The 144179-nt window shown below is 40.7% G+C and overlaps 1 protein-coding gene across 1 annotated transcript; it reads left to right on the top strand.

Annotated features, from left to right (window-relative positions):
- Positions 1-85927: 85927 nt before the first annotated feature.
- On the top strand, positions 85928-137073 carry pcdh17 (protocadherin 17). The gene is made up of 4 exons (XM_076077890.1): positions 85928-88877; positions 107900-107958; positions 108425-108597; positions 134965-137073. The coding sequence occupies exons 1-4, from the start codon at positions 86382-86384 to the stop codon at positions 135660-135662; spliced, it is 3426 nt and encodes a 1141-aa protein (XP_075934005.1). The 5' UTR covers positions 85928-86381; the 3' UTR covers positions 135663-137073.
- The last annotated feature ends 7106 nt before the right edge of the window (positions 137074-144179 follow it).

Below are 144179 nucleotides of genomic sequence, written 5' to 3'. Positions count from 1 at the left end.
ACTGCAAAAATAATTAGTAACGTATGGTTGCTTAGTAAATCCTTTTGTAACTTACTTTCAATTCACTCAATCAATCAAGAAGTAAGTTTATTACACATAAAAAGAGCACAATCCCAATGTTCACAAAGGCTTCTGCACCTCTTCTCTTGCCTAAATACTGTCAAGATACCCGATATTGACCAAGTGCTATCTTCCAGATCCCACAATCCAGCAGAGGTTCACTCAACCTCTTCAGGGATTCAGTGTGGATCAGCACTTGTCACAGTTGTATAATATAGGCCAGGATTAGGGAGTTAAAATAATGAGCTGATGGGGGTGGGAAGTAAACTTTTCCGCTCAATTTAAGAGAGACACTTTTGAGGGAAAACTTATAGAAAACAATTATAGCATGACGCTTCTGTATTGTTTTTCAGGATGACTTCAGATTTTGAACGCAGCGGAGCAGATCAAAACAATTATTTCCTCAGTCATGCCACACTTGACATGACAATGCAGAAACCCATAATCATTTCAGTCCTTAGTAACCACCATAATTAATAAAAGTCCCTCTAAAACACACACTTAGGAGTACTTGCCCCACAGGGGACAGGCATATGTAATTATTCTTCTTAATTAGCGGCCTGAAAGTGTATCTGATTAAGTTGTAAGACGGATCTTTGACTAATCCAATTTGGACTGCAGTCTGCAGCAGTTTGAACGCATCAGGACTCTGACTCAACATAAGAGTTCCTGCAGTGCACCAAAGGATAAAACACTCAGGCCATTAGGTCTTACCTGTGAGATACAAACTAAGTGATCATTCTGAGGGCCGTGTTTGTCACACCACAGTTGGTCAGTTAAAATTGCATATTACTGTTTCTCAGATACAGCATTAGGTATTGGCTTGTTTAGTGAGTGTCACCACTCTGATTTTAATTCAGACCTCCGATGTAAACCTACAGTGACACAATATGTTGGAGTTTGATTATCATTTATCTGAAATACCCTTTTAATTTGATCCAAACCAAAACGTAGTTAATCAGTTTGAAAGTTTGCCATTAGTCAGGTTCAGCTATAAACTGCTCTGTGATTAGATTTTAAAGCCTCAAAATGATAAAAGGAGGTAAATTGTATACTTTATTTCTACATGCCAAACCAAGCTTTGACTTTTGGTCACAATAGTAAAACTGCTGTTGGGTCATGAAGGCAGGGATACCAAGAGTAGGTATTCCTCTGTTTTCTTTTGCCACTTCTGTCCAATCCCGTCAAGCAAAGAGCTTCACTGTGCTGGTCCAGGGAGCATTGATTGCACTGATAAAAGCTGTCCACCAAAATAACGGAGCAAATTGTGCACTCAAGATTTTTTCTGCACAATCCCTATTATTGGCACAGGATGCTTGATTAATGTGAGTCATCATAATGAACTTTTCCAAATACCACAAAGTATGAAGATGTGGCAGGATGACAGCTCACCCTGTCAGAACTGTCCAATTGATCAGACACCTGTCAATTCATGTGACGTATCTTTGCCTGTCTGGTTGAGGCACTATGTGGGGTGTATGCTAAATTCAATCAAAAGACAATTAAAACTAGAAGTGACATGAACCATGAATCCACTGAAGAAGCACAGGTCCATTTACAAATCTCCATGAGGCTGCCCTCTGTGGCTTAGATCCGCGTTCACAGGCAGGGCAGTATCATAAAACCAGCAGGGCTCAGGAGATTCTCCGAGACCACGGACAGGAAACTGACTCTGGTGGTGGTGGTGGGGAGCAGAATCGAGCATCAACCAAAGTGCAATGACTGCTACAACATGTCAAGTTTGGTGTTACAAACCCGAGGCAGTGAGGAGGAAGGTCATAATCAAAGCATAGAGATAAGTAGCTAGAGTCATGTGGGCTGGTCACCATCACAGAGCTGTGTATGTAAAAGGCAGATACTGTAGAGCAAAGATGTCCCTCTAATCTACTCACTGTGTGTACACTATCAGGGCATGATTCCTAATGTAAACCACGGCCATCATGAAATCATGCACACATTAATGTCTACATTATGCCAACCCCCACGGTTAAAATCAAATACACAGCATCATAAATAAGCCACAGAGGGCAAATTATGCTGAATAAGGGTGGGAGGGTATTGCGCATTTGGGTCAGCATTTTGCGTTTGTTCGAGGAGACCAGCTGTCCATTGTGAGACAAAATTTAAATTATATCAGGCGGAAGCCAAAAACCAAATGCTGTAGAGACAATTTAGATAAACGTCGAAAGTACCTCCAGCTATTTTCTGTCATCTACAGTATAGAGGGATTAACCATCTCCGCTCAGAGCATCGTGAAATATACCAACAGTGTTGATTAATAAACTTCACCAGCGGCTTACAATGAAAAAATAAAAAGGTTATCTTACTTGAGTGATTTATATTACAGTCAAATTGACTAATAAATCAACAAAATGAGTTGGTAGGTTTCATCACAGAACTTGAGCCATGAGCATACCTTTTGGTTTCCACCAAGCAGGCAGGAGAAGTGATTATAAGTCCTAATAAAACCTTACAAAAGTTTCAATGCTGAAGACACCTCCTTCTGCCACTTTGACGCAGTGACGTTAAACAAGTGTTGGTGAGAGCAAAGCCTCTCTGCGTCAAATGAAAACTCCAGTGTGATGCAGCCTTACTGTAGGTCAAACACTGCTGTTATTCAGGTTCAACAGAGAATATATGAACTGTGTCACATTATTGGTCTCTAACTATAAAGCAAGGCATCTCTGTCTCTCTGTCTGTCTGTGGGTATGTCCTTCGCTTATCTCCAGAACCGCTCATACAATCTTCTTCACACTTGGCCGGTGTATTGCTGGCGCTTCGAACAAGCATGTGTTCCTAACGGCCATGCGCTCCAAACAGGCACTGCGCTATAGCTATATGCTAATAGTATGTGCATATATCTGTGTGTGTGTGAGTGTGTTTGTGTTGGGGTGTTATGGAACAATCCAAACTACTTTGAGTCAAACTCAATTTCACAACTTGGAGTAAGATACCTGCCAACACTTTATCTGTTCAGGCGTGAAAAATGCAGCTTCATTCAAGCAGATACAATAGCTTATGGGGCTTACACTTGACATTATGTCAATATGCTCATAATATCCTCCTGTTCCTTATGGTCAACAGTGTTTATTTGATGAGTGGGCCCCTCCAGTAATCAGCATTAATCACTGGCCTCTCTTAACATCCTCCTACTTCCTAAAGCATTGTTCATTTTAGCTCATATAATCAGCAATAACAGATGATGCATATTATGCATATTATTTGGACTCTGTTCAAACGTACATGCCTTTTTTTTGTTCTTTTATTTACCTGTGTGACTATATGTTACCACTGGAGTGTTGGGGCCTCTATTAACAATGAATAAACCAAAATGAAAAGAGACAATGAGGAAAGGCTCTGTCATGAAAGGTGATATCAACAGAGGCAGAGTTCATAAGAGTGCTTGACTGTAATGGAGATAGACTGCCGATAGCTTCAGGGGGATGCAATTTTATTGACGCCATTGTGACACTCCAATATCACCTCTTCTTAGATATGAATTATTGCCCCTTCGAGAGAAACCGGATGAGAAACATTTAAAATTTAGATGACAGCTGTAGCAACCGTGAACAGTTGTTTGTATTCATATGTTGTTTATATTCACATGTTGTCTAAGAGGAGTCTTTTACTTTGTTTGAATTATCTAATTTTTGTGCTTCTCCACCTTTTTGCAAATTGCTGGAACGTGTGCCAGTGTTTTTGGGCGTGTGCTTGTTTTTTTTTCCGCCCGTCATTGTTAATTAATTAGATGGCTGGCAAAGGGCTGGTCATGCTCATTTGCCCTGTGATCTTCCAGACGGACATCATTTACAGCCAAACGCCCTTCTACCCTCTATTCATTTATGTGCTGAAATTCAACGATACCTCAGCTGCTCTACACGGTCACACAGGCCAAAGGTTATGGACTCAATAATAGGTTAAGCTTGCCATCCTTCAGTGAGGCATGTTCAGAAAGGACAGGCAGAAAGGAGGCTGTGGAGCGAATGTTGGAGCAGACCATGTGACAGTGTGGAAAGCATCACAAGGTCAAGTGCTGTTGCCTGCATTTTTTTATGCTGCCATATTTGTTCTTATCGACCGTACTTCTGCTCAGTAAGCTGAGTGATACATATACAGTTTAGGATTTAGCATATGGGTTAACAAGTGATAGATACAAGTGTCAATCAGGCAGTGACCAATAGCATAATAATTCCGGTCAACAAGTGGGGACAACCAATGAGCAGCCTGCATTTCTCCAGCAATTGTATTTGATTAAAACAATTCCAGAGTCTCCAGATTTATTACATATTTGAATAAAACACACTCTGCTGACAGATATAAACTACAGATACTGCACAAAAACACAATGGTCCATTTTGCAGTTGAAGAAAACATCTAAATTATCTCTTTTTGCTGCCTGGAGTTACCATGAACTTTGGCATGTTGGGTTCAGAGGCCGTGCACATGTAATGCTGAGGCATTTGTCAAGATATTAGAGTTAATTTCTGTGGGCTATTTTGAATTTTTGCCAAAGCCATGTCAACTTATCTCAACTCCTCTACAATGTGTTACACAAGACAGAACATGAAGTGCATCTCAACGCTGTGCTCTGTAAAGAGTAGAGTAGAGCAAGAATTAAAAACACTGAGGGGCAAAAATATACCAAACGATTGCGAGGCTTTTGCCGTACAAATAGGACAAAAATAAACTGTGCAATTCTCAAAGCAAAATAAATCTTTTTGAGGACCTGTAGCTTGGGGTGGGAAAACGTTTTATTTTCCTTTTCTCTCTGCCGTTGTTTTTCCTACTGTGTTCTCAGCGCAAAGGCAACATATATACCTTGCCACATGGATAATTGCAATGAGACGCAAAAAAGGGCAAATTGTTTGTGCTGCAATATCATGAGCAAAATATCTTTTGTGAATTGGACGTTGAAACGGTGCAGATAGCGGTTGAAATTGACATGCAATTCATGGTGCTATAAGCGACTGCCATCCATTCTTTGTGAATTTGTCCGTGAGTGTCAGTGATGATATGCTTTTAAGGATTATGCTAATAGGCTGAAGATCAATCTTGTTCTATATTGTATCTATACATTTCAGTAAATATCTAAATCTGCTGCAAAAATTAGGTTGGACGCTTACCTTTTTTCTATCTACCCTGTGATATAATCACCACAAATATGTGATATACATCCTTCTGACCCAATTAAGAGTATTGGGGCGGGGGGACTGCTTGCTGTTTCCGTAAAAGAAATGAACAAGTGCTGGGATTTTACTATTCTTGCTTTCAGGTTTTAATGTTTGTAGTGCTCACTCAGTGCGACCTTGGCTTTTCCTTGCCTTTTCATGGCCAGCCTGGACAGTCAAAATACGGAGATAAAAGCAGAAGAGATCTGGTGAGGACAGATTCTCTGCTAGTCACACTCTTTGTCTTTCACTCATTTGTCACTGACTGTTTCTCCTCCACCTCACTAGCAAGGCAAAACACAGCCCGTGGCTCTCCATTCCCTCGACGGGGGCCCTCGCTGACCCCCCAGCAGTAATTTTAGACTTCTTGTCGGCTGCGCCAGAGAGCCAGCCCCAGCTAATTCAAGGTCATAGATTTTATTAATTTATTTTGGAGAAGAGAGGCCAACCTGTTCTCGGGCACTCTGCCATGTTAGAGACAGCTGAACCGGTGCACTATATTTCTGTAATCATTTTGCCAGTGTCTGTTATCCATATGTCCATTTCTCTGTTCAGGTTTAATAGAATATTTGAATGTTAATATCACAAGGTGCGCTTGTTTTTCAACTGAATTAACGATGCCAAATGTCCCCTTTGTATTTGTGTAAATATAATCCGGTAATGAACAGAAAGTGGGAGGACTAAAGCTCTTCGTGGCAAATGCCGCCTCAGAGAGAGATGAGACAGACATGCATGACACATGAGAATTGAAGCATTTGGGCACCACTTGCTCCCATGCTGATGAGCAAAATACTGGTCACTATCATTGGATTGAATAATGAAGCAACAGCAGGTCTGACTGCCAGCAGGGAGTTGGTCTCTCAACAGTAGTGCCAGTCATATTCTTGTACATGCGGTCATGTTTGACATTTACAGTAAATGTTGAAGAGACGCGTGGGATGCCTCTCGTTGTCATGCTATGTCAGAAAAGTTGAAGCATAACCGTGAAATGTGTTTGGACAGCTTTGGTGTCGCCAACCATTCCAGGGGACATCACCCTCCTACAGACGGTGCGGTCAGAGGGTTCCTTTGTAAGGACTGACATCTACAGAGAACCACATCAGTGGTTTAGAGCGACAGGTCACTTTTTTACACTAACACTTGCCACTGGCCACTGTGAAGCTCCTGGTCTTGATTCACTGGCGCAAACCAAGAAGCTCCTGACAAACGGTTCTGTAGACTGCGACGAAAAAGCTCTATACCCATGTACTACACCACACCCAAATTAAAACTGAATTGACTTCATATTTTTTACCTTTTAAATCGTATGTACTTTATATGTAATAATTATAAAAGATACATCTTGTGGGGCTGTACAGCAGAGTGTCTGAATAAGCTTATAGCATTAAACTCCACTCGCAACTTTTTGAGATCGATTTCCTCCTCCTCACCTCCACAGGATCACATCATTAGATTTGCCTGGTTAGGTGACACCTACACGTCTGATGGGTGATGGATGTTTTATATATAGAGACCAAATGAAACCCTCCCTCCCCCTGCTTCCACACACCTCCCTGTCACACACACGCTCAACTCTGATGTTCCTCCTATCATCTTCTATCAGAGAGGCAAGATAACCTCAGAGCCAATGACAAACTCTGACAAATGGCTTGTCTCCAAGCACCTGCGAGAAGATGGAACTGACAGACTCCTTCACCTTTCCTCTTCCTCCAAGCCTTGGGCTGTGCCAAGCAGGCATAAGTGATATACTGTAGGACAGCGCTGGGTAAGTCATGCTCCTTCCGTTTCCTCCAGATTGTGAGGGTCTCCATCTATCACTGTCAGTCACCTCTCCCTCTTCGCCTCTGTCCGTCTCACCCACGCTGTCTGTCCGGCCTATGGGCTTCGTCCCTTTACTTATTCACCCAAAGGTCACTCTTCCATTTCCTCCATCCCCGTTGTTTCCTCCCTCTGCCACTGGAGCAGTGTACAGATATCTATAGCACTGTACAGATGGCCGGTAATCTGGCCTGGGGTCCTTATGAATCCGAGCCAGTGCCCTGACCGACGGCTACTGTCCCCTTCTGTCAGTGCATCTCCATGAACGTGGCCTAAAATGTGCCATTCGTCTGCATTTCCAGACATTTGGCTTTTCTTGGCAAATATAGCTCTGCTATTTTGCCTGGAGAATCCCAATCCATACGCTTTGTTAAAACGAATGATGGATATGAGCTTGAGTTTTAGATAAACTGCATGCAGGCACACCCACTCTCTCTCTCTCTCTCTCACACACACACACACACACCAGTGATTACCCCACCAGCGCCATTTTGTGAGCTAGTTTATCATAAGGTTCTAACTGAGCACTGAACATTAAAGATTTAACATGCCACCTGGAAAAACTGTTATGTAGTTTCTGTCTTTTTTAATATTATTCCTGATTCATGGCTTAATAAGAAACACCACCAAGCCTAAAGTAACATTAAAAGTCATGTTAATAATTTAATTTAATTCAAAAACAAAAGTCAGATGGGAATCTTTAATAATTTGAAGCTCATCATTTTGACTCTTGAGAAAAGAAGATCTCGCACTTTGCTCTTTCTCAGCATCACAATTTATTGATCATGCTGACATTTTGGTCCCAAAATCCACCCCCCAAAACCCCGCTCCTCCCCCTTGGTCCTTACAGTGGATCTGTTTTTCATACTCTCAGCACCCGCCATGCATCATTCACGCTGTTTTCCCTCTTCCCCTCATTATCCTGCCATGTGCCGAGTCCATTCGCCAAACCCTGGTCTCTATTTAATGCGGTCACCTGACAGTCTCCCGTAGTCTCCGCCCTGCTTCCTCTTCGTGTTCATCACCGTGTGACATTACTGACCTTCATCGGACGTTATTTCCATTAGTTTGACAAATCCGGTCAATCAAAGCAGTTCTGTTGACATGCAGGTGTAGAATCACCACTGAATGGAATTCTCATAATGAAAATGCCAGAGGAAGTGATGGTGTCTGTCAGGGGTCGGCAATTAGGTGCAGTTAAGGGCCATTGTCCTCAGCATTATTTCAAGGGACCCACACAATTTTGAAGGCGCAAGACTGTTTAGAATATGAATATGTTGGCTGCTTTTGCCAATACCTATGTGTGGTTGGTCTCTGATTATTCCTACCATCATTTCTGTAGGAGACATAATGTCCCCACAATTACTGTGTGCAATAGCAATTTATGTCCACCTGTAACATTACACTCTACTTTTCCTCTGGCATGTTTTAGTTGTGCCTGAATGCATTTCATAGGAGACACAGTTGGTTCGGTGTGTGTGTCCGTTTGTGCAGACAAGTGTATTGGTGTGATCTCTGGAGGCAGCGGTGGTAATGCAATTCCCAGTGTAGATGAGAGAGAATCTATGAATGCTCAAAAAGAAGGTAAAACCACCTGAATCGATGACTCATGGCTCATGATAAGACACTTTAATCTGTATTTCGTTATAGGCATGCATGTATCTGCATGTTTTAATGGGACTATGAGATTTGTTTAGAGTCTCACAGTTTGCTGCAGTTACAAAATCACACCTTTAAACTCGCCCCGGCATTGAGTCATTTTCTGTTCTAACAGTTTTCTTAAAAAAGAAAGAAATATAATTCAGATTCCTTAAATAACTTTAAAGCGTTATGTGCTGTGGCTATGAAAACAGGTAAAATATAGGTTATTCTCCCTGTGTTCCACCCTGTGAGTCCGTGATCTTTCTCAAACTACACATTCATCCGTACACTAACTTAGCTGCAGCAGAAGAAAGCTCTGGGCTTTTCAAATAATGCTGTATGGGTGTGTGTCAGAGAGAGTGTGAAAAGAGTGAGTGAAACCGATTTTTACTGGCTTTTTTTTCTTTTTCTTTGAGTCTCCAGGGCACTGTGATTTCAAGGTTCATATCTCCCAAGTGTCTCACAATATGTCCTTCTGTTTTTAAGTTACTGGAGAAGCCTTTGCTATGATCAGTCCACAAACCGCAAAGGGCAAGGTTGCGACTTCTGTATCCCATTGCCTATACTTCCTCCAAGCATGCACTTGATCTTAACGCAGACAGACAGTGCAAACAGCTTCCCTCAGATTTGAGCCAGGATATGCAAGCAAGCCTGCCCTTCCTCTGCTGTTAAGAAGTGGCGAACTTGATTTGTGTGTGTGCACTCAGACCATAGCCTCAATAACACATTCAGATCTACTCTCGGGTTTCTTGACGGACAAGACACATTTGCTCTTTGACAATAAATATGCTTCTCAAAACAGCAGTCAGTGGAACAACAGTGAAGTATGCCCTTTCCGTGACAGAACCCTCATCCATCATGAGGACAAGCATCTCAAATTTTATTTCCACTCCACTTCTTTGATTTACGTGAGAAGATTGCACCTTGAAGTGAGTGTATACCCTCTTAAAAACCATTAAAAACTACATAGATTCTATACTCTTTAAAATGTACAGCCACTAGTTATCAACCAGTGATCCATTTCCTTCAAACTCTGCTTTTGACGGATATCTGGTCTGACTGGTTGCTCATGTCATGTAATGTTGAAATGCCTGCATTTATAATGAACATATTTAGTTTGACCCTTCCTTATGTATTAAGACCATGCTGCTTTGAACCATAGGGCTGTCACAATATCAGATTTGTACTACGGTTATCATGGCCAAAAAGATTCATGCTAAAAATATAATTTTTAATTTTTAATTTGTATATGAATTAAAATGATTAAAATACATAAATAATGCTTTCAGTAAAATATTTTTTTAACTTTGTTTACTGTGCGTTTTGTCTCCTTTTTTTGGCAAACAAATCCCTACTATCAAGATATGTCTTGATATGTCTTGAGTCTGTAATCATAACTCTACAAAAGTCTACAAAAAGAACGTACACTAATGGATAATGACAAAGCAACCGGATGAATTGAAAAATCTACAAGGCCTAAAATCTGCAATCAATACGTCAACGGCTAGCAAACTGACTGCAACTTACTTGCTCTGATTCGGTGAAACCTGGAAGAAAATGCAGACGACGGTCGGTGAACGGGAATCTGAAAAAACTCCCACACTGGCGAGCTAACCATTTTGGCTGCGGAGTGTCTCGCTCTTGTTTGACATCTCTTCCGACATGATTTTGCCCGGCAAAAGTAGCCAAACACAACGTAAAGTAAGAAAGTAAAGGACAGGATTTAAGAGACGCAGGATTATTCACACGTTATGACCATATGTATTATTAACATGACATCAAAATTATATTTTTTAACAGCTTCAGGGTTATCCTCATTACTGGTTCATTATGACAGCCCTACTTTGAAGCACAATAACAAGATTTGTTTATAGTTATTGATCAGGACAAAACAGCTAAACATAAAACATCATTGTTAATAACAAACCACAACTCCTATAATCCATTTTGTAGTGGAGATTCAGTGCCTTTTGTAGCTTTAATCGATGAAAGAAATAATGACTTGCTTGTTTCACTGAACCAAAACTTTCATTAAGAGTCAAAGATCATTTTGTTTCATTTTTCTCTCCGACAAGGAGCTGGTTGGATGAATATACACCAGTGTGGGTGCATATGTCTGTATTCCCCTCTGAACTGCCCATGATGACACATGAAAACACAGAATTATGTTATTTCACAAAGGTTCGATCTTCAGGCTGAATGGGTGAAATTGCGTAGCATCCATAGGTGCATACACGCACACCATTATCATGACCATCACACCCGATTTTTGTATGCTTTATAGCCTCGCAGCGACTGTGTTTATATTCAGAGAGTGTGTGTTGCTGATAGATGACAACAGCCAGGCTGAGAATGGTGATGAGGTTTTGTTCATGGCGTAATGCAGAGTCGGGTATCAGCAAATACAAGGGACCTGTCATTATCTAAAACACCACATTTTCCCTGAGATACACAGGAAGATACAGCTCAGTTGCAGACATGATTTCTCTCTCGCTCTCTCTCTCTCTCTCTCTCTCTCACTCTCACTCTCACTCGCTTACGCAAACGCTCCAACATCACACACACAGTCATTCATTTTGCAAGAATATTGATGCAATATTTTTGTTCAGCTATTTTGTGTTCTGAACTGAATGAACAGTGCTTTCTCCTGGGAGCTCGGTTGTTATCGGTGTACGTTGTTAGAGGTGTGCGCTCATAAGGCTATTATGAACTTGTGTGTGCATGCTCATATCTAGATATATATCCCTGCTATGAGGGGCATTTTTCATTCTCAGCAGTAAGGCAAGCAAACCACTCAATAATGATTAACTGTGTGGAGTTTTGGCTAAAATATGAACTCTAGTCTTGACATGACAACTGAAAAATAGCTCCCACTGAGAATGTTTAAAACACAATCTGACATGTCACATTTGGGGGAATGTTAAAGGTTCACAGACCAGCTATTTTCTTTGCTGGCTGTAATATGGTTGTATTTAGGATGCTGTTTTTCTTCCCCCCCTCGTATCCCCTTCCCCTCTCTCCCTCTGTGATCCATATCATTGTTCCCTGGAGAGGGAAGAAAGGTGACAAACAAACCTATTCATCATCAGCAGGTTCTCCTGGCTAAACTGTTATTCGAGCTGAACTCTCTAAACTTTTCCCAGTGGCCTTTTGTTTACGGCTGCATCCTCTAAATTTACACCCACCGTTCTGTTTTATGAAGTGTCCATGGAGGGTAAGAAAGGTAGATAGAGGCCTGATGTCAGCATATTTCCCTGTCCTGCATCTATACTGTGATGTATGGTTGAACAGGGCCTCTGTCTGGGCCCTCCTTCTCCATTTCTTACATGGTGATATTGTTTTATACCACCTAGTTTCAGAAATACAGCATCATCATATTACTAAGCTCTCTGAGGAGAGCTTATTGTAAATGATTGGAGGTTATTCACAGGACCAAACAGGAGGGAATGGAGCTGGACGATTTGGAGGAGGGAGATAAGCAATGCAAGAGCCTTACACTATATTGACTTTCGACAATACAGTCTACACCTCCTATTTTCAAACTTCTGCATTCAGTGTAATGAACTCAAGCTGCTGTGTGAGAGTTTCAATTTACAGTTCATTATCTGTAATTGTTCAGCTTTTGTTTCTTAGACACACTAAAAGCAAATGCAGATCATTTTGAATCGTTTGTATTCCGCTAGCATTCGACTCACAGCGCGGCACCAGCATTAGCAGCCATAGTTGTTTACTGAAAAGTCATGCAGGGACGTCACAGAGTCTAAATTTTAGTCAACCATAGTGCACCGACAACCAAGCAGACTCGTCTCTTTTTGACTTGCACTCAAACAATACACATTAGCACCAAAGCCATTGTCTGCAAGTCTTTTTTAATCAAAGTCCGAATTGTCACTGTGACAAATTTAATTAATTCCAATATTGCTTCGTCTGAGTGACAAGATTCCATTATGCTCACGCGCAGGCTGTCTGCAAATTGTATTATGACCTGATGTCATGTCTATTTCCAAAGCCCCCTTTAAAACATTGGCAGTGGCATGACTGCGTGATTCATTGCGGTGGAGAAAATCATTTTATAATACAATATTATCTCCACCGCCATTTCAAAGCCTCTTAAATAAAAGGTTAATTATTTGCTACAACATCATGTATTGTACTGTTTTGCAACTGACGTATATACAGTTATTGTCAGATATATTTTTGAAGTGAGCTTTTATTGAGTCTTCGCACTTACCTAATATCAAGTAAGTACACACTTTAATGTTAGACCAAGTGCACACGATTTCAAAGACAATAATTTATAAAAGAAGATATCATGACAGAGAGAAAACATAAATACTACATTACCTGAGTTGACCTTTGTATGGAAAGTTGGATATAGAAATGGGCAGAAATGTATCATCGTACTTGCCAAAGATTCATATTCCCTTTTTCACTCCTTGTGCTTTTTTTCCCGCCTTTTTATCGCATGTAGTGCTGGATCAATGAATGACCTTATCCAGCAGAACATTTCTGGGCAAAGATATCTAAAGACTGTTGAAGAATTAAATAATTATTTCTTTCCAGCTGTCTGTCTGTCTGTCTGTCTGTCTGTCTGTCTGTCTGTCTGTCTGTCTTTCTTTCTTTCTTTCTTTCTTCCCTTCAAAGCACTGATGCACTTCATACCTCTGAAGTATCAGGCCAGATGAGCTTGACTATCTAAAATAATCCATCATTGTAAATCTGCCAGCTGCTGTTACAATAAGTGCTCTTGGTACCTGTTTATGATGCTTCTCCAGATGTCTGTCAGACACAGCGGGGCATGCAGCGCATTCACAAATCTTCAACATCTTCGTTACAACGAATTCAATAATGATACAGTAAATAAGAGTGTACCTCTCGATTCATTTAGATATTAAAAGAAAGAAAGCATCATATTCAAAGCTTGCCTCAAATCTTTTTAAATGCTGTTATTCCTTCACTTTCTTTTCAACATGTTTGCCATGCTAAGCTGGTCCCCCCCCCCCCCCACCCCTCCCCTTTGCAGCCACAGGGCTGTTAACTAGTGATGCTTTGAAAAGGCTGTTCTGCATTAACCATTTGCTTCACCATACATATACTTTGTGGCAATCTTTCTGCTGATGTAGTAGTATTGCAGACTGATGCAGGGGTTACTCTACTCAAACAGGGTCAACATCTCCCCTGTGGTGCTTTGGTGTTCGGTGACCGACTGGGAACAGAGTGAGAAAAATAATACAATGGTGTGTGTGTGTGTGTGTGTCTTCATGCGAGTGTGTGTGTGTGTGGGCAACCGATCAGGGCTCAGGGGGACCCATTTTAAGGAAGACTTGTCGACATGGCTGTACTCCCAACACAGGGGTTTACCGCACATATTTGCAGCTATTAAGTGTATGTATATGTAACAATACAACCTTTTATAAACAGCAGGAAATGGTTGGAAAAATGTGGGAATGTCACTTGTGTGTGAGTGTCAGTTGGTGTTGTGGGACCCTGACCTTCTACCGACAGGGTAGGAGAAAAAAACAACATGTGTAGTCCCCAGCTGCTACAGCACAGTGATGTCCAAAGGTCTATGCAAGGGCTATTCAGCCTGTGGGAACCAGCAGGGGGCAGGGCGAGGTGGTCCAGATGTGTGAACACCCCAGAGCGATGCGTCAACCGTGGCCTTGGATGACATGACCTTCCCATGGGGCAGGACACTAGTCTGGTACAGTATTCCGCTGTACGGGGAGTGCACTGGTGGCTTTGGATGTGCGTGTTTCTGTGTGGAGCAGAGTAGTCACATAAGAGACAACTCGGCCTAATAGCACATAGGATTACTCAAGTGCAGCTCATCTGAGGACCCTGAGCTTGAATCTCACCGCATATGTCTGGAGACCGAATGTCACATAAGTGTGATTTTGAGACAAAAGTTCATCAGCATAAAATACGATGAGGTGAGCACTGATTTGGCTATTTTGAATCTACTGTATTATGAACTACTACACACAAGGAGAAGGAGATTGCTTTTTAAGTGCTATCAGTATAGAGTACACTGTTTAATCTGAGGAGATTTATGGAAGGCAATCACCCAAGTAAAAACTGTATATGCCATTTATCAGGCAGAATGGAAATTGCAGCCATAATTTTCACAACCGGACACAGATGAGACCTTATAACCATATAAACCCCCCTCGAGGTCCCTGGGCTCATTTTTAATGCTGCTTCTCCGTGTGACCTGGAGGACTGACTAGCTGTGCACATCCCCCCCGTGCTCATTACTCAGCCCTCCCCTCAGAGTGTCACTACGTGAGAGGGACTAGTTTATGAGCAAGAAGTAAGGCTGTCTGGGCTGCTGTGATTGAATCAGGAGAGAGATGGCACGGCTGATCATTTTTCCTCTCCCTGTTTTTTTTTTTTTGTCAACAATTGACAAATGCTGAGTGCTTGTTTGTCAATCTCATAATGCCTCCCTGGTTTGTCATCAGCAAGGTTAAGAATGTAGGATGTTAGATTACCTCTGCCGGAGTCAAATACGGTTTACTGCTGTAAGTACTAAGTATCTGCAGACTTTAAGAGTTTTTAGGAGGACAAGATGATACTGACAGAGTGAGGAAGATAGGATTGGGGTGCGGCGAAGTCCGTGCCTCTCTCCCCACCTTCCTGAAAGCCTTGGTGCGTTTGAGCCTCCTCCCTGATGAATAACCATGTCACACAAAAATGGATGTTTCAAGTAAAAGCACCCTGAAAATACAGTTTAGAACAGCACAGCAGATGAAATAGGCTGTAAAATGGACCATCCATCATATTGTCTAACAGAAAATGACACATGGGGAAGGGGTTTAAGGCACTTTTCATTAGGCTTCTGCAGCACTGGCTATCCAGATCACAAGACTAAATAATGACCTCTGCACCAAAAGTGTTTTCCACGGAATAGGAGACAGAAGACATACTGTACTCCATGCTCTCTCCATCTTGCACTCTCTCTCTCCCTGCAGGAAATAAAATGCCATCTATTTTCTCCCTCCCTGTTCTTTATATAAATCCCCGCTCTCTGGCCGAAGACAGTGAATGATATAGATTGTTCTTGGAAATGTACAACAGCACAGCCCTGGATGAGAATTTCCACAATAAGTGTCCTTGAATCTATTGAGACTGGTTGGTTCAAAAGATGAAATTATTTTAGGGATCTGGCAAAGTTGAAAGTATGAAAGAAACACATCTGATACCTCAGCAGTTGCACAAGCTGATGAATGCATTGACTTGCATGTGTGCTGCTGATATGTAATTATGATGAAGTGACAGAGGATCACACCGTACGCCTTACAAAAAGCTGGGTGGGGATGACTTGCAGTTTTTACTTCATTAAATTGTTTATGTGTACAGACCTTAATCAAATGAATGGATAGCCCTCATTCGACAGCTTTAGCAGATCCTCTTTTTTTCAACACACGTAAGACGCTCAGTGAATAATTAAAGATAACTTCTTACCTCTCTTGGATAAATTAGTTTGATTAATTGGGGGTTGGTAGATTTTAAGCCTTACCACCAACAAATGAATGGAGCCTGGTTTGTCTGGCCTTTTGTAAAAGCTCGAAACATTTATCAAATCTTGTAGAGATATAATTATACTTGTTAAGTTTTGCTGTTTGTTTCAAGCTATGAAGGTGTTATATTAACGCGTACTGTGCTTCGTCTTACACCCATTGTTAATTCAGCAAAGTAAACAACAAAGGAATATCAAACAAAGTAGACAAAAGCAATGAAGCTATGTAATGTCTGGAAAACATCCCTCATAATTAGAAAAAATAAGGCTTTTATTGGAGCCAGGGACTAAGATGTCAGTGTGGTAGCCTTTGTCCGCATTTGTTAAAAGGCTTTAACAGCTATTTTTTCAGCTACTTCCATTAATTAAAAAGTATAATTTAGTACAGTCAGCAAAATTATAATTATTTTATATTTATTTTCAAATTTACCTTGGTGACATTTCAAATGCATCATTTTTTTTCCCCCACCATGAAACTTTAATTTCCCTGAAACAGGAACTTGTGTTTGTCAAGGACCAGGGGAAGATTCTTCAGTCATTGATTTATATATTAAAATAGACTAATTACATACTGGATAAATGAACCGTGGAAGAAGCGGAACATTTGCATTTATGAAAAGAGACTGTATGTGTGTGTGTGTGTGTGTGTGTGCGTGTGTGAGTGCGAGGAAATGTACACGCTACTTCTTGCATCCTCTCTGTCTTACCCTGATCCATTCCAGGTCCATTGTATTGTCAGTTTGATTTATGTGGCGCCACACTTGCATCTCCCTACAATGTCAACCTTATGAAAAATACATGCAGCTGTTCATATAATGTGTGATGATATCAATGCTCTGATGAATGCCTTCAGTTCGATCTCCCTAAATAAGACGACTCCCATCCAACCCATAGCGCCAGCCATTAGCGAGCCACTCGGCATGCCTGGAATGTTAATAGGATTAGCATTTCATTCAGGTCTCCTAGCTGTCTAGCATTAATGCTTTGATCTGCTCGCACAGAGAATAGATACTAGGCCTGTAACAAGGGCGAACACGTGTCTTTGCTCCTTTTGGTACTAAGTAGAACAAGACAGGTGGAGATGTGTACAGTTCAGATTAATTCATGTGTATTAGAACAAAATCATGATGTGGGTGAATAAAAGCTGAATAAGGGTTCAGTGGTGGTTGACTGAAGGACTATTCTCTCCTTTGGATGTCTGCACCGAGGACAGAACACACACGCACACACGCGCATACACACACACACGGCTACAGTAGCTCTTTCCCTTCAAAGCAGTTACCATTGGCTTTGAAATTATGTGAACATTCACAGGGTCGCTGCAGTAACACGCAGATGGACATTAGCCACTGAAAAGCCTAACGTTAATTTCATATTTAAATATATTCAATGTATCTATAAAGCAGATAATAGAAGGCGTTTGCAGGTCTGAGGCCTCTTCCTTTAAATATTAGGCTTTCATCTGTGTGCGGACCACTGATGCTGCTCTGACCAGCAGCTGAGAAGATACATCAGTCACAAGATTAACCGCAGCCCTCTGCCAATCTACTTAGCTGAAGAGAACTTGAATCTATGGTTCCAGGGGTTGCTAAGACAAACAGCTCGGGGCTCTTGAAACTTGTGCACAGTGTCTCTTGTCAGGCGTTTGTCAAGCGTTGGGTGGCCTCCCTGGCACTTGTCTAAACATGGCGATGTGAGCAGTTCCAAGGTGAGTTTTTAGGTCACTTGTCAGTTGGAATGACAGTGGAGAAGGAGATGAGGCCACACCAGAGGAGGCTAGTTGACTGTGTGTACAGAGGGCAACTTATGTTAAATGACAGCTAGTCACCCTCTCAGCCTCAACAGTTTGCCTCAGCTGATGCGTGAAGATGGAAAAAAAAGAGAAGAAAAGAAGAAGACACAATGAATTAAATTGATGTAAAAAATAAATGTTCACAAACACTACAGGTTAATGCTGACTATGTGATGCAAATATATTAGAAATGAAATTGGACTAGACCAATTTTTGTAAAATCCAAAATGAGTAGAAGATAGGATAAATCCTGTGATATTTGTCATTAAATTCCGTGAAAAGACCAAAACCAGCAATAAATGGCTGCTGCCAACAATAATTTCCTGTGGAGTCTGATGTGGCTCATTTATCTGCGCCATATACCTCTATTAATGTCCAAAAACTATTAAAAACACATCAATGAGTCACGCTGTTGTACAGTCTGACATCTCCATTCATTACAATAAACATGAGCATAATAGTTCATTTTGAAGAAGCAATCCCACATGCATCCTCCTCTTGCCATTAAAACCCACTGGAAAACAAAATCTACGGCTAAAAATAGTCCTTAACAAATACGCTATTTGTTCCTATTTGAGTAGTTTGCTTTGGGAGATTATTTAGCCTTTTTTTTAAAAAGAAAAATGAGAGAATATTTGTGACTCGTGTCTTCAGTAAGAACAAATGAGCTTTAGGCTGAGAGCAACATGGTTTTCAGATTGTTTCGAGACAGCCTAACGGTCTTATTATCCTTTGAGTTGATAATTGAATTAATTGTACTAGAAACAAAATAACTAAAATAATGTGTCTTTGGCAGAAGTCTGTTTCAATTTACATGCTACATATCATTTAGCAGTGGCCGGCTTTGCATTTTATACCTGGGCCTTCAGTGCTGTCCTACTACAGTTGAACCACCTCCTAATAACCTCATTATGACGCCACAGCTACTGGTTATTATTTGTTTTGTGTAAAAGTGAAGCTCATCCCCTACATTTAGTACTCTAAAAGGTGAACAAAAAAAAAAGTCCTCCATTAAAAAGCAGAGGTTAAGTATCACTCTTGCTATTGCCTTTCTCTCATTTTACTCGTGCCACGCACTTGAATGCATTCTGTACATCTATTCACACCCTCACTATATACTACATTGCACACATACATTATCTCGCTCTCTTTTGTCGCTCCATCTCCCACGCTGGAACCACTGCTCTTATTCTCTCTCCCTGATCTCATGCCTGCTGATGAGGGTTAGAGAGGACTGTGGAGGGGAAGGGGAGGTGGGATGATTTGACCTGCAGGTGTTTCCCCGTGAGCACAAAGACCTCTCCACAGGTCGATAACGCACACACTAATGGCTGTGAAGTGACTGGCCAGGAATGAGAAATAGCCCTCATCAGTTAGGGTAATGGTGTCCCTGGGCCCTCTCAGCCCATTCAAGGGGAATACTGTCAGATCTGTGGGCTTTCTGTGTGTACCTGCTCATGTTAATTACAGACAGCGGCAGACAATCTCGTGTTTCATCGGGCCAATCCCTTGGTCGTATATCATCCTTATGAGGGTAGTGGTGGAGGGTAAAAATTAATAAAATAAGAGGAAAAAAAAACTCTTGAAAGTGAAGTGTGCAGAAAAGCACAATCACTGCATGACTCATTTATGCATGAATATGCTTTCATGTGCCTGTTAGAACTTGTGAAAAAAGCGATGAGTCGGCTCTTTGTTTTAAACTTAGACCTCTTGTGTGAATATAAGGCAATGTGCTGTGCATGATGGTCAAGATGCATGAAGCAGAAATGGGCAGCTACGCGCAACAGTGGTCATTACATGTCTTCAAATATTTAATCTTTCTAAAGTCAGTCGGTGCAATCAAGTAGACATCCACACACTGGATTCTAGAGCATTGATGTAATTCATCAGCCACAGTTTGTCCATGACGACAAAAATAACAATAGCTAACAACTGAAGGACACTATGAAAGCTGCTATCCCTTTCACACAGTGCTGCTGAGGTGAACTACAGAGCTATACCTCAGTTCGGGTCCATTGTGCTGAGACAGATTAGAAGCCAGTCTAACATCCAATACTTTGTATTCTGTTGCTTTGATCATCATATCAACAATGACTGAAAAGTAGCTTGATGCTCTCGTGTTGAAGGCTTGAAACTGGTTCAATTTCAAGACATCTTTAAACATCTGTAGGTCCCTCTGGTCATGGATGCACTTAATGAATGGCACGGCCACAATGACGACTTTAACCAAACGGCTCACCTCCTTCACCTCCAGTCCGACACTCAGAGTCGCTAACAGGCACGACAGCTTGATGTCATTCTAAAAATGGCATCACAGTGTGTTTTGGTACAGCAGCGTGTGGCGGGCATTTGAACCGTGACATTGCTCTATTTTTGGCAACAAAGACAGATGCCTTGTTTTCGCAAATCAACACGAGACAGAAGGGGTATGAACTTCGTCTAAATATAATGCTGATACTGTATATATATATATACTGTATATACATATATATATATATATATATATATGTATATACACGCACACACAGTATATATAGGCATAGATATATCAGTATAGATACATATTGTGTGTAGAAATTGGCCCACATGCAGCCCTGAGCACAGTTGGAGACTGAGCGGCTTGGTGAGTCAGATAATTGAATGAGTCAGCCGTGACGAGGCAAGCACATGGGTTGAAGGAATAAGAAGACTCTTAACTTTGCATAAAAGAAAAGACAGGAAGTGGACAAAAGGGCATGGCTGTTGTTCCTGTTACAAAACACAAGAACAGGGAAACATTGTTTGCAGCCGCGTCGGTACTTTCTGTGCAATGAAGCTTTAGGCCGATGGTGCTTTTCATGCTTACCATAATCTGTCACCAACAGAGTCGCTAATACTGTTAATCACCGGGAGACTTACTGTGTTACTTCCTGTGTATCAGAAATATTATTAGCTTAAAGTTCATTGTTTTAAAAAGGTACAGGAACTTATGGATCACACTACTGGCAGAATGTTACGCATAAACAAATGAGGATTCAGATCAATACATTCATTTCTTTGGTTTAATTGTACTTATTTAACTTGCATTACTTTAAATAGATTTTACTCTTTTAATTATGCCTACCCCTAAACATTCAATATGCTCTTGAATTGAATTAGTGAGGAACAGTTAATTTTGTAACTGCACATCCGCTTTCCAACCAAAATTACATATTCAGAATCGGATATCCTCCAGGATTAAAAAAACGATTAGTCAGTGTGTCTTTCCCCCCCTGTTAGCAACCTGCTGATAAAACGGCATGGAGAAGAATAACCACGTCCTGCTGTTTCCCTTATCCTCACAGCTTTTGAGAAGCATTTCTAAATATACAGTCTCGTCCATTCGCCCTCCACATGTCCTCCATGACTGCGCCTTTTCCCAAAAGGCTCAAGTGAACAGAAATTCAAATGCAGATGTTGCAAGTGCTTCAATTACTAGACTGTTTACCTGTATCAAGATGTGAGGGAGAGAGGTCAATTTCAAATCAAACAAATAAAACATTAAACAAGAACATCCAAGAGTAAGAAACTGCTTTTGGCACTCTCTTTGATGCCCGCTGAGTCAGAGCTGCTGAGAGACTTCTTTTTTTCACGACTTCATAACCCAGTTTGCAAAGGCAAAGACAAGGAAGGAGAACGTGTCAATGTAAGGGCCATTGTGTGTACGGTTTGATGTGATACTGTAAGTGCAGATTTCAAAAGATCACCTTTGTCTATGGTATGCCCTCAGTAGAATGTCTTGGCGCAACAGAAATTTGACGAATGGATTTGGCAGTGATATCTTACATTGTCAGAGACCTGGCCATGTTGCTAGATCACCAGTTGCCGTTGTCATGTGCTGCATTGTGTGTATTTCTTGTCGCTGAATAATAATTTTGTGAATATATTTACATGAACATCAATGCACCAATTGCTTTGATGAATCAGTTCAAGGAATCAGTTCACGGCAATATTTTAATTACAGTGATTAGATGGTTCTACTGCATGGTTCCAAACACAAATGAATTTAATAAGTGGGCTGCTGCTTACCAAACCATCGAACTGAACTATGTTGTATGCTTCGTAAATACAACCGCTGGTGCTGACATGCAAATTAGTAAATACATGATGAAATATTATAAATCCAAGCAATATAAATATTGATTGGTTATTTAAGTTATATTTTTATTAAAGCCGTAAGACCGTAAGAGCCATTATATATTGTTAACAGTTTTTTGTATTTTATGTTTATTGCGAAAGTAATGGGTGTTATGTCCCTTTAAAATGTTTACCATACAATATAGTTAAGGTAATTGGTCATGTTGCAAAATGTCCTTTGACGTATGTTTTTTGGCCTATAAAGATAAAGGCTCCTCTAGTCTGTTCTGCTATTGGATAATTTTTGGTTGACTTAAGTAGGTTTCAGTGCTAGTTAGGCTTTGATGGAGCAGGATGTGGAGCAACAATTTTTCTGACCGCAGATTATAGACTTTTTAGTTATAGCCAGCAGAAGGTCAGTGTTTTGGTACTCCATTCATTGCATAAGGATTTTGTTTATTTTTTGTTTACATGGAATAAAACTACTTTTAACTACGAGCTCCGAGCCTCATCATTGGACAGCTAACAAGAAAAGTTTAGCCTGCAAGAGCACGTAAATTGGACATGGTAGTCTACGTGAGTCAGAACCCTTTACATCCTGCAAGAAGTGACGAAGAAGGACGGTAAAATAAGCTGTCACTACAGTGACGTCACTCTGATCAAACATATCTAACAGTGGATCAAATTACTTTGTGTAATGTGAAAGAAGTCGTTTGAAGTTATTTACAGCCAGATTGAGACCATAAACCCATGTTTACAATGTTCACTGAGGTAATACATCAAGTAGAATTAGTACCATTTTCTCATAGACTTCTATACAGTTGGACTTTTTTGCAACCGGAGGAGTCGCCCTCTGATGGCCATTTGAAAGAATGCAACTTTTGAGAGCCAGGTTGCCACCTGGTGCTAAGTTGTGTTTTAGTGTCTTACAACTCATTGTTATGGCACGCATCTTTACTGTTTTGATTCATTCTCACCGCTCTCAATAGTGTTGCAATAAGATTATACTATGTCAATAATTTGATTACAGCTTATTCTGGTGCCCCCAGGTGGCCATAAACATCAGTTACTGCTGCACTAATATATGTCAGGCCTTGGCAGAACAGTTTAACGTTTTTATCACATCAGCTAAATCCTAATTACTGTATTAGTCCATGTAAATAAATGTATAGTGTCAGTAAATGCAGATGTATATGAGTTATTTAATCTCATTTAAACACAAGTGCTTATTTTCTTTGGAAACTGGCATTTACAATTTTGTTGTTATTAAACAATACACAATATGGTGTATAATAATGTGGGTGGGTTGGAGCCAAATGATATGTCTAGTGTGGAGGGTACAGAGAGCCCTTGAGCTTAAATATCTAATGAGCAACATTTCAAAATTCTAATCCAAAAGGAAGAATATTACATATAATATATATAATACATATAATATATGTATTACAATCCAGTGGTAGCAAGTGCAGTCCACACTACAGTAGACTATCACTTAAGTTGCAGCTGAAAAGCATCAGAGCCCATCTCAGTCTCTAAAGATGGGTTTCCTGTTTTCAAAAAAGTTTCACAGAATATGGGAAGCAGTGACTGAAGTTCATGGACTTTATGATTATCTGCTGTGGAAACATTTGAGCCCTTTATTTGCCACAACGGTGCATGCTGTCGTTGCAATGAAGTGTATGATGGAAAAGAATTTCAAGGTATTACCTGAAGTAACTCCATTTCCTCAGCTGTTTGATTGACTGAGATGATAACATGGAACCATTAAAAGAAGTGATTGAAGATTTGATGACCTGACATAATAGTTTATGTTGCCTCCCTTATTTGTAAAATGGATAACTGTGAACAGTGTGACTTTGAGCACAGTGATGGCCATTTTTCCTGTGGAACATTATACTCAAATATTCTATTTCCAAGGAGAAAGGATTACATTATCAGACGTATAATATGATCCTGTAAATTATGCCACCTGTCCTAGGAAATACTTCTCAAAGTATCCCTGTTTACATTCCCTCTCAATGAATGATTGCACTTTAATTATTTCATACAAAACCAACACAATATGATCTACTCTTGTGTGTCTAATCCACATTTGAGTTTATTAGAAATGCAGTCATTTTCCTTTAGCTCAAAAGTAATGCAATAATAGAAAATGATCGGCCAGACATGCCCCAGCATTTTTAGAGTGATACATCCATGAAATTGGATCCGCTTCTCACGCTTTCATCCCAACCCATTATTAATCATCTATATCTTCCCCTCACTTCCTTTGCTACTTCCCATACTGTTTAGTGGCCTTGGTGGAAACATTTGGCTTTTGATTAACCGTGCAATTAAAGTGTATGTTACCCTACAGTTCTCTGAATGTAAAAAAATAACAGTTTCAAAGACGGGCCTTGGAGGCAGGAATCCACCCTTTAAAAAGCATACATGTATCAATAAAATTCAAACATGCTATGACGCATTGGTTTTCATGTATGACGGTATCTTTTTCTGAGGAGACACTGCCTTCTGCCAGTATTCTTTGCTGTCTTTTTTGTAAATGTTGGGTAGGTTTCCATTTGTGTTCAGGCAAGCCAGTGCATGGACCATTCAGCTTAATGGCAGCTACGGCGTAGCTTAGGCATGTGTGAGACAGCACGGAGCGGCGACTGTTTATTAAAAACAACAACTGCATCTATGCTAATCTCCTCAAGACATTAGCGTAGATGCTGCAAAAGCCTCCTTATATCAGAACTGGAGAGTATTTCCTTCACTAAAAGAAGGGCACTGAAGACTTTTCTCGATGGAAAATATGCTTTTACTCCTCTCCCATCTGGCTTTGGTAAGATGGTTCATCCCATCACCTGGCAAGTATATTTTTTAAATGTGTCTGCCCTTTTCTAAACCGTTTCCAATGACGGCTTCTCAGATGGATCAGCGTAACAAATCATCTGGCGGCTCAGGTAAGTTACATCAACCACAGCACTTTCAGAGAACCACGTAAATCAATTATATAGTAGTGGATACCAAGAACAATCAAGGACAATACCACTCTGAGTTCACGTGTCCTCTCTTTTTTTGCCAAAATCACTGTTAAATTAAAAGGTGCAATATACGGGATTTGGAGCATTAATATAGCAGTAAACAACCATTTGCTCATATAACGGTTAAAGCTGATAACGCTGTCCAGACCGATGGCGTTTTGTGGAAGCGTAGCACCCACCCTCAATTTGATTCCTGTCAAAGTTGTGACAGTTAGACTGGGGCTTCAGCTAGAGTTGGCAAAGACTATATCATTGATTAGTATTGATCCTGTCCACACTTTCAGGGAGGTCTTGGTTATAGTTGTGGCAGGAAGTCACAGATTGGGAAATCAAATTGCTAATGCTATGTTAATGCTAAAATTGCTTTTATTTATTTTTCCATTTGGGGACCAAGCAAATCTAAAAAAGTTACAGAATTAAACTAAATGGAGCTTAGCAAAGAGAATGTCTTAGTAATACAACAATTGTCTTTCCATAATGAATAGACATGAAAGGCCTCAGTCTCCCGTCACCATCCCTATTATTTACTTGGTGACTGAGCATACCAGGAAGCCAATTACAGGGTCTATCAAACTGTCAATCATTGTGCAGCAAGTCATTGAAATCAAACAGCAAACTGTCACAGTGACATTATCAGGTGCTGAGGAGAGAGAGTAGAGGATGCTCAAGCACCAATTAAAGGAGCGGAATGCGTTGCTAAGGAGGGATATGATCGATGTTGACTCTGAAAATTGAGGAAGATGGAAAGAAAACCCATAACCCCATGACATTTTCCACCGATGTTGGTGACTAATTTCTTATTCTCCAATTTCTTCAGAAATTGTGCAATAAAGTAGGTTAACAAGAAAAGTGTCACCACCTGTTGTACTGGTGCACGGCAGGGGCATTGTTAAGTAGACAGGTGTGACTCAACAATAATCATAATTTCTTTAAAGCAGAATCTGGAAAACCAATCATTATTGTTGGATATATACTAATAAACATATATCATGATTCACAGACTGAAGTCATTGATGGATTTGCTCTTAACTTATTGTTGAAATGTAGATGTTCTTTAGTCTATAAATCATCTCCGGAGCATGTTTGTATTTTTGAGTTGCTTATCTACTGGTTGATTGTCCACTGAGGTGGAAACATAAGGATGGGGACAGCTCAGGACAAGGCAGCTTCACACACACACACATGCGGATGATGAATACATGTTGAATTATTAACTCTGCTTTTTTTCTTGGCAGTGGATGGTTTGGAAAGGAGAGTTTAATTTTCCCTTCACTTTATCCTCGACCTCCATTTTGATGTATGCACCTGGTCTACCGGCATACAATGGCCCCACCCAGCACCAGCCTCTGCCTGGCCATGTCTCTGCCTCTCCTCTAGTCTTCCCTGTGTTTTTGTCGGCAAGCAGATTAATCTGTCGACTGTTCTCGCTCACATCTGCAGCTCAATGACTGATCAAGTCCTGCCTCTGATCATTGAGTGTTCTAAACGCACAGTACTGTATAATAGTCTGTCACGTTTGTGATCCTTAATCTCTGTACATCTCATCTACTCACATCCATTTGCTGGATTTTTTAAGAAAAGTTACAAATCCATATAAAGGTTGGTTTGCTTATAATTCACAACTGTTTATATTCTGTTATTCACACATGCAGAACTCATCTGGATTGTTGTCAGTCCATGTGGCTTGCTGCTCATATGTACAACTGCCCTGATCATTCATCAGATTAGACTCATCATTTTCATCTGAATTGCTATTGCGTGTGTGTTTCTGATTGTCAGCTGAGTTGTGTACTTCAAAAGATGAAGTAGCTAAGAATCAAAGGCTCTGCTCTTTGAAAGCACCACAGCAATAAATCTCTCCCTCTATGTGTAAGAGAGACAATACGAGAGCGAGAAAAGTGAAAAAGAAATTGTGCTGGATGTAGGAACACGTGTTTGCTTCGATGTGGGGATGTATGCATTTGTGTGTGTGTGAGTGAGTGTAGGTGTGTGTGTGCGTTTGAATAGCTGTGTGTGTGTGTGTGTGTGTGTGTGTCTGTGTGTGTGTGTGTGTGTGCATGTCCTGATGCTGCACTGGCGTCACGGTTCTCTCCAGTGTATGTACCCTGTTTACTTTGTTCTTCTCTCCATCTTCCCCGTGCTGTGCTGGCTCTCTCTCTACTGGCAGCTTTCCAAACAGAACAGCTTCCAATATTAGTGTGCCTGAATGCATGCGCACGCACACACACACACACACACACCATACACACATGCTTTCGAAATGATCCTTAGACAATATTACTAAGTCTGGTAAAAGTGAAATTGGCTTGGACACCACCGTCTCGAAATTGTGGCTCTGCCAATGAAAGTTTTGCCATTCCTCTCCAAACTTTTTTGACTAAAATTTAACAGATACAGAGCTGCCCTGGTTTTGTGAGTAGTAACAAATTCATTGCAAGCTCTTTTAATTGGGATAAAACTTCCTCCTCCTGTTTAAGATGTATACACCAGTTTTTGTAGGCCGCTCCGGGTTAAAGTCAAGAGTTTTTTTCTAAACCCAATCCACCCCCTCCTCATAGAACCAGGGTTACAGCTTGCAATCTTATTGTTTGTCCATGTAGCTGTGTGGAAAATGTCTACATTAGCACAACATGCAGAATTATACAAATATGTAGCCCAAAATAGCCTCAACTAATTGGGGTTACACAGAGGTATAGTAGCCTTTGCTCTAGGTTTGATGACCAAATGTGTCATAAATTGTATGTTTTTTTAAGACAGTAATGCATATTGTCTCAGGCATTCTGGCCAATGGACTACAGAGTCCTCTTTGCAGAAGAGGTTATTTTGGGGCAGCACTGCAGTTCTGTTGCTAGCTTGTGCTTGTAGCAAAAGCGTCATGGCTGGCAGCCACATTTATGGTCCCTCTCTGTGCTTTTCCCAGTGTATTCCCTATAATTCTGCATCGACCTGTCACTGCTGTTTCTAATTAATTACCATCCCCAGTGTATGCATTCCTTTTCCATGGCAAGACATGGGAAGTTGAAAGTGGGAGACCTGTCAATACCAATCTGTGGATACTAGCTACTAGACATGGATGCCCAGGGTAGTTTATATTTGGCTTCCTATGACCACCAGAGAATTCAACAGAGATGTTACGTGACACAAAGCTTTTCAGTGAAAGTGCATGTTAAATTTTTTTTGTTATTTTTCCTAAACTCACTTGCTGTAGAGTGGCTTCTTTTGGAAGCGTGTGATGACGATGTGGTGTATATGTTGAGCCGATCTGACCTGGGACATCTCAAGCATATCATGTGAGCATGGACAGGGACATCTGTGTCCTGACTCTTGCTTCACCATTTAATATTCATGAGCTTGTGAAGACAGGTTGTTAGGTAAATGTAAAATCTAGCATTACAAAATATATACTTATATATAGCTTAATTTAGCATTTTCACAAAAATCATTTCAGAATAACTCTGATGATAATGTACCATGTGGGCTACTTCTACTGGGTCCAAATGGCTGAAACAAAAAGCTTCCATCGCAATGTTAGACAAACCAAAGTCCAAACCATTAATGCAGGCAATCTTTTCCTCCTGCACAATCCATGCCAAAACCTCTCTCTGTCCCTGTGCAATAGCCTCTCCGGTGTGCTCTTCAGGGAAAGAAATGCAGTTTGCAGACTTCTCATTGTTAAGTCACCACTGCTATAATGAACTGTAAGGTTCATGTAAGGCTCTGTTGAAGAAACATATTCTGCTTTCAACAGATCCTTTGAATTCTACCCCCCCACATTTGGTATACAGAACACGAAGCACAGCTTTTGAAAAACAATTGCAAGAGGGGATTATATAACATTTGTTAAGGGTATTAATCATTTTCTTTAAACCCCCGTTGTGCGCAGCGTTGATGGGAACCCTGTCTTTTGCCAAGTAATAAGTGATGGCCTCTGTACTCTACTTGTGCCTCTGGGAGATTCACAGACACAGGGATACATTGAACAGTGTCGGTTCTGTTGGTTTGGGAAGCAATGAAAGAGTGGGGGGTAAAGAAATGAGACAATAGTTTACTTATTCGTACACTTAGATGTTTAATGACGACTTCTCAAGTGTATGAATAGTTTGTCCCATGGGGTTATAAATGCTCCCACCTCCATTTTGGTCAATCATCGTTGTTCTTGATACTACTGTAACGTGTTCTTTTGCCTTATTGCAATGTCCTAGCATATTGCATGTGGCTGCTGCCTGCAGCATTCCACAGAAATCATGTGGTAGACCATGAGCCCATCATTTATTCACAGCAAATGAGGGTAGATAATAGAAGGACTTTAATGTTGGAGTGATTTTTATTTAAAAGGAATATGCACTGCAATATGAGCATGGGTAAATCCCCCTTAACAGGCTTTATAAGAAGCTCTGCTGATGTTCGTAGCAAATCGGGACAAACCAATCTGTACCCCACCTAGTGCTGCCCATATTCATGTTTGTCACACCTTACCCATGAGCAGCATCCTCAAAGTATGCAACTGTAACCGATTTAAGGTTAGAGAGATTTGCCTGTTCTCATAGAATTAGGGTTTCAATGTGTAACCTTCGATCGGTTTCACACTGTTTCCCTCGAATGGATCCTGCCACGATCCCCTGTTGTGACAACAGCATGGCAAGAAATGGCCAAACCTAATGACGCAAGAGCTGGTCAGCCTTCAAGGCCGCCTCAATACCAGGGATTAAAAGGCAGATTGAGCACACTCAAAACAGCCTGACTGATCAAGCAGAGTAGGCACACAACACTCATCCATAGTCAACAGTGAACAGGGAAGGGGTTGCACTAAACATACTGTACAGTATCACTCCCTAAGAACCACACAAGGATAAATGTGTCCACAAGGCCCTAAGCTTTCAATGAATAGTCATTCACTCTGAAGCAAGGAGGTGGCAGTAAGCTACTTTTGTCATGCAACTCAGATTCAGCACGTCCCTCAACCAAAGTTTGTTGTTCCACGTTCAGAGATCACTCACTTGCTTTGTCAAAGCCAGAGCCAGCAATAAGGCTCTCTTCATAGAGATCAACTTAAGAAGAATCTCTGCAATGAGCTCACAAGAGAAATAACCAGAGCACCACAGAAAGCTCCCACCGGAGGCCAGATGGGTTAACTCACCTGCAAAATGCCATATTTTCCTCAAAATGGTCTCAAAACTACATATTCTTATTTTTTTTTTCTTTAATTTTAAAATGATGTTTACTACAAGTGATGCTAACAGCTCATCTTTTGAATAAACAGGATAATTTGGTCTTACACTTTTTGTCTTTTTTATTAGAAACAGAAGAAAGATGAAACATTGACAACCTAAGATATAGGTGGTATACTGGGACTTTATCATGGCTGCACCTTGAGCTGAAATGAATGAAATCCCTTGGTTGTGGCTTGAGGGCCTGAAAAACAATCTGGACCTCACAGGTGACAGCCCATGGATAAATAATGTAAATACCAGGAGACAACCTTTTATTGAAGTTTTTTGTGTGAGGAGACTAAGAAGCAACCCTGTGCCATGGGATAAATTGCTGTCACTGCACAGTGTATGAAACGCCTTGAGTGACATTTGTCAGTGAGACTGACTAGCATTCCAAATTAAGCATATAACCTTTATGGAAAGATAATCAATCATGTATCATCGAGCATCTCAAACAATAAACCACCTAACCCCAACATAATAAGGCAGTATTGTTATTTACACATGTTTGAATGGAATATTTGTTAAAGTAGAGTCCTGGTGTCCCATTTTTCTGTTTTAACGGTGCTGTGCACACTTCTGCAGAGTCGAGAGCCAATAAGTCTACCTACTGTTTGTGCGTCCCCTAAGGACATATTCCACATCATAATCGTGGCTACCCTTCACACATGATCTGGTCTGAATTGTTTCCGATTAATCAGATAAAAGAGAAGAAGTTTCTCACTTGATGTCTGCCGCTGTAACTTTTGTTCAATGTAAATAAGTGTTCACAGATTGAATAGCATACACTGAATACTACTATTTGAAAAAGATTAACATGAGCACCCGGATTCACAAAACTTCTTTTCAGTGATTCACAAATAATGAAACTTAATACAATTGTGATGGTGATAGAGGCTTGATTAGATAATAAGTAACATCAGAGGCCAAACTCACTTTGTTTGAGGCAGGTGTCTATTGAATGCTCGTGGCTCTCATTTTAAAGAGAGATTTATGAGAGCTATGCTCACAGCACAATAGCCACTGTGGACACCAGCCACAAAGTTGGATGTTAGTTAAACTCTTTTTGATGAAGTCAGGGTAAGAGGAGTAAGTTGTTGCAACTATTTGATATGGGCTTTACAACAGTATGTAATGTCGAAGTATGTCACAGTGTGCAAAACACAACATTTCTATTGATGAATCATTTGACATGTGGTTTTTAATTAGACTGAGTTTTGTGATGGGCCTTTAGAAGCCTGTCTTAACAACAACCTAGAACACTAAATGAAGCAGAAACATGATGCAAACCTATTCTAACAAAGGTAACGACTGAACCCCAAGTATGAATTAAGACAGTGTAGTGTATGTCAACTGTATGGATATAAATTGGCATTAGAATGTATCACTGATCTCCACATTGAACTTAGTTTCTTCTTTGAATAGCTAATCTTAATAGGTTAGTCAGACCTGTCCCAAATATTCTAATCACAAATTCAAGCACATTTTCAAATACAAATGCACTACTATGCATAACCTCCTATGAAAGAGCCTGTTCTCTGGACCATTTACCATGGCACTCTGTTTCATGGAAAAATTGTATTAGACATGAAGAATTGTAAAGAGTGAAGAATGACCTGGAGTTTAAGTTTTCCACATCACTCTGTATTTCGGCTTCACATGATTACACGGTATTTTGTCACTGGCCACAGAATGCACTCATCATTAAATGTGTTTTATTGAAATAACGTTGCTATGCTGATGTTAATGAACTCCAAATGTTGTGAGTGAGCTTGCACAGATTAGAGATTTATCAAGCGAACAGTTGACACACAAATGTTTCTCCTTCTGTCCGGAAGGGCGATAAATACAGCATTTACATATGATCATTTTACATGTAATGCATGTACATGTACATTATGACTTTGATAAATGGGTTCTGTTATAATGAATCTCAGTGATTAACTTTAATTATAAGAGGAACTAGATGGCCTGAATTCATTTTTCATGAATGTTCAAAACTGCAACTTGTGCTAATAAGGAATGGTGCACTGCTGCACCAGTTGTGTCAAGTCCCTTAGTATTTAGGCCCATCCTTGGGAGATAGCTGAACAATATGATTCACCGTGCCGAGTCTAATCAACACGTCTTCTCTCTCCTTTTCCCTAGATGAGGGCCAACAAAAGCTTCAGAAGATGGTTTCAAACAAGAAAGGACGTTTCATTCTATAGCAGCTCATTACAGCCAAGGATCCCATTCACACATCAATTCTCAGAGTCACCTTCAATACTTCAAAAAAACCCTCTGGTGAAAAATATCCGTGCACAATTGTATAAAATATATAAGGAATGCTAAGTGACAAATGAAGGATTCATCTTGATAAATTGACTTTCTATTGAATTCCTCAGTAGTTATACTGGAACACTTATTGTCATACTTTTATATTTGTTGAATAGGTATCTGGCTTAGTTGGGGAAGCTGTTCTGATACCAGGTTGCTTTTTTTTAAGTCTAGCTGAATGAAGATTCAAGTTTATTGAGGTGTACATTGAGCATCAATATGACTGATTTTACACCCCCAGACTAGCATTCAGGCTAAATAATTAATATACTTAATTTGCAGGCATTAAATGCTCACACACACACACACACTAACAACATCAGCCTTGCTGTAAGTGCAAAGACAAAATGCTTTTTTTCTCAGTGATTTTGAGTGTAGAAGGTTTTCATGCCTGATTCACTTTGCTGTGGAGACGTGCAATTTGTCAACACTCCAAGTTAATTATCTCAGGTTTAACCTAAACCCTTTCACACCGTTAGTGTCAGTTCTCTGGAGTCATGAGAAAGTTACACAATCGGAAAAGATGGATGTTAAATGCCTCATTCTAATACCAACATTTGCAGTCTTGTACTTCATGAATGGCCTGCCTTAATATCAGCAGGTATATGTGCGGGAAGCACTCAACCTCTGAACATCAGTGAAGAGGGCTCAAACTACAAGGACAGAAGCAAAATTAACTTCTTAATTGTGATTGGAGGGGAGTATGAATTGACTTTGATTACCTTTGACTAACGGATAGCGTTTAAGAACAACAGCTGGAATAGACAAATAGAATTGTCTTCAAATTAATATGAAATACATTATAATGGTTTATTTAAAGCATGGCATTAGTATTTCATTATTTTTAGGAACAAACAATGACCATTAAAAAGTGTTAGTGTCTCCAGGACATAGTGTTTCAAGGAGACAGAAAGAAAACAATGGAAAGGCATCGAGGTGTCGGGATGGGAACAAAATGATGAAAGGTCTTGACCATTGGTAGCTTTCTGGTGCCCCAAGAAAAAGAGAGGAAGGCAATAAGTTCCAACTTCTCAGGCAGTCTCTGACAGTGAGGTGATTAAGCTTAGGGTAGGCTAGACGCTAACATGTATTGCTTTAAAATAAACTGCCTATACCTGGGGACAAAAGTACAGTTCACATAGAGCTTTAGGCTAAAGCTCAAAAACTGGGAGTTTGTAAGCTACCGAGTTCATCCTGTTCTAACTTTTGTTAAAGACTCTTTTCCTCCAAGACAATCATATTTTGCCTGGTGGGCAGCTGTCAGTCTTTTGCGTTGTATCTTGACGCAGTCGTGAAACGGCCGCGGTTAATGTTTCAACATGTGGTTAGCGTTGTGAAACAGTAGTCTAGACTAGGCAATAAATCTACTTGGTTAGAATTAGAAAGAACATCGTGTTTTGGCTTGAAATAAGTACGCTTGTAACATAACATAAGCTAAGAACGTAACGTCATGTGAGTCAGTGGCGTAGCGACATAACAGCGTTTCACATAGGACACAAACGCAGGTCCCCTGAGTAAAAGTTATGTGTTGGTTTAAACCATCCACCACTCTTCCCTCCCACCCTCAGCGGGCTTCAAGCTCTCTGTACTATGTCCGTCGCTCTGACTGTCTAATAATGAAGCGGATGGGTTAGTTGAAAACCTGATGTGTCTCATTCAGACGTTAAAGGTATGCGGCGGTATCAAGACGCCGAGGGCCACTGCCCAAGCGGCGGTGCTTGACACCCTGGGAGTGAGACCAAGCTGCATACTGGGTTAGATGTCTTCCCCCTTCCCCCATGACTCTGAACAGGCATATGAGGCTGAAAGGAATGGATGGTTGGAAATGATAAATGGAGTCTGACATATGATAAGCTCCATGCTTTCTCCTCTCTTTGGTGTCTGTTTAGGTTTTATAAGTTTCCCTCTTACATCTACTACTAGCTACACGTTTAAATTAGGTTGTCAAACACTGTGTTGCCTTGTAATGAGACCCATGTAACACTCGCTGCACTGTTGTTCTCCGTGCCCTGGTGACACTTGCAGCTGCACATAGCATTTGTTAATAAAAAAGAAGAATCATGTCCGGCCTCACTTTTTTGCAAAAGTGGTACATTATAGGAATAGGATTGTATTTTTAACTGATTCGATCAGCATCTCTAACATAACAGTGATGATGGAATAGGGATACTAATGCGGCCTACTTGTGAGAGTGTGGTAACACAACAAAAAATTGTGGATGTCATAGCTCTTTTATTAGAAGTTTAGTGAGATTTATAATCAACTCATAAAAACATTGGCGAGAATGTTTATATATATTATCCAGTGGAAATACGGTTGTTCCTTAAAATAGATAAATTCTCTCTCTAAGCAATTAATACAATTTTGCTCCATCTTGCCAGTAACCCTCAAGAGAGGTTTCCACTTACAGCCATGATCTCTCATGCCTCCACTGAAACTTCAGAGGTTTGAATTGTAGCTGACCATAAACTGTGGGTGGTTGGTGGACACAAGGGAGGTGCTGCCTTCCATAGAGAGACAACATGTTTGACAGTCTGCGACTAGAATAGCATTATGCAAATTCTATAAACTCCATATGTTTCATTAAATACCTTCTACAACCGATCAGAGACTAGAAATCCAAAGTCAGTAAATTTCATAATGTCCTTATAATTCATTTTCACTCAGCTAGAAAAAACGCTGATGCAAGTAACTTTTTTGTGGCCAAGCTGACAGCTGTTGACAGGTTGCTTGGATACAGGTATAAAAGGGTAAATGAGGCGAAGTGATACCGAAGATACCTGACAATATCATACCTAATAATTCAGAACTAATAATAGATAATAGCAGTGATATATTGTGCTTTGTTGGAACTGATTAGCCAATTACGATGCAAGATCGGAACTTGGGGAGTGTTGGATAACTTGAAACCTGACGAAATGCTGTGTTTTTAAAGCAGACAGGCATGGAGAAGCTGGTACTGTTGTACAGCTGGTACCAGCTGTTTTTAGACAATTTTGAATTGTACAATGTAGTACAAAGTGCTGCAGCATCACTGTGAAATACAAATAATTACAAAAACTAATTTCTTGTTGGACCATTAATAAGAATATATAGACTTAACATTGTGTTGCTTACATCCTCTAACCTAAAGTTAAGCATGCTCTACTACTGTGCACAAGACATCCTTAAAAACTTTAAACAGCAAACAAGTTTGACGGCAGCAATATAACTCATGAATGATGGATAGGCACTATAGACTTTATCCTATAAGCTGATGATTTTTCAGAAACTGTGCCTTCTGCAATACAATATAAATGATTTGTATTGCTCCATAATGAGAGAGCTCTGAAGCACCAGAGGCCAAATTGTTTGGATTAAATATAATCTTATACAGGTCAGCCGTTGCCTCTTAGGTCAGATTTAATCAGTCAGAACTCACCTTTTCATAAAATAGAGCATAATGCAAACCATCAAAATCAATTTAATTTGTGCTCACCAGGCTCTGGTCAATTATTTGCCTTTATCAATTCCCGCTGTCTAAGTTATACTAGATCGACTTATTTGAATTTAATAACCAAGCACTAATATTCTCCCTTATAAAATTGGCAGCATATTATGTAAAGGCCTTCAGGGAGCACATTGCAGTGTGAGTTGCTTTCCCTGAAATGGTGGAACGCTTGGAAGGTGCTAATTTTCTTTCCCTAGAGGTAAAGAGGCCAGCAATCCTTTACCTTCATTATAAAGAAGATGCAATGATGAACTCCTTGTCTTAGAGGCAAGTCATTTCTCTTGCCCCAGCCACGCCGTTTGTCACCGCACAGTCATGCCATGGCGATGCCAGTGGAGAGCTAGAGGGATGAATGTCATACGAAAGTCAATGGACAGAAAGGAATTAAGATGGCAGTTTAAGATGAAGTTTGTGATTAGAAGGCATTACAAAGCGCATGACCACAGGGGACTTAATAACATGGAAAATACAGTAGAAGATGATGAAGATAAAGCAACAGAAGAGAAAGGGGAATGAGAAAATTGCACAGGCAAAGTTCCTAGCTCATAATGACATAGATAAAAAAATCAGGGTGAACACTGACAATTAGATAGCAAAGCACATTTCACACTTTCTCCCTCACAGTTCTCAAGTTTGATGGAGCTGGTGTTGAATGGCATGGGCAGACAGTGATGCCCACAGTATACTGTGGACTGTTTATGATGTTGTTGATGTTGGGTATAGAGAGTTGATGGATGGGTATGTGGAAATTACTAATGTGATCTGATTTATGAAATACTAAAGACAGTGCTGCCCAAGTTCCACAGAAATGTAAGCTTCCCGACCAGAGACAAGAATACTCTGGACCAGGTGTACACCAACATCTCGGGAGCATACAAAGCTGCACCATCTCCACACCTCGGCTTATCAGACCACCTCTCTCTGATAATGACTCCATCATACAAACCAGTAATTTGCAAAACAAGACCAGCTGTCAAAACCATTCAAGTATGGAGCGACGACGCTGCTTCACTTCTGCAGGACTGCTTTGAAAGCACGGACTGGGAAGTGTTTGCACAGGGAGCTGACCTGGAGGAGTACACCTCGGCTGTCCTGGCCTACCTACTCTTCTGCACTGAGACAGTAACGACCACCAAAACCATCAAAGTGTTCCCAAATCAAAAACCCTGGCTGGACAGAACCGGACAGTTACTGCTTGGAGCAAGAGACGCTGCCTTCAGGTCTGGTGACATACCGGCCTACAAAAGTGCCCAGAGGGACCTGAAGAAGGGCATCAGAGAGGCCAAGCGCAAATACAGACGAGGGACACTTCGAGAACAACGACCCCCGGAGCATGTGGAGAGGAATTAAAACCCTGACTGACTACAAGAGCAGCACTACAAAGATCAGTCAGGACAGTGACCTCCCTGAACTGCTTCTTCGCCCGCTTTGATAGACAGCACAGCGGAGCAAAAGCTGAGAAGACCCAGCCCAAGGACGAGCAGACACTCTTCCTCCAGCACCACCAGGTAAGGTCCGCTCTGAGGGCGATCGACATCACCAAGGCAGCGGGACCAGACAGGGTGTCGGGCCACACACTGAAGACCTGTGCCGACCAGCTAGCAGAGGTGTTTACCAACATCTTCAACCTCTCCCTGCAACAAGCTCCAGTCCCCACCTGCCTCAAATCCACCACCGTTGTCCCTCTCCCGAATAAAACCCGCAGTCACCTGCCTCAACGACTACCGCCCAGTTGCCCTGACCCCAGTCATCACGAAGTGCTTCGAGAGGATGATACTATCGCACATCAAGGACGTCCTCCCAGCAGACCTGGACAGCTACCAGTTTGCGTAGCGAGTGAACAGATCTACGGAGGACGCTGTCTCCATCACACTTCATACGGCCCTGTCTCACCTGGAGCACCCTAACACATACGTCAGGATGCTCTTCGTTGACTTCAGCTCTACCTTCAACACCATCATCCCCCATAAACTGGTGCATAAACTCAAAAACCTTGGATTTTCTACATCACTCTGTTCATGGATTCTGGACTTTCTCTCAAATAGACCACAGAATGTCAGGATAAGGAACCTGACATCAACAACCACCATCCTGAACACTGGTGCACCGCAGGGCTGTGTGCTCAGCCCGGCCCTCTTCACTCTCTTCACCCTCTTCACCCAGGACTGCTCCCCTACTTATTCCTCCAACACAATACTGAAGTTTGCCGACGACACCACTGTGGTGGGACTCATCTCCAACAACGATGAGACGCACTACAGACAGGAGGTCCAACATCTGGCTGAGTGGTGCTCAGACAACAACCTGGTCCTGAACACCACCAAGACCACCAACACCACCAAGACCTGAACACATCCCACCTGGTGAAGAAAGCCCAGCAGAGGCTCTTCTTCCTGAGGAAGCTAAAACAAGCTGGCCTGCCCCCTGAACTTCTGGTAAACTTCTACAGAAGCGTGATTGAAACCATCCTCTGTCAGTACTTTACTGTGTGGTATGTCAGCGGCACAGCAGAGAAAAGGAGGGACCTGGCCCGTGTGGTTAGAACAGCACAGAGGATGGTGGGAGTTACCCTCCTGACCTGGACACTGTGTATGCTGGCCGCCTCCAGAAGAAGGCGAGCAACATCTGCAAAGACATCACATACCCGGGTCACTCCCTGTTTGTTCCCCTGCCATCAGGAAAAAGATACAGGTCTATCAAAACCCGGACTAACAGGCTGAGGAACAGCTTTTTCCCCAGAGCGGTTTCCTCCATCACCCCACCCCCACCCAGCTCACAACGGACAATGCTGCGGAAAAACAAAAACATGTAATAATTTTAACAAAGCACTTCTGTCACTTTAAAGCCATTAATGCCTCTGTTTTATCTGTTATATATCTATTTAATGTCTTGTTTTAAATTAGAAATGTCTTGTCTTAATATTTTTATCCATTTTTTACCTTGTTGCTGCTGAACTGACCGATGACTCGCCAAATTAATTTTGTTGTATCTTTTTACGATGACAATAAACATCCTTATCAGTATCCTTATTTTTATATATCTGGGTGTTTAGCAACTGCTTGTATATGTGTTTACTTCATGCTATCCCTTCATAATTGAAAATGTGTCTGTCTTGTGTATTTGTGACCAAGTTTATACAGACTCGTTCTGGGGGATGGACAGACATGAAAACATTTCATGTCTTCACAAAGCAAAAAGACATACAGTTGTGTGAAAAAGTGTTTGCCCCCTTCCTGATTTCTTATTTTTTTTGCATGTTTGTCACACTTCAATGTTTCAGATCATCAAACAAATTTAAATATTAGACAAAGATAACACAAGTAAACACAAAATGCAGTTTTTAAATGAAGGTTTTTATTATTAAGGGGGAAAAAAATCCAAACCTACATGGCCCTGTGTGAAAAAGTGATTGCTCCCTAAACCTAATAACTGGTTGGGCCACCCTTAGCAGCAACAACTGCAATCAAGCGTTTAACTGGCAATGAGTCTTTTACAGCGCTGTAGAGGAATTGTGGCCCACTCATCTTTGCAGAATTGTTGTAATTCAGTCACATTGGAGGGTTTTTGAGCATGAACCGCCTTTTTAAGGTCATGCCACAGCATCTCAATCGGATTCAGGTCGGGACTTTGACTAGGCCACTCCAAAGTCTTCATTTTGTTTTTCTTAAGCCATTCAGAGGTGGACTTGCTGGTGTGTTTTGGATCATTGTCCTGCTGCAGAACCCAAGTGCACTTCAGCTTGTGGTCACGAACAGATGGCCGGACATTCTCCTTCAGGATTTGTTGGTAGACAGCAGAATTCATGGTTCCATTTACCACAGCAAGTCTTCCAGGTCCTGAATCAACAAAACAGCCCCAGACCATCACACTACCACCACTATATTTTACTGTTGGTATGATGTTCCTTTTCTGAAATGCCGTGTTACTTTTACGCCAGATGTAATGGGACATACACCTTCCAAAAAGTTCAACTTTTGTCTCGTCAGTCCACAGAGTATTTTCCCAAAAGTCTTGGGGATCATCAAGATGTTTTCTGGCAAAACTGAGACGAGCCTTTATGTTCTTTTTGCTCAGCAGTGGTTTTCATCTTGGAACTCTGCCATGCAGGCCATTTTTGCCCAGTCTCTTTCTTATGGTGGATTCATGAACACTGACCTTAATTGAGGCAAGTGAGGCCTGCAGTTCTTTGGATGTTGTTCTGGGGTCTTTTGTGACCTCTTGGATGAGTCGTCGCTGCGCTCTTGGGGTAATTTTGGTCGGCCGGCCACTCCTGGGAAGGTTCACCACTGTTCCATGTTTTCGCCATTTGTGGATAATGGCTCTCACTGTGGTTCGCTGGAGTCCACAGTTAATTTATGTTTTAACAGGGGGGGGGGCAATCACTTTTTCACACAGGGCCATGTAGGTTTGGATTTTTTTTTTCCTTAATAATAAAAACCTTCATTTAAAAACTGCATTTTTTGTTTACTTGTGTTATCTTTGTCTAATATTTAAATTTGTTTGATGATCTGAAACATTTAAGTGTGACAAAGAAATCAGGAAGGGGGCAAACACTTTTTCACACAACTGTATAATGACTTATCTTTGTAGCTATGATTTGACGATGATGATTTCAAGTCCTTGTTCACAGGTTTTTTTTACGTGGATTGTACATATAAAAGATTTTGAGTATCGGCAACAAGCAATTATCAGTGCACTTAGTCAGTGAGAGTAGATGTCAGAGAATGAATACATTAATCATTGCAATCATGACTGGTCCTAGTATCAGTCCACTACAATATGTGGGTTGCATTATTGTGATTGAGGCTGCGCGTGGATGTATAAAAAGGGCTACACACTGTATTAAATGACCGGGTCCACGAGAGAAGCGGTGCATCTTTGTAGGTGTGCATTAACAGGTTATTCTGTTACCACAAAATAATGTGCAAGAAAAGAACGGAGAAAAAGAGGGAGGGAGAGTGCAGGGAGGTCACATCATGAAACATCTGTTGCATTATTTACCATGATAATAATGATGCAATAGGATGAGCTAGAAAACACTGTGCTGGAGAATACCCTCGCTGAGGACCTCAGCCCACTCAACTCGCATCCTGAAACATGAGACAACTGGAATGGGATCAGTACTTTTGCGAAAGAGTTAAAGATAGGCCTCAGGCTGTACTTTAAAGAGAAACCAAAGTGTTGTCTGAAGTCATTCCAAACAGGCAGGGTGCTTTGATATGTCATTTTTTGAGTTTCTTTATTTTATTTTAACTATCTCCCATAGCTTTTACATACAATTTTAATTATTACATAAAAACAGGTGAATATGCTATTTGTTTTCCTGGGATGACTGGACAGAAACAGTGTACGCAAATACAAATGCATAATTCAGCCTTTTGGATTAACCTGATTATTTAACTAACATGAACAATTTAGAGGCTTTTACATTTTTGCTAATGCTTGTTAGATGTTGTACTTCTCATCAATTACTTATAACACAGCGATGATAACCTTAATACATCTGATTGAGTATCTCTGACTGACTGTTGGGTGCTAACATGTCATGTTTGCATACACTTCAAATCTACAAAGTTGTTTGCAGCATCCCTTGAGTTTTGGCCGAGCATAATTTAGAACATCTATCATGAAATGATGAAATGATGAGGGACACTAACTCAATTAAAAATACTAAACAATAATATAGCCACTGCACAGTGCCATCTATTTAACATATTAACAAATCACTCTCTTTCAAGACTGATTTCTTATGGTTTTGGAAGGCTACAGACAAATCATGTCAATAGGTGTTGTTCTAGATGGAAAAACAACATAATAAGTCAGTGTATTTCTTATTCAGGTCTCTGTCAAGGAAGACTTTTTGACATGCAGGAAAAACACTGGAGTAATACAATTAATGCTGACTAAATTGAATTTAGCTGCTTCAGTTTCATGGGGCTGATTCTGTGCATGAGGCTTGAATTAAACTCAGACATCATTGATGTTATTAGTAACACCTGTGTTTTTTTTTTGACAAGTCAAAGTGTTTGCTTTGAAAAAGGCCTACAAGGCTTAATGTGAACTTCAAATGATCCTTTTGATGCTAGAGAGACTTTAAATCTACTCAAATTAATCTTTGAAAACCTCCCACTCCCACTCCCACACATTGGGTGTTTTCATTTGGGTCAACACTTCAGTATAAAATTGCTCTTTCAAAGCTTTATCACAAAACAGTGGTCATTCGCCACGTTTCATACATTCAGCTTCCAAGAAAACAAAAAACAACCTGGGCAATACATTAGATTAGTGCGATAGAGAAGTTGTAGATTTTGACATCAAAATGCAAACATTTTCCAAAAATATATAAATACTTTAATTATACAAAAACATAAATAATAAAGATTATACATACCCTCAGGCTGAGGTTGTCATGCCAAATCCTTCATGTGGTTGATGTCACTAAGACAAACCAAATCCTGTACGAATGTGTGTTTTTTCTTTGACGCTTTATGCATTGATTGCACCTATTATCCATTACTTATGGCTGAACATGAATCTGCCATTTGTCATGGTAACCTGGATAAATTGGTTTGCTGCCCATTTAAAAACAATTCATCATCAATTTCTTCATTCTCTGATCTTGGATAACCACCCCAAGATGGAAGGTCCTTTGAAGAAAATAATTAAAGAAGAAATTAATTTTCAACCGTTAAAATGTCTTTCCAAAAAGATTAAAATAAGACTAAATTGATCCATACACAAGTAAAGTAAGAAACACAAGAAGCAGAGAAGAAGTAAAGACCATAGTTGCATAAAAAGTACGTCAGTGGAATATATTTTATATCATATATCTACTATGACTGCACAGCCTAAACTAGTTGATCTAGCAGCCCTGACAGGGAAAGCTCAACATGGTCTAGGATGCTATTTCAACATTTAGTGTGTCATTAATATGTATTTGCTTGGGGGAAGGTCACTCCTTTTTTAAATTCTTCAGGAGGGGCCATGAAAAACTTTTACATAAGGTAGGTTTATTAGAACTTAATCAGGGCTCAACATTTTCATACTGTCAGATGTTTTATATCACAAATAGTGACAAATAGCTTGGTACTTGATTCAAACCATACGTGTCCGTAGTAAAGGAAGGCACCAGATGCCTGGAAATCACGCATTTACATGAGCCAGGTGCAGGGCTTTGCCTTTATAACGAGCCTCTTGTGACCAAAGCCAGAAGAAGCATTACATTATCATACTGGAATCATTTTAGGGATGTGGTGGGGATGGAGATTTGTTATGACTTTGTCACTGAAGACCAACGAAAAAAAAGATATATAAGGTATGAACTCGATATGCATCGTGTTAGGAAACAGTCCTACATTCACTTTCTTTGCTTTGTTTTGGTCTCCACCATCTCCCGAGGGACATATTTGGCTCTTTGACTGTTAAATGCTCCACTACTTTAATCAGTTGAGCAGGTATACAGGTTTATCAGGGCTTAGAAAAACCCAAACAATGAGCTGAAAGATGCCATAATGCTCCAAAAGAACTGAGAGGAACTACGGAAGTGTTAATTCTCTGTGGATAAATCGCTACGAGCTAACCCTTTCACGTTACACAAAGTCCTTTGATCCTTTGTAAATATAAAAATATTGATTTGAGTAGCTTCAGCCAATCCTAAAACTCAAGGTGGCAGGTCGGAAAGAAATGACACGAGTCATTTCCGATAATGTCAATCATCCCATTTTACCATTTAGGAATTTCTATGTAACTAACAATGTTCACAATAATTTTAAATTTGTAGACATGTGCCGGCATGAGGAAGCATATTTTTCTACCTTTGTATTAATATTAGAAGTATGTCTTTATGTGTCTTTGTCAACAAAGCATACAATCTGTATGGTATACGACACCCTCTATCCCACTCGATTCAGATAAAGAAAAATGTAGGATCCTTGTGTATTGTATATAAATAATGAGGTTTACAGTCAGTTCATAGAAAATAGTATGTCTTACAATATTGACTTCAGAAGAAAAAACAGTAAAGCTCAAAGCAGAACTGTTATGTTGCTGATCAGTAAACAATAACTGTCTGTTTGATATGGACAAGTGAGGCTAAAGCTCCTTTTTCTATGTTTTTTTGCCCAAGTCTAATTGGGTTAATTAATCTCGCTGCAGATCTGGAACATAATAAGATTAAACATTACCAATGGTTGTGGACTTTTCCAGCCCATCAGACTTACACTCCAGTCCCAAGCGGTCTGTTTATTTTCAATTAGGTCTGAAAATGAGGAATGTTCTGGCAGAGTGCGGGGGAGCAACAGCACCTCTCTGAAAGCCTGCCATGGCCTGCTGCTCATGTTCACACTCCTTCTCTGTGGCAACTCCTACTTCCTAAGCCTTACTCCCCTATACAAACACAAGCACAACAATGTAAGGCTTCTTCAAATAGGGATAGAATGTGAGAGTTTAGTGAAAGGTACTGACTACACTGTAACGAATTACTGCAAATTTACGGTGGATTTTCAACGGTATCTTACAGTATTTCATAATAACTGTAACATACAGTTAAATGTTCATCCTCACATGTAAATTAACAGTCAATGCTGTAAATTAACAGTTAATGCCATCAATTAACAATAATAGCAGACTACCGTAATTTAACAGCATGATACAGTATTTTTTGTGAAGAGGTGGATACACGCTTCTCTATACAAGTTGAGTGAATCACGATCCATCTACATCGTACTGTCTATTGTAGGTTAATGTGTCTGTAATGACGATAGAATATTTTTATTATTCAAACTACTCATTGCCTAAAAGTCATTTTTGAGTGACAAGACGTGACCGACTGCTCCTGAACGTGACTTTGGACACAACAGCTTCAGTTCATCCTTCTGAGCGACAGCCATGTGGAGATCAACCGAGGAGCCAAGGTAACTTATCATCCGAAATTCAAATTCAAAGTCTCTAGTATTGTTTTGTCTTCATGATTATTGAACTGTTAACATCTCAGATAATGTTTCACTTGGTCTGTTTCATTACATTAGGTTGCTAATGTTGGTGGAGCTAACGTTAGCTCTGTGACGTTAGCTAGCTCAAGCTCAATTAGCCTTAGAAAGGTTAGCTAGCTAACAGCATAGCAAGTTAAGCTAACATAAATAAAGTGAATCACCAATTACAGTGTTAAGATGTAACGTTAGTAACCTAACTTGTGTTTACTTGTGCTCTTATTGAACTGTAGGACCGCAAACAGGACGATTATCAAAATGGAGAGGAGAACAGAGATCACCGACGTGTTCAAGACGATGAACAGTTGAGGTAACGCTAACAGTAACGTTACCCGTGTGTGTTATTCCAGGAGCAACATTAACACCAGATCAAACTCATTTTAGTGTTGAACGTTAGTCCATTGTGGTCCATCGTCTTAGCTTTATTACTTCACCTAACGTAATCAGCTCATCACATAGTCTGTTCATTTAAACTGTATGGTATTCTTGTAGGCCTATTAGCTTTTTACAAAGACTTACATTGATATGTTAACATGTGTGAGGCACAGGCAAACCCACAGCTGCACACCCAAAGCTTCTTTTGTTTATCCTGGATGTCATAGAACTTTCCAGAAGTTCAGAACATTGTGTTTCTAAAGTTTTTATTTTGTTTGTTTACAGTCACTCGTCATCAGAGATTGAGGATGCCAGCCAGACGCTGCAGTCAAGTCCTCTTTAAGGTGTTCTCTCTCCTTATTGTTTCATTCATGTGAGTTCATGCTGTTCAAATTAACTATAAATGTGTATAAGACTTGTTATCAAGCTAGACTGTGAAGCAGTTATATTACACTGTTCCTGATACTATTTTAATTCAATGTTATACTGTTGATGCTAATGAGTTCAGTTAAGCTGGTCATTAACGATTTTATTGGTTTATTAGTTTTTGTCACGGCTCCGCTGTGACCTCAGCTTGTCTCCCCTCTGTTGTCTGTCTGTGTGTGTGTGTGTGTGTGTGTGTGGCTTGAGTGCGGCTGCAATCATCCGGCACCTGGGCTCATCTCCTCACCTGACAACAATTACACCATCATCACCTTCAGCTTAAATACCCCGGCTTCCTGCAATCTCATCGTCAGATTGTTCCTTCAACTCAGTGGTAGCTCCACCTTGGCCCCTTTGAGTTTAAGTCTTCTCTTCGCGAAAGTTAGCCTTTTTGATGTTTTTAACTAACTTGTGTTTTCCCTCTGCCTCAGCGAGTCCCGTGCCACGTCGCCGCCCAGACGCCGCCGCACACACCGCCTCGCTGCTCCACCTGCATGCTTCACCTGCATGTTCCACCGGCTCCACAGACAAGCAAAATAAAACTCTTTTTTCACCTACTCTGCTGTCCCGGTGTCTGCGTTTGGGTCCAGGATAAACCGACCATAACAGTTTTCTACTAAACATGCAGTACATTGTGAGTTTTGTGATGTAATACAAATGTCCCTTTATTATTTGAGAACATGTAATAAACTGCAACTATTATGTATTGAATGTCTATTGTTGTTCTTTCAATTTTTGGGAATTAAATGCAAAAGTAGCGGGTTGTATTACCCTTTGTAAATAAACGGTTAAATTCTGGCATATACCGTAAAATCACGGTAAAACCCAATTATCCTACTATCACGTACCGTAATCCAGTATACGGTATGATACAGTAAAAGTAAATTACGGTAGTGTACTGTAAAAAAAACAGTAATTTACTGGCGTCCCTGCTGCCAGTAAGTTACTGTTAATTTACGGTGAAATAATTTAGAGTGTAATGTTTGGCAAGAAATTGTGTCTTTACAGATATTACTACCACATATGCTGCATATTTTCTTTTTATTAAAGACAGAATTTACAGTAGTATAGTGTATATATCTATCGTTATATCTATATATGCTCATGGATGCTAGTTAACATACATGTTTGTATTGCACAGAAAAATAGTTTTTCACGTTTTAACAATATATATTTTTTATAATAAGAAACTTTTCTCGTATACAATATAGTATTTAACTTGTTATAATGAGAAAAGTTTCAAGGTTCATGTTATTGTTATAACGCAAAACTCGTGTTTGAATAAGGAACAGGTGTGCGGAAAATGGATACATTTAAGGGAATGTGGCTCATTTACATGATTTGATTAATGACATGGTGAGACTTGGCTGTTGTCGAGCAGGGTCGATGATATTGTAATAATTATACGTACACTAAGACAGATTTTGAAATGCATGTGTCTGTACAGAAGGGGAGTGAATCAGACCCTCTGGAGGGTGCGTCATTTCTCATTGATCAGATGGAGGGGCATGGGAGGCTCCAATGTTTCCCAGTAAATACGCCCGCCATAGTTTTGCGATAAACCGTAAATATTTTTACACTTTTCGATGGTTGGGGTCCTCGCTGTCAGGTTGGGCGATTCAACTCGGCTGGTGAGGAACGCACAATTTGTGTAAGAGGGTGCCCTTGTGGGACCTCCCCCCACCGGGCCTTTCCAAGCCGACCTAGAGCCGGGAGTGGCACGCTGCCATGAAGGAAATGTGCCCAGCGAGGGCCAGCAAGCACTGGGGAGATAGAAGGAGCAAAGGGGGGATCCTTTTTAAAAAAGCTGCCAACCCTACCTGTTGAGAAGTGTAATTTTGTTTCACTATGAAACTGAGGTGTGATAATTGGAAAACACGGGAGCTCTTCAGCTGATCAATGAGAAATGACACTACTAGGGTTGCCTTATTGTTCCTTCTGTATCGCCCCGTGCAGTTTATAATCCTTAGAATGCGCATACCTATCATAATATGATCCACTGTGCTCAATAACAGTAAATTATCTCAATGTCTCAACCCAAGCATGCAGCTGTTACAATTTAGAGTGCAGGTAGCAGGAGAAGCTCCCAAAAGCAGGTAGTTGAGGAGGCAGCAAGAACAATTCAATAATTTAGTTGAAATGGCTTACAAGGCAGGCAGGGGAAGTGGGAACGGGTGAGCAAGAGGTCTGGTGACTGCAGGGCTAACGAGGGACATGTGAAACTAATCAGGGCAGGGAAGACAAACAACTGGCTGGAAAACGTAAAAGGCAGGAAAAGAGGTGAGAGGAGAGTAACAAAATAAAGAAAACATGAAACCCTAAATATGAACGAATTAAATGACATGAAACAAGGAAAAACATGACGGAGCAGGGCAGATTATGACAGAATTAAAAATTAATCAAATTGTTGTAATTGAGCCAAAGTTATCACGTGAAACATTTCATGTTATAACAAGATAAACAATATATTCTTATAACTTGTTTTATACTCGTTATAATGTGATAAGTGTGTTGTAATAACTTTCTAATATCTTGATATAACGTGAAAAACACACAACAATAAACTTTTCACAAAGCTAAAATTTACCGTTCCACAGTTATGCTCCTCTCATTGTAGACTTATATGAATGCACCACTAACTCAACTTGCTCCTGATTTAACTCCTGGAAATAGATCAGGTTAACCCAAAACAAGTTTATGAGTAAATTTGATAAACAAGGCTATGCAGTCACTGAGTCTTGTTGCCTTATTAAAATATCTATCAGACCAAGGTTGATGTAATACTTGTTCCTAAGGTGCAGAAGGCACCATATTTTACTGACGGCTTCAATGTCTATCTGACCAAGCTTGATCAGTTCTCAGGGAACGATCTCTAGACTTTCACTTAAACTTAACTTGACTGGAATAATTGTGTTCACTCACGAAGCATTGTGTCAGAAGTGCTAGGCAGGATTTCCGCGACTGATAGGAGAATAGCATCTGGTAATAATGCATTGCATATTTAGAAATACCATGTCTGACCTCATGTTAACATTTCGGCCTCTTATCAGGAATGATGACTTCAATCATTTAAACTGAGACAATTATTGAAACAAACTCAAAAACAAAGCTTAATCAAAGTGAGCCACTGCAGGGTGTTTGAGATATCCTTTCATGGCAGAGCTGTGAGGTAGTTTCATTTCAGTTCAGTTTCAATTAAAAGTTTTTGCCAAAGCAGAAGATAAAAATAGTCCAAGGGTAGATGGAAAATACTGAAAAAAACCTTGATAATGTCAGACACATCATTAATGTGATTGTTCGTAGAATACAACGATATTTTACCTCAAGGATTTACTCAGAAAAAAATAACCATTTTGAGCCTGAATTAGCTCAGAGAACATTGCCAGCCAAATATATCAAAGAGCACCAATCTGTACAAGTACATGCAACCGAATCCAAGGTAAAGAGGAAAATCATTGAAAGCGTGATGCTTGGCCTCGCTCAACCTCTATTGATCTGCTCCCTAGATGAGGGCAAGGTGAAGGACACAGCCAACAAATGGATTCGAGGAAGCTGGGAGGAAGAGGTAAAGGAGATGATGAGAGATAAAGTGTCGCAGGAGGAAGAAAAGCAAATGGAGAAGGTGCAACAGGAGTGGAGGTGGTGGGGGGAGAGGCTCAGCAAGAGATCCAAAAAAATGTCTTAGAAAGAAAAGTATTAAAGGAAAGAACATGTAGCAAGGCAGACCGTACACGCTCAGGAGTGTAAATCAGTGATGTATATCTACTGCATGTGAAGGCAGTGAATATTGAAGAAACCCTCCCAGGTTTACATAACTATGACTCCTAATTTGATCTCTTTTCTAGTCTCAACACACCTTCACCCACATCTACCTGTATGTCGACGCTGACAAAAGTGTGTTTTATTGATGGTTAAAGCTCATCTCCACACTCCAGAGTGTCAGGGCATCAATGAAAATGCATCACAGAGAGGAGGCAGTCAACTCAAGCCTCCACACTGACAATAAATCTGAGGTTGAGAGGGCCTTGTAGGGTATGTGAAAAAAAACTCGTTCTCGCTGATGAGAAAGGTACATGACGCAAGAGGACACTCCATCTGAAATGGGCTTCTGTCAACACAGAAATGGAGGCGCAGGAGAACGGAGAGAGGGATATGAGCATGTGGATATGAGAAGTACAGCAGAACCATATTCTCTGAGCCTGTCAACAAGACACTTGGAAAACACCGTTGATTCCAATCAAGGGATTAAAACGGCAGGGAGGAGGAGAATTGAGAAGTATATAGGCAAAGGTGTAGAAAAGTGGAAAATTGGAAGAACAAAAGCTGTTGGAGGACAAATAACAGTTGTTATTGCAGACTGAGAGAGAACGAGGGAGAACGCTGAGAAAATTGCCTGGAAGATGAATTTCTGTTGGCCTTGAGTTCTGCAGGCAATCCCACACTCACTTGACCCATGGCTCACCATTTTACCTACCTATTATATTTGTGGTAGCAATTTGAGCCTTTTCTATCGGGGGGAAATGTTTTTGTTGCAACAGACGAAATGTCTCAAATGTTAACAGAAAACTAAAAATCGTTTTTTAAAATCGTGTTAATCAGCCTCACAAGTTTCTTGTGCTCTGGCTGCCTGTGATTGATTGTAATAGGATCAAAGTTAAAAGACATGAGAGGGAAGACAGGATGCCGTGATGCAAAATATTGTAACTACTATGTCACTGCTTTGTGATTTCTGGCCAAAGAAATAAATAAGCTTTTTAGCTTTTGCAGCTCAAATGTCTTGTATTACCAGCCAGCATTTTGAACACCATCCTCCACAGATGAGCAACTGCAGGGAGTCAGACCTCTTCTGAACCTTTTACCTTGCACTGCAGAAGTTATTTGAAAAAATGCAATAGGCTTCTGCACCGAAAAAGATTATTATTATATAGACTATTCCATCTTGCAATCTGTATAGCTTGCTCTCCTCATTTATATTTGCCTTATTTGTACATGCCTTGAATTGACTGCTCAGGACTACTTCTGGCTTTGTCAGCAATATAAAAATCTCAGGTAATCTCATAGTGTGATGTTAACTTCAATGAGAAATCAACATTTTAAAACATGTTTATTTGAGACGGAAGTGACCGACGAGAGAGAAGTGCAATCCCAAGAAAAATGTGTTTCTTCCGCAAAGGCATCAGATCATTTAAAGGCTTTTAATTAGACCTATTGACCATTTCATTAAACATTGCACTTTTTCTTCATTATTGCTGACCTGAAAAAAAAAGGTATCAGACTATTACATGATATTAAGCCACATCTGCTTTAATCAAATAAAGCAAAGGAAGTGATGTCCATACTGTCAATTAGAGGACTCAATTTCTAAAGCATTTCTTTTCCACCACAGTGAGAAAATGGGGAGCCGATCGTGCCTTGGAACCATTTTACAGCAACCATGTCTCTTTGGCACACAACAAATTGTAATTTGTAATTACAAGGATTGCTTACAGTAAAATGACCACTCTGGGTCACAATTTATTTATTTTTAAATCCAATTACCAGACCGTTGATGCCTGACAGACTGCGATTCTGGAATGCATATCTGAGAAGAAATGTCGCCATCTCTTTAGAATTCCGACGATGTAAAAATATTCTCGGCTCAAAACCATCATTTCTATCCCTCTCCAAAACCAGCATTGATTTGCTCATATGCAGTTGTTTTACCTCCATCTCCCTTAGCCATTCAGAAACCTCTTTCTAATGTTCCATCCTGTTTGAAAAGAAAGAGACAGTGTCACCAATGAACTTGAGCCAAACACAAAAGCAGCGGTGGGGGAGTGGTGTCCGTCACTGGCAGCCATTACATCTGTCTGGACTCATCAATAAATCTCAAAATGTCGCCCTCCTTTGCTTTTAATCAGATCCTGCAGTAACACCACTCAATTTGTCTCTCAGTTTGTTTCGACAGACTCTCAGTCTGCCCTGACTAGCTGGCATGTTCTGAGTTATGTAACAGACGCCATTGGAGAGCTGCTCAAACTAATATACATGCATCAAAATTCATATCTCTCGCAAAGGCCCTAAATTATTTGTGTAGCTTTAACGGCGCAAATTAAGTCTCGCAAAGATGTGTGTTTTCGCCTCGTGGCTCCCTCTATCTTAGTCTGGAGCAGTAATTAGATTATCACTCAGTTGATGACCTTCCATCACTCGGCCACCCATTTACTGAGCTACAGTATGTACACACTGACGCAGACAGAAACACACGCATATGTACACTCACGTTGCCTTTCATTCAAACAAATTATAAACAGCGCACACAACATTCAGTTTAGGCCGCTGGTCAGATCAAATATGACTACAGTATGTGTTGCTGTGACCAAATTACCTTCAGCTGAAACAAACTACCACATATAGCAATTCACAGTTGTATCTGTAAAAGAAAATTGCGATGTTTATTTTTAGCCATGTAGCCTGTGCTCTGTAATTAATTTGGTCATTATCCAGAATGTAACTCAGTGAAGCCTCAAACTGCTAAACACGGTTTAATATCTACAGTCTGCACAGTATAATATGTGTGTACGGAATAGTGCCCAGAGGGCGAGACAGAAAAGGGAAAAACAGAGACCGAAAGAGAGGGAGAGATGAAAAGTGAATAACAGAATCAGAGGAAGCATAGAAGAGATCTACCCAAAGCCCCTTTGAGAGTTATTAAGTTATTGACAAGTGTGAATATTGATTGACAAGTCATTCTGTTTACACCGCTTTGGCCACCCTTCAGACCGGTGTTAATCAAACTAAGCCTAATCAATAATCAAAATAGCAGCAAGGAGTTAGAAGATATTTTCGTGCCTTGCTGTTATATTTTCAGGAAAGTAGGGCTCCGTAATTGGACAAAATTCAAGTTTAAAGCAGACAACTGGAACCTGCTTTGGCTGGCACCGGTCAGACACAATTATAGTAATTCCTCAGCACTATGAAAGCTTCTTGCAAATACTTCGGTGTCTTCAAAAGCCTGTTCGGGAAGAAAATATTGTTTTCTGAAACGTCCTTTTCCTTTTTATTTGATTGTATCAAAAGATTATCCAAAGCTTGCATAAGCCTAAGAAATATTCAACAAAGATTTCATATTCGCATCACATTAATGGTCTTAAAAAAAAACACCCAGGCTAGGTCAATGCAAAGGATAATGAGTAACATGAATGCAAAAAGAATAAAGAATCTCTGGTTGAAAGGAAAGAGCACTCACTGTCAAGAAACACTAATCTCATTTTTATTTGGAAGGCAGGGAAGAGCAGGGAATTCTACTGCATCTTCTTGGCTCGCTTTGGGGTCTGATCTGAGTCTTCACCGTATGCAGGACATCACCCAAGTTTCACAGCTGCCCTCCAAAACAATCTGTCTTCAAACAGCTGACAATTCATCTTGCCTTTTCATGATATTCTCTACACACAATAGAAGAAAAGGGTGGGGGGGAGTAACACATCAGTAAAAGAGATTAGAAAGATGTTATCCACATCTGTGCATAGCCCTATCCAAACAGTTAATCAAAGATTAATTTCCCCTTCATCATGAGGACTGTTAATTCCTTTAAGAGATGAGAGCATTACTACTAACTTACCTCTGGAAACATTTTATTTCTGCGGATTTAAAGCAACATAGTGTCAAAGCTCACAACAGACCGGCAGCTCCGCTTTGTTCTAAAAGCATTAGTCTCTTAATCTCTTCTTGTGTGTGTGTGTGTGTGTGTGTGTGTGTGTGTGGCAGCAGGAGTGGTGCAACTAAGCCACAACTACTCGCAAAAGTTAAGATGGTGAATATATCAAATCTGCTCAAGCAGATTATAGATGTGGCAAGATTGCAGGGAATGCCATATCTGCAAGAGTCCACTTTTGCTTGTTTATCAAATATGTGTCTCTTCAAGGATGCAGTTTCGTAGATATAGTACATAATGTGTTGTGAGCAACACAAACAACTGCCAGTGTTTACTGATTGCTAAGCGGTGGGTGTAATGATAAACTGCTTTGCACACAACGCACACAACAGGTGGGAACCTTTTCCACAATTAAATGGGAGAAAAGAAAACGACTTGTGAGAGGCTGTATTTATTCTAATTGTTAAACCCGTCTCAGCTGGAGTAAATCTATAGCTGCCATCATGCAGACATTTGTTAATAATGTTTTTGCCATTCTGTTTACTCAACCAATAAGTACAAATAGGACTATGTTGGTTGGAAGCACCTTGAAATTGATTGTTTTAGTCACAATTTCTGATATGACTCTGTTAACATGTCACCGCTACACACAAGGACAATTATTTCTATTGGCCATGCACATATGGGGTAGTTAGTCAGCCAATTACAAGCGGGCGCCTCTGTCCTAGATCTTGAAGGATAATAGCATCAGTAATTATGATGTGTTCATTGTAATGAGGTTTTATTGACAAGCATGGTAGCGGCTCAGCCTTAGCCCGCTGATTGTAACTGCTTGTGAAAACAGGTTTGCAACTCAATTAGATTTCACATTTTATTTCACTCCATGACAACAGAAACAGGTAAAAATGGAGAGCAGATATGCTGGTATTCATACTGTATGAATACATTAAGAATGATGGTCATGCAATGTTTTTATTTTTTAATACATGAATTAAAACGGAGACAAGAGAGGAAGTTCTTGAGGATCAAAGTTTCGTCAAGGAGAATCTGTGCAAAACGTATTATTTAGATTTATTCAATGATGTACATGATTAAGGTCATGGGGTCACATTCTTGTAATATTCACTTGACAACATCCTGAAGAGTAAATACATTTGTCAATTGTCTTTTCATTTACCTTTCTCTTGTCCTATTCTTTCTCATGCTCTCTATTAACCTCTTATTACACGGCATCTTCGATTTGACGCCCTCTCTTTATCACTGCGCCTCACTCTTGATAGTATGTCTCCAATATCCTTTCATACCCCACTTTTGCATTCACTCATTTCCGTCCTTTTCCTGTCCTTGATGTCTTTTTATATTCATTACTACAGCTTTCAACTTCTCATTCCTTTCTACCCCTGTTCCCTCTTTTTGTTTTTTTCCCCTCTCTTTCCTTGAGACTAAGGTCATGGTCAGCCATTTATAACCACGTGCTTTAAATGCTGTTTAACCTTATCTCTGCATGCTTTATGGATGCTTCATGACTGATGGAATAAAGCCTCAGTACTCTGCTCCAGGTGCTGCAACAAGGCAGCAGCTCTGTCTCTTTCTTTCTTTCTCTCTCCCCCCCCCCTCCCTCTCCTTCTGTCTACTTGTCTGTCTGTCCGTGTCTCTCATTCTCTCTCTGGACGGCACTTGTCGTGCGCAGCTCTCATGCATCAACCCCTCTCGGTATACAGGTAGGCACGCTACAGCAGAGACTCTGACAAATAGAGATAGGGATGACCGATCACATGATTCAGCTTGCCCACATCCTGCGTGCTCCCAGTCGAAGGACACTGACGTCATGGATAGAACCAGAGCTGGTGCAATGACTGTGTCAATGTCACCTTATGTTCTGCTTAGCTGTTAGCATAGTGTGCTGGGCACCGCTGCTCCCGTCGTTACTGGCCTGGCAGCCTTGAGTGTAGCAAGATGGAGGCAGCAGAGTGAGTGACAAGTCATCCTAAACTGCCACTTTAAAACCCGCTGTGGCTAATGATGTGATTCTAAAAGTGGCACGTGTATGCACGCTTATGTGTTTGTGTGTGTGTGTGTGTGTGTGTGTGTGTGTACACACATTGAGTGCATCTGTGAGTGTTGCTTTTAATGTGTTTTCATTTAGTTTAGCAATAAAGACATTGCCCATTAACCTCCTAATATAAATTTAATCTATTTTAACCCTTTGGTTAAGGTCAGAATATGAGTGATTTAAATAATGACCAAATAATGTTGTTTGGCATGCATTTCTTCTTCCATTTTGTGCACATACCGCCCATTTGTACTGTATATCATATTAGCCTTCATGTTCATGCTGTTCTTTGGCCTAAAGGTATGTGTTGTGTATGTTTAGGGACAATTTCCCCTGAAAACACAAGATTAATGAAAGCTACTTTGATTTTGAAATGTCACACTTAGAGTCAAAATTGGCATGGTTGCTCTCCATCTTGAACTAGAGCGTGTGTGCATGTGTGTATATTTTATTATAATCTGCAAGCACATGTGTTTGCTATACTTCTATCTGCACAGGAAAATGCAAATGACGTTGCGCATTGTATCGCATAATTGCACTTCATTGTCAGGGGCGCACACCACATCAAAAAGAGACCAATCTCTTCCTCTGGAAAGCACAGAGAGATAATAGGTGGTGTGTTAGTTAGCAAGTGTGTTTATTAGTATTTGTATGTGTGTGTGCACGTGCGCATGTGTGTGAAAGGGAGAAATACAAAGAAGTAAGGACTGCACATGCACGTTTGTGTTTTTGTGGTGGGAATACTAAATGACAGCAGTGAAAAGCCTGCAGCTACTTTCAAAATGATCTTCTGCAGCAAGTCCCTGTAGCGCTGCTTGGCTCTGTCGAGAGCCCGTGGGTTGGACTCGCACTTGTGGCTCTGATTGCAACTTGGACAAACCGCCGATCTTAGTCTCGCCACAAACTTCCACCATGTCCTTACCTCATTGCAGACAACATTGATACAAAAATAAACAAGGAGACCAACAGTCCTGAAGTCCAATTGAACAAATCAGTTATGGCAGCGTGTACAGGCTTCTCTCTCGCTGTCTCTTTTTATTTCTGCATTGCCCTACCCAGTTGCCAGGATACCACTGTAATGCACAGTCCTAATTGTTTTGACTGAGTAACAAGCTGTTCAATAAAGGCACCTTGTACAACGTTGTGATTCAAGTCATGCACAAGCTCCGTGGATTCATTTGAGGAGGGGGTGGATGATGGTGTCAGTATATGTTCTTCTAAGTCCAAACAGTCACACATTAACAGTTACATCAATTTTGTTAGAGTCATCTCAAACCCAACATGAGTGTAGAACACTCCTAACATACAGTACATTCATGCTCTCTACTGTCTCTCTCTCATCTTTTCCATTTCGCGACTCCAAATATATTATAAGATTTGTATTACCTGTGTTACCTTGGTGCTGCTGTATCTTCCACCTCAACCCACTTTTCCAATTAACAATACCAATTCGGAAATATAGGGTACTTCTAGGAAATAAAAAAACAACAACTTCTCTATCTTGCATTTTGAATAGGCTCTGAAAACAAAATGTCTGACGGATGATTAAAAACATGAATCTCAAAGTCAGGGAAAATAAGACAGGAAAAGGTGTGCCTGGTAAGGAATTCACATATTACAACTGAAATCACATTTATTCTATTAATGCATCACTTTATTTGTCATTTTTCATGTCAGTTTATTTGTTTAGCAATTTTCTGATTAACCCAATGGCTACCATTGATTCAATTAGGCATTTTCAATTAAGCCCAATTTAGTTTGGACTCAAGTTCATTAACCAGACAACAAATTCCCCATTTTATCAGTTTTACAATTTCTAGTCTGACAAATTTGATGTATATTTTTCATATTTCTATCTCAGGTACTTTCCACTGTTGTTTCACGATTTATATAGGGCCCTACTCGTGGGGAATGTGATCACAGTCCAAGTTGCTAGTAGTGTCTATGAAAATGCTAATAACAACTTATGTGTGATGTAAGCACATTGACATGATGCACATAAGCCACAAGGGAAAAAGGTGTGACTGTCAGTTGTAATTTGTATTCATGTACTGTGCTGTATGAGGAGCCAACTCCCACAGGCCTCCCAGGCAATCTATACATCACGCTGTGCTTCTTAAACATAAGCATATTTTTAAAAAGGTAGTATGCATACAAATGTATTCATCTCCTCAGGCTTTACATATGTATTCCACCACTTGGATTCTGTCTAAATGTTCTATAAAAATGTTTAAATTCTGTAGAGAAATAAATACATGTCTTGTCTCAATGGAGAAAAATAATAATTTCCTTTTCAAGGTTTTCTTTAATTAACAAACAAACTTTTACTTGGTGATGCATATAATGCATAATTCATTTATTTTCTTCTAATTTTACCTAAATTGAGTTAAGGTGTATTTTTAGGAAACTCAATAATATCGATTCCACTAAGTTTATTGGCAGAGAGTTATATGAGAATACTTGATTGACTGCAACTTGTTTTCACTTATTCGCAAACGGAAATGATGCACTTTAACTCTGATCAAAATATACAGTTTATGTTCCAATTATAGAAAATAATATTCAGTTATACTACATGTATGAAGTTGTCTTTAAAAATATTTTAATATGATTTCACCTTTATTGTTTACATAAATCATTAAATTATGACATTCATAGTTAAGATATAATGATGCCAAATCACCCACAAATCAATTAAGTGATAGGAGCCGAAGCCGTGTGTTGTTGTTGCCCTAGATATTCTTGCTTTCAAAATAAGAGAAAATGTATTTGTTCAGTGGAAATTATTTTTAGCACTACAAACCTTTATAAATGCAACAGGTTTGTGTCAGCATGTACGGATGGGATTTTAGTCGTAGAGGAGGCTGAAGTCAGTTTACTTAATTTGCAAATGAAGACGTAAACGTTCCACATGTTTTTGTGGTCTGCAAGAGCAAAAAAACAGTAATAACAAATTCATTTGTGAATTGATCTAACGGGCAAACTAACAGTGTAATTTCAACCCTTTTACAATTGAGCCTATTTATCATTACCCAGTGCCAAGCCTGGCCCACTCTCTCCTGAGCATAAAGCCACATTAACCTAAGTTAAACACAGTCATCAGTTTGCCTATTACAGTGTTCAGCAATATGAGCTGCAAGATATCAAATGCAACATTATCCAATTATCCAACAGTTTTTATTATAAGTGCAGGATTATAACTAAAGAAATTGCACAAACACTGATGATTTTCTGCAAACCATAATAGGCAGTACATTAACTTTAACACACTAACCACAAAACCAAACACACGTAAAGCCGCCATGCTGCTCACTGGCATCTAATTAGCTGACTAATGAGAACCAATTAAGAATGAAACAGCTATATAGCATAACCTTACTTTCAAGTAAACATTCAACCTTGATTGCTGAGTAAATTGCCAACTACAGCAGCTTACATCATAACCATTCACTCACAAAGACAAATGAAGAAGGTGTGGAGAGAAAAGATCAAAATTCTTATCACTGAAAGAAATTAATGCCAACACCAAAGATGATGTCACCACTCATTGGAGAGCTGCTTGGCATAAACTGCAATTTGCAAGGAAATTCTTTGGCTCATGTTATTTGTGTGAATTTGACCACTGGATGGTTTATGGAGCTTGTGTTTTTACGCCACAACAGCCAATGTATTCACTACTTTCTCCTCGCGTCTCTGTAGATTTTTAGAAATGCTAGAGTCATAAAGCCTCGGGATTTTTGTTTGCAAAAACTGTAACTGCAGCGACCTGTCACTCACGGTATGCCCCCCTAAAGCATAACCTTCTTTATCATCTATTTTCCTCCATAATTTACTCAATGAACATCATGCTGTATTAAAGAAGCCTTGAAACTAGTGATTGAGAGCATAAACTCATGTTTACAATGTTTACTGAGGTAATAAATCAAGTGAGGTAGAGTCATTTTCTCATAGACCAAATTACAATCGGACTTTCGGAGGAGTCGCCCCCTGCTGGCCAGTTAAAAGAATGCAGGTTTTAAGACACTTCCGCGCTAACTTCACTCGTCGCAACCGGAGTTTGCCGCCTGCTACCGATGTGAAAATGTGTATTTTTCAGTGCACTCCGCTGCATAAAAAATCCCCTTCAAAATAAAAGCAGAGGATTTTTTTTTTTTTTTTTTTCAGGCAAAGGCCCGCGACCAAAAGGTGGTCGTGACCCACCAGTTGAGAATCACTGGTTTAGAGGGCCTCAGCTCTCAGTTTTTTCAGCAATGGCCCAAATCTTTAATGTTCATTGTGCATTACATTTTTGTACTAAACCCAGATCATAAGAATCAGTTTGTTTTGAACTGAATGTTTGGACTCGCGCGTCGCTCTTGTCTCGTCCTTGTTGTCTTAGTCACTGGAGCACCAGCCAGGAGAGTTTCCAGCAAACAGCTTTCATGTCTTTAACAGTCATTCACTTAAAGAAGCATTCAGAAATGAATTTGTGACAGTGATGATGCTGTATAAGCACTGCCTTGCTGGGCATTTACACCAGCAGGAAGTACACTGTGTGAATGTTTACTTCACAACAGGACAGAGTAGTTTATTTAACTGCTCCAGCTAATGGCTCTGAGTGCCGTGGGCTACCTAAAGATAGACTCACTGAAGACATTTGACGTAAATCAGTTTACAGTGTTGTGCCAATGGATACAACTTCCTGTTCTTTTTTGTCAGTTTGAGCATGGGGGGCAAATCTGAGTGCTGCATGCAAATGACCACGATGCCTCTGCCTCGGGGATGCTGATGTGAGCATCAAGCTTTCTTTAAAATGCAAGTCAGATTCGAGTGGAGTGCACACAAACATGAACTCATACCTGATGGGGTGAGCCCTGTCATTCAAATGCATCCGAACCAATCAGCATGTGACAGGATAACCGACTTGGCCCTTGCAAAGTCAGGCCCTCTGTGTCTGAGGTAGCTTTAGAGGACCATACAATTTTCTCAGTTGTCACTGGATTCTGAAAGACAGCTCATATGTATTCATCGTATGCTGCATAAATGTGTTTTTCTTCCATAACAGCCATAAATTATATTGTCGTATCACCTTTTTAGGTTGCACTTTGCATTAATGGGTTGCATGATTGTGATGCCCATTCCATATTTCACTGACTGGATTATGTTTGTCTTAAAGGAAACGACCTCTATGAGTAGGTTTTATTTTGAATTAGAAATATCAGACACTAGAGACCCTCTTGGGATGGCATTATACCATCCGTGATGCCAAAGTGGATCTGGGGTATACTTCCGGTGCCCTTTCTCTGACTACAACCATCTTCAAACTCCATTTTTTCAATCCTGTAAAGTTTTGTTATGCCAAATTGGGACAAGGGCATGAAGTGAAATGGATGAGTTGGTGGGGGGGGGGTAATGGCCCCTTCGGTCCCCCTTGCTCGGCCCATGGCCATCTTGAAACTTGGCCTTTATTTTGATCTCAACTACACGTCTGTAAAGTCAGAAATATAAACACCTGGCAAAGAACTCTAAACCGCCTCAGTGGTATTTCCAGCACCACATTCTGCAGTGATGACACTCACAAAGTGAAAACAATACCAATTATATATAATATATTTATATATAATATAGTCGCCGCTGGTAAACATGGTTTTCAATGTAAATAGCTGTATTTTTGTTAAAAGATATTTCCAAATATTTATGAAAATGAAGGCCATTTTCATGTTATCAATAGCTCACGTTACAAACCTTATTTAACATTCATCACTCTTGTAATTGGTGATGATGAACAAGAGAGACATTATCAAGATGACATACACAGACTAGTGCAGTTTTAGATTGTTAAAATGTCCCCTGGCTATTGAAGTCCTTGTCAAACTGTTTTGGAGCCGTAGTTAATTCAACCTGGGTGATATGACAGAATGCTTTACTATTAGATACGCTCTGTTAGATACGCTCAGGGTAGGAAATTTATGTGCCGAAATTGTCAGTATCCTTTCTTTTTAATAGAATGTCTGGTAAATGTAGACATGAAAGTAGGTGAGGCACATTACATCTGTGACTGTACTGCAAGCTGCTAGTCAGACAATCAAATACATTTTTTCCTTTTCAAATTCAATTCTATTTGCCTTGCTTTTGATGGCGAGATGCAATGTTGGACTGAGTCTAAGCTAAAATGATTTCTGATTATGTCTAGATAATTATAACACTCAAGAAATATGTTTTCTCACACAACCTGCAGCTGGTTGAAAATCCCCAAAAACCTTACTCCGATTGTGTTACTATGAGTGTCTCACAATAGCAACACAAACTAGAGACCATCTTGCGATGGGATTACACCAGCTGGAAGCCAAATCGGGGCATAAAGTTGGGGATGGAGCAACCTTCCTAACGTTTCCTAACCCTATACTTCCCATGGCTTTCCTTACACCACAACCGTCTTCAAACACCGCCTTTATTTTTATCTAAACTACACACGTGTAAAGTTTCGTGACAAAGTTCCACTGACAGACAGACAGAAGTATAAACACCTAGCAAGGTCCTCAAAACTGCTTCTGTGGTAGTTCCCGCTATAGGAGTCCCCAGGACCACATTTTGCCATGACACACAGATTCACAAGGTAAAATAATAGTATCGTCGCTGTCATGGCTGGTAATAAAGAGTGGGGCTGATGCAATCTCTGTTTTGTTTGCTTGCAGGTTTAGATTTGACTAATACAGGCTGTACAAATGGCTATTTTTTTTTATCCCAACATTCGCAAAGCCAGAGACTTTGCACAGAAGAAGGGGGACAAATACAGTATAAGGGCTCCGCCTCGCCTTATACAACTAAGGCCTTTCAATGCTCAAACTCCATTTCTTCTATTTTATACAGATGCCAGATGCCTACACATCTCATCATAGGCCGTAAACCTGGGTCACAAAAATTCCCAGGCCCCATAAACATTAAGGACAAAAAGAGTAAGCCATGACCTTTAACCATAAAGGAAAGGGACCGCTGTGCATCCATGTCAGTCTCTAGGACACACACAAGTATGATTGTGCACATATACATTATCGACTACTGCCGTGTAACTTGGAAGAACATAAACTGTCAAAAGTCAAGTTTACATCCAAATTTAGCACAGATTTTAACTGAACATAACAATATGTCCTAATAGATAAGGAAAAAAAAGATATATCTGCCGAAATCTTTATCTTCATTCAGTAGAGCAGGAGCTTCAGTGGACATTTAAATCACTTCAGGCACGTCATGATTTATTCGCTTAGTCTGTTTCTACTGCATTTTGTCTTATTCTGTTTTTCTATTGATACACCAACTTTTCCACCTCAACCAAGCATTTAGTGATTTTAATTTAACACATTTGGGCATTTCCACTCAGGTTCTTTTATTTGCAAATGTAGAATGTGTTTAAAAATGAGGATGGAAACACATTTGACTGAGTAGCTCTCCTTTTACTGTAATTATACGAATACCAATACACCACTCCAGAGCGTGGTGGTGGCATACTATGGTCCATTGTAAGCAACATTTTTCACAGTGTGTTGTTCTGTCACTCCAGATAGAGTAGTTCATCTGTAGAGAGGGCGGGCCACGATAAACACTTCCCTGAGATCAGATTCTATTGATGTTACTCACTTGGCAAACATTTGTGTGATCTCAAATCCCATGAGGAGATATTATTTGGACACATTTTTTTGTTTGTTATTTTTCAAAACTTAAGTGGTTTAAAAAAATCAATGCTACAAAATCCTTAACAAAATCTATACATGGTTGTTCCTTGCTGGATTCTGGTTGAACTGCAGCGTAAACAACAGAGGAGCTGCATTTGGACACCATCTTTCTATTATTGGAAAATATGCTCTTGCCACAAGAGTACCTTGTTTACTGTGAACAGCAGTTGTTTTTTCAATAGGAAACACAAAAACAATGGAGACATATCACGCAGATGAAAATCCGCTTGAATCAAACTATTCCTTTTTATAGATCTGGTGAGCGTCTTTGTTTCCTTGTATGAGGTCCATTTCCTGAATGTCCACACAGGCCTTTCCCAGCGTGGCAATATTGTCACAATGATGGATAACTTATATAGAAATTCCTCTATTGACTTTGAATTCTGTTTTTTGAAAATCTATTGGGAGTATTTTAGTATGTTATGTGTCAACCTACACTTCGAAAACATTGGATTCTGTGAAGCAAGTCAATTTCACTTGAGGGTTCCTGGTAAGACAATGGATACAACGAAAGGTGTCAGAAGAACAAGAAAACAATCACTAACCAACATGGGTGCAGAACTCAATAACACCAGTAATTCCTTTTAAAAGCAAAAATAATCCAATAGAGACCTAGGTGGGCTAAGGGGCCGTCTTTGCAGCAGAGCTCCTCTGTTTTTAGCTGATAGAGAGACAGAGAGACATGGATTACTGCCATCCACACACCTGGCCTCTCATTGTAGGAAGAGAAGCTATAAATCAGCTGATGTCCCTATTTCCCCTGCTCTCTTGTTGTCATCCCTGTCGTATACAGCCATTCAGTTTAGATTGGTGTATTGAGTTTGCACTTGTATTGAACCCATTAAGTATGGACTGGAACTGAAGTGTGTGTGAGTTTAATTTTCTTCTGTTGTGGGCCTGCATGTTTAGAAATTGTGATAGACAACCAGGATTCACACACACCGTAAACATAGAACTTTAAGTGAAATCCTTAATGGACCTTTAGTCAACAATCAGCAAACATGAATCCCCGAGCCGAAAACCCCTCCGTTTGAAAATGTGTTGAATATTTTACTTATATTATAATATATTACAAATTGATGATTAGAGTGAGTTTTATCCATCCGAGTATTGCAAAATACTCTGATGGATATTGATGTTGTATTGAAAATATTGATTTGTCATGTTCTTTTGGTTCATTGATCCCTACACTCAACATTAATACTGATTTATATTCTTTAATACACCTTTGGAGTAATATAGTATTTACTCCACTGTCTAGTTAGTGTCAGTTCAGTGCACCAGCATAGCAGCCGCCCCACACTAAATTCCAAAATCAGCTTACATTAGTCTCATATGTTATCTGCAAAAACCACATTTTAATGCCCTTGTTCATCAGCTACGAGGAGAACATTTTAGATTTAAGATATTCAGAGAAAGAAAAACCTCTTCACAAAGGACCAAAGATTGACAACTGGCAGAGTTGTGGGTTCTAGGGTAAGACTTAAATGCTTTACTTTCCCAGATGAATGCTGAAGCTAATAGTTGAATATTTCAAGTTGGAATTGTCTCATTGAAGCGAGATAGGTCTCGATTTGTGGTGCAACATAAGACAGATGTGACACAGCTGAAGCTCTAGCACCAATGGTTGTGATACCTTTAGTTATTTTAATTTTGAATGGTACATTCAAAATTAAAAATGAATATACTCAAGTCTAATAATTTTATAATGAAGCAGTTGTTCCCACTGTTATTGTTTTGCAACTTCAAAGGTAGCTTTTGTTCAGCTTGTAACCGCTCATCACAGGTTGCAATGAAGATGTAAAACATACCCAGCAAATCCAGAATATCCAAACTACAGAAAGGTTTGAAAGCATCAATATAATTTGGTACAGCACAAATACTGTAAGTTTCATCTGATTTTCTATCAATTGTGTCTGGACCCATCAGATATATTTTGTATCTTGTCCAATACATGTTAAATATATGTTCTGTGTACTATATATAGCAGACTGTCCATTTTGAATTATTTTAGTTAAGGTTTAAAACATGTCTGAAATATTTAGGTTTGGCACAGCCATAGTGAAACTTATATGTATGTTCTTTGCACTAGTATCATGTCTTTAGCAGCAACCTGAAGGCTTCCTGTGATTGTGTTTGAGACCATCTGTGCAAAGTATTCCTGGATTTGTGTTCAGAAGTGTCTTATCTCTCATTAAACCAGAAGGAGACTTTACTTTCACACAAAAAGGCATCGTAGATACTTGTTTTTAATCCAGATCTTCACCTTAAACAGTGCTGGAGTTGTATTTATTAGACAGACTCTTGCTTATTCTCTATGTAGGTGCTGTTTTTCAAATAAAGCTACATTTTCTGTTATGTTTATGCATGCTAGTCTTGTTTCAGGCATATTAATATGGAACACATACAGAGAAGGAGACGACATAATGGATGCAGCCTGGCTCTGATGAGAAATAACCCAAGCCTTGTAGTCAGATGCTCTGAGGGACTGACTCACTCTAATGGGAAGTGGCCTTTAATGAGAAGTGCTAGGGATTGTAGGTGGTAGTATTAAGTGAGGCAAAGAAGGATTGAAAGGTCAAGGGTCACACCCGCTCACCTCCTTGGGCATTGTTCTCCATTACCACGGTGGTGTACGGTGTTCACTGTGCTGCCTGCATTAGGCTTCGACATCAAAGAGGAGACTCATTTTCTGCCTCTTTCAGAGGACCTGGGGAAACGGAGACGCTGAAGAGGTGCAGGCTCATGTTTTTGTGAGGACCGGGGGTGGGAGTGTGAGGGGGGGATGTTGCTATCGAGGGATAATGCGTGTTTTCCGTTGCTAAGGAACTGTCTGCCTGCCAGGCCGTACGAAGAGACAGAAGCAGAGAGAAAGATCTACATTAAAAATAACTAGGCATTTTGCAAAGTCAAAGAGGGTTCTCAAAACTTTTTTCTAAAAGAGAACATGACAGAAGGGAGTGAGGTTATTATTTTATTCTTTTGATTTGTGTCAAATTTTACCACTGCACAATAGGCAGTCTACAAGACAACGACAAACATTTAGTTGGAACATGAAGTCAATTATATACATTCATATAGTATTCTCATTCATTTTGTCTCTAGTGATTAGTTTTTGTCCAATGTTTTTTAAGCTTTTTATTCTAATTATTTTAAATTATAAGCTTAAGCAGAGTGTCCCGAGAGTATGTCCATCTAACACATCGTGTGTACTGTATGCATGCCAACAGCACATTTTAGTGAGCACAGAGAGGTTTGTGAATCGTGGTTTTCTTTCTTCTAAAATGACATGTTTACCTCTTCAAGCAACCCACCTCCTTATTACAAGTTTGCTACTGTGATACAGTATAAATGGAATTATAGCAATCAAAAACATAGGCTGTTTCAAAATAGACATGTACATATGTGTTGAAGAATAAGAAAGGTTATGTGCTGATCACTATACACTATGTGATAAGACCTGCTTTTGATGTCTCTCTCTTCAAATTCAAATATATTCAAAATATGAAGTATATGAATATGACATTTTCTCATCAAATTATCTTTAGGATTGCATTTCTCTTCATAAACAGTCCTTCAGTTTTTGCACCCTCCTCTTTCTGCCCTGTAGGTTCATTTTGATGAGCAAGAAGGGGAGAGCAATAAGAAACACGACAGAAGTGTATATGTATTCCAACCAGAGACAATTCAAACTATCCTGTGAGAAAAGAGGATCTGGAACTAAATTGTGCCGGTTTGTGTCTAAACTATTTCATTTTTTGTCCTTTAAATGCAACTTCGCTTTGTGCTGTAAAATTGCTACTCTGTTTCTATAGCCACTATTTGAATATTGCTATCGTGAACAGTGCTGTTGCGACTGTGATAACATGGTGTAACAATTTGAGGAGCTCACAGCTGCTGAGGAGCCACAGAAATGTTTTAAATGGCGTCTCAGAATAATAGTTTTTTAGAACTCAAAGTTATGCCAGTGATACAGTATGTTGAAGTGTAGTGCAAATGCCTATGTGAGAGCCTTTGTTGTGTGTTCACTGTTTATAATGAGGAGTTAAACCTTCAGGACGTGGTTTTACAGCACTGAGACATTTTAGAAACCACAAATCCTCCTTGTCTCTTTTTCTGCCTCTAATTTACATTCTTCCTCTGTACAGCTGGTTTCAATTAACTTGCTTTGCTTACCTTATTAATTTCATCCTATCAATATTCATCATGACTCCAAGATTTACTGAAGACAGAAAATACAATGAATGTATGAGTTTTTATGTTTTCACCGGAGGCTTATTGAAAATATAATACACTGGAAATAGAACATATTTTGGTGTGTGGGAACATACAATCTTGATTAAATTCAAAGTAAACAAATATTCCTTTAAACCGTTCTTGTTAACATTCAGTGCTACTCACCAAAACACGTTCTGTATCCTAATGTCGTATCTTTCATGCGACAGTGCTGTTGAAGTGATGAGGAAGGATGCTCCGTGGACACTGTTCTTGCTGGTATAATAAAGTTTATTACAAACAAGCAACACATGCCATTACGGACGTCTAGATCGCCCGGAGGTCTCAAGTCGAATCTGAAAGTCCTCCCTTTAGGGCTCTCGCTTCAACTTTATATAGGATACATGTTATGTAACATCTGGGCGGAAAGTAAGAGAATGTATGTGGCCTCCTCATTCTACACATCCCCCCTTCTGCCCCTGGTCTCCTGCACATCTGGTTTTCATCTAAGACAAATACACTTGGGGTCTTCGCTGTATTGTGCAAGACCTGAAAATATACCACACTAACAAGCATGTTAAATGTGTTATCTTCCTCATAGAACATTGCCAAACAGATTTCCCTTAAAGGTTTAAACCTGCCTTGTTCACATCCATTTGCAATCGTTCCTCTGTTCCTTTCTTCTTTCCTGCCTGTGTTGTATTAGCGCCACCTGTACAACAGTGGGGTGGTGTGAAACCATTGGCAGGAATGCATATTTTGTCACCCGCATGCATGAAAACTAAACATGAATAACCAAGGAACTGAACAGTAAACATATACAGCAGATTATAAATAATAGATACATTTCCGAAAGGAAGTATGCAGAAGTAAACACCTACCCCTTTCTTAGACTGGGTATCAGTCTTTCATCAAGTAGTGAATTACACTTTGTACAGAATGTTGCATGCATATCTGCACAGTGTTATATTTTCACAGCTAACTATAAGTAAATGTTATACAGTAGGTATTGGACTACAAGAGAGTTGCAAGCCTGCTGGGGTTATTTACAGTCCCATTGAAACAGTGTTAGAACGTCTTTAGCTTCGGTCACGGTTTCAAAAGTTTGATGACTCATCCTGCACTTAGGGGCGTCCACAAAAAATAGTCCAATCAAATAAGACTTTGGGCGACTACTTAGTCGCATAACACATAACACATCGGTCACATAACACATTTGTGGATCGTAGTAGCAGAGCAATATGGAGAGAAGCAGGAAGAGATGTGTGTTTGGATATAAGTGGCCAAGTAAATTATTATCATTGCCAAACCAATGTGGCTCACATCTAGTTCGTTCAAAGGAAACCTGCCGCTTTCTAAATGTCTCTGTGTCACTGCAGAGCGGACAGTACATGCAGATGAATGACGCTTGGCCTCCCTCCATGGCGCCAGCGCCTGAGCTCCCCCTTCACCCACTGGCAAAACTCCGCCGGTAGTTTTGCGTTACCCGTTAATCTGGACGTTTCATCTCTCCCTTCTCCTCTGTTCAACAAGGACTTTTTGACTTCAAAAAGTCTTCATCCCAAAAAACAAAAAAACATTGTCCATGACCCATGTGCGCATTTTCTGAGCTGGCAGTCCTATCGGTGGTATGACTTGCCCAACAAGTCCTCTTTCTTACAAGACAGTTTCTCATCAAGCATGTTCAGATCTTCCACCTCTATGGTTATAAGATTAGGTTAAGTAAAGACAACTACTCAAACTCGATTACGGTTAAGGGAAGATCCTGGTTATGATTAAAATTAAAAGAAACTAACTGCACGCTTTTGTCAAATTTGGACTGTTGTTTTTGCCCGAGTATCTACCCTGACTCCCTGTCTAGAAGGTTTTGTGGGGTTATAACAACGTGATGCCACTTGCGGCTTTTCTTTGTGAGAGAGGACAATCTTGTGTTGTCGCCAACAACAAGAGATCAGTTATCTCAAAAATATAAATACAGTTTTGTTTGTGTTTGAACAAACTATTAGTGCTATTTTTCTATGAGGACGATGTTGACTCAAACTTCTTATCAGTATAACCTTCCTGACAAGTACAGTCAAAGATCTTTGTTCTTAACTTGACGCCTTGGCTTTTAAGAATGCAGTAAGGACCTGAGTACAGATAAAGCAGGAGACTGACGACAGAAACACGACAACCAACAATTGGTTATGATATAAGTTTTGATTAGAAGTCCTGTAAATGGTTACAGGACTTCCTTTCTCATACAGCAAAGTGGGATTTTGGAAAATGATCGTTCCTACCGCTGTCAAAAGGGGTTTCCGAAGGTTCAAGATTGGGTTCTTAATAATCTATATTAACAATATTACATCCCTCTTATCAAATTGTAATTCCCATCTTTATGCGGATGACACAGTTCTGTATTGCTTTGTTAATAATTCACACTCAGCCACTAAAATCTTTATCTATATTGTGGACAATATCTTGCATATTACCAGTCTGAATGGAAATGGTATTGACAGGGTATCAGAGTATAAATATCTTGGTATCTGGCTGGATCAAAAAATTCTGTTTAAATTTCTCATTGGTAAAAATTGGATACCTCTACACAAGCAGGGAGCTATTTTCCCTATGTTCAGTATGAAGCTAATAATTGAGGCCGTCTTCTTGTCTGTCTTGGATTATGGTGACATTATTTATGCACGCCTCTGCCTCCACTCTTAAACCGTTAGATTCAGTTTATCACTCCGCCTTAAGATTTATTGCCGGTGACAGTTATTCTACTCACCATTGCATCTTGTATGAAAAGGTTGGGTGGGCATCTCTAACAGAAAGACGTGATAGACATTGGTTTCTGTTCATAAATGTATAAAGCCCTTAATGGCAACTTGCTGGCATATGTCATTTCCTTATTAAATTGGTCCTATAGTCATTATTTGACTCATTCCCGCATGCAACCACTAAATTTGGGAAAACTGATTTTAGTGTTTGTGCTGCACACACTATTTACAACACACGTTAAACCACAATTGCACCTATAGGCCAATTTAAAACTGTGATTACAGACTGCTCTGCTGTTTACTACTATAGTACTACTAGACTACTCTGTTTAGAAATTTGTTCTGTTGTTGGCTGGTTATATATTTTCTTATTTATTTTTCTCGTGTAATTATTCGGTTTTAATTGTACTTATTGCACCATTGAAAATGAGGGCACGCCCTAAATGATTGCTCGAGATATAGGTTGAAGAAGGCTACTTTACTACTCCAGCTCGTCTATGATATGCAACGGGTGAAGTCAATGATTAGACGTTATTGCCTGGAACTTCCTGCTGGCTGCACCCTTCCCACTGGTGTGGGCAAGGGGAGAGAGAGAGCAGCCAGAATAGCACCCTAGCCGGTCCCAGACGCAAAATCAGCACCATGGAGAGTGATAGTCTTGACATGGCGTTGTTGTTAACCAACTGTTAAGCTGTAAACCAAACAGAGACAAAGGCATAACATTGAGATAATAAATCAAATTTAACAAATACATATATATATATATAACCAGAGTGAATCATACAATTGTACAACATGTGCGTCATTCTGTGGATGTTAAGGCTACAACTAACGTTTTTTATTATATTAATGGTTGTTATTCCGTTTCTGTCACATTTTTGATGCATTTGCAAAAACCCATTTGAAGGTTATTTTTAAAGGTTGTTTTTTATTTGAATGCAGCAAATGTGATTTATCCCCTCTCCTTCATATTGCAGGCTCTATGGAAGGCGGAACCTGAAAGAAAGATAAAGGCAGAAGCTATATATAATTGATTTTCAGCTATTGATAACACAAAAATGTCTTAAAAATGACATTACATTTAAAGAATCACAACCCATACTCTCACAAATATAACTAAGATGATTTAAATAAGAAATGACAAGCACTATGAATACATTTTCAATAACACTTTATATTACGATTTTATCTTGACAAATTCACTGTGTAGACTGTCATGGTCTACGTGTTTCTCTCTCTCTCTCTCTCTCTCTCTCTCACACTTTATCTTACCCTCTCTCTCTCTCTCTCCCTCTCTCTTTCTTTTAGTTTCCTACTGTGCCCACTTGTGTCCATAATAAGACCCCAAAAGATATCACGTTGCGATTTCATGCCTTCTTCTTCCTTGAGTCCTAACAGAAGACTACAATTACACACAGTGTCCATAAATTACTATGTTTACTCATGCCTCAAGCGTGGCCTTCACTACAGGAATTGGAGGACTGGGAAAAAAGAGTTGGATCAAAAAGGAAATACCAGAGGCAAAGACAAATATATAACAAACCAGAACATCCAGTGACATTTTCTGACTGACGGCCACATCATTTATATCACCTGTATCATTGAAATGCCTGTTCAATAACATCAACCCAGACCCAATTTCCTATGGATTACATTTTCCACTATTCTGTATTTACTGATTATGTACATGGGAGTACATTTTTCCCTGAATTGTACTTCTCTTTGTTTTGTAATCATTTCACTTTTTCCATATGTCATACAACACAGTCACCCTCTCTGATTCTGTCTTTTTCTGGGTCCTTGACGAAGGACTTCTTTTGCAGAGAGCAGGAGAGATTAATAAAGAAATCATCAACTGGTTCCATGAACACAGTCAGTCAGTCCAGTAGTCCGCTAAAGCAGCTTTACACTTCTACCTCATCCTAAAGTGACTTTGGCCTGGTGAATCAACTGAATTATTCTACACATAGGTTATCTGAAGTTATCCACCTTTAAAACACCATGACTGAGACCACCAGCAACCACACTATCGCCACAGGTCTTTCTCAAAAAGGAATTTTGAGAAATACATAATTTAAACTTCACCACAAGTAACTCTCTTGGTGTGTTACAAATCAAGCTTCAACATAATACACACACACACACACACACACACACACACACGCTAACACTCACATCCCTTCAGTTTGCGTTTGTCCCCATGATTTTGATTTTGTATGATCTCTTTTTGCTGTTTATGTGTCCCTGTACTTGTCTTCACTTGTTCTGTAATAAAAACAACAACAAACACAAACAAACAAAAACATAAATACACACAAACACACACACACACACACACACACACACACACACACACACACACACACAGCAAACAACTATTTAACGTGTATTCAATATAATGTAATGTACAGAATATATTTACCTGATATTTTTTATGATATTAGGAACAATGGCTTCTTATTGTACCTACAGATTTTGACAAATTTGACCCTCAAAGTTACCAAGCTATAAAAAATTATGCCTGTGGCATCATCCATATCATTATACATTGGGAGAAACTGTACTGTACCACAATCAGAAGCATATAAAATACCCTGAACACATAAATCAACTTCCATAGACAGATACATAACAACAAATTATTCTTGCAATGTGGACTTCAAAGCATTTAGGTTTGACGTGGATTCTTCTACATTAATTATCAGGTACATGTTACGGTTATAAATAAATGTGGATGCCACAAGGCCAAACATAGAGACAGTGGTTTAACATCAGCCCAAATGGATTCGATTTTTACCTTACCTTTATTTCAAGCTCCTGCTCTCACATTTCACAACGAAGTTATAACCACAGACAAATAATAAAACTGTACAACAAAGAAACTGGACCTCTCAGATGGAATTCGACTCCCATTTTACACATGGAAACAACCTTTCACACCAATTATAGCGACACAAATCAGAAAATCCCTACAAATCACATGGTGAGAATTCCGTGGTATGTGCACAGAAAGGCTGGTTATGTGCATGGACGTCTTTGATTTAGATGGTTTGGGGATGGAATCATGACTTTTATGAGCAAGGCTTATTAGCAGTCTCTAATGCTCTGGCAAATGGGCTGATTTATTATATATAACATGAATCACTGGCACTTTCAAACAGGTGAAGGGGGATTTGAAAAAGGACACATTTGGAGATAATTACATGAACATTCGGGAAGTGAATTCATAATTTACTTGACATTCAGGATTCTTTATTATCTGATAATTAGTGCTCTGGTTTGAGATTTCTTGTAATCAGAGCACTTGATCTGCAAGGCATGACGACAGTGTTTCAGTATAACTCACTGCATTTCCCAGAAAGTAAACACAGATAGATGGATAGATAATTCATTTGAATTAATTCCAACATCCATACAGTATATGTCATACACATACAGTACTGCACATTCTGTATTCATGTAAAGCATGTTGTCATGCAAACTCAAGTGTTTTTGAGGCCACAAATATTTTGCTAATAAAAACTGCAGTGATGAGTCCACACACGACAAAAGAAAAACATGTGAGATCACATAATGGGACAGAAAGGCTCTTCTAAACTCACCACTAGATGGTGCTAATGTGTTTCCCACACCATTCATATCAGCAGATGGATGCTCTTTTTGCAACGCTTGAACCATTTAAGTTGAACACAATTAAAAATATGAATTTACAATGTCTTAGATGAATCTCCTGCGGTAAAAAGCAGAAGAAGACCTTTCAAAGGACCTGCTTAGTATAAGCTTGGTGCATATTCTGTAACCACAGAAGGAGAACAAATAAATTGCACGTGGTTGCCATGGACAACCAGACATTAAAGTATATTGTAAAGTGTAGAGAGTAATTTTTTTCTTTAAAATTGATGTGGACTGTGGGAATATAAAAAGAAACAAAAAAAACACTGAGAATGGATAATGGGAACAGTACAAATTGACTACAACATATCACTAAGTTATTACTTCTCAGCCCATTCATCTTATAAGAGTGCAAAGCTGCTTTAGCTCGAACAAATAACACACCCTAAATAACTCTGATGCTTGTGGGAAATGTACTGGATGTAAGTGCCATAGCTCGTGTCATTTTGCATGTGAAACATCATTGTAAGTAACACCTGTAGGCACTTCATAGAGTCAGAAGGTTGTCTCCTGCTGTTGTGTACATCTACTGATGATGAACACACCCATATGCATACTTCAAGGCCTTGAGACTCTACAAAGACTTGCAGCCGCTCTGAGGGAGTCAGGTGCTGCACTCTCACTTCAGCACAATGCACATCTAAGCGCAGGCACCGCAGCACTCTATGGGGAATGGGTTGGAGTCTTTGTCTTGCTTTCCAACCCTTTGATATCTCCTGGTGGAAAGCAGGGGCTGGGGTTGGGGGCTGCGCAGGTATTTGCAAGTAAAAGATAGGGGACAAAAATACCAAAGTGAGAGGGAGAGAGAGCGAAGAAAACAAGGCAGATGAAGGGTGGGATCATTCCTCCGTTGATGGCAAGCAAAACATTTACCTCCTGTTTCGCCTGTGCTGCCCAGGATCAGAGCACGGAGCCACCATGGATTGCTCAGAACATGTGTTAGCTTGCTGTCATTTATATACTGCACTGTGATAAACTGTAGTGTGAATAAGAAACAGTGGAGGGTAGTATCATGAATGAAAATAAGATACAGTCTAGCATTTAACTCTGCCAGTGAAACCACATTGTGAACCTTGAGACATTGTAATTGCATCTCGTGACATGTGATCCTGATCTGTGTATCAGAGTAGTGTGTCCTTTTTTTGCTTCAATCTAAAGTACTTACTTTTCCATTAGTTGTATTGTCATGATGCTGTGACTGTATTACATACCATAGGATACATTGTATGGCTTTAAGCTGCTATAATCAACATTTTTATATAAACAATGGATGAAATGACTTTGTGTAATGTGAAAGCAGGTCGCTTGTAGAGGTTAACCCACAACAAATGATCACAGTTCCTCTCAGCTCAATGGAAAATCTCAGCATCTTTCAACATAATGTCTGGTTTACAGGCCCTCAACTTCCCTTGTTTCTGTTCACTCTTGTCGCTCTCACCAGCTTTGGTTCGTAAACTTAAACATCGTGGAAGCTAGAGAAAGAAGTATTTCCCCCGAGAATTGGTGGAGACCAAAAACAGAGCTAAAAGGAAAGTTTTGGAACTATCTCCATCAGGAGGCATCACACACGACTCCAAATACATTTCTTGTGTTGCTCCATATTTGCTGGAGATGTCAATAACAACTGTGTGCTAACAAGTTTGCGATATTAATTTAAAAGGGGACAGTACATCAGTGTGTACTGATTTGAAAAACTGAAAAAAATCATTGCTTTTATAATCATTACCTTATCCTTCTACCGTGTTTTGTTGTTCCAATTTTTGAGAGGACATTTGCAGCTCTAAATTAAAGTATTAAAGCTTTATTAATTTAATCCTGGGATGTATATACCTGGGTATATACGTTTTGAGCATGAACTGAGAATTCAGCCGTTTATCTGCTGTATGCATAATGGACCTCCTGATTCTTCTTGAGAGCCAGGCAGTTTGATGTGTTGAAGGAACCAAGCTGAGTCTCTCTGCATTAATCTCCATACCTGTTCACTGAGGGGGAAAAAAAGAAAGAAATATGTCTAGAAATGTTCCCCAGGTCTGGAAAGCTGGTCACCGTGGTACCACAGTGCAGTGTCATTCCCATCACCTTTAATGGGTGGGGGAAGGTTACTCTGTGTGGATGTGTGTCTACTCCCTGACATACAAGCTGACCGAAGTGACTGTGGACCAGATGGACCCTGATGTGGATGGCTTGATCAAGTGGAGCGTTATCAGACCACCCACTCTGGATGACATAAGCTGTGAGGGCTAAGCGTATTAGGAGGCAGGGGGTCCACAGGGACTATGGAGACACTTCGGAGTAATAAACTCATCAGGAGAGAGACAGATACACCTGTTCGCTACAGGGTGACTGAGACAGAGGGCACCGAGAGGGAAGGAGACGAGGAGGATAGAAGGAGGAGGAGTGGTTTGTAGCGTGCACACACACACAAAGAAGGAGATAGCAGCTGGGAGAGAGAGATAAAGACGAAGAGACAGGGATGCTCAGCTGCGGAGGGTGAGACTGTGACCATCCCGAAAGTCAAAATCGCCTTAGACAAGACAAACTGAGCTGGCCTAGTTGAGTCCAAGTCAAGCCAAACACCAAAGAGGAAATCTCAAGTCCTGTTTTCTAATCCCCAGTCCCTTGGATTCAAAATGACAATGCTTCTCAGAAGTGTTTTTGAGTTGGAAAGAAAAATTAAGAGTTCATTTAGGGAGTATTTTTAAGCCTATTTGTTTGAAATCAGGCATGATTGAGAGTCATTATACCCAACTCTCTAAAATAAGACCTTGAGATATTACGTGGAAACATGACACAAGTGAATGGCTTTCAAAATGCAAATTCATAGTGGTTTTGTAGTATCCTTGACAGACATGGGCAGCTAACACAGACAGGCAGCCATGTAGAAGGAGAGAGCAACGATGATAAAGTCCAGATAAAGTGAGATGAGATGTGAAAAAGAAGGAGAGAGGGACAAATCCAATCCCTGCATACAGTACGCCCAATTCAAGACAAATATAGACACTCTACTAGGTCACCTATATAAAATTGGTTGGTAATTTAACAATCCTACAACACTTGTTCTTTCTGAATTTCCAGAAATAATGCAGTGACCCATATGATTCTATCTCCTCTGTAGAAAATCACTTTGACCTATTTTAATGTAATGTAGTCCATGTTCTTCTTTCTGTCTTTTAGGATATAAATGAATGAATAAGATGGAACCAAAGAACACATTTTGACATGTGTTTGTACAGTATAGACATTATCCAGGGACATTCCCAAAAAGTTAAATAAATAAATATTTCATTCATCTCCCTGCAAGAGTCTGGTTAATACTGTATGGGGTTAGATTTGGTGCGTAGGTGGTGCTTTAAGCTTGAGATAACTTTGTGTTGCATCTTCAAATGTTGAAAGGCAACTTCCTTCTCTTTTCACAAGGCAGTGTTCCTCAGCAGTAGCAGGTTTATTAAAGTGCTGTATCAAGAATTTCAGTATATTGTTTTGGTACAATTTGTCAGTCAAGTTCTACAAATTCAGTTGTGTTTGTGGTGTAGGTGCAGAGCACCTCCTTATTCAGTGAAATTACAAACAGTCATGCATCATTGTATGCTAACGGGGCATACACAAGTGGTTGAGGTAAGAGTAAGGTCCTGATCAGCAAGGTTTAGAAGCCTGAGGTGGCTTTTTGTAATTTTGGTCAAGGGGAGTACTGCGTTTTGCACCCTGCTTATGCGTTTTTTTACCAGGAGTAAAAAAAAACTCCGGCACTTTTTGCAGGAGTGCCATGACCGCCTTGAGTTAAAAAAATGAATAAACTCAGAGCAGAAAAGCGCCCAGCTTCATTAGTGTTTTTTCTCATTGTGGTGACCTTTACTGGATACCCTGAACATTATGCTTTTATTATTCCTGCAAAGCCTGCATTTGCCGAGCTCACCCCCGTGCTTACCAGAGTAGATGGTAAATCCAGATTTAGAAGATGATTGCAGTTATTGTCTGTATAGTGAGGGATAAGGTAGCAGTTCACTGGGAGGCTGTGATGGTAGATTTATTTCAGCTCCAAGTTTGTTTTTTTTGAACTTCTCCTATTTTTTGTTAATAAAAAGCAACCTTTTAGCACAGACTCCCGCCCACACGTTATATTGCACATCATCCCATTCAACAGTTTCACACAATGCCTTTTCTTTTCTTTTGCTGACGGCACATTCATAAAAACAGAAAGGAATACATCTTTTTTTTGAAAAGTAGAACATCCAAAACAACCAACCCAGTGTCACTCCCTGTCGTAAGTCCCGTGACTCACGTGAGTCCCTAGTCACGTGACTTGATGGTCACCTGCTAGTAACGAGTCGTTAGTCACTCGATAGTGACGTGAATCGTCGGTCACGTCAATCACGCTTTTTTCTAAACCTAACTAAGTGGTTTTGTTGCCTAAACTTAACTTCCTGTGAAGACTGAAGTTTATTCTAAAAAGACACCATGCATGTAACAACTCATGGAAAGGGGGAAGCCAGTAAAAGCAGATGAGGCTGGGGAATATCACATCCAGGACTATTCGCGCTGGCGCCTCGCAGGGATGTGTGCTCTCCCCACTGATCTTCTCCCTCTACACCAGCAACTGTAGCTCAGGAGACCAGTCTGTCTGTCAATCACTGTGTGGTTTGGATCTGCCACCAAACAGGATAAGAACAGACAACAAAGGACAGTCAGGACAGCAGAGAAGATCATTGGTGCCAGCCTGCCCTCCATCCGGGACTTATACACCTTGAGCGTCAGGAAACATCACTGCGGAAACCTCACACCCCGGACACAACCTGTTTCAGCTTCCCCCCTCTTGGGCGCTACACAGCCTAGTACGCCAAAACAACCAGACACCAGAACACTTCCCACAGGCTCTCACAGATCACTCTGTAACCCGACCCGCCAGATGGATTGTTACACAGAACCGTCTGAGAAACTATTTAGGAAAGGGCAGGCACTTTTTAAAAAAAAACAACTACCCGGCAGGTGATTGGATGAACCATCTGTCAATCAATCCCTTGCCGAAGCCAGTCGGGAGAGGAGCGAAAACATCTATTCCATTGATAAAAGCCTGCAGGACAGCTCTTTGCTCTTCTTTCAATAAAGCAATACTCTCCAGTTGTGATATAGCTGATGCTTTTGCAGCATACGTTAACCTTGCAGTGGGCACCATTGTTGCTTTGAACGAATAGTTCTCTGTGTCGCCTTACACACACCTAAAACATGCCCTGAAAAATAGGCACTTGGGAACGCTTGCACACTGCGATGGTGTCGCTATCGCTTTTGGGCGTGACTTCCGTGTGTCTACATTGACAGCAATGGACCCTCTTAAGACACCTGAGTATTTCATACATTAGTATTTGTCATGCGCTTTTGTCCAATGGACCAATGAGTGCAAAGATTTGAATCAAGCATGTTAATATCACTATCATCCTTATTGGCATTCTCTAGAAATTGTGCAAGACAATTCCTAAATTTGCATAACTCAAATTTGCAAATGAACATGGACAAATTAACCTTTATTAGACTGCGTAGTCTTACATTGATAGGCCTGGAAAATAAAGGAATCATATCCTGTTAATAAGTGTTGATGAAAAGCTATTGTCTGCTTATTGTTTTTCTCACGGGGCCTTCTCCGTCACTTTGGTACACCCTTTATGCTATCTAATAAACACCTTGGTTTGTTGTTCCTTTTAATTAATCTCTCTAATACAAATAAGCAAAACAAAAGCATTGCAGGGGAAGATGTAAGAGGCTGTTACTAATACCAATGACTGCCCAGCTTGATTTCTTCTACAGGACACTGTTGTATGAAAAGTAAATTGTTTTGAAACTTTCTGCATCATCTGATCAAGTAAAGAAGTGATGTTGAAAACCCAAGAGATAAAGATGCAGCACTTTTAAAGTGTCTTGAGTGTTTTTGACTGAAGCGATCCGGAAGAGAACAGATGGTTGATGGACATTTTTAACCCAGCGGATGGCGATTAAAAATGGTGTAAGGTGTGTTGGTGTATCATTCGATGTTAGGCTAACTAATTTAGAAGCCTACCTATGCCAAAGGGAGCTGTGGGTGAATACAAGGCATACTGTTGGCATGACCATGAGCATGACCCTCAATTCTGCACGTATTTCCCGTGTGCCAGACTCAGCCAGCCAAATGTGATTTGGCTCTTTAGGAGCACTTGGTGATGCTAATAAGGCAATAGGAGATGATTACAATTCATCTCTCACTCATGATCTTTCCAGGGAGAATAGGGTTATTCCACTAAGAGCATGCCGAGAGCATTAATGTATGCATCTGACTCATAGACTTAATTTGTGGCGTCAATGTAGAAGTACAGGTCGTCCGGCAGTTTGCTTGTGAAAAGACACACCTGATGAAAATTAATCTTAGTTTCGCTACCAAGCAGCCCCTGCACCTGCTAACGTCCATTACAGCTCGCAGTCCAACAGTGAGGATTGTCCCGAGGCAGAATCTGTTACACAGAGAGCGTTGATCAGAAAATATTTCTTGGAACGTACAAACAGGCTCACTAACAGATCTGGGTTGTGCTCGAACCATAAAATACATTCATCCTGTCCAATCGGTTCTGTAAAAAAGAAGCATTCATTAGTGGCAGCCTATGTAAGGATGAATCAGAAATCAACATATAGACACGGTTAAAAGGACACAAAGTGTTCCGACACGCACACAATCGTTGTACATGCAGGGTAACATTTAGTCAACTCCTTTGAATAAACCATTGTTTTGTTTCTTTCTTGAGGCTTGATGACACTGCTAAGCCGGGTCAGGGATTTCAGCTGCTCTGTTGCAAAGACAGAGCTGGAAGAAAAGAAAGAAAGAGAGGATGCATAGTGAACATTTAAATAGATTCCCATGGCTCAAACTGTAAACCGTGACCATGCTCATCAGTACTTACCTCTATTATCTTTCAGACCAACATAATGAACTGTGCTAAACCAGCCTTGGCAGTCCATCTGAATGGATCAATGCATCCACATCTGACTTGACTTACCAGCCGTCCTCTTGACTTGGTTGTTTCAGACACTACTCTGATTTTATGAACAGGAATGACCCTTTCTATTTGCTGTTACTAAGGTGTAAATGACGTTCATAAAGATTTAAGATCTCAAACGAAGTGCTTTTATCGCAAGGTCTCTCTTTTGATGCTTTCCGCAACCACTTCTGTGGCTTTTTCCTGTGTCCAATTGAACGCAACACCATGAACGCCTTGGAGAAGAGGAGCAAGTGTGCACCATTATCCACATTTTCAGATTCATGTGTGATGGCAGACAGACAGAGATGGCACACAACTAAGTGTAACCTTTAGATGCATGTGGACAAGACTTTGTGCATACTGTACTAGTTCATTTGAAGCACAGCAAAACCTTTATTTACTACCGCAAAAGATTAAAGGAGAGACAGACAGAGAATAAATATAGAAGAAACTCTAAAATCAAGCAACAGAGTGTAAAATAGGAAACTGAAATGAAACTGCAAGTACATTTTTTTGCAATTCGGTTGAGTTCTATGGTTTGGCACTAAATACGAAGGAACTACAGCTTCAACCATCTCTTTCAGACACCCAAGGATTATCCTGTAATAATATACAGCATAAAGGGTCAAATGCGGGTTAAACTAACTTTCAGTAAAGCGTGCCATGCGTGTCACCTGTAGGAACGAGCATTACTATTAATAGCTTAATGCAGTCAGATGCCGTTATACATGCATGCTGTAACTAATGAACAGTTCAGAGGGCTTATGCCTTTGAAGAATGAAAGAGACACATCTACTTAAAAATATCATCAGTGCTGCTGTCTCAGCTTTCATACTATCATAGACAAAGACAAAGAGTTACTCAAACTGTGTTTTCTCTACTGCTGAACCACAGCAAAGTGAGGTAAACAATAAGGTGCTACTCCCCCTCTCCCTCTCCCCAACACAGCGAAGAGTTGAACAGTGTAAAGAAGAACAGAGGCACAGATTCAAATGGCAACATAGAAAAAATGTATGTGGGAGACAAACAACAGGCAGGTAAAAAGTACCTGTGAAGGAAGTGACAGTTTGCTGCCGGAATAAAACTCTCGATGTATAAAAAATGTCAAAACTGATTTTTTTATTTTTTTTCTCCCCCGACAGAGGTAATGGAGAAAAAGCTCACAGTCGGACTCCATGCGGTCTGTCTTCATGGCTTAAATTTCTTTTAACAGTGTTACACATTTTTATTGCTCGAGGGAAGAAGTGAAATCTGAGAGTGTAGGAAAGGGAGGAAAAGAGAATTAAAAAATGGGTTAAATAGCGTAGGCAGGAAGAGGCCTCCTCTCTCTTATTACCACCTGAAGAAAGGCCATTGCCATTAGATTGAAATTTAATTTACGAAATCGGGTTTTAATGCAACTGTTCACCAGCAGCCCATTCCAAATACGCTTTCTGTCAGTGCATTTCCTGAGGGCCTTTTAATTGGGCTAATGAAGAAAGCTGCTAATGGCTGGGTTTATCTCTGGCAGCACTGGTGACATTTCATCAAGGCAGGTGGTTTTGCAGGCATTGTTTAAGCTTAGTGTGTAGCATTGTAGTTGGCGAGGAAAAAGAGCAAACAGGTTATTTGGGCAAATGATTAAAAAAACGTGGTGGGAACAATGTGGTTTTGAGGATAATATATGATTCAACTTCATTCGAGAGCAAATTTAATTATTTTTGACACATAATTATATATTCTTTTAAACACCGGGCTCATTGCTACTCAGCATTTTGTCTCAGGCTCTGTAAGTCATGGAACACCTACATGACCTGAAGACTTCAGAGGAAGGTTCACTTAGTGAACAAAATATGCATCACATTTGAATAAACACACACACACATAGACAAGACGAAACACACACACACACACACACACACACACACACACACACACACACACACACACAGTATGCAGATAGAGACAGTGATGTGACATTTACCTTCATCAGTTATCATCATCTTGACATTGGTACATCAAACCTGCTGTTTAATAATGAGCTTCGGTCGCCTCCTGACTAACAAATGGTTCTGACACTCGTGTCATTCCCTCCTGTCAGAGATAAAGGTCAGAGGGAAAGTCAAAGAGGTTGGGACCGATGTTTATACATGGATAGACTACACGATTATACAGAACAAAGCTGACATATTGAAATAGCAATACCAAATGAAGGGCATCGTTAAACTCTGACAAAACCCTATGACAACAGTCAAGTCAAAAGACGATTAAAAGTTCTCAGGGCCGTCATCTGACAGTATGAGTTATGATTTATTTTGCTAAATGATTCAAGTACGGGTGGCATGGTGCCTCAGTGATTGTCAATATTGGACCAAAGCAAGAGGATAAGAAAGCTTTCATTGCTGTTTGCACCCTGATGCACTGGCAACCTATCCAGTGTGTTTCCCTATGTGGTTCATTTTTTATTATTATTATAATTAATTATTTTTTAAATACAATAATCTGTTGAACATATTCTCTGTTAATTGTGTGGTTTTAACACGCCCATTACAATTTCTTAAGTCCAAGACTACCTCCTCAAAGTGCTTGATTTGTCAGACAAACAGTTGAAAACAAAAATATGTTTAATTTTCCAGAACATAGGACAAAGAAAAGCTTCAAATCCTGACCTGAGTGTGAAGCTAAATCAGTAATGGTTGTCTTTTTTGCTTGAAAAAATTGAATTCATTGATTGCTAAAATAAATTACTAATAAAGTACCTTTCTATTAATCAACTATTCATTTCAGCTTTACTTCCAGTGCTGGATAAAAAAACTTCCTAACAGACAGTTTCTGCTGTTTCTTTCCTTTAGAACGAGAACTATGAGAGACAATATGAAATTAAGTTTTTTAAAGCTATAATTGTGAAAGTATAATAGTGAAAACTACTATGAGTGATATCGTTGTCACTTCGAATCAATCATTTACTCTAAAACTTTCATTAGCCTCCATCATAATTTCCCAGTTGATGCAGGACAGTTGTATGGTACAGTGACTTATTGTTTTACTATGAAACGTTAGTTCAAACACAAGTCTCTCAAGGAGATGGCTGCAACACCTTTTAAATGAAGAATAACACTACAAACTGGGGTGATGTGTGGCACATACAAACACACACAATCCAATCAGTCCCAATCCCACAGTTAATATTCTTAATTACCTACAATTATATATCTAAGAATAATATTAAATCTGTGCTCCTCTTTTACATTTGCCTCTGCTCTGAGCACAGTTGAATGAAGTCCAGATTAAAAGGTTGAGAACGCACACCTTTATTTCGTTTAGCCGAAATGAATTCATTTCCGTTGAATTCAAACCGTGCTGTCTGTTTGGGATAAATGACCTAACCGACATTTCAAACGTCTCCAGCCTGGCCCCTTTAAGTCTCTGACAAAGCTGCCCAACGCACGGTTTCCCTTTATTGTAAACAACAATGAAGTGTGATATTTGAAAAAACACAGATGCACCACCGGTGAACTGCGAGCCTCCAATCATTTGTAGTCTGTACCCGAAGCGGCTTTTGAATCCCTCCTTCTCATCCCACCTCTTCAAATTCATTGGCTGCCAGAGGAGCAGCGACAATGTTTAATGCACCATGAGGTGTACGGACTTCAGTCAGTGAGAGGAAGCGTTCTGTGTGCTTAGGGCTGTGTTACGTGCACGGAATACTAAATAACGACTGTGCGTATATATATTGAAGAAAATCACCCTTTTTATTCTGACAGATACAGACAGACTTGTGCCTGAATGCGGGGCTGTTTGCTGACCACCTCCTCAGCAGCTGTCTCTCCGTGAGGACTTTGACTGGAGGACGGCGGACAAGGACAAAATGCCACTACGGGAGTCAGTCATTCAGCGGTGTTTCGGGACAGGGTAGAAAAACACTGTCCGCCTTTTTAAAATATCCACTTTGGATCTACCTTTCTATACATCTGGATTTTTTCCCCTTCTTCTTCTTCTCCTCCTCATAGACTACAGTTTTCCTTTCCTGAAGAACGGTGACTCACTGCAGACAGAAGGCGAGCCGCTGCATCCTAATCAGACAGCGGAGAGGACTTCAGCTCATTGACATTACAGTCATACTTTTCTGGAGCACTTTTTTTTATTTCCACTGCGCCGCACTGTAGCCTGTGCGTGCAGCAGCGGAGGCTTGTCGCTTTTTCCTCCTGCACGGCGAAGGGAAAGAGGAAACGGGCGGCAGCCCCACTGAGAAGTGGTTATATGGGATGAAACTCTCACTGAGCCCCGGCTGCAACTGACTGTTTTGGGTTTTGACAGTTAACGTCATATCTTTTTTTTTTATTTTGGACTATTTGGCACGCGGCAGTTTCTTTTGGTAAGTTTTCGTTTTGTCCTTTATGTTCTTTATGTGCTGTGCGATTCTTCACTCGAAGCCCCTCCGTCTGTTGCTCATTTCCAAACGGTTGTTATTTCGCATCCCTGTGCATGCGGAAGCAACAGCTTCTTCCAAGGACAGTTGCATTTTGCAGAGAGAGCGCGAGAGAGAGAGACACGGAGGGCATCAGTGGCGAGAATTACACGGCTGTGCTGAGATGCTGGCAGCTCATTTACGATTTTTTTTTACAAGGCTCATTTTAAATATCCGGATTATGCGGATTTGTTAATGCGTGTAAGAGGCTCATTTTATACACACTTATTCAAATAGCTGCCGCGATAGGCCGTCTTCAGTTGTACGCCTGCAGTGTGACCACATTATTAAAGTTGCCCTATTACATTTTCAGTCGGCATTCTCTTAATGTGCCGTCATCAAGACAGGGTCAGGTCGTGCATTGCACATCAGAGATAGCTTTTTAAAACTGCATCCTGTCTATAATGGTATGGTGTAAATAATCTACAAGGGGAATCATTATTTCCCTGATCTGTTCCGCGCTGAGTGTCTTCCCAAGGTTAACTAATTGACAAGCTTCCCCCATAATTGTGGAGATGAATTACACATGGGCACTGTTTCATTTTTGGCTCAGCGGTGGATCTGATTTCTCACTGGCAGTATGGTTGGTGTATCTTTTTTAGTGTGTTTTTATTTGGGTGACTAATTGACACATATATATATATTATAACAAATATATATTTTTTCTGTTTTCCTTCTTAGGTGGCATGACTGAACACTTACAATGACTATTCTGTTTGGAGACTGGATCGCGTTTATTGCTCAGATGAGTCTGGGCGCTCAGCTGAATATAAATTAGGTGTTCAGCACCACAGATTGCTGGAAGAGAGAGACAGAGCAAAGACAATCCACAAAGACAAATGCCAAGGCCTCACATGATGAACAGAACTCTTTATTTGATCCCGATTAATAGAAACACCAAGTTTGAACAAAATATCAACAGGTCAAAGGAGGCGTAAACACAACAGAGATTAAAGCAGCTTTTACGGAGTGGGGATGCATCTTTCTATTTTCTTTTTCCTCCTGTTATGGGCTCAAGCCCTGACATTGAAAAACTTGAATTACTCTGTCCCGGAGGAACAGGGTCCGGGGACAGTAATTGGGAACATTGCCAAAGATGCCAGACTCGGACTCGATCAGGTTGGGCCGGGAGGACAGGGTAAGAAAGCCAACTTCAGGGTGCTGGAGAACTCAGCTCCGCATTTCATCGACGTGGACCCCCAAAGCGGACTGCTGTACACAAAGCAGCGCATCGACAGGGAAATGTTGTGTAAGACAAACCACAAGTGCCAGCTCTCCATGGAGGTGTTTGCCAATGACAAGGAGATCTGCATGATCAAAATAGATATTCAGGACATTAACGACAACTCACCCATCTTCCCCTCGGATCAGATTGATATTGAGATTTCTGAAAACGCAGTGCCAGGGACACGCTTTCCCCTGACCAGCGCCCATGACCCAGATGCAGGGGAGAATGGCCTGAAAACCTATCAAATAACACGCGATGACTACAATCTCTTTTCCTTGGAGGTAAAGTCCCGTGGGGACGGGACTAAATTCCCAGAATTAGTTATTCAACGGCCATTGGACCGAGAAGAACGAAACCATCACACCCTTATTTTGTCAGCCACAGATGGGGGGGAATATCCTCGGTCAGGTACCATGCAGATAAATGTTAAAGTTATTGATTCCAATGATAACAGCCCTGTGTTTGATCAGCCCTCGTATATTGTGGAAATTCCTGAAAATTCACCTCCAGGTAAAGTGGTGATCGATTTAAACGCCACTGATCCTGATGAGGGTAACAATGGACAAGTAGTCTATTCTTTTAGTGGCTATGCCCCAGAGAGAATCCGGGAGCTCTTTTCCATAGATTCCAGAACAGGGGTCATAAAGATTCAAGGTGAAATCGACTACGAAGAGAGCCCAGTTATTGAGATTGACGTCCAGGCAAAGGATCTAGGTCCCAATCCAATCCCAGGCCATTGTAAAGTCACTGTTAAAGTGCTGGACAGGAATGATAACTGGCCGTCTATAAGCTTTGTGTCTGTGAGACAGGGAGCCATCAGCGAGGCAGCACCTCCAGCCACTGTCATTGCTCTGGTCCGTGTCACAGACAAGGACTCAGGCAGGAATGGGCAGCTTCAGTGCAGAGTACTGGGTAATGTCCCTTTTAAACTTGAGGAGAATTATGAAAACTTATATACCGTGGTGACAGACAGACCGTTGGACAGAGAGGTGCAGGATGAGTTCAATGTCACCATTGTGGCAAAAGACAACGGCATTCCTCCTCTAAACTCCACAAAGTCCTTCACTGTAAAGCTTCTGGATGAGAATGACAACGTTCCTCGCTTTACCAAGTCCGTTTACCTTCTTCAAATACCTGAGAACAACATCCCTGGGGAGTACCTCGGCTCAGTTCTGGCACATGACCCAGACCTCGGCCAGAACGGCACAGTGTACTACAGCATAGTCAACTCCAATGTGAGTGGGGGTGATGTCAACACCTATGTTAATGTCAATGCTGCTAATGGAGCCATCTATGCAGTGAGATCTTTTAACTATGAGCAAATCAAATATTTTGACTTTAAGGTTCTTGCTAGAGATGCAGGATCTCCACACCTGGAGAGCAACGCTACAGTACGCATCAGTGTTCTGGATGTCAATGACAACATCCCCGTTATAGTTCTGCCCCTGCTCCTAAACGACACCGCTGAAATCCATGTGCCGCGCAACGTTGGTGTTGGCTACATTGTCACCACAGTGAGGGCGGTGGATAATGACTATGGCGAGAGTGGGAGGCTCACATATGAGATCTCTGATGGTAATGAGGAGCACCTCTTTGAGATTGATCCAGTGACCGGGGAGGTGCGAACAGCCCACCCATTCTGGGACGATGTGAACCCCATTGTGGAGCTGATCATCCGAGTATCTGACCATGGCAAGCCAACGCTCACTGCCGCCGCCAGGCTCTTCATCAAGGCGTCCAACGGACGTCCTCCAGATGGACTGCCTCGCACAAAGGACAATCAGAACTGGGACATGTCCCTTCCTCTTATTGTAACTCTAAGCATCATATCCATCATGCTTCTGGCAGCCATGGTGACCATAGCAATCAAGTGCAAGCGAGAAAACAAGGAGATCCGTACCTACAATTGTCGCATTGCAGAGTACTCGCACCCTCAGCTCGGGAAAGGCAAGAAGAAGAAGATTAACAAGAACGACATCATGCTGGTGCAGAGCGAAGTGGAGGAGCGGGATGCCATGAATGTGATGAACGTGGTAAGCAGCCCTTCCTTGGCCACCTCTCCTATGTACTTTGACTACCAGACACGCCTGCCACTCAGCTCACCAAGGTCAGAGGTTATGTACCTCAAGCCCACTGCCAATAACCTCAGCGTGCCCCAAGGCCACGTGGGATGCCACACCAGCTTCACAGGCCCAGTCACCAGCACTACAGACACACCTACTAACCGCATGTCCATCATACAGGTAAGATAAATTGCACTCCTCTCCTTCACCGTTATGCCACCATTTCCACGTCACAACCCTCAGAAAGCTCCCATTTTCTATGTCAACATTTGCCCCCTGTTTTGTAAAATGAAAGAAAAAGAAGATAAGGACAGGCAGAGAGGCCCAAGAGCATAGAGGGAAAATAAGGGAGGTAGGGGTGAGCATTAGAAGGATTAAACCGTCATTCTGGTGCTCTCATAGAACAGAGCCAGTGACATCGACACAAATCAGTTGTGCTTGAAATATGTCACGGCAGGCTTTTGAAATCCGTTTTCATGTAGAAATTTTTCATTAATCACTCAATCACTGTCGTTTCAGTCTTGAGGAACAAAGAGTTTAGCCTGTGGCTTAGTTATAATCAGGTACAAGTTGTTGTTTTTTCGGACCAATTCCATTTTAAACTACATTAAAAAGCCCACATAATTATATATATGAATTATATTTAATGTTAATGTGATAGGAACTAATACAATATTCAGATAGATTTGCACAACAGTTATCCAATGCAATGTTATCCAAGCAGTAGCATTTATAGCTACTGCTGATTTCAAATGCCCATCCCTAAAACGGCATTTAGAATAACAAATATAAAACATGTTCCCACAAAATTAAACTACCTGGTATATTTTGTTGACCTCTTAGAAACGGCAGTACGACCTGCTGGCATACTCGTATATATACAGTATAAACACAAACAGTGACAGATGCGTGTTTACTGTATGAAGCCACCATTCAAACTCATTTCATCATCGAAGTCTAGAGCTCCTCCTAGTTAATTCGGCCGATTTCTTTTTAATCCCAGAGATTAGCAGATTGTACCTATTTTCACAGCTACTTTACGTGTCTTTGTGTGGAGTACTTGGCTGTCTAAGCCTCTAACGTGATGACTTCTGTGTCTTTAGCCTTAAGCCCATTATAAGTCTGTCGTGTCAGACAAGGATTAAGGCCTGCTTAAAACAGTGGTATGTTACACTAGGGATAATGGGCAGCTGATGTTTACCTACTGTTCACATGTAAAAATATATGTTCCAACTATATTTGCTAGAAATATGAAACAGTACGTGTTTTTAATTATCATTAGGTTCTGCATATGGCCTTTAACTATTCGGTACAATTGGAGAATGTCATTCCTTTCCGTTACATCCCAATGGACCGTAACTATTAGTCTCTCCATTAGGCTCTCTGCTGTGATATCTATCCCACTCTTTGCGCTGGACGTGGATGTGACGATGACTGCGATCAGATGTGACGTGTTCCCACCAGGGAGGAAGGCCACTGTCTGTTGTTCCCACTCACGGTCTCAGCCCTGCTTCTATTATTATGAGCCAGTTGCAAAGGGCAAGGGTCAAAACAAAGACCGTTAAGGCTTCCTAATCAGAGGGACAATTTAATTGCTGTCCTATTCTGCAGGCTGTTTCCCTGCTAATGCAGTGATGATGCCTTATGCTGTGTGAGGCTGTTGCACATCCATTTTGTGCACTTACTTTTCTCACCCGCCCGTCAGACTGTCAAAGGGAAAACAAGCAAGAGCAGCAACAACACATCCCTTAGTGTCTTGTTTACAGAGGGACCCCTTGACGCATCAGGCATGCAGGGTGCTCTATTGTATTATTCAACAGAAACCTGTGTAGAGGGAGATGGCCTGAGGCATTAAGTTTCCTCAGAATCTGAACAGAGGCATATCACTTTCCTCCCCCCCCTCCCATGCTTTTGCCTCCTCTCTCTGTTCGTGTCGACAGTAAGTAACCTGAGTCAGAGGAGAGTGGCTATGGGAAAAATGTCAGGAAACAAAGACAGAATTCCCCATCCATCGATTCCAAGGCCTCTCAGCCCATCTGTCACTACAGTTGCCACGAGGAGGAGAGGCTGAATAGGAAAAATAAATAAAGAGATGGATAAAGAGGGAGAGCATATCGCCTGCCCAGTCAGTCTCACAAGGGCACCTTAGCGCTGCTGTCTTCATCTGCATCTAGTGGGGCTACTGTAGCTGCCAGCAACTCCCAGACTCTCTGCACACTGCTGCTGGCCTCTAATGATGTTTTATAGTGGTGCACTGGCGGACAGTCTGGGCTTGGTCTCGAGCTGGGAGAGGGGAATGATATGAACATATCAGCAGAGCTCTGCTGGCCTTATCATTGTCACCACCGTGCTAGCACCCGGCCCGGTGGTGAGCTTCATTTCATCTCTTAAGAGAGTTCCTGGGATAAGGGGAAGGATGATACGTAATGATGCCTAATTCCGCTTAAGGCGTTGGCTAAGGGAATTACTTAGTGTGGAATCAAGGTTAAAACCAATCTGCTGCAAAATTCCTCAATGCTCAGGAAGAAGGGATTTCAGTAAATTGCTCCAAAGAGCGAGCCTGCGCCCGCTCTGTCTTGAATACTTTTTAGGATTTTGTCCCACATTATGTTTAGCTCCAGCAGCTGTGCCAGGCTGTAGCCCCACCGACTGGTTCATAAGTTACTCTGTCGCTTTCCTTCCCACCTTTTTTCAAGACGCTGCCCTCATTGTTACCAAACATGCAAAGACTCCTGTGTCATTACTTTTAAATGGCCCATAATTTATCATATTGATTTGTTTTGATAAGTTTTGAGTGTGGTAATTTGAATCACCACGAAACTCTAATTAAACCGAATCCTGTCTCGGTGGGAGACCATCCGTGTTAATAAGGTGCAGGTGGTACAGAGACAAAGGGGGAAAGGCTATAAAAGCTGCCTTTAGGTGGCGGCATTCTGCCTTGTGTTGGGTGGCATTGAGATGAGGGTGTCAAGGAGAAAAGGGGCTCTCGTCTCTGCTGATTTGACATTGTCACTTGGTAGGGAGGCTGCTGCTGCTCTAATGAAAAATGTCAGACAAGAATACGTGGAATATAGACTACATTTCTGGATTTGCCTGCATGACACTATTTCGTTAGAAAGATTTTTAATGACAATTACTGAAGCTGACATGTAAATCCTTGATATGTAGAATGTGCACACATTTCTGCATATGAATTAGAAAAGCAAGGCGGATTTGTCTTGTAACAATTGATAACAAACCAAGGTCTTTGATGGCATTCTGAAAATATATGCCATATCATATTGAGTGACTTTAAAGAATGCCGAAAAAAGCAGTTAAGAGGCGTGACCTTGATGATTTAAGTGGTGCGTATACAATCTGAGAGATAAAATGTTCACTCCTTTTGATCTGTTTAGGTTGAGCATGTGCATGCCAACAATGTAGCTGGAGCAGATGTTGAAAATGGGTGCTTCCAGGAATGGTCATACTCTGCATAATTTAGGGAGATTGTATGTGTGTGTGTGTGTGTGTGTGTGGGTGTAACGTCATTGTGTATTCCAGGCATGTGATTTAAGCCTTCAGCTGGCAGGCTCCGTGACAGAGCCCCTCTCTTTTATGAGCGGGACAATCTTGCATTTGTCCGAACCTTGAAACACCCTTCCTCCAAGACACACACACACACACACACACACACACACACACACACACCCACACACACACACACGCACACACGCACATGTAACCGGGCTTGGGTTGTTTTTAAGGATTCCACTGACAAGTCTTATCAAAGCCTCCGCTGTATATTGTATTGAAATTGCTCCCACACTTCAGTGGCCACTGAGGCAATGAATAGGAAAGCGCTCTTTATTTCATTTCTCTCCCTCTCCCTTCATCTTTAGATAACTGCTTTCCTCTGGAGCTTTCTATCGAATGAGTTTGGTAAACCTGTATGCACTGAAGCCCGCTTGCTCACAGGATTGAGCAGCTCAGCAAAATCAGTCTCAACAGTCATTTATAGGAATGAGAGACAGTTCAAGTAGCCATTAGTAATTTGTGTACTTTTGTCCCCCAGTTGAGCTCTCCTGAGATTTGTTTTAGTTGAGCATGCCAGTACATAAAAAATTAGAATTATCAACTTGCCTTAGGGTGTATCTTCAAATTTCCACAAATAAATCTGTTGCTACTGTACATAACACTACATGCTGAAATTCTGAATTATTAATAGGCAGTTTCATTCTTTGTCTCCCGCAAGCTCATGTGATAGAAACCACTGAGAGGAGGCGCAGTCAGACCACAGAATGTTGCACTGGGGGTGAACAGTAAATTAAGTGACCCCTGTTCAACCAAAATATAGACATTTTGTCGATGAATGTTTCCTTTATTAGCTGCTATTAGCGCTATTTGAGTTTGCAGAGGGGCTTGTTTCAGTGCAGATGCGCGAGTGTGTCTTGAAGCTGTAGCAGAAGTGTAACTCGCAGCACAAAACAGCAGCTATATTTGCATCCTCCTTCATTAATTAATCATAACATTTAACAAATCAGAGGGAAGCGGAAGATGTCACGATAAACATCAGAGGTCTCTCGCTCCACATTTGTGAACATGGGGGGGGGGGGGGGGGGGGAGAGGAGGGGAGTACACAGGGTAAGTGGGAAACAGAAGCTATCTACTTTCTAATATGAGCAGCATTTGAGTATTCATGTACTTTTCCAGGGTCTGTTTGCACTTTGATGATGCATGAGAGTAAGTGGGGATGACTGTACTAATGTCAAGGAGACCATTCTCCTCTCTTAACATTGACATTTTCAAGAAAAACGGTAGAAATCTTCTCTGGTATACCCACTGATATGTTAATATGTAATCTTTAACCTCACTTTTAATGTTTTCTTTGGTCACCGTTTCCATGAAAAACATTAAACGGAGCCAGGCTGGAAATTCTTCAAAGATTTACACAAGTAATAGTTTTTGCAGAAACATATTACGAGTACCGGGGAAATGTGTTTGAGATCGGGGGCAGCTGTGGAAGTGAATGTTTTATTTATAGCAGGTTCTCAAAAATCCTACTAACCCTGCTAAATATTTAAATATATATATAATCACGACTATGCCCACCACTAAACACAAGTTCCCCCTTTAACTTATAAATAAATTCAATAGGGTCAAAATATAGATAAATAAATAGATTGATAAAGTGAACACAATCATGTATGTATACATTACAATGGTCTTATTGCCCAGCTACTAGAGGTCCTTTCAGCCAGCTGTTGTGCATTCATTTGGAAACAGCACTTATCTCTGCGGCATAATTTCATTATTTTAACAGACTTCCCGATCTGGCAATGCAGGGAAACAAAGCGATTTTTATTTTTTTTCAAGTGTAGTAAAAGAGACAGGATATGAGAAGTGGACCTCTGTGATACTTTCCAGATTGGCCGGACACATTAAACCAATTTGCTTCATTCAATAAGAAGCAGCCTATTGGAGATGACACGGGCACAATACTATATTGTCATTGGACCTTCGCTCTCGAGTTATTGTGCGTTTGCGTGAGTCTGTTTGTGATCGCTAGGAAGTGGATGATTACAACTTGCAATAATTCACTGGCACCAGAGCTTCAAAATATCATGTCATGCTGTCATGTCATTTAGTTGAGTAGCAAGTGCCATTGTTAGGCGTACTTTAGCTTCCATAGACGAACTGGCATTTAAAGTGGTTTCAGATCAAGTCCTATCAGACTTAGTAATTACTTTTCTATTGTGTTCTAATATGGCTCTCTGGAGCATGACTTGTGTACTTTGCCAGTCATTTGTGTCTGTTTGTGTGACAGTGTTTTCTTGTTTTCGTGACCCCGCTGATGCTGCTAGTTGCCCGTATTTCTGTTGCATTTCAAGTGCACGCCTACGTTAGTTGAATCTGTGCATTGTATACCCAATCCTTTTACTGTTTTCTCTTTCATATAAATTCCTCCAATACACACAGCATTTCTGTTGAGGAAAAAGACGATTGTGCCAAAAATTCTGTGCATGCCCCCGGTACATTTTGAAGCATTTACCTTGGTGCTGCTGGCATTGTGCTCAAACAACTCAGGCACAAGGAGCCAACCTAGAATCAACAGAGGTCACAAAAACAAGAGAACAAAGCATAACCTTCACAGTGGAGGAATCAAAGATTCAGCTGCCATGTCTGTGCGCGCGCTCATGTACGTGCACGCGCACACACACACACCTGTGCTCCAGCTGTGCTCTGAAGCACTGGTCTCGCTGGTTCTCTCAGATTGGAATGGGCTTCCCTGTGGGGTCCGCCTGCCCCCTGAGGGCTGTTAGATCCCTCCTGGGGTCTTTTAGACTTAAGGTTTTGAGCAGCAGGGTGCCGGAGCTGTGGCAATAGATGGGGCTATATATATATATATATATATATATATTAATGTGTGTGTGTGTGTGTGTGTGTGTGTGTGTATATGTGTGTGTGTATGTGTGTGTGTGTGTGTATAGGAGTGACCTCAGAGTAATGTGCACTGCGATGCGCAGCACACAGAGGGCCACATTGGCATACATGGCATGGCGATGTATTCTTTGAAGCGCCAGCAGCTGGGTCTCCTTGCTGTATATCAAACACTTTCAAAGTCAAACAAACTGGAACTCGCTCTGCTGTGTCTTGGCGCCAGTCCAACCTGCGAGAGCTTTTATTTCCGCCACATCTTCCTTCACTGTGCCCCCTAGGCATGTGCGGTAGAAACAACATGCTGCTCAAAGAATGAGTTATGTGAATCTGTTCTCACCTTCCATCTCATTAGTATAAGACAAATGATTTATCCCTTTCTCCCCGAGTCTCTCTCTCCTTGTCCTTGCCTTCTACAGTTCAGCACTTCTTCAGCTTCGTCAGTAATGTGATTAATTGATTGGAGGGATATACCATGAAAACCATCTAATTTTCTCTCATTTCACCTAACTACATGTCAAAACAAAGCCGCTGTTAAACGGGCTTCTCTTTCCCCATACATAGCAGTCGCCTAATCCGGAAGCAACGGTTTGCTTTGCCATCCCAAACAATGTAATCCTGCCAGTGTATGTTTGTGTGTTTGTGTGTGAGAAGATCCGCCACTCTAATAGGAGAGATCCCACTGTCTCCACTGTTCCTGCTTCTATCTGTAGCGCAGTTTGAAATCGGACTCCCGTGTCTAAAGCCCTGTGCGTGTCTGAGGGGAATTGACAGCCACTGTGTTCTGCAGTGGCTGTTATGTGTTTGTGGCAACGGAGGCGAATGAGTCGGCACTCTCCGATGTTATTGCCTAAACAAAAGGCCCACTAAGTGGCGGGCACACAACATTTGTCACCAAACGTTTGACTTTGTCTGCTCTTCAGAGTGCTTATGGCATAATGAAAATGGTATATTTGGCCGATTGCATCTTTTTCTGTTGTACTACACAGATGTACTCAATTGGCCCCTCGCTGGGTTTATGTCTTAGAGGAGAAATCTTTTTGGGGCCTTTAGCTTTCAGATCAATTGCTGGTTTGCTCCGTTCCTTATTGATTTTTCCTCTCTTTGGTACTGCAATACTGTATTTCATTATCTATCGCTCTGAGCATTGTTTAGTAAAAAATAAAGAGAGCTAGGGCTCTCTCGCTTTCTTCCTTGATTCCTCCTGCTCTTGCTCTGACTCTCTGCCATTTTCAGATTCCCTTTCTTTCTCTCTGGTCTTGTCATCTCAGATAAGCGATGCAATTGCTCATGTTACTGACGACCCAAGCCAAATTCATAACGATGAGATTATCTTGTCAACAGTACAGAGTGTACATGTCTGCCGTATTGATCTGCGCACAGTCTTAATAAATGAACTACCAGGATGGAAGCGTTGGCTCAATGATAGCACTGAACAGATCTTGCAATTTGTACACTCTCAACACTGCTAAGATGATGAATGAAACTTGTGTATTCTGCCCTTCTCGTATTTCTTCCCTTCTAATCTCTTCCTCTGCTCTGCTCTCCTCTCCTAGTTCCAGATTGATGGGGTAAAACAGCCCCTCTCCCCACACACATTGTCTGAAATTCGTCCTCGTTGAGGTCAAGTTGACATGCTGAGTCGATGTACTCCCAGGTGGAGAGCCATGGGTGCTGCTGTGGGGGGGAGCCAATCAGATAGACTACAGGGGAGGGAGAGCGGGGTGGAAAAAATGACTAGCGCCGGAGCTTGGGCCTGTGTGTGTCTTAAAAATTACTTCGGTTTGAAGGGGGGTTTATCAGTGCATTGAAGAGAAGGTCAGCAGGGTTTAGAGCTTGAGATTACGTGTGATTGTTTCTTCTCTGGGCTAGCTGATTAATGCTAAAGCTGTTCTGACAGATACTTAATGAACCACAGACACACTTAAAAGAGACTCGGTGCAACTGGCGTCCAACACTTTGACAACGGAGCATTATCCTAAAGCCTTGACTGTCAGTTTTTACCCAGGTGTGTGGACACTATCCTTCCTGTCTCCTATTCCTCCCTTTCCCACCCCCTCCTTTGCCTCTATACCTCTGACCTCATACATATACAGCGGATAGGTCACCTTGAAGTGAAACTACACACTGTCCATGTGTGTGTGTGCGTGTGTGTGTATGTATGTGTTCGCTTGGAGAGACACAGAGGGAGAACCCAGGAGTGTGTGTGTGTGTGCCCTTGTGCATGTATTGATATTAGACATACAATATGTGCGCTTGCATTCTGTGTGTGTATGTTTGTGTGTTTATATATCTGCGTCTGGCCTTGGTTCTGGGCTTGGGGGAACTATCTAAAATCCTTTCATCCACGGAACGGCTTTTTTTTTCTTCCATCAATTCAAATGGAATAATTTTTTATCTTTTATTGTTTTTGTTCACAAGCCCTCAGCTTCTGTCTTATAAACCTGCAAACCAGACCACATTTATGGATTGTTTGTTTCAACACTACATTGTAAAATTCTTGTTTCAGTCGTCAAATTTGATATAAATGCTGGATAAGAGAGCTTTAAAATATCAGTATGAAAGTTTGTTAAAGATGTGCTTTTAACAGCCAGAAAAACAAGTTGATGGCACTCCCTATTTAGGATGCAAGGTTGCAAACACTCTGAATGTCTGAGTATTGCTTTTAAAAGCAGAATGAGTAGGATTTAAGTTGCGGTTTGTAAACGCAACATTAAAAGCTGGTCCCTCCTCCTGAGCTCAACAACACCAGAAGCACACGCCCCCTTAATTCGGTTTAAGTTGCTCACCAGTGGGTGAACGCAAACCCCAGATTCACTCTCGCTTTGGAACGAGTTTTGTCCCCTTGGTGTTTCGTCTTGCCATATTTCCCCAGAAATGTCCGGAACACAGCTAAAAATACAGGAATCAGGCAGGGTCATTCTCCCTTTAAATGTTGTTATAGGCTTCTTGCTCAATAAACATACCACATCTGTTTGTTTGTTTGCATTCATGCATGTCTGTCTTAAAATGTACAGTGCGCCTGCTACCTCTGTAACAGCTTTGGATTTTTGGGCTGAGTTGGCTTTGGATTAATGAGGGTGAAGCAAGGTCATTGCTGACTCAAGACTTCAGTGAACAGCAAAGTTGTTGTAACTATCGATGAGCAAGTACTGAATGAATAGTAGCTTACACACCGAGTTAACATGCTGCACCTTTTCCTTTCTTTTTACTCCTTTCCCCACAGTTTCAGCATAATTCAACAATAATTCAAGAAAAGTCCTCTCTCTCCCACTCCTTATTCACTTTCTTTCCCTTTATCAATTATCATAAGAAAGTTTTAGAAATACATGTGTTGACTACAACCATATAGCTTTCTTTGTCTTGTTCTTATCGGATAACCCTTTTTAGTTCCACCTGCAGCCCTTTAAGGGGATTCTAACTAGAACCCAGCATAAGAGGTTATACTTTCATCTAGAACACACCCAGGTTTCCTTATGATACTCCTAATGGGCCAGGGCAACCCACAACAATCACACTTCACAATCATCATTTTTGGGGCTGTGTCGACGGGGAGGATCTATAAAAACGAATGCTTTCAATAATCGTTGATGATCTCTATCTTCCAAAGGGGTTCTTTGAATGAAAATGGTTCATAATGGAACCATTAGTCTTACAAAGAACCCTGAAAAGAAAAGCACAGCAGTGTACTTCAGAAGCAAATGGTTCTTGGTAGTACCTCAGCCCTTCAGGAAGAGCCCTTATTTCTAAGCTTATACCCAGACCAGCTGGTTATGTGTCTACACAAAACTTCCCAAGTAGTGAGGGAAAACAATACTGCTATTTTAAGAGAGCTACCAAACTGCTGTGTTAGGTTTTTTTTTTGTATTTGGATAAATATATATGCCAAAAGCCACATTTATCTTTTACTCCTGGGGCTAAACTGCCACAGAAGTGGATTGCGTTGATAGGAGTACACATGTGCAGTCTTGTGTTGCCCTTTCTCTTCAGAGCAGAAAAGTATTTTTTCTCTGAGACCTACTGCTGAATAGTCAGTGTTGTTGTATTTTCAAAAGATAATGCTGCTAGGAACTACAGACATACAGAAGTAATATTGCAGAAGATACTTGCAAATATAACTGGGCCTGTAACACTTGAGTTATATTAGAAAGAGGAGTGCTTCCTGCCCTTTTCAACTGCAGACCAGTGGGGGGGGGATAAAGATGGGGTCACAACCTCTTCCAGTCAGACTCTTTGTGTCTTGTACACTGTGACTTAGAATGTGTTTTTTATGTCTCATGTTTTTTTTGTCTGGTGTACTGTTGACTGCCAAGGCCTGAACAGGCTGCCTCATTATATTGCACTGCATACATACTGTACATATGTGACTGCACCTCATAGTAATGGCTCAGGAGTAACACATATACACACTATCCCAGACACCAGTTAATTCATGTCATTAAATATACATGTGTGTTGTTCTCCATTGTGTCCTGCCGGTGAAAATTATTACTCTTTATTATTTTCCTTTCTTATTTAAAAAGCAAGATCTGAAAATATTGTTTATTTTTGTTTTTGATGGAGAAACATGCCAAGAGATAATCTGTTTATAAAGCTGTAATTTACAACACAGAACCTCTTCATTACTGGGAGATATGGCATCATTGACCTGTTTTCCACTGTCACCCCTTATTAAGATATATTTAGAGCTGGTGGAGATTGGCAAAGTAAAGGTCACGAAGCCACGAGCGCCACATCCCTATTACTTGTTGCAAATCCAAAACTGCTGTATATCGGACAATAGAGCAGCCTTAAAACAAACACCCTAACCTCTGGATGACACAAAGACAGTGAAACTGTGTAATTGTTGACATAGTTTGGGGGATTGTAGCATATACGCATTAGATCATTTGAATCCTCTCTCTATCCAGCTGAACATACTGTATGTTTGTTCTGGTTAAAAACTGAGTCTTATATTCTGTCACAAAGGTTCGGGTTCCTCGACTGAAACACTTGAATTCAGTTTATTTGATTTCTAACCACAGGTTCATTGTAAAAAGGGTCACAGTCAAATTGGTTTTGTTTACTTCCAATTTAGCAAAAAAGAAAAAAAAGATTCAGTTGGCCAGCGTGCTGTACTATAGAGCCTGTGTGTTTCCAATGTCGCAGCTTATTGTAATCTTTACCCGAGGGGATGTTGGTCAACATCATAACGCTCTATGGATAATGTCGTCCTTTTTTAGTTAGATAAGGATGATACATTCAATAATAGCTTAATCAGTCCATTAATAAATCAATTACATGGATGTGAGTCAGAAAAACGGATTACTATATATTTTTTATAATTTGTCCTAAACCGATTATGCTGTTTTACTTTATGCTTATTAAGACAAGCCTTCTGAGCCATTGTGTTTATGCAGGATTCAGTTCAGCCCGTCATTTGATTCCTCATGCATCATAAAATAGGCAAGACTGTATGATATCCAGCACCTGTAATGCTATGTGTGTGTGTGTGTGTGTGTGGACTGTGTAAGTGAGAGAGAAAAACATGTTCAAGGATATGCACACTCTCAGGAGGTTTGCATCATGTTTTGCATTTTAACAACGCTTTGTTGACCAGCTCTCCTCTCCGACACAATGACACATTATTACAAAAGATAAATGTAGCTCTTTTTGCAAACCCCCCCAAAAACCCACACAGACAGACTCTTTCATAGCTGTTTAAGGAACAGTGTGCAGGATTTAGGGGGCTTTACTGGTAGAGACTGAATATAATATTCATAACTATGTTTTCATCAGTGGATAATTACTTAATACGAAGAATTAACTTGTTTGAGCCGTCTAAATACATAGCGAGTGGGTCCCTTCCATAGAGTCGTAGTCATATAGCCATGTTGCACCGCCAGGTTTCTACTGTAGCCCAGAACGGACAAACCAAACACTGTGCTCTAGCGAGGGCCACCGTAGTTCCCCGACACCTTTGGAAAAGGAGGGGTATTCAGTTGGCTGCAATTTGCAACTTCACCACTAGATGCCACTAAATCTAACACACTGGTCCTTTAAAGGCAACTATAGCTATCCCACTTGTACATAATGTAACTACCTTAGAAATTTGACCAAAGTAGTCATTTGTAGACAAAAGAGAAAATTATAACTATGCTTGCTCGGGGTCTTCCTTAAAAAGGAATACTAAAGTAGCAGTAACCGCACAGGTTGAAAGAAATCAGCTTTGAAGTAGTGTCTCGTCTCTCTTGATGAAAAGAGGCAAGCACAACCACCTCAGCCCTCCCCCTGCCCTGTGCATCCCTTTTTTCTGTCTTTTCTCTTTTGTATTTCACCTATCGAGGATTTCAGTCCCCTACCGAGTGTGTGGTTAGAATGTCAACTATTTCATTTGTGTGCCTTTTTCTCACGATATGAAGTGGCTATGTTGAGACTGAGGGTGATGAAAAAACAGAATAGTTGTGCCACAAAGACAACTTGATGCTTTCCACTAGGCTGCTAATAGACAGCTGTAATGACACTGTATGGTCAGGCAAAACAATAGGCAATCATTGTGAGTGGGTCCATATTAATTATGAATATTGTGTCTTTGCTGTTGAGCAGTGAATACACAAGTTAGAGGTCATGCTTTTTATACAACTGTATGTGAAAGCCTCCAAAGTGCTACTTAGCCCTATTTAATTATGGGAAACAATAACCTCATTCCTAACCAAATGAACATAGCAAAATGAAAAGAATGTGGCTATGAATCTTTGCAAAATGATTAACAAGATGAGACTATGAAGTTGGATTAGAGCTGACTGCGTCATAATAAGCCGGCAATTCTTACAAACAGCCCATAGTACTTCTACAATAAACACTGTCACAATATGTCAACTCAGTGGCAAGTCTAATGCATGTGTGGATGGGGGCTTCTTTATTCAGCTTGAGTGGTATTTAGATTTGTGGTACTGAAGTCTAGTTCAGCATTAGAGATGGGGAGGAGAGGAGAGACCTGACCCTAAGAGAGATACTTTAAATGACTTATCACCAGGGATGGGACAAATAATCGATGCAGTCTGGTACAGTCTGCAGTGATATGTTATTATTACACTGGCACTAATTCCTCAGCATGATCTCTTGCCTTACTGAGGTACGTTCTTCCTTTCCTGCAGACATTTCTGAAATATTCCATGGTAGATAGTGTCCTATCCATTAAAAATAAAAAGCAACCTTTTCATAATGCCAGACATTGTACATGCATTAAGTCCATTTAGGGCCATCAGTCACATGGAGTGTCAGCTCACTCATTCATGTGACAGTTATGGTTACCAGCCATCCTGTGACAAACATTGTGGTGTAGAGGAAAATCAACAAAACGTATGCAGGTGTGCACTGTAGCCAATCATTCTGCACAAAACCCTGCGGCAAGGGCTTTTTCATCTTCTGTTGTGGTGAGACCAGTGAAGAGCATTTGAAGTCAGTCAAAGCACTCACTGGGCTTTATAGATACCAAGCAACAGGAGACGATTAATTCTTTATCTCAAAATGTTCCATTAACGAGGGCTGTAACTCAACATAAAATACCAGTTGAATACGCAGGTTTCAGGGTCAGGTTCCAGTATGTTTTTCCGTACAGCTAGGAAAACAAAACACAGAATTTCTTTTAATTAATTTTTGAAAACACTAAATATCGGCCCATGGGCCATAAATCCCGCTCTCAAAGTAAAATAAATGGATGGGTCTAAGATCTCCAGCTGAAACTAACAGAACTAAAAAATAAAAAGCTGTATGGTTCAGTTGAGTAACCTAATAGACAAAGCCAGCAAAGGTGTGATCCTTTGCTGGTAAATTCTCTGGACTGCAAAACCAAATCTTTTATAGTCTTTTTCTTAACTTTATCCAGAGCATGCATGCTCAGTTCCATTTATATAGCTGCACTTGGTCACACTTGGGAGATGCCGGTTTAACTACCATTTGTACCTTTGTCCACAACACAGCTCATCAGGGAACCTTGGAAAAAGTTAATTTTTCTTTTTAATTTGTTATTTGTCGGTGGACATTTTTTGAACGAATTGGTGCACAGGTTGCACTTTTTGTACCTGTCTTACCACATCTTTCTTTGCAGGATAATTTGCAAATAGTGTGCGAATGATGTGGTTCAAATACAAATTATCCAATATTAGCCATTTATATTTATCCTCTAAATAAATCAGACTTTTTGAGACAAATACATTTTTTTATATTTTTGGTGGATGACACATAAGTCCAAGTGCAGTACACCATCTCATTGACAACAAGGGATGTTCTTTTCCCTCAGACAAACCACTTCCTCCTCATATGAATATGATAAAGGCATTATAAAATACTTCAATTACATAAATATTAAACAATGCCCAAACCATCCAATGTCACCTTGAAATCCAAACTTGTCTTCAAGTCAAGTCTAACGCTCGTTTACGAATTTAAGTACCGTCCAGAATCATTAGCAAGGTGTCCATCTGGACTGATAAGACCTCACCGTGACTGAAATCTGTCTAGTCTCCATTTACCGGCATCAGTGGCACTTCCTTACTTCTCAGGAATTCATTTGGACCTGACCTCTTGTAAGTTATTTGGAAGATAGTGGAGGATATTTAGCAAGCAGTAGACTGTGATGGCTTTAAGTTCACTTAAGCCCATTGATTGATTGCTCTGTTATCTCCAGGAAGATGTATAGGACCAGCTAATTAGATTTGATCACTTACAATTGCTACTCAGCCACTAGGTAATCAATGCAGTCTAATTATTGTCTAGTTTCTCCACCCCTTTTCCCTTACTTCCTTTATAATCCTCTCTGTTTGCCGTTTTGCTCACCTTTTTTTCTGTTTTCTTATTTCCTGCTCATGCGGCATCCCACTTCACTGGTGGCATTTCTTTCCATTTAAGCTCAATGTCGCTTTGTTTTATCCTTTACCCACCCTTCTCATTTGGCTGTTGCTGAGCTACTTTGACAGTTTTCCAAGAGGAATAATCTAGAGCTCCATTGGTGGTAACGTTGCACACACACAAACACAACAGAGACATAGTTTATCAAATTAAAAACTGCAGTCCAGATCTCTTTGGCTTACTGACAAGGTTATGGTGGATTTGGAACGGCTCGCACCTTCCGACACGGAGAAACGCATGCACTCACACGCATACACACGGAGTGAGTGGTGCTATGTGTGTTTTTGGAAGACCGTAAAGGACAAATGCATGTATCATGCCTAGCAGAGTAGGTAGAGGGAGGGGGTGTGCTCTTGTTCTTGTGAATAAAAGAGAGCTGTCCAATGATGTGTGAAAGAGACGCTGCAATTTGTCCTCTTTCACAACCCATACCTAAGAAATATCGAACACACATGTACACATAACACACAAGCAGATACACAGAAACATAGCCTCGTAGAAACGGCCAATGCCCCAAAATGCACCAGCAAGGCGTGAGAGTAGAATAGCACTCCGATATGCTCTTCCCATTTGTCTCAATCGGGCTTCTGTCTGCCCGGTCAGTCTTAGGGCCTCAATAGGAATACAGAATAGAGTGCAGCTTTTTACACTTACTCAGCCTCATTGTACTCAGTATCTCTCTGACCTTTGTGGCCTTGCTGCGTGGACTTAAACACAACATATCATTCATTTGGCCTACAATTCAACAACAGGCGTTTGCACTTTTCATCCACACTACCAATGAAACTGACCTCTGCTGATATCTACACAAAGTGCATTGACCCCGAACTGCTGGACTCATGTTGTGATGAATAGGTCCCGTGCTTCTCTGAAGCTCTAAGGTCAAAGTCTCATATTTTCGGTCCATATGCAAGTCAGACTCTAAAGCCTCGGAGGCCAAAAACACAGATTCCACAGTTCAAGTCCATTCAATTTAGGTCAGTTTAGTTCAGCTCAATTCATTTCACTCTGGTTTAATTCTGTTCAGTTCATTTCAACAAGTCCCACAAGGGGAAATTAGAAGGCCAGTAGTGCAAGCATGCAACATGAAATACTCAATGATACTTGCGATGCTAAATGAATTTATGTACTGTATAATTCAGTGTCTGATATTAATATCAAAACTACTGGATATCTAGCCAGGATGTACGTATCATTCCCCTCTCAAATTATCCTGTATTCATTGTTGGCTCTGACTGGCTAAGTACAAAGCAGCGTATACTGGCCATTATCGATCCATTAATTGGAAAGTGGCCCATTGTAGTCAAAGGGCTGGGCAGTTATAGACAGAAAGGAAGAGATGGAGGCTTAAGATCAGCCTGGACTCTAATTGGCAGGAAAGAGGTTTCTATGAAGTGGCGTAATGTGCTTTTTATTGGCTTGTAGAGCTGGTGGGCGGTAGATGGATGAAGAGCACATGCTGCTTTACTTTTTTTTTTTCTCTTTTGGTAAGAACAAAACTACAGCTGTGAATACCATGCTACAGGATATAGAGGTGTATATTAATTTAACACTATCAAAGTACAGTAGACCATTGCCATTTCAAGTTTAGTTCATCACTACCCACTACGGTGGGTAAAAAAATAGAACGTTTTTAGTTTGTGCACATTATATCATTTTGATATTTGCTCTGTGTGTACAGCTGCGGAAAATTAATTAAATCCTGTCACAATCAAACCTTTTCTTCTGCTAATGTTCTTTCATTCCTTGCCAACAGTGCTGAGTTGAATGAAAAGTGTGTCCAAGGACGAGTCCCTGGTCATACAAGTACAGAAGGGGCACATTATTATAAAGACTTCCATCTCCCCTTTTTGAGAAAGGCTGTCATCATTTCAATGCCAAACAATTTCAAACATCCATTCTTCTCTTTCTCCGTGGTCAGATTCCAGCCTTTGATATAGTCAGTGGGTGTATTTTTTTTTTAATCTTGGTGAAGGCTGAGTTGGAATAGAGTGTTTAGATAGTGATAAAGGGGTTGGCAAAAGCATGGAAGGTCAAAGTACTGAGGTGGCATGTCTGACCTTCACACACTCTTTCATACTGAGCCACCGCAGAGCACGGATGACATTGAAATACTCTATTGACTGAGTCAAGCTGTGCATGTGAAAAAGCCTGGCTCAGGGACACATTACTCACTAAACATGACATTTTACTGCCATCAATTCAGGAAGCCAATTGTTTTCACCTTTCCTATTAGGGCTGGGTAATATATCAATATTATATCGATATCGTCATTTGAGACTAGATATCGTCTTCGATTTTGGATATCTTGGTAATGTAATATGGCATGTGTTGTCTTTACCTGCCTTTTTGTTTTTCTTAAAGGCTGTACTACAGTAAGTATCACGGATCAGAGTCACAGATCGGATCAGCACAAAAGAAAAAAAGGGAGCAAATATAACTTTTAGATATCCCCGGTCACGTTATTTTGCCACCAATACTAATTGCCAATCATTGATAATCCATATTGGCAGATACAGATCTCTTTGTTGTTTGATTATAGCAGCTGGTCTACAAGGCTCCAAACTCATTTTTTGTTTGCCAACATCTCTGAAGTCGGTGTAAACCATCAAAAATTCAAAATGTTATCATGTGTAATTTTCTGAACTAGTAGACTCGTCTAGCTGTTCTATTAGTTGCCTTTACCCACTTAGTCATTATGTTCACATGACTGATGATTATCTATCAAAAATCTCATTATGTAAATATTTTGTAAAAGCACCAAATGTCAACCCTACAATATCGTTGCAATATCAATATCGAGGTATTTGGTCAAACATATCGTGATATTTGATTTTTCTCCATATCGCCCACGCGATCTCTACTCAACGGGGACTTTGAAATATTCCTGGAATCATTTAAACAAAAGACAAACACATTACTTTCTTTCTACAAAAGTTCTTTGTGGTTTACAGCAAAGTATATACACATGATTGCTTTTACATTAGTTGTTTTCATTATTAGTTAGGTTGACAGGCACTTCTGTAAATGCCAGGAAGAAACTGGGATCTCTGTGACCTTTTCGATCAATTGACATGATTAAAAACCCTCTGTATTTTGAGAGAGACAGTACATTCCAGTGCCAATGTGATTGATACAGTTTGTGATGCACTGCTGCATACTGTGCTGAAGATTGAGCTGTGTTTGTGCAGTTTACGCAGTATAGGCTTTGTACCAGCATTCCATTATAGTGATGTATTTTGTCATACATGCTATACGGTTTCTTTGTGTGAATGTATGTGTTGGACATTACTGTCTTAGTGTCTCTTTCTGTGTACACGTGTGCACAAGCGTGTACAGTATGTGTGTTTTTTCTATCGAACAACATAGCATGAAGCCCCCTGTGTATGTAGCCCCATATTGAACTAACACCACATGGTTCAACACATACAAGCCACAGTTCCTCACAAACAATTTCTCAGTTTCTGGAGCAAAAAAAATATAGTGTTGTGGCTCAGAATCAACAGATTCTCACAGTAATGTCGTGTAAGGAACCAGCAAATTGGATTTTAATTTCTGTACAAATAGTGATGTAATGTTAGTAGATGTTTAGCTGACACGTTTTCCATGCTCAATCAATCAAAGCAGTTATTGACTATGTCTGCCAGATTTGATGTTCAGCTCTGCGGTTTACTCTAGACAGGCTAATTAGCCTGCTTTATGTGGTTAATGAAATGCTCAAACCTAAACAATATGGAGCTCACATTCCCAGTATTGTATTGCCCCTACTCTGTCCCCTAACTCTTTTTTTTCTCTGCACAATTAATCATTTGTCACTGGGAGATCTTGTTTCACAGCAGCACTCATTCCTTTTAGAGTCCACTACATACCTTATTTCTCTCTCTCTTCCTTCCCCACAGACGGACAATTTCCCCACTGAGCCTAATTATATGGGTAGTAGACAACAGTTTGTTCAAAGGTAAGAGTTGGGATCTATAACAATCACTACATCTCAGATCGTTGTTTTATTTTCTCCTATAGTCCAACACAGTACTATAGCAACAGTAACTAAACTGACAATTAATAGTTTTGTGTCATAGCAGGGAGGTTTAAAATTGTTCGCTAACAGTATTCTCTATAATACATAAAATATAATCACACACAACATGCTCAGCTTTTTTTGTTTCATCTTTAGTCTCCTTTAGCAGATAGTACTGCTGGTACAATATTTTTAGAAGCATTTCATTGCATTCTAAATCCTATTATAATATATATATATTTTTTTTTTTACTTAAGCATTCAGGGACGCTCATCAATGTTTCATGTTGTGTCTAAACTTTCTCTGAGGGTAAAAAAGGCCGAGAGAAATTCTCTTCCAAACAGAGTACTAATGTTCTTTTTTCTCTCCCGTGTGTTTTTTTTTTTTTTGTGGTTCATGTGTATAGTAGTTCGACATTCAAAGACCCAGAGCGAGCGAGCCTCAGAGACAGTGGTCATGGTGACAGTGACCAGGCTGACAGCGACCAGGATACCAACAAAGGCTCCTGCTGCGATATGTCTGCAAAAGAAGCCCTCAAGTTGAAGGCTACAGGCGTGAAACCACCACCTTTGGAACAAGGTGAGACCTCAACGGCAAATTTGACTGCATGAGGAATGAACGTTGCCGCGAGAGCCAGACACATTTTAATCAAATGACTATCAATCTGTTGTTTTTTTCTTTTTCGGTGCTGACGTTATTTGTATCAGCGATTGAGGTCCTGACTTGCCTGAACACTCACAATCTGAACTTGTTCTTGGCTACTTTGTTCTCTGCACTTTTCTCATTTAATGTGTGTGTGTGTGTGTGTGTGTGTGTGTGTGTGTGTGTGTGTGTGTGTGTGTGTGTGTGTGTGTGTGTGTGTGTGTGTGTGTGTGTGTGTGTGTGTGTGTGTGTGTGCGTGTGTGTGTGAGCGAGTGTGCATTCTATACACGTCCTCAGTTTATCAAAGCAGACAAGCCCATTATGTTTTTATAAGCCCAACTTCTTCAGCCTCTCCATTTAGTCCCCCTTCCCTGAGCACCCGTCTCTGAAACTTTGATAATGGAACATGGAAAATGACTTAGTGAACGGCAGGAGATGTAGCTTCGTAGTGTGGTGATTAAATATGAATAATCATTCTAAGCGCGGTGGGTCGGGCAGATTACACATGACATGTGTAGAACAATAACTCCCCAGATATGGGTTGTTGCAGTCCTCCCTACCCCAGCCACCTCACATGATTAGTGCAGGGTCAGGGGAGGCAAGAAAGCCAAGATTATACATATTGACGGAAGGAATAGGACAGGAGTTGCTATGGTAAATTTCTCACTGCAGCCTCATCCAGTCATGTACCTCGGCGTGGGCCATTACCTGCTTGGCAAAACAGATATTCCCACAGAAATACAAACTCACTAAAGTCCTGACACCAAGAAGTATGTATCTCACTGACGGGATCCAGAAGTACAGTGCGGTATACTGAACATGGATTCTGTGTAATGGTGCTATTAATCCAGGGAACAGAAGGGCTGTTTTTCTCTTTTTGCGGAAGGACAATGACAATTTGTGCAACACTCTGTGCTGTAATATGCATGTCTGAATAGATAGCTCTTTTTTTTTCCTTTTCATTGGTTTTTCGAATGAAAAAAGCCACACACGTTGGCAAGAGAAATTGGCCAATTAAAAGGCTCCATATGTTTCTCATTTTGAAAATGTTCCTATTTAATGGTCCGTGAGGGACTGAGAGAATCACATGTATACACACACACACGCACAAAGCCGTGACAAACGGAGCAAAGAGTGTGTTCGGCAGCAGTCAGTCAGTAAAATCTGTACCAATACAACATAGCTGGTGGATGTATACTGCTACCGCAGCCTGTCCATCCACCTTTCTGTTTTCTGTGTGTTGTCTTCGATCAGTATCCTTTTTTATGGTCTCGACCAAGAGACTGTCGTACTCATGCACCAACAGACACACACACACACACACACACACACAAGCCCGGTGGTGCTGGAAACTCAGGCTGCAACCTGCTTTTGCAGGTTCCTCCCTCACCGCTGCCCTCTCATTTATTCTCACACTCCACTGTGTTTTCACCCCCGCTCCACGACTTTCGTTTCACTTCTCCACCTCTCCTTGTTTGGGGAAATCGATTGATGCGAGATTAGACAGTTAACTGGCTGCAGCTGGCTGTGTTTAGCCAATAACATGGGGTCTTAGCTAAGCTGTGGGGGAGGCCAGGGGCAGGAGGCCAAGGCATGGTGCAAGAGCAGTGACGAGTGAGGGGTGGTGAACATCGCTCTGGCAGTGTTCCAGTGTGTCTTTATTAAGTTGCAAAGATACCAGTTGAATGATCCAAAGCAGCAAATCATCCCTCACTTTGAATTGATGACAAAACAATACTATGGTGTGACTGTATGCCTCTTAAATTACAATATCATCTGCTTAGAAAGGTCTGTTTTACGTCCTCCTGCTGTTTAAGATGAATCGCAAGATGGTCACCTTGTGCCTGGTAAGTCCCATCTGCCAATTTGTCTTAAGCAGTACAGCTCATGTACAGGTAATTTATTATCGTAATTTTGTGGCTAATTAATGAGGCTTAGTAAAAAATGAAATAATGAATAGAGGGAAACTGAAACGTGAGCTATTAGAGGAAGTGTGGTGTCTGCTTCCATGTATTGATGTCTATGGTTCATAAAAAAGCTCCATACATGCACATTCATGAGCTATACACATGAAGGCACACAGGTATGTCTATTATCAGATGGAGAAAAAAAAGGAAAGGGAGCTTGTCATTGGTCACTGTCCCTGGGGTCGTTTTCCTGCAGGCTTATTTTCTTCACATCTCAGCACTTAGCATCTACTACCCCCACCGCCCTCCTTCCCCCCCCCCCCCCCCCCCCCTTCATCCCATTTTAAGTCCTCTGTTTCTTTCCCAGCATAGCCCTCCCAATTACTATCTGTAGCTCTCTCTGCTTGCCTGCCAGGACTCTGCAGCCTCATTCACTGGCTCAGTATAAACAGAACTACAAGTGCACAAAGCATGTAGTTCAAGTCCCAATCAATCCCCAACCCTGTTTCAGTTCTTAGCCTTTATAGTCTCTAGGTTGTAGCCTAAAGTGTAAACACAACTGTGTATCTCTCTCCTTTTTTTGTTTTTGATTGTGCCAGCCTTTTCGGGCTTTTTTCTTCCTGACTTCTTCTTCTTCTTTCCTCATGCTTGCTCTCCTGTGGTCATAGGCATTGATAGAACAAACGTGCAACTCTCATGTCCATACTTGTAATTCATCTTCTTCTCTGATATTCCGTACGGTTTCCTTCCAGACAACATAATCTGGACATCTTCGCACTAGGGACCGGTCTCAAATTGATTAATTAGCCCTGCAAAATTGTATTAATTAAGCTGAAGTATATCAAATGCATTTTTTTTGCCACTTTTAAAAGGCCATTAATTGATGCTCCAACGCGTCTGCAGCAGACGCTGATACGGGCTTGTCTGGCTCTGGCGGAGTGGCTGGCAGCACATCGCTCGCCTCCGTGGAGATGACTGCCGTAGTCGCTATCACGAACAGACAGGCGGCAGTGGTGTAGGGAGATGTTACCCACTGATACGGCTGTCTGAGGATATGGAGAGAGAGGGATGATGGAAGAGCACGGAGGGATCGTGTCTGACAGGGATACAGTTTGACTGTACCAGCTGACCTGTCCTAATTAGCTGCGATTGGAGTGTGATAATCAAGCCGCCTGACTTGTTTTAACAGGGAGACATGTGTGGGACAGAGAAGGACGTGATACTACAAGGAGAGCGTGGATACAGGGAGGGGAGACAGCATGAGATGTGTTCCTATATGACAGCGCAGTAGAAGGTGGTGAAATTGACTTTTCCCCGTTATTTGCGGCAGGGTGATAGAAAACCCCACACCCACATCATCCCTCATCTTGTGAGTAGCTTAAATAAGTGAAGTGTCATGCCTTGTCAATTGCTCTCGCACTCTAAAACTATCGACACACACACACACACACACACAAACAATGATGTAAATGCACACAGAGACATATTCTGTGCACAAATAAAAGATGGTGTTATATATTTAATCCTATACTCCTATATTTATATGAGGCTGGTCTTCGCTGCAGGTGTTTTAATAATTCATGCTGCTGAGGATGTCAGTGAGTGCACTGGATCTGAAGGCATGTACAGTATATATTTTGAATGTATGATGTTCCTAAGACATGTTGCCTGTTGTTTGTTTTGGTTGCAGGATATCTTAAACATTATCTAAGATATTTCAGTGTCTTTTATGCAGCACTTGTTGACTCATATCTCCTTTTTACACAATCTCAAAAGCTTTTTTTTTTTATTTTGCAGTTGATATTCTAGTCATTAGGTAATCATATAATATTGTCACTCTTTATCCTACAACATGTCAAATATGGAAGTCCTGTTGACATAACGACATCACAGGATATCTTACTGTAAGTATCTCACGTGAATAATCCTGCTGGGAACAAGGAACACCCATGAGAGCCCACTTTATATTAAGATATAGTGCTGATGAATTTCACCATCACTATTATGCTTATGGTGAGCATTTTCAATTAAATACAATCGCCAAAACAATAAATATAAGTGGTTCAATAAAATAGATGTTTGATGCCCCATTGTAGCGTTGTGACACTTCCAAGCAAGGAGAGGGTGCGACTTAACATCTATTCCTCCGTAAAATCCTGAGATTTTGAATTTGAATTTTGAATTTTGAAGTCTTTATCTGTTGTTTTGTTGAATGCTAGGTTTCCTCTACCAGTCCACACTGAGACCAAGCAAACTCAATATTCAGACTTTAATCCATCTTAAACATTCACCAATCTTCCCTCGTGGCAGTCTTAATCTTAAGACTCTGGCATTACTGTACTTTTTCAAAGTGTTTCAAGTCCCTCCAATCTCTTTCCTCTTTATTTTTATTCGCAGCAATTCATTTTGAATCACGTCTGAACCCTTTGATACAAAAATGCAATTCCAAGATTAATTGAGTGGTCAGAAGTTAGATCAGATGCCCTTTTCACACTTGTAGCCATGACAACCTCTATCCTGCTCACTCTGGCCTTCAATAAACCTTTATCTGCCTTTTGGAAAAGGGCATTCCATTCAACGCCATTCATATTTCACTGGACAGATATATTCTGACACATTTACATAGATAGGTAGATGCGCACTACACCTAGAATTCATATCATTCTGAATTTGTATTCAACATGCAGCACAATGAGCGTGTTATGAGTTCAATGTTGACATGTTATTTTCGTCACAAATAGTAAGTAATACATTAACTGTACTGGCCTTAGTGCACTAATGTATTACTTCTTACTTTTCTGGCTGCGTTTGATAATGCTTGTATAAGTCATTTGCTGATATTATTTTTTATAAAGTATAAATTATCAAGTGCTTTTATCATGGCTGACCATGTTCCCCTTGAGGGGTGACTTATTGTTTACGATGTGAAGTCTTCCGTTTAAGCGAGAGAAGGACAGAGACGGGCAGACAAAGAGAGAAACGCACTGTTCAGACACAATAGAATGTCAAAAACAAATGAACAAATAAACAAAGCAACACAAAATCTGGCTGAGCAGAGACAGGCTGCTTGAAGGCACACTTCCTCTGAAACATTTCCAGTGGGCATTGAATCCCAAAGGGATACGTGATGGAGCCACGGCCAGAATGTGACTCAATCATGAAGCTGACTTTTAGACATTTTTTCACCAGAAGAGGACAAAAAGACACCAGTTACTGCTGTTATGCTTGTCTTAAAACAGCTGGATCAGTGACAAAGTTCCCACAGATTATTCTTAGCTGTGATATACAGAATACATGATATTAAGATGTATAATGTATATATATATCATTCCATACCCTTTGGTCTTGTGATCAAGAGGCTTTATTGCAGAAATCACCCCCAGTCCTGTATATATCATTGGTGACAACAACAAATATAACACAATCATTTCTCATTGATTTACACTTGAATGAAAAATGTGTTGAAAAATGTACCTTCATCGCCCCATAAATCAGTACAGCCAGAACTTTAATTTTCAAAGTTAAAAGCAGAACCAATATTACTTGTTATACAACACCTCCTATTAGCAAGTTAGCCAGATGGATTACGTTTTCGGAGTGTCCTCTCCGGTGCAGAGAGGGCACTGTTAACGTGAGATTCTTCACACAATGTTAAAGTAATTGTTCTGCAGGTTAATGGACAAACATCTGCTGGTTAATGGACAAAGAGAGAGAGAGAGAGAGAGAGAGAGAGAGAGAGAGAGAGAGAGAGAGAGAGAGAGAGAGAGAGAGAGAGAGAGAGAGAGAGAGAGAGAGAGAGAGAGAGAGAGAGAGAGAGAGAGAGAGAGAGAGGCTTCATTTCAGAGCATTGTAATTAGTTAGTTTACAAACATTACTCCGAACAGGTAGCATATGGAGGAGTCATGGTTTCATGTGATGCCATCACATCTGTCTGTTTAAACATGATTAATTAAGGCCATCCGAGTGTGTTTACAGCCGTTGTTCCGATGGAGACATGCACGTGCGTCGTTCCGGTGAACCCTCTCATCGCAGCGTGAGCTGGACTTTCAGAGCTCCTCTTCGCCCACAACCTTTACCGCTTGTTTCATCCCGTCATCATTATTCACCAAATTAGGGGGCATTTTTTTTGGCTTCTCTTTGTGAATTGTCTGTTGTGTTGTAAACCTTCTGTAAAAGTCTGTGGCCTGATCTTGGGCGGCAGATCACAAAAAAACAAGCATCTGAGAACCGCAGCCAGATGCTCGGTTTGTGCTAGCCATTGGAAGGAGAGGATTTGTCTCCGAGCCTTTCATCTTTTTCCCTGCGCCTCATCTTCTCGGCTCAACATGGCCCTGCCGCTGGCCGGGCTGATAGCCTGATTCATGGCAACATCACCAGCTACTTTCCTGGTGTGGAAAATTAGAACCATCAGCAATCTGGACCTCTCCAGGAAGCATCACTCAAAGTCAAATAAGATTTGTGAGCGTGTGTTTGTGTGCCCATACACGTGTGCCAGATCGTGTGTTCACCCCATTCTTAGCGGATATGGCGGTATCGCACAGCAGTGAGGTGATTTGCGGCTAAGCTAGTGGAATCCTGTGGAAAGCCTAAAATCTTGTGGGGTGAAGGGGGGGGGGGGGGGAATATCACAGTCTTTGGATTTCTTCTCTCTCATTATGGACGATTTATAGGGATTAGTCTATTTCCTTTAATACACAAAGTTTTATTAAATCCCATTGTTATGATTGTGGTTCACGAAGGGTAATGTCCATTCTTGTGTGCTCCCTCATGTGCTTAGTGTGTGCGATATTGGGCTAGGCTGGCTGTGGGTTTTGTGATTTCCAGCTCTAAACCTCAGCCCGCCTGCATGGCGGCTCACCCCCTGATCCTCATTCAGCCAGTGGAGCCTATCTCAAGCACTGTGGCAGCACAGCGTTGGAGAGGATTGATGAATATCTCGGACTCTTACCAATTGGGCTATAAATCTCTGGCATTATCCCTCCACCCTGGTTGCCGCAGTGAATAATTATGGCATGTTTATGGAAAAATATGTCTTATTTCACTCTAAGCACTATTACGACCTCCCATCATAGCATGATTGGACTTTCATCTTTAAAAGATCCCATTGAGAGCGCTTTTCTCCTGCACCTTCCAACGAGGGCTGCTGCCCCTAAATGCTCACGGCTGGCCAGCCCTTTCTCCTCACACCGTTCTGTAATGAGAACATTACAGGGTATTAATCCAAGTGTGTGTTCACTCATATTAGACGTTGATAAAACACACCGCCATTAAATGCTGTAGAAATGCTATTCAAGGCCCGTTAAAACACGAAGGCGCACCGAGTATGGAGATTAGTAAGATTAGTCCAGAGTCATGGAGATTTAAAGTTAATCACTCTTCAACCATTTTGTTAAAGTTTCATCCACTGTTGGGTCCAGTAAACCCTCAGTGATATTGTAATTATTTTGTGTCAGTCTCGCTCCCCTCTCTGAAAAACAGACGCTACATTCACATTATTTAACACGTTTTTTTTATGTCATTCTGTCGATCTAGCTGGAGTTGCTTTGTTGTCATTGTTCTCGTCAGAGGCCTCACCTGCAGAGGAATTTGAATGTGTTTGCTTCAATGCCTCATTTGTGTGTAATAGAACTCAGAAAGTGAGGCTAGGCAGTTTGATGAGTTTGCATATTTCATGTTTACAGTTTATACATGCACACAGACTTGCTTGCTGTAAACACACTAGTAACCTACAGTATCCTCCAGAGTGTATGTTTTCACACAGGTAAAAAAAACTAAAAACCTGCCAATCTAGTTCTGCCACACACACACGTGTAAGATATTTTCCCCGACCGACAGCAGTAGAGAAAATCCAGTGTATTTATCAGCTCCGTCATCACGAAAGATATGCTTCTGCTCCCAGTTGTTCTCTTTCTAATCACATGAACAACAACCTTGTAGATGTGGGTCTGTGCTATAAATGAAATTAATTAACATTGTGTGCCTGAGCCCTATGGCAGCGCAGCCCACGTGTTTCTTCTTCTTTTGTTGTTTTTTTTCCAGGCATGAACCGCTCGTTGGAAAGCTTTGTTAAATGTGTGATTACAGCACAGGCAAATAGGTTGTTATAACAAATTGTGATAGATATTTGAAGACAGAATCTCTGACACTGGATTCAGAGAGTGGAGATGTTGCGACAGTTTTTCAGCTTATGGGCGGTGCCAAGTGAGCTTTCACGGAAATCAACAAACCGCCTCAGAATCTGAACTAGTGCCATGCGGCCTTGTGTTTGTGTCTGTGTGTTGCAGAGAATGCTGCTGCTGTGCATTTACACAGTCGTTGGGTACGTCTGTTGGCTGCATCGAATCATGGTGGTTGTGGGCTGTGAAATGACCAAGTTTCTTGGGTTTGAATGAAAGGGCACTCATAATGCAAGTTAGTTTGTTGTCACAGCACCACTCTGAGAGAATGTGTGACAGAGCAGCAGAAGAGCTGTTCCAGTGTCTGCTCTCAGTGGGGGAAGCATGTTGTCCGGCACAGCAGTAGGGAGAATACTACAGAGCAGATTATAATGATACAGAACATCGTCACTTCCTGGACCAAAGCCACTCCGTGGCCATCTGTCCTCTGTCCATGGACAGCCGGGCATTTGTGCATGTGCATGCTTGTGTGTGTGTGTGTGTATGTAACCACACTCTTGCACCGATGCTTTTATAGCATCTTTTACTTCCTACGTATGATTTTAAGCCATAAATATCACCATTCTCATCTGTTTCAGCATTGATTTATGTGTCTTGAAAATGTAATAGTTACCAAATGTTGGTGATTTGTATTTTCACTTGATAAATAGCTTAAACAAACAGTTACATGTATTGCAAAAATGTTGATGAGAATAAATGAGTTGGTTAATTGGTCCTTATTTGCTAATCTTTCACAGGCAAGTAAAAGTTGAGTTGATTAATGGGAGAAAAAAAAATGAATCGATAAACAGAAGTTGCAGCTCTACCGTCCTTACAGACTTCTGTCGGTATTGTAACAGTCAAAGCAGTGCTGCCATCTGTAGTTTTTGTCTCTTTAGTTGGATCCATTTCAGTTCAGACTACAATAAACTAATCTGCTAGAGTCCATACATTAAATGAAACATTGCAAACAACTGATAATGACACATAACAGTTTAGGGTTTAATGTTTATGTTCCAGGTTTTAAAAACAAATTATTAACTGTGAATGGTACTTAAATGTAGTGTTTTTTACATGTTCTTGTTTGCAGTATAATGCTGTGGAACTGGTATTTTACATGGAGTTGCACAGTATTCTCCATTCCTTTTGTGTTTTAATGAACAAAAATATGATATCAAATCAAGCACCTACACCATTAGACTCATAGACAATAGTTTAGCTTTTCAACAGATGTAATATATCTGACAAATTCATACCTGTAGCCTGTTCTTGCAATTAAAGTGAATTCTCTCATCAGCTGGTATAACAATATTGTGGGAGGTGAAATCTCGGGTGGCACAGATATTTTATTCACACAACGTTGTCTCTGATCTCACCAAACACATTTTCCTCGCAATCCCACTGCATGCTTATTATAAATCTTGTCTTTTGAGTGATTTAGTGTGTGTGTGTCGGTGTGTGTGTGGGTTTTATCTCTACATTTTACTGCCCTTTTTCAGTACTCGAACAGTTACTTTGAATTAGCAAACTGGTTGGCACACTTATGTATATTTTGTGTTACTCAATAGCTGTGTTCTCTACCCTCTACGCTCGGTACAAGTGGCATCTTTGCTACTGACAATGTACAATTGACAAACCTAGATCCAGTGGGAAAGTGGCATAAGTATGCATGCCGTTATATTATATTATGCTTTTGTATGGGTTTGGTGGGACAGCTACAATCAGCTGATTCTTTCTGAGGTTTGGATCACACAATGCTGTCGTTTGTCAAATATTCTGCCCAGTATTGCTATATTGTACGCGGCAACATTATTAATAAAAAAAATCCAAGTGGCAGATTGTTCAGCTTTGATTATGTGAAAATGAAATGCCTGGTAAAAGTCTCCCAAGACAGTGAATTCAGCACAACTTCCACTGAATCAGTAAGATACAAGCGAAGGGCCGCTTTGTCTAGTCTATTTCCTTTTCTCATGTGAATGAATATTTGTGGTGCCCTGGGGCATTGTTTCTCCATGTTGCACTGCATCAGGAACCAGAGAGATAAATGGGCCTGGCCTGTCTAAGGCATCAGGACTTCTTCTCTGCTCAACCATAACTAGTAATGTCCTTTCATCCACTGCCTGCAGTGCTATAGATAATGGCGTATTTATTTGAAGAAGAGGAATTGCTAAAACAAAGACAGGGGGGAATGTGGTTTATGCGATTACAGTTGATGGAATGCTCACAAATGTCAGAAAAAGAAGACAAATTGGATATATGAAAAGGTATGTAGAGCAATAGTGATAGGGCTCGCATGTATTAAACAAATACAAACTCGATAGGTGGATTGAAGGAAAGAAAATCAAGGAAGGAAGGAAGAAACATTGCAACCGGTTGATGAGCGATCAGATGATGAGTAGAAAGAGCTCATGCGTGGATGGGTTAATGAAGAGGGGCGGGACAGCAGGCAGGCTCCATGGGAGATTGGCTTAAGTAGCATGGTGCCTGGCTTCCTGCAGTCACTGAGCCACCAGTTCAAACAAAATAAAAAACTGTCAACCTAAACACCTACCCTGCTAAGACACGCCTGAACCCAGTCGCATACATACACACTCGCCACAGTGTGTACAAGTATGTCATTAGGCCAACCCCTGCAGGCAGCTGTACTGGATATAACGTGAAGCATTTGCACCATAAATAGTCCTTTGCGGTATCTGTGAGGATGGCAATACAAGCTAGCTGTTTGAATTCTTCAAATAACTGTGTGGCACTGTACCATAGTGACGGTGAATAGGAGTGAGAGAGAATGTGTGTGTGTGTGTGTGTGTGTGTGTGTGTGTGTGCCATGGTGATTATGTGAGGATGGCGACTGGGAGTGTTTTTCTCAGATAACCTCAGTTTGTTACTTTTTGATCCTGCTAAATTAAGATAAGGGGCTTGGTTAATTAAACTGTCACATGGCAATACCTTGAGGAATTGCGAGGCCAACACAGCTTTAATTGGGTGGCTGCTATTCTCCCTGCGCTACCTCCCATCCCGGGGAAACAGCCCCACAGAGGGGCGAACGCATCCTCGTGGCTACTGGCAAAGGACGGAAGAGTTGAAGGAGTGATGAGTTTGAACATATCAATGAAGAAGGGGGGAGTGGAATAAAAAACAGGGTGATCTGATCTTAAATGTGTAAAAGACAACACGGTGGACCCGCTCAACCTAAGTATAATTCAAGCCACTGAATACATGATACACAGAGCATGTGATGTCTACAATAGCTCCATGACAGGGTGGAAACCAGGTTTGACTTAAGATGAGGCGTTTAAATTGCTTTTTTAATATGCAGGAATGGGAGATGTGTCATTTTCTGAGCATTGCAGTAATCTCTGCAGTGCATTTGCTGCAAGGCAGGTCTCCAAAGCCCCACGGACAATGTCAGCAAGCTTAAGATGCATCTGTAATTACCAGCAGCCAATTAACAGCTGACCTCACCATCCCACCCCAAACCACAACAAAGATCTATTATGGAGATTTCGAAAGCTTGCAGTGTAAACAAGTAAGTGTGATGGATCCTCATACAGAGCTTGTGGGTGTTTGCACCTCCTCTTTTGGTTTACACACACAGGCACTTCATTGAAATTCAGACCACGGCGAGGTAGACGTTTGAAAGTGTTGCAGATGTGCAGTTTTTTTTTCCTGTAACAGGCTTTAAAGAGAACACCACTCAGAACACCACTCAACCTATATATATGTTACTCCCACTAGTATTCACTCTATTCACTCATGTTTCTGTTGCTGCCGTTAGTTGGGAGCAAGTTGAAAATATTTATTAAAGCGTCCTAGAGTGTAGCAATGCATTATTGCAGCTGAATTTTATTACACTTTAGATAAAATGCAGCACATACATTTGTCGGAGGCACCACACAATGCATCACATTAATTGAAATGTCGGCAGCTTTTTTAAACAGTTACTGCGATTATTATGGGATTCCTTAGAAACATTGTGAAGTTGTTGCTATTGGTGGACGTTTCCTCGATAGCATAATGCCCATTCCGGGAGGATGTTTTGAAAACAGTTTCCCATCTGTCCCTGAAGGTGATGAAAATCTCCCTTGATTAACAAGTGGGAAATCTGGTTGATGGTCCCCTGCGCTGCCTCTCATCCCTTCCCAAGTGGGGATCAGAGAGGATGGAGTTTTGAGCCTGGGGATAATCTAGTTCCCTAGATTGTGATAATGCTGCTCAGGATGATCATGTGGGTGAGAGCTGGTTCGGCTGTGGGTCCGTACTTGCGTATACTTGTGTGTCTGTCTGTCTGCTGGTGCTCCAAAGAGAAGAGGCAAGCGACAGCAGAGCGAGTCAGTCAATTAGTACACACAGACAATGGCAAAAAAAACACCCTTTTTGCTGTTGCTGTATCCAGGCAACCGCATCAGAATTCAAGACATATCAAACAACAGGTGATTGCCACCATCTTCCTTTTTCAGCTTTGAGCTGTAAAATTATGACAATTTGAAGACGGCAAAATTTGACAAATCCTACAGTATAAAGAAGCTTATTTCCTTTTGTGCACCTTGTTTACTTGAAAACCCATTTGCAATGTAGTCAGAAACGTTTGAATGCAGCGAATGTCTCGCAAATAACTGAGACTTAGCTTTGTTTGTGTACTTTGTGAATTTTTCTGAGAAATGACAGTGAGCTTAAGCTCTGCTAAATCTCATTTTAGTTTTCCTGTTGTTCCGCATGGTCTCTTCCCACCCTGATCCGTGTCTGGTGTTGGTGTCCAGCTGTTCCATCAGTACGACAAGTGGTTCAGGAAACTCCCTCATTGTTCACTGACCAATCGCAAACACCAGAATGCTGTCAACGAGCATTTTCCACCCAGTGGTTTGCATTTGCCTGCACCTGTGATTTTAGCCCAGAGGGCAGGGGATGCAGGAGGAGGGTGGCAGAATGGGGAGAGCCTGGGCATTGGGGTGGAAAGACAGTCAGTGTTGGGATTAGGCTGTCTTTCTGTCTGTCGAGATTAAAGGAAATAGATTCATTGTGCGTTCCCCTATTTTGTCGTGTTTTCCTCCAAATGCATCAGAGGACAGCTGAGCCTTACCACCCGAATTTGCATTTTTGTAATTTGCATGAACTCATTGGAGCTCGGAGGCAACTTACGGTTGTGTGTGCACGTATGCATGCGGTTGTGTGTGTGTGTGTGTGTGTGTGTGTGTCCGGGCATGTGCTTTGTAATTTGACAAGCAAAATAAAGAACTTGTCCAAACAATCTACCACACACGACTGGAAAGAGCCTGCGCGGCTTTCATGGAAATCTAGCTCTCGAACCAACTAGACAGTCGAAGCATTTTGTTTTCCAGCATTTACTGGAATGTTAAGAAATTACATTAACTGTCTTCACTGACTTACAACATGTTGTAACACAGTGGCATGCTGCAGTAGAGGGTCTACTGTGGAGAGTTACCAGAATAGATATACTCTGCAGTGCTTTGCTAGCCCAGGTTGTGAATCTGATCAGGCGGGGTTGTGGTAGTGGATTTTGTGTGTGTGTGTGTCTGTCTGTCTAGGCCCCTCTGGAGTCCATTACAGAGGCATCCTGTGATGTGTGCTGAATTCCTCTCTGGAATATTGGATGCTTCTTCCATAATATTCACTTCCCTGCCTCTCATCAGGAATACATTGCTTCACCCCCCCCCCCCCCCCTCCATGATGCCTGGACTTTGTGGCTGATGCCGAATTTGTTTACAATTCAGGTGTGTTTTCAGCAGTTCTCTGATCTGTAATTCTACATCTCTGAGCTCTTTTAATCCTATTCTTATCTTGTGTAAGCCTTCTAATCTTTGACCCTAATCTTAAAACACCACATAGAATGGGGCAGCGTGGATTGAGTTGTTTTTCTCACCTTCCAATTCAATGCACGCATTTGTCAAAGACAGCGAGAGAGGGAGAGAGAGCTGGGGTCCGCTAGCTTTTGGGGTTTCGTTCTCACAAGCTCAATCCGCTGTATTTATTGCAATACATTTCTATTTATTTGTGTTTTATTGCAGTGCGCTGGACTTTAACCCAGTCTATTTTAAAGCCTTTTGCTCATAACCCAGTCTCAGGAGTGAAACAGATGAAGCGGCAAAGAAAGTGTAAATTAGATAGTGAGATGGAAAACGCATTTCTATTTGAAATGATTATCCCTCCTGACGGGTAGACTAATAGACCGTTATTGCATTTCCGTCGGTTTCTTTTAATCTAATCATGCTCATAAACAGACGAGGGAGAGTGTTAGTGTGTGCGCATGTTTATCCATACAGAGACGCAAGCAACCAGTGTCTAGACGGCAAACACCAATTTGGCTGTGGAACAGAGGAACATCGATGCTAAAGCAATGTCGCTGAAACACTAGGCATGTTCCTCAGTCTTGCATGGAGTGGCATGGACAGACAGACGGCGATAGCAGGAGGAGGAGGAGGTGCAACAGAAATGGAGGAGAGGTTGGCAGAGCTCACTGTGGCTAATACATCCAAAGTGTGTCAGTTAGCTCTCTAAATGTGTTAGGCCCTAGGGCTGAGAAAGCCAACACCATCGACTCAACCTACCTCTCTCCACCTTTCCACTTAGCCTCTGTTCAACACCCGCCAATATCCTTAGGGGACCTAAGGATACTGCTGTTCATTGGCACAATTGATCAAATGCCTACATGCTAAAGTGTGCCGTTTTCTTATTGCATGTATTAGTCTCATGAGTGTGCTGGAGGATTCATTTAGAGTGGTGTGCCGATATGCGGCACGGCAGGTGGCTGTACAGGTTGTGTGTCTTCACACCTCTTTCCCTCTCTTGGCAGATGTAACAGTCAGGTTGAGGGCGCTCCCATTTTATTGCAGTAAGTGACGATACTAGTACTTGATAGTTCGAGACTTCACGCTGTATCAGTGACATGAACTGGACAAAGAAAAAGTTCTGGGATTGAACTTTACTGTTAAAAAAAAATGTTTCACACATAGATAACGGTGTTTATAATTTATTTTGCCAAAAAACGTGTTCCAGCATGGACAGTCCCGTTCATTTGCCAAATTACATGTAAATAGTGCATGTTTCCATGTGATTTACACACAAATAATATACACAGTGGAAATTCCTGACTTGATACGCTCCAGTCTGTGGAATGAAAATCAAAAAATATTTGCACACACTAGTAATCAGCCTTGGTCTGTCTGTTTGAAAACACTGGACTGGTGTCACATCGGGTATGTGCGCAAGCTCACACTATTTTTACACAGCTATGTTTCTGTTAGTTTAGCTGAATCAATGTGAGAGTGTCACAGCTGTTCTCAAGAGAAATACTGGTGGAGGTTCTGGTGGTGGTGCAGTACAGTATGTATCACAATCTGCATAATTGAATCTGAAAAGGTATCATTGCAAATCCTCGGCACATCGAGCTTTTCCTCCAACCACAGGCTGGATTATTTTACTAAAGCACATTACTCCCAAACCCTGGATAAGAATTTCGATGACTTGGTTAGTATTTGTGATGAAAACATGATTTCTGCTATTTTCTGTATTGGTTTATGATGTCTGAAACATTTTACGTATCCCCAAGTCAGCACCATCCGTGACTAATTCATTCTCCTAGGTTCTGGCCCCTTCTTGGATTGCATTAGGTTCTTGACATGTTTCACCTACACACTGTCTTTATTGAGTTTGACCTGTTACAGCCAAAGGGAAGCTATTGCTTGTGGCAGCAAGCTGTCAAATAATCATAAGGCTTTCAGAATTGGCCTTTCCATCTATTTTTGCATGATCTTGATGAATTTACATTTTCAGAGCTTACTTTCATTCTGCATACAAACTCTAAAATGGCCAAGGTTGTGTGATACCGCAGAACCCTGATGCAATAGTGAGGACAATACGATGCCACTGTATACTGTAAGTGTGTGTGTTGTTGTATCACACTGATCGCTCTGTTGAGACGGAGAGTCAGAAACACTTTCCCTAATCCTGCTAAAGCAGCACACGTGGGAATGATTACTTGCACAAAGCCATGACACCCTGAGTTGTTCAAATCCCTTTTGTTCAAAAGAGAGCGACAAACAGTGACGCAGACATAGAGGGAAAGAGACAATAAAAGAAAGGGATTTAACTCAACAAACGTGAAAGCGTTGTGTGATGGATCGTCCGAATGAAGCCCCCGCAATGTTGGATTTGTTTGTCCTCGTTGCTTGAGGCCAGCTATCAGGACAGCGCCTGATTGTAGGCGCTAAATCAGTTAAAGAAGAGATCTCTCAAATCTAGAGTATTGGAAATAGCATCATTGAAGTAATATGGCCAGAATGTGGAAAGAAATTGCTGGAGTGAAGCACTTCAAAAGATGACCCAATTAGCAACAAAAGGTTTCCCTTCATTCTTTCCTTAATTAATAGGGTGTTTTAAACCTGTTTTCTCCTTGGATAGAAACAGCATTTCTGTAATGAGCTAGTGAGTCATAGATTCTCTCGGCTGATTTTTTTTCTTTTCTTCCTCTTTTTATTCCCTTTACTCTTTCTCTTTCCTCCTCTTTCTCACTTCACTTATTGCGAGCAGCGTTTCTCTAAATGGGCCAAGGCAACTTTCCTTGCCGTCTACTGGGGGAAGGAAGTAGATTAAGGCTGTTAACATGCACAAGGATGCTGATCAGCCTTTCTGGTCTCAACTCTGGTCCATACTGTGCTCCCTCTCCTGAGGCTCTTCAGTTATAGCCACCCTTTGAACATGGTGTGTTTGTATTTGTGTGTGTGTGCGTGTGGTGGAGTGCTGTTTGACTGAAACAGCCCATTTTGATTTCCGCAAATATAATCTAAGGGTGTCACACAGCGACCAAAGCAGCACAAAAAAAAAAGTGCACTCTCGTTCACATCTCCAAACAGTAAGTAGTAGTGAGTAGAAATAAAACATGGCGCAGGCATGCTGCGTCTGTTTATGTTGCTTATGAGTGAGCATGCTGCGATGCACACACAATAAAGACACAAGAAGGCTATATTTAGATGACAAACTGCCATAAACCCAAGCTAAAGAGAGAAGAAATAAACAAAAGAGAAGGGGGAAAAAGCAAGGCGGTCCAGAAGCATCCCCTGTCACGGTGCAATCCCCCATGTCCTAATTACACAGGCTTAGAGGAAACGGAGGATTAGCGACTGATTCAGCATGCTGCTCTCTCTCCTCATCTTCTAATAAGTCCCCTTCTTGCCTCCTCGCCCTCCTTTGTGCCGCCCTCCATGTCTCTCTCTAGGTAAAGGTAGCAAGATACGATTGACCAATAGCTTTTTGCGTCCCTTTGTTCCTTCTTGCTTACATGTCTGCCTCAAACAACACCACCTAATCCCATTTTAAAAGTAGGCTATGCAGCAGGCTTGTTTTGTTAGCACCTCTCCTCACTTTATGTTCAATATTTGGATACAGAACGTTTTTTGTTTTTTTTTGCATCAGTGATATACTGTATATAGGCTCACCTTCTTATGTGTACATGCTTTATTTTGTACGTATGCGTTTCCATGTGCCAGTGCAGGTGTTGGCACTGTGTACAGTGCGCCTGTTAATTATAGGATGAATGTGTTTTTTGCTTTTCTTTCTTCTTTCTTTCTTTCTGCTGGGGAACAATATTTTCTGTAAACTTAAACCTGTCTAGAATTATTTTTGAGTGATTATCTGTGAAGATTGGTACATTTTATATTTGCTCTTGTGTAATTTTTCCTGTATTTTGCGTTCTTAGCAGCTTTTATACTTTGTTGAATTAATCCAAATTAACCTGGATTAATCGTGTTGGTTTCTTTCAGCTTTCATATTAGTTTCATGTCTTTATGGCAAAGTGCAGGATATGATTTACAGATATGGTCAGAATGTATTGTAGCGGACTGTTCTAAATCATACAACATATGCTGCAGTATACCGCTTGATATTTATTTTCTTCCAGGTTATAGCTTTTCCATGTTAAGTGTTTGATAGGTATAAATAGCTTGATTTTAGCAGGATGATGTAAGGCTTGTTCCTCTCAGACATCTATATCTAATAGCTTGCCTGTGGCTGCTCTGCTGCAATCGCTCCACCATTAGAACACTTAAGGAGTGAAAGAAAGTGGGGTTGAAGAGTGAGCTGTAGCCAGAGGAAATGTGAATTATACAAGGTCTTAAGTCACAGGTTGGAAAAGAGGGTTTTGGATTGGCTGAAGCAAGGATCTTCTTTGACTGACCTTGCATTATTTATTGAGTGTCTCTGACTGCTGTGAACAGTGAATGATCTGAGTTTTCTGAAAACACAATGAGGAAAAAAGAACAAAAAAAAGTTACTTTCCGTGTTGGTTCTGTTTTTCTGTCGCCAGCGATAAAACCGACTCAATGAAGAACGCTTGGAACGTGGTTGAATAGGCTGCTTCAACACAGCAGTGGGAATTTTCTAAAGAGTGTTGTCACACGTCACAGATGTGGTTACAGATAAACATTGGTTTGCCTGTTCTCAGCACTTTCTGGCCTTGGATAGGTTCCCATGGCCGTTCATTACAGTTAAACCTGTTTGTTGAGGTGAGTGTTTTATTCTGAGGTCTGATTGTTAACAGATAACAGAGAAACGGTGAGATCCCCCTCCACACACCTTCTTTTTTTTTCACACAGTTGCCTCAAGGCCGACCTTCACCATCAATTAAAGCTCAAAGAAACCCTTTGATGATTGAGATTATAGCAAGCAACACATGGCGAAACTGTGAATGACAAGTCTGTAGCATGTAGTGAAAACACACGCAATGCAATGAAAAGCCATTCATATTTTAATGCAGTATATTTAAATGAACTTCATAAAAATAAAAATAAATCAATATGCCCTGAAGTTGCAGACCCTGGCAGAGTTTACGTGCACATTATGTTCTGCTCTATTCAGACAGAAACAGGCAAACACACCACTATATTCGTACACGTGTACACGCATGCGGCGGCCTTTATATAACCACGTGGGTCACTTGCAAACTAATTTGTATTTATAAGGACCACATTGTGCATTGTAGGGCCCTCATTGCTGCTTTGTGTAAAAGGGAAAGTGCTGTTTGACAACATCCACGCGGCTTTCCAGATGCCCTTCATCTCTACAACCCACAGACCTTTCTCGTCACCCACAGCACACAGCTCTGCTTGCTCATCATTGATTAGGCTTTGTGTGTTTGTTTTTGTTTGAATATGAGCTTATGCTCCTCTTCCTCCTCCTCTTGGGTTTTTTTTATCCCTCACTCTCCGTTGCATAAATACTCTCTCCTCAGGGTGTTCTTTGAACAACTTAGCCAGGCATTAGTTGACGGAGAGGCCTGCAGTTTGTGAGGGAACGCCTGAAGAGAGGACGTGTTTGATCCTGCGATACATGTCCTTGTTTCAGTCTCGGCATTGCCAGCCACCGGGCACTCCCACCGCTGCTGCCAAGCTTTTCCTGCCATGCGTCGGTATTCTCTTGCCTCCCACTGTGATAAAAGCTACTACACTGGAGAGAAGTATCCTTCTCATTGTGCTAAGCCACCCACTGCACAAAACAATCCAAACCTGTTCCCTGAACGAACAGCTACACTCACAGTAGAACTTTGAATCACTGATCGGACGCTAACCAACAATTAAATCACATTATATTATGGAATTGTTTTATCTTGGATACAGCTACATTATCAGAGAATACAGAATACAGCTATATTACCAGAAAAGAAACTATTAATGCATTTAAAAATGCACTTTACTCCAAATTAGCCTTTAATATCACATCATGGGCACCAGTAACTGCTGTTTACTGATTTCATGCCGAGCAGTAGGCCAGTATAAGTTGCAGGTCTCACAGCAAAGTATGGTGAATACACCGAAACAGCATTTTCATGGAAATACTATTGTATTGTAATCTCTTGAAATAATGTTGACAAAACAGACTTGCCAACTGTAGAGAACAACCTGCTTTCCCAGCAACGCTCTGCTCTAGAATCATAACAATATCAGATTCAGCAATGCACCAGAGTAATGTGCTCAATTTCACCGCAGCAATGCTGCGCAAGGAGAAAGACCTGTAAAATAGCTCGCTCGATATCTGACTTGATGAGAAATATAACATTTTGATTTCTTTGGGTCTGTGTCAAGGTAAAACTAAATTCACAGCAGAATAAATATTGAGTTTCATAATAAATCCGCAGCTCTTTTATTCAAAAATTCGAAAAAGCGGCAACTGTAAAATGCATTAACAGAGAATATAACATTTGTTTTTTTGTATTTCGACCGGGAAAATGTGTCCCTCTCGTCTTAAACTTATTGCTTAGAAAACAAAATCTGAAATTTCCAACGCACACTCCGTTTACCCCCACCTGAAGACTGGCAACCTGAGAAGCCATAAGATATTTTCTTAACATTAGGCTCAGTCAGAGTGGAGACTCTCTCATCTGTGCAGTTCAAATATTTAGTCACCCTGATTGTGGGGGGGGGGGGGGGGGGTTGCATGGATCAGCTGGGCTAGATGGCAGTAGGCGAGGAAATTAAAAACACAATAACACACACATGCATGCACACATAAACACACACTGTGAGCTCCCTCAGGTGAACAGGTGCAGTCATGGTCTGTCACAGATGCTCTGCGCAATTCGTCAGCTGCCTTTCCTCCTGTCCACCTTGGCTGGGTTGGGGGATATTCACGACAACACAACCTCGACACACAACCTCACACACACACAGACACGTTATCTTGGATCATTCTCCATTCTTATAGGCCAGGTGTGCATGATGGTAAAAGGAATCACCACCACTGTGATGAGTGATACAATTATTATTATGTGTTTATAGCTTTTTTATTTAACTTTCCTGCACCTTCTTTTTAAACTTACCGAACACTCTGCCACACTACGGGGGTTTGTGTGTTCAGCTCGCTGCTGCTGCTTTGCTAGCAATACCCTGTGTGTACAGCTCTCTCTTGGTTCCTCTCTCCCTCCCACCACAGGAACCACAGTGTGTGACAGAGGGACATTAATCACAGGGCTGGGTAATAAAGCGAGGAGGGATGGGCATGCAGGGCCAGGGGGGCAGGCGTCTGGGGGGGAAAAAGGGTGTTTAGGGAAATCACACCGTGCTTTATGACACACGCTGATACACAGGCACATTTTTACACTCACAGGTTTAGGTGCACATCCTTCATGCACTGTACTGAAAGCTTCCACCCTGGAAGTTTGAAAAATTCAATCTAGGAGAGGAGGAAAAAAAACAACTCGGGATTCAAGGAATGGTGACCAGTTGCTTTCTATTAATATGTGTTGAGGGAGAGCCTCGTGCCTTCTTTCCCACCTGTGTGTGATTCTACGTGGCCTGTGGCCCTCGTTAATTAAGTGCTAATTTAGTAAAAAGCCTTTTTTGGAAGGATAACAGAGGGGCATTTTTTTTCAGAATGTGGAAAGAGATGAGAGGCATTGTATGGCTCAGTAGAAGAAGCATCTTGTTGAGATGGCTGCGGGAGCTTTTCATGATACTGATAACTCTCATGATATGAGATGAAATAAAAATGTGGCTGTTTGTACATGAGTATGAGCTAAATGACAGCAGCACACACAATGTAGTGGTCTGCTGGGTTTAACTGTATTAAGTGTTTGGGTTTTTTTCAGCATTTATTCCTGACCTCTTTGGGTTATTGGAGTTTTTTAATATCAACCTCATTCCATCTTGACATTTTACAGTGGACGCTGGGTTTTGAATCATATCAAGTGGAGTTGTGATCGTGGATATTGAGTGTGTGTATCTGTGTGTGTGTGTGTGTGTGTGTGTGTGTGTGTGTGTGTGTGTGTGTGTGTGTTGTGCATTTTTCTCTTGCATCTGCACTTGCATGGGATTCCTGTTCTTGTAAATCAACCAACTATAACAAAGGCTCACTGCTCCAGGTGCTAAAGATCAGGGCATTCAACTAAGAGAAAGCAGAGACGACAACATTGTGAATCTGACCTTTTTTTTTTTTAAACAAAAGAAAAACTATATATATATTTCCATAAATTAACTCATACATACACATCCGGTGTCATGCTTACAGATACAATTTAAATTCACAATAGATGTAGCTTTCTGTTGTTTAGTCTTTGCCTTGGGAAAGCCATCTCACACTACATGTTAGATGCTCTACTCTGCTTTTAAATGGAATTCTTTATTCAAATTCTTTATTCAAATTATGCAGAGTTTATTCTGCAAGAACTACCTCTAAAAATGTCCTAGTCACTTAAAAGAGATACACGTCGGGGCTGTTCGTTTTTTTTTGCATTTTAATGAGGCACCTCATTGGTTCAGAAAGTAATTAACAAATCCTTCATTCATCTATCTTTAGTTTTCACTAGTCTATCTCACCCCGGGTGCTGTTACGAGGTGCGGCAGCATCTGATGTTGACAAATAACACGGTGAACCCAGATCATTTACTTTTTCTCCTTCTTTTTGCAATGTTGCTGTATTAAGGGACTTTCTGGATCTGTCAAGATTTCTTTGACACCGTGTGTCCTTTTGCTATTTCGCACAGACTTCTTAGAGCAGCGTAACTACTTTTATATATCTGTTTCATGTGCTCTTAGCAGTAAAGATAACTGGCAGCTACATAGCCGTCCTATCTAACTCATTGTTACCCAGTCTTGCTATTCTGCCCTAAAGCAAGGCAATTAACCCTGCCAGAGAGGTGGTAAGATATCTCGGGTTGCTCGCTGAAAAGAAGTATCTATAAGTACAAAAGAGTGTGTGGAGTTAATTACACTTTTTGGTTGTCAGTAGAGGTGTAATGAATATCTGATTTTAATCAGGGGTCCAGGTCAAGTGTCTGCAATAGAAATTCAACGATACAAACTCCTGACCGGGCAATTCAGTCAGAATTTCAGTGACACTCGACTTGTAAATGAAGCAGAATCTTGCCTCGGATGTTTTGGTCACAATTTATATGGAATAATTCAAAATTCTTGCTGCATATCATTGCATGCATTGCATTGCCTGTTGTTTACATTTGTTCCTATTTGGTTCAGGGCCAATGTGCTTAAAATATGTACTGTCCTTTTCAAGCCTTGTTTGGAAGAATAGATTTAAGCAGAACTTTTTCTTTCGCCGTATAATATCACTGCCCAAGATCGCAAACATGATTTCAAAAAAAAAGAAAAGTGACCACTGAAAGATTAAAAAACAAATACTGCGTGTCTGTTGTAAACACAGATGGATATCTTGTGGTTCAAGGTTTCTTGATGTTTTGATTTTACAACAAGTACTAACAAATAATTTCATCTGAAAAATGAGAAGCAATAATGTCGTAAAGAAAATAATGCAATGATAAATTGAGGGCTTCTACTAAAAGGATATCAACATAAAACATGAAATAGATTTGCAGTATAAGCAGTTCTTAGCTGATGGAGAAATAGTAATGCTTATTTGACAATAGTTTATATGGTAATATGATTATTTTTTCTCAATGATTTATTGCTTATTCAGATATAATGAATAAAGCTGATTATTAGTGTGCTTCATCATTGTTCCATATCAAATCATTGACTGTGATTGCATATTTGAGTGTAGCCATCGGTGTAATTTATCTTGGACCATACACAGAGCTGAAAGGGAAACTGGACAGCAAAGCAACTGAGCCCCGTCCCTGGTAGCCAAATTATCACAGGCAAATGTGTCCTTGGTGGAAGCTTCTGTTGCCCGTCCCGGAGAGCTGGTGGAGCCATTGTGAAGAAAGACAGGGAGGGAGAGAGAGAAAGAGAAAGGGAGGGACGGAGGGAGATGAATGTCACCCTTGCTCTCATATGTCATATTGTTAACCGTAGATACGAGAACGCCTCAAGGTTGAACGTGCAGCAGAGACATAAATAATCTATCAGAGGTTTCCTCCGACTAAATAGAGGGAAATATGTCTGCATGGATTATTTATGCTTTAATATGCACACGGTGAATGGACAATCACCTCTGAGAGCATGAAGACATTGTTGGGGCCAAGTTAATTGTGTGTGTCTGGAATGCATGCGAGATGGGTGTGTGAGGGGCGGTGGTTGTCGAGCTGTTAAGCTTGGTTACACGTAGGGTCTATATTTTGTGGCTTGGTGATGGATTATGGCGTGCTCTGGTCGGAAAGTGTATTCAGGTTTGCATTATTCATGTACAAGCTTCCGTCCCAATCATCGATCTTTGTGCTTTTGACATGTTCGTTCTTTCTCACTCAAATCTCGAATCACTTGTGCGCAAACACAGGCACACACACACGCGCAAATGTGCTTCTGAGTGTGTGCGGATTGAAATGTAGTCCATCTCAAAGTGGTCCGGCGTCCGCTTTTCCAGCTCACCTTATTTCCTCTTCAGATGACTGCCTCGACGTAGGAAATGTCAGGCTCTCTTTTGCCGGCGCTGTGTGGCTTCTTCAAACATTTGTGAAGTGTTAAGCTCATCTCTACAGCTTAGGAGGGCAGTCTCTCAGGAATCTGGGCTGCCGACCCGCAGCACAGCAAAGACAGCCGAGCCAAGTGCACTCAAGCACGGACCACTCTGCCCGCTTATTTGTATCAATGAAAGATTGTATTAGTCCCGCGTTTGTGGTCGTTACAGCGGCACACCCGCCATACTGTAAAGGTCCAGTCGTGTCGTTGTCTTCTCACATTTAGTTGGAGGATACAGCTTTGAGTAGCCTCATTCCTCAATCCTTGCATTAATATACCACTCACAATTTCACCCACTGACTTTGGTTTCAGGCTTCAAACAGGCTTGTTACAGGAAGACAAATTAGACTGATTTAAAATGTGGTGTTGGTCTTACACTCAATACACGAGGACAAAGATTCATCATGAGGAAGCTAGGTTTAAACTATTACCAGCAGGGGAGAAGAAAGGTGACAACAAGCGGTTTTCTGTTCATTACAAAACATGCAATTGCGAAACATACGACTTTGTTTTAGCTCAAATATTACTGTCGAAAATCGACAATGCCAGATTTAAGCTCCTATGAATAGACTTGCGTAATTCCTCTTAACAAAGAAAGCTGCCTCAGTTTTCTCTCAGTTAATGTTCCAAAGAGTGTATTCTAGCAAACAAACAAGTGTTTGTCTTCACAAACCGGCATATCTGCATAGCATATCTCAGAACCAATAGGCAAATTGGCCTGAGCTGCTGCATTTGTTTAGAAGACTGTGCAAGCAACCTTTGGATTTTACTAGAAAAAATTGTTGAATGCTGCTGTTTTCTTTCATTCTTGGGTTTGTCTAGCCTGTACCTTGTTGAGTTTACACTTTTTTTTTAACTTGAAGGAATGATGGAGGTTTGTAAAGGCTTCATACTGAAATGCTCACACGCCACTGCAGAGCCAAACACGCTCTCTGATGTGTGGATGAGAATGAGAAACAAGGAACTAGTTGCAATTTCATTAGTATAGTCCCAACTGTTAGAATCCCGTCTATTTGGGCTCTCTTGGTTTTCTTTTCTTGGTTTCATCCCACCTGGCCGATGGAAGAATTCCATTTGTGGGACAACAGATGCTCCGTTTCTTTTCTCTTTTCTTCACTTCACGCCCAAGAGGAGAAAATAAACGGGCGACTCTCTTTTTTTTTTAATTATAATTTTTTAATCCAAGTTTGGGATCGGTTTGACACAGGCATGAACACTCCAATAATCAGCCAGAGTTTGCATCTCTCTGAATAGAGATGAAAGAGGGGAACACAAACACACACTTATACACACATGCATGCACACACAACAACAACAGGAGCACACAAATAAACAGGCACAAACACATGGGGAGGAAGCACAAGCCATTTGGCACAGGCTCTCTGTCTAGGGAGGTCTTCAAAGCCCACTGACATGAATTTATGATAACGCCACTATGCCTTTGCCAAACCTCAACTGTTGTTGTTTTTCTCTCGCTCCCTCCCCAACCCTTCTGTATGCTCTGCCATCCCCTTGATCAGAGCTTTGAAAAATGCTAGCAGGTGTCCCCCAGTCCCTTGGAAAGGTGTGTGTGTGTGTGTGTGTGTGTGTGTGTGTGTGTGTGTGTGTGTGCGTGCGTGCACATGTGTATGCATTTGCATGTGTGTTTGGAATGAGACATCCTTAGCTGGCTCTTCCCTTTTTATATAATTTCATTAGATTTGGCTCCGCTTAACTTTGGGCTCCAACTCTTTGTACAGTTCAGTTTCATCATGGCACTATGATTGAATTACCCTCTCGCTGTGTGGTTTTACACTTTCCTATTCTACACTGCTGACCTAAATATCTCTTTCTTCTCCATCCATCCCCTCCCTTTCTTTCTATCTGCAGATGAGGACTGTGTGAATTGTACGGAGGAGTGCCGGGTACTGGGTCATTCTGACCGCTGCTGGATGCCCCAGTTCCCCGCTGGAGGAAACCAGGCAGAAGGCGTTGACTACCGCAACAATATGTTCGTGCCAGCGGGCATGGAGACTGTGCCTGAGACAGAGACCTACGAGACTGTCAACCTCAATGGCAAGAAGACGTTCTGTACATTTGGAAAAGAGAGGCGTGACCACACCATCCTGGTCGCCAATGTCAAGCCCTACTTGAAGGCGAAACGAGCCCTCAGTCCACTGCTTCAAGAGGTACCTTCAGCCTCCAGCAGTCCTACCAAGGGCTGCTCCACCATGTCTCCCTGCTCTTCAGTCAAAAGCCCAGCTGACGGAGCTGAAGGCAAACCGCCTCCTGCCACCTGCTCCGGCCACTACGGGCCTCCCGATGGTCAGTACCTGTCACCAACCAAACAAAGCAGAGACCAGGGGGTCTACCCACCCTTGCCTCCCTCAGACCCAGTGGCCAAGGTGCTCGCAGAGGCCCGCTCTCGGATCAGCCAAGAGGCCACAGGGGAAATGGAGCGTGTTCTGGAGCAGGTCGAGCCCGACGCGAGCCGTGATAGAATGGACGCTGACCAGGTGGTGAGAGACATCGACAAACTATTGCAGGACTGCAGAGGAAGTGAGGCCACTGGAACACTCAGGAAGTGACACAAAGGACTGCAAAAAAAAGAATTATGGAGGTAGAGAGAGGAATATAATGCTATTCTAAAAACTCTCATGCCAAAACTGTTACCAAAACAAATGAAAAAGGTTAAACGGCTCTTCTGTTAGGAGCTCTTTTCACTGTATTTGTTGTTGAAAAATACCAACTTTGGATGGACGATGGGAACATTTGTTATGTCGGTCATTTGGCACCAGTTTGGTGCTGGGATCCCTACCAACAAAAAGGAACTGGGTGACAAACATCTGAATTCTGCTGAATTTATAGACTCTTTTTGTTTTGGATTCTTAAGCAAATTGCAGAGGCTTATGCCTCTGGCACCTCGCAAGCTATTATCTAAGTGCCCACCAGCTCATAAGTGTGTTGTTCATGGTCTCTCGTGAAATCCTACATATCTAAGTGTGTGTAGGTGGATTTCTGTTATATGTGATGGCCATAGAAACTGAATGAAAAAGGACTATTTATGGTCAGACATGACAATCGATGCGAAAACAGTGAAACAAATTTGAATCCGTTTTGGACAATGAAAGACCTAAATACACAAAACAACCTTATCTCCCTTGACTTAAATATAGGTGTTTAATATGTGATGGATACTGTATCTGAACATGAACATGATTGGTTAATCAGGTGTGTGTTCGCAGGGATTGGTTATGGACTTGGAGACGGAGGGGCTTAATTGCTACGCTGAAGGAGAATTATTAACAGTGTAACCATGTTTCACTTGTCATTTGTAGCCACACGTGTAAGCTGTGTCTGTCTCACGCCTCTATTTAAACATTCATGTTGCTGACTGGTGTAGTTGCATTCACCAATTGTACACACATTTTACACATGTGCACTACACTTTGCTCATACACATGCTGACACACTCACATGCACTGATGACCCTACAGACACACACACACACACACACACACACACTAATGCTTACACACAACTGGCCATCTGTGTAATTGTCTTATACATGGACATCATCAGCTTTCTGTCCCTTGTGTACAGTGAATTATCATGTGTGTGACTCTGCCTTAAGGCAATCACAGGTTGTATAAATAGGGACATTCTTTCCTCAACTGTGAAAAGATTAAATCTATATGATTATATAGATGACTATATGTATGAATTCATGTATGGTGTCCAAATATTAACTACATATTTATACATTTTATAAGAAAAAAAATAAATGAGGAATCTCAGTAAAAAGTGTCCTTGAGTTAAGGTCAAGTGGGTCAAGTATTAACTCAAAGAACTGCAAAGGACACTGCCATTGTTTCGAAGACAAATATCCAAAAATATAAATAACAAGAAATTGTCCCTTCACATTATCACTATACATAATATCATTATATGTGTAAATGTATTCAATTTAGATGTGTTTACATCAAAAAACTGACATATTTTTATTGATTTTACTGCAATTTCTGTGCATTTGAGCCAAATTGTTATGTGTACAAAAGCTATATTGTGTATTTTATTAAATTAATATATAGTTGTGTTGCAATATACATGGGCTTATATTGTATTTGGCAAACGTTGCCTTAGTAGCTGTCGAACTCTGTGAGTTTGCTTTCGTTTGGGTTTCTGTTGGTGTTTCTTTTCCTCTCTATTCTGCGTCTTTGCAGGCTGGCTTCAGTGCTTTTGAGATGTCGCCTCTTTTTACCCGAAGGTCCAGCTGGATCGAATACAATAACTGTTGAAGCTTAATGAGCCAGCTGATTTAGAATACAATTCAAACCAACAACAAAAAGCAACAAACGCAACATAACAGTTTGAATATTTTTACTGAGCAGATTTTTACAGGGCAGCTATTTTCTTTAACAATAACTAGTATGCGTATCTCTTGTGTCCCATGTTTTTACTTTTTTTTTTTTTTTTCAAAAAAGAAACCTGCCATATTGAAAGTGGAGTGGTTTCCTTGGTGATCATAAAACTGCCTTACTGTCTCTGCGGAGAGCTTGTTGTATCTGTGGAGCTTGTGACTGCTTATAAAGCCCTGGTCCACCAGAATGTGCATTTTCTATTAAGGACTAAAAGAGGTTCTTTTTCAGTAGTCTGTGTTGTTTATGTATGTACTCCTTCCTTCTCGATACATGTTAGAATTCTCATATTTTGCAGAGAAACTTGACATCTGAAACTCTTATCAAAAGTTACTTTGGATTTGATGTCTTAGCTGTTTAGGTACACGGTTTATACAACCAAGTGTCTTCACATTCAGGCTTTCTTAAAAGAAATGATACAGACATTTATTTTTGAAAATTTTGGCACATTTCGGCCACTCTCTGAAATAAGGGAGGTGCTTTTTCTAATATACTCTGATAGTAAAAAAAAAAAAAAAAAAGCAGAACAGTAGGCTATTAGACTAGATCTGTTTTGGAAAATATGACTACAATCACCAAATCTATGGTTAGAAGCAGCCATGAGAGGGAACAGTGACTAGCATTCATATGGCCCTGGTGTGTTTATCGTACAGTGTTTCTGAGCTGAGTTGGAATCCTGACGGCAGATAGAACGCATTCTATCTTGCAGACATGTCATATCTGAGTATTTTGGTATTTCTGTTCTCGCTTCTTTTTCTTAATCGAGATACATGTTTGGACATTCTCCTGTCATTCTGCCATTCTTCTGTATCTTTTACCTACTTGCCATCTTTTTTTCATTTCACTATTCATTTGCTTACTTTTGCTGTTTGCTTTCTCGCCTCTAAGGGAGCAAAGCCAACTGTTAGCTTTTCTCTTTCGTCTGCAAAGCATTTGGTTTCGGTTTACCCATGCTCTTTTCCTGGGAGATGGCAGAGGCTGTTTTTAGAGAGGGCTTGGAAGAATTGACAGAGGAGTAACATATTTATGGTAATTTTTGAATTCGACTTTTTTTTTATTATCTCTCTCAAATATCTGGATAAATCAAGGAAGACTGACATTCACGTCATACAATCAGTTTAAATGTGCTTTTCAAAGTGCGCACTGCGACTGTGAGCTTGACAACAATGCTGTTATATGTGTGCACATGCACACAAACACTTGGGCACTTCAGCAGCACACTGCCTTTCATTTAAATGCATAGCCCCTTAAAGGTAATGTGAAGGCTGAAAGAGAGGTCAAAACACTACCCAAACAAATGTGACACTTTCACACTTTTCTTCATGGTTTATTTTCTTTTTTATCTCATTGCGCTTAGTCTTCATGCTGGATCAAGCATTCTCTACTGTGTGTGTGTGTGTGTGTGTGTTTGTGCTTGATGCGCTTTCATGCCCCTTATTGTTTGACTACACGATTCTTTTCTTATTTAATTTCTGTTACACATGTACTATAGATTAAATTCCAACTCACACAGAAATGATATTGCCGTGGCTTATTTGGCCATTAATTAAAACAAAGTGCAGCGGTCACCCCAGGACTGTGTCTTTTGCTCAGTCTGGCTGCCACAAACAGCCACTGTCACACTTCAGGCACATTTAAAGTGCTGTCCCCTTGAATGGAGATCCCCTGGCCTAGCTGCTGTCTACCCTCGCAAACTGTGGGCAGGAAATGAGCTGGGTCCAGTGGATGGAAGGTATTCTTTAAAGCCATGGCCCCTCTCTCAGGCTATTTGCTGTCTAACATGTCAACACATAGTTGGAGATTGAGCATAATGCAAGGCCTCTCATTATTGTCTAATTACACACTGTTGGCATCATACACTGTTTGCAGTGCATTACTCAAATCTAGAGTTGGTTATTTTTGCCCACTTGAGACTGTTGATTTTACCAAGTGATTAGGACAGGGCCTTGCTGAATGTGGCTATCCGCCTCTGGTCTCTGATGCCCTGTCCACACTACTCCGTTTCTCCTTGGATGCAGATTTGTCAAATAGAAACGATCTCCGTCCACACGGGAGTTTCAGCATCATTCTCGAGTTGATCTGCGTCCACACGGCAGCCGTCGAAGGCGGACAGCACGTGACCATTAACTACACTGGGCATGCGCGTGACGGTGTAAACAGGAAGTGAATTGCTTGCTTAGTTAAAAAAAAAAAAAATACTCGCTCTGTCTCTCTCTCCAAATTTACTTTAACATCAACACTTACACATAAACGTTTACTAGATTATGGGTCCATCAATGTGGTCTCTCACTCGTTTCCTCCGTGTTGTTGATGTCTGTTCTCACTAGTAGCTCTGAACGTCATGTCCGCCTAGCTAGCTTCTAAGCTAATTTTAACATTACCGCCAATGGAGAAATGCTAACCGCGATTAGCATTACAGCGGTGCGGGTCTATCTCTCTCACATCAAATTTACTTTAAAATCAACACTTACACGTAAACGTTTACTAGAATATAGGTCCATACATGTGGTCAACACACGTCTCTCACTCTATTCTGCTCTTCCTTCGTGCAGGAAAGCTTAGCAGATCGCTAACAGTAGATCCGTGAAATAAAGACCATGGAATCCATAGAAGAGTTTCAAGACTTCAGTGTGAAACTTTATTTGTAAAACTGTGGAAGCACAATATGAAATATGGCTTTACAAACTGTCCCTATACACATTACACGAATACAAAACAACAATCCATGATATAGCCAGCATGTAACATGTCCGCCTAGCTAGCTTCTAAGCTAATTTTAACATTACCGCCAATGGAGAAATGCTAACCGCGATTAGCATTTAATACAACACAAATGTTATACTAAACACGCGAATAGAATATATCTACGTACATATTTTCATGCTCCATAAATACATACTTACAGACTAAGGTCTCTCAAGGCTACCAAACGGAAGAAGTAAAACGTTAGAGCAGCATGTCTTCTCATTAGAATCTAAAAACAACGAGCTGCTCCATAGGGCTGATGCCGGTCACGCCACTCGCTAATCACTCCAATAACAGCTGCTTCCTCCACAGAAATGCAGACTTTTACTGCATAGCTGCTGCTAGCTGTTGTGCTAGCAGCAACGCTTGCAATTAGTTATCCATGTTGAAATGAATCGCTGGTAGCCCAGTTTGTTTTCTTCCGGGTACGGGTCATGTGATAGTGAGTGTGACGAATCAGGGACGGAGACGTCATGGTTGCCAAGAACCAATCCAGTAGCGAACACGGGTGTGGGCGTAATTTTTTCTAAGCACATCCGTATCCGACCGTCCACACGCAAACGCAACCCCGGAGTTCTCAAACACCTCCAACCTCGCCGGAGTTTTCAGATCCCTCCGTTTAGGGTGCTCCAAAACTCCGGCGTAGTGTGGCTGCTCAGTGTAAACGTAGCAAATACGGAGTAAAAACGGAGTAGTGTGGACATGGCCTGAGTGATGCAGGTGCACACAGACAGCCACTGCTTTACACATATAGAATCAACATGTCATTTTGGTTAGTTAAAACAAGCACCCAATGTTTGTCAGTGTCGTCCCCTCACCCCCCAAGCCCACACTCATAGCATAGGGCTCCATGCTACAATGGGCAACTGGTTTAAAGACCAGAGACATTCATTTGTATGGATTATTTCAACTGCTATCGTCTAAAGGCTGTGTTCATTGTGATCAATCTGAAAAAAAGATGAAAAGATCAAATAAAAAAGCAATTACTAATAATGTTTGCTCTTGTCCTTGTATGAGTTGGTTGAGAAATGGCTAGTCATGGCTTTGATTTAATTTCTCTTCTCCCAAGAGAACCTGGTTTTTTTTGTTCTTTCCCATTTTGCCTTGTCAAATAGGATTCTACTGTTTACTTTCGCACAGTGCCTGGATAAGATAAAAAAAATGGCTTTTTCAATTGTGTTTTAGGGTTTTAAATGGACGTGTGCATCCACCTTGAACCCAACCAGACACAGACACACTTCAAATCTTGCTTTTGGCAAATTATTCTTCATTCATTACATTAGATCACATTTTTGCCACACAAAAGATTACTGCTATGGCTTTTTTTTCCCTCCTGATTGCTCAGAGGCAAACAAATTGGTGCTTGAAAATATGTGTACTAATGTTTCTCAGATAAGATGTTGCACTTCACCCTTCAGCTAGATAAGCATTCAGAGACCAATTTGAAGTCTCTTCAATACTGGCCTGTGGTTAGAGAGATAAACTATATGCTTCCCATTTGCTCAGTGAAATGTGGTTTGCTTAATTTGTAATGAATGGTTATTAGGTGTTAGATGCTCAGAGTGGAACATACACTGGCAGTGGCAGATGTGACCTCGCTGATGGTGTTTAGTTCCTCATGAAGAATAGTGAACAAACCTTTTGGACTACTGCTTAGAGTATTAGTGCTTTGGAACGGGTTTTAATGTCCTTTTTAGTGTTTTCCAATACAAAATGACAGACCATGGAAGCTAATGGAACACCATTACATTTATTCCAGGCAACTATTCCATCATGATTGCAGAAGTACATATGGTTGTATGCTCTCGTGATTCCACCCATCAATCGGCATACTGCTGTCTAAGGATTAAAGTTAATTAATTTCCCAGACTGCAGTCCTTGTAAATGCTCATTCAGGACTATCACATCCTAATTACACAAAGACTTCCTACAACCTGCAACTGGATAGTTTATTGGTGCTGAAGAGATTTGTTTTTAAGAAAATGAAAAAGAATATTAAAAACTAAAATAATCTTGATGGATAACTCATGTCTGTCGTTGTCTCAAGACCCGTCTTTACACACTTGGATTTTCAAAATCAACTGGGATGGTATTATAAGTGCTTTATGTGTACAAAAATGTAGTACCAAAAGAACCCATTAGAATACGTCAAGATAACTTATTTGTGGAATTATTATTTGAAGAGGACTCAATCAAATTCATTTTTATTTTGACCATGGAGGGAATGTTTTACCCCATACTGGTATGCACCAAGGCTTTTTCTGTTTGTATCTAACTAGTCGCCTGAAGGCAGATTTTAATTAAAAAGATTGCGGAGGATTTCTCTTAAAAAATAAATGTTTGGCCTACTGGTAAGAGTTTCCATTAAACCTACATCATACCTGCAAATAAATGACAGGCTGTCCTCTTGTATGTGTCAATCACATTCAATAGTCTCTCTGAACATAACAGATCACACAGCTGGGAAACTGTCACAAAGTGTGAAATGTGAATGGCATTGTAGACTGTGTGGTAGGTAAAGAGCAGCAACAAGTGCATAATGGGACCTAACCTGAGCTAACACACAACCTGAACACATAATAATCAAAGTCGATTTGTATATGACTGGCAAAATATGACACAAATTTGACACCATGCATGAATCGGCAACATATTTATGCAATAGAAACAAATGTGATCATCATTATGACAACATCTTATATGTTAATTATAAAATACCTAACAGAAGATAATTTGCATATAGTTCTGATGGATACTTTAGTCCACTTTTCATTTAGTTGTTTAGTTGCAGGCAAATTGAATTACATATTTTAGAGTAACATTACATATTTTTATCAAGGTCCTTGATTCAAATACCAGTGCTAATGAGATTTAATCAAGTACTGTTCCATGTTGACTTTGCTTAAAAGGCAAACTGAGAGTAGATCTTTTCAGCACAGAGAGAAGGTATTCATCATGTTGTAGTTAAGGACAAGTGTTCTCCCTCCACTTGTGTAAAAGAGACGTAAGAGACACGGAGGTTGGAAATATGTATGTATGTCTCACAACGGGATTCAGGAGTCACAAGTGACAATTTTGATTTGACGCTAACCCCCAACCTCCACCACCAACACACACACACTTTTCATCAAACAGAGGAAGAAATGATGGCATTTAAATAATAATGCATGGCACTATGAATGTGCCGTAGTGATAAGAACTGTTTTGCCTCTCTATGTATCCAGACTCTTTTGAAAGAGATAGCTATCCTTTAGCCTGTATTAACTGGAAACTGTTTGTATGTTGTAAGCTTTTGAGGACATTTGAAGACACAATAAGCATGTGCTTGTTATATTGAACCATTCAACAAGTTTGTGATTTTCATTTCACGTTCAAGCCTTTCTGCAGTCACCTTTAAGAGATGCAATGTGTTAACTATTCAAGTAGCAGAATAGAAAGCACCGAAATAATGGTTCTAGACAGCTTCTGTGAAGGAGCCAGTTCACACCATGAGGGATAGCGCTATAATAAAAGGTAAATAACCAACACTGGAAAAATAGACAGTAAATTCCATCACAGGAATTAGAAGCCCTGGCAAAGTGCAAGGATGACTGACACTGCTGAATCGATCACAATTAAAGGTTCAAGAAGCGATAAACGGTTCCTCGCACTTTCCCGTGCGTACTGACAGATGTGGGATAACCCACACCAATGAAACAGGAACTCTTCATTGAGTGCAATGATGCCTCCCACAACAAACTGTTCAAGGGTTATGAAAGTGGGAGAGGCTAAATGACATCACTGATGACATCATCCAGTGTATAAATAGAGGAAATGGTTGGGTGCCTTCCCCTTTAACCTGTGGAACACATGGTGGGTATGGTACACAAACAATTGGCACGCATGGTTTAGATTTATAGATAAGAAATCATTACATTACATTACAGTCATTTAGCAGACGCT

This window comes from Anarhichas minor, unplaced genomic scaffold, assembly GCF_050575085.1.
Source record: "Anarhichas minor isolate MPS153535 unplaced genomic scaffold, ASM5057508v1 ptg000062l, whole genome shotgun sequence".
Lineage (NCBI taxonomy): Eukaryota > Metazoa > Chordata > Actinopteri > Perciformes > Anarhichadidae > Anarhichas > Anarhichas minor.
The sequence above is the reverse complement of the archived record's forward strand: the minus strand, read 5'-3'. Positions and strand labels throughout refer to the sequence as shown.

Bases quoted from the DNA above. Each gene is read 5' to 3' on its own strand.
- pcdh17 (XM_076077890.1), top strand. From the start codon at position 86,382: ATGCATCTTTCTATTTTCTTTTTCCTCCTGTTATGGGCTCAAGCCCTG. The intron at 88,878-107,899 runs GTAAGATAAATT...CCTTCCCCACAG, and splicing joins ACCGCATGTCCATCATACAG to ACGGACAATTTCCCCACTGA. The intron at 107,959-108,424 runs GTAAGAGTTGGG...TCATGTGTATAG, and splicing joins AGACAACAGTTTGTTCAAAG to TAGTTCGACATTCAAAGACC.